Genomic DNA, 141,539 nt, shown 5'->3' on the forward strand with positions numbered 1-141,539 from the left:
AATTATTTTTTGTGATTATAAATACTTTTACCATGTAGATCATATTGTATGGAAACCAACAAAATTTATTTCATTTAATTTGAAGCTCAGATGAATTAGTTATCAATCTCACAAGATTAAGTTTTTTTTTGAATTTTACTAAAATTCGAGAAATGTGCTCAGTAAATTAAAAATTTCGATCAATTTTTGACTAGTTTGTTCAAAATGTGTTCAATATGGAAAATGCGATCGGTAAATTAGAGAATTCACTTGGTTTTCGGTGAAATTCGATCGACTTTCACTGCTCGATTCGGTTGGTATTATTCTCCAATTTATAAATTTGATCGAGTAAATTCTTGTTAAATTTTAACCGAATTTTCTGATTTTTACAAATTTCCAAAAATGGGTAGTAACGGTTTTAGTTGCACTAACGAATTTTCGAACCCTGTCAAACCACCATCTCTCAATCTCTCGTTCCAGCCGCATCTAGTACGTTCCATCCCAATTCCCAAACCATCTCTTCAGAATCCCAAAACAGTCTCCTCCCTCGCCACCGCCGCCTCGCCTCGCCTCTCCTCCTCTGCCTCGCAAGCGAAACCCTAGGTTAGAGCCTTAGGGGACGGGAGCCCCGCCCCGCGCGGAGCCATGGACGCCATCCGGAAGCAGCTCGACCAGCTCATGGGCGCCAACCGCAACGGCGACGTGCGGGAGGTCAGCCGCAAGCACTACGACCGCGACGTCTGCCGCCTCTACCTCGCCGGCCTCTGCCCGCACGACCTCTTCCAACTCACCGTGAGTGCCCGGTTCCCAACCCCCCCCCCCCCCCCGGTTCGATTCGATTTTCTCGTTGATCTAGAAAGTCGAGCCGATCCGGTGTTTGCGCGGTTCCAGGGTTTTGGTTACGATTTTATATTTTTGGTGGTTGTGTCTTGCAGAAGATGGACATGGGGCCGTGCCCGAAGCTGCACTCGCTGCAACTGCGCAAGGAGTATCCTTCAAGGCCAGAGTACATGTTGGTTCATTTTTTTTTTAAATTATATTTTGTGGAGGATAGTTTCTGAGTGAGGTTTGATGGGTGAACTGATTCGTGACGGTACATGTTGTTTCAATTATTTTCTGGCTAATGATTTGAACCGGAAGTTAGAGCGCTTGTTTGGCAGCTCTGAGATGAGAAGAAATGGTTGGGCATGTTTAATGGGCTAGATGTTAGTTTGCAGTTTGCTGCTTGAGTGCCTGAACGTGCAATGCTAGTATGCTACTGACAGATTTGTTAGGATCTTGTGACTTACGTGATTCATGCCCAGATTGTTAGGATCTTTCTGATTTCCATGTTTGGTATGTGTATGTATTGCTTAGAGCATTATGTTGTAGCTTCAGGTTTTGCAATGATTTGGGCTTAGGGATTACTTTATGGATTTGGAATCAAGTGTCCTGTCGGTCAACAATATGAGTAAATATCTTTGACTTGACTTAACAGGTTTTTTTTCTTTTTCTTTTGAATGCTCAGAGACTAGGGTCAACAGTGAGCTCTGAGGCAACCATGATATTTGTCTATGTTTCATAATCAATTCCATAGCTTTCTCTTAGTTATGTCTTTATGCACACATTAGGTTCAAATGGTTTGGGTTCATAATCCAGGAGTCTGCTGGACAAGTAGGTACAGCTTTGGTCATGGATCATTGTGGTCGTGAGTGAAACCGAGAATTCCTGGGGAACTAGTAATAGTGGTTAAGTATAGAAGTCTTCTCCATTGTATGTTTGTAACTGGGTGCAGTTACTCTGTTCTATGCCTTCCTGAGCATGGTAATAGATACGAGGAAGCCAAAGCCAAAGGTACAGACAACTATGACCGTGAATTGGAAGAAACTATAGAAAGACTAATTGTTGAGTGTGAAAGGAAGATTCAAAGAGCCCTTAAGCGTTTGGAGGAGGAAGACGCTAAGGCAGCCATTGCAATTTCTGTCACTGAGGTTACACAGGTATTCTGCTATTACTCTTTTGTTCCCATCAAGTTTTTTGATTGTTCAGTTGTGTAAAATAATGTGTGCTTGCAAATGCAGACTAAAGAAGTCATGGAGTTATCCAAACAAATTAGGCAGAAGATGAAGGAGATCGACGCTTTTGGTTAGTTTGATCATACCCTTGTGCTTCTTTTTAAGCTTCATCATGGCTGAAACTACAATCAACAGTAATAGGAAGCGATGTTGTGCTCTTGACATGCATGCTTACTTCTTTTAGTGTTTTGCACATTTGATCATAAATTATGTACTTCAATAACCTAATAATCACTATTGTTTTTGCACGTGTGTGTCTGCACGGTTGAAAATTTGTTCATTGCTTATCTCATTTAACAATGAAATGTCTCTACTTATAGAAAATGTGATAAAAATGATCCTAAGCACATGTGTTGTCTCCTTGAATATCCAAAATCACATTGGAAGAATGGAAATTTGACATGAACAATCAAACTTCCATAAATGCCTTGACCTTCTCCATTGGCTTATCTAGTAATTTTCTGGTGATTGTGCCTGTAGAGGTAACAATGGACTAAACTTGCTTAGTTAAATGAGCATGTCCTTTGTGTTGCTGTCGATGTTCCTTTGTGTTGAAGCAAATTCTTTGAAGTCTTTGTTTTTCAGACCTTCAGATATTCTCTAATATTGCATTAAAATCTTCATGCTGTATGTATGATCTACCGTTAACATTTATTCATACTTTGTTAACATTCACTACCTAAACTGTGTACTGTAGATCTTGAGGGTAACACTGAGGGAAAAATTAGGGCCACTGAAGAAATTGACAAGCTCAAAGAACAGAGGGCTGAAGAGCAGGTATTTTAGATAGCTGAATCTCTTACCATCCTCTTGTTTTGGTAACAATTGTTTGTCATGTCAAGGTTTTTATTGCATGTTATATTATTTCAGGCACAAATGTTGCTTGAAGCGTTCAACAAAGACCGTGTTTCTTTAATAAATTCTCTTCAAAATGCTGCTCAATCAACGACACCTGCTCCTCCTGCTGCCCCAGATGCACGAACACAAGAAATGATAAATGAGAAACTGAAAAGGGCAGAAGAACTGGGTATTTCTTTTGTTCTCCTTTTACTTCCAATAGTCTTCTCCCCTTAACTGCTAAAATGCAAATCTCTAGCCCTTGACAAATTGTTGTCCTCTGCCATCTCCTTACGCATAGGATGAGGTAGATAGTGATTTCTCAATTTTATATTGAACAGGAGAGAATGGGATGATTGATGAAGCTCAAAAACTGTTAGATGAGGCAGAAGCTCTGAAGAAGGTTGGTGTTTGCTTTTAATAATTAACTTTGTTGGAGAAACTGACTAAAATTCTATTGGCTCAACTAGTCAACTGAAAGAGTCTTCTTGTTATTTTAATCAGCTGAGCGCTCGACCACAGCCTGTTCTGGACTCTGCAAAAATGTCCGCTAACATCCAGATTGTAAGTTTGGTTAACTTTCCTTGCCCAACGCCCACTCTACATGAAAAATGAAGTCATACCGTTTCCTTATTAGTTCTGTTCAAAATCCTCATGTCCTCTTTATCTTCATGTACATTGTGAGAGTTCTTATTTGTAGTATACCATTGTTTACCTGATGAAGATCTCGACATCTTTGATCACTTTTTACCTATTTTGTTGTGAATCAAATTATAGACCCAGAGTTATAGAACTGTTAATATTTTGTTTTGTTTAATATTAATGATTTTTTTTAGACTGATCAAAAGTTGCGACTGTGTGACATATGTGGAGCATTCTTGAGCGTATATGACAGGTAAACTCTTCTTTAACCTCTCCAACGATTTTTATCATTGGGGCCATGAATATAGCAGAATTTAGGTTTTCAGTTCTTCAGCTTTTTGACGGACACATGCACCTCCTTTTTCACCAGCAGGCTTTTGGGCCCACTTTTACGAGGATTACTTTTGCAGCTAAAGAATGTGCGTGTTTATTTTATACATATTTTTATCATGCGGACTATAGTTTTTAAGGGTTTTAGTAAATTATCACAAACTCCTGTTAGATAACATATTATTTTCAGTTACTAGCATAGCTAACTTCTCTTCTGCCAAGCAGTGACCGGCGTCTGGCAGATCATTTTGGAGGGAAACTTCATATGGGTTATATGCTCATACGTGAGAGGTTGTCTGAACTGCAGGTTAGTTTTTGTAGATTGTGATCTTTTGAATGAAGCTTAGTCATGCGGATTTACATGTATAGAAGGGTTTCGATAGATAACATTGCTGAATTAGCTAGTTTTTATCAGTACTTGGTTGCTTTTATTTGAAAATATGATGGGATTTTGTTTCTGTTCCTTTTATATGCACAGGAAGAAAAGAACAAAAAACGGAAGATAGACCAAGCTGAGTATGATAGAAGGTGATTTTTTTTTCCTGATCTTTTGAAGCCTCGCTAGGACCAATTTAGTATTTTTCTATCTATCATTGATTCATGGTGCTAATAGTCTTCAAATTTAGACCTTATGTACTGTGATGATACGAGGTCCAGGGAAAGGAGTCTGGAACGTGAGAGGGCTTCAAGCAGGGACCGCCATAGAGGAGACCGGGGTAGCAGCCGTGACAGGGACAGGAATTATGACCGCAGAAGAAGCCATGATCGCTACCATGACAGGGAAAGAGAGAGAGAATCAGGGAGATCTTGCAGTTATGATTCGAGGAGCCACCGTAGGTCACATTCCCCAAGGGACAGTTCTAGGGATTATGATCGATATAGGTATGTTTACGTCTACTCTAGTTATCACATAAAAATGGAATTTCAAATAGCTGCTTTCCGTTGTATGATCTGCTATCGTAAAACACAAGCAAGCAAATTGGTACCTTCTACTATTGTAAGAATAATAATAGGAAAACAAATGCAGATTCAAGATGAAATTTATAATTTCTCAGATGAAGGAAAATTGTGTTTTGCTTGTTGCGTTTAAACCGATAGATTATGAAATCAATATTATAACTTCAATGATTATGCGTACTACTATTACGTTTGCAGAATAATTAAATCTCATTGTAAGGTTATGCGCTGCAATTTTACGTGGGGACAAATTTATCTTAGTCATGGTTTTGGTAAAAGTGCATCTGACTTCGAAATTTTTACCTACCTGCAGGCGTCATGACCATCGAGATCGGTACTAGATGAAAGGCATGTTCCTTGAAGTTGAGGGTTTTAGCATGCACTGTATCATCCTTGGTGTCCCCGTTCGGGAATTCCCACGGGGGGGACTTATTTCGCCATTACATTGTGACTGGAGAAAGGCATCTGCTTCTTTCTGGAGTATATGCATTACATTATAACTAAGGGTTAGGATCAGACATAATCTCTGTGTTATCATGTTATAATGTTAGCTGGTGTTTCTCGTGTAAATTGGTCGTTGTTGTGTTTTCAGTGCGCATTAAAATTTATCTTAAGCTGCCCTTGCGAAACCTTTGTTAACCGTTGATGCTTTCTGGTAAGAAGTTTCTACCTGTAAGAACTCAGTATGTTGTGGGTTGTGACGTGAGCTGTGAACTGTGACAACCACCATTTTAGAAGTTGCAATGCCTATGATTCTGGTAAAGGAGGTTCGGAAGGGAATTCAGACTCGATGTTGGATATGTTAGTTTATAGGTCACTGCGTGTAATAGCCCATTTCCCCCCTTGATCTTTCTCTGATCCCTCTCTTTCTTTATCGCTGCCCCATGGTCCCAATTGTCAATGCCATTCCCTTGCTCTGGCCCTTTCCTCCTTTTTCTCTCCCACGATTCAATCAATTTCCCTTCAATTCCACGCGAATTAATGCCATTAACCATCAATTGATGACCGGAATTTGCAAGCTATGGAAAGGAAGGAAAATTGCAAACGTCAATCAATTTCGCGGAGGACCTGAGCTAAAATTCTAGAAACCGCTGCCCCAGTCCAGTTGCCATTCACCTGTCTTCTCCCTCCTTTCTTCCTTCCTCACGCAGCAAGCAGCCGCTGATCATCCAAATCCAGTGGCATCTCTCATCCTCGATCTCCTCTTCGAAGTGAATCACCAGATCCAACCACCGCACCACCTCCTCTCATCGTGCTCTCCCTCTCACATGCTCCTCTCCTCTCTTTGCTTCACGAGAGAACAACAAGAAGCAGAGCAGCAGCCACCCGACGTCGAGGCCCCTCCTCACCCTCGCCCGCTTCGACCCGCCGTCGCCACACCGCCACAACCACCTCCACCGCTGCCGTCCTCGCGTCCCACCTGCTGCGCTGCTCGCGGCCCTGTCCACGCGCCCGTCGTCGTCTCGCTACGCCGTGCCCCTCGGCCGCCAACAGCTTGATCACCGCACTCGGATGGGTCACACCGCCGCAGCCGCGGTCGTTTCCCCTGCGCTACGGCCGGGCCCCCTTGCGCTCCTCCTCGAGAAGCTCGTGAAGGTGCTGTCCGTGGTGCCTCCCCGACTCAAGAAGATCATCGGGTCGCTCCCAGAGATTGTGGGCGACCAGAGCCATGCCACCTTGGTCGCGGCACTGGAGAAGCTTCTGCAGGACTCAGAGGTTGTGGTAGCCTTGCTGCTCTTCTCTGCCTGGATCGCACTCGCGGTGCTCAGCATGTTACTGCGGCCAGTGCCCAACGGATGCGTGATGATCTACGTGTACCCAACGTCCGACCTATATCCCCATCGCCGCCACGCCTAAGAACGTGTCCTCGGTCAGGTACGGACTATTCCTATATCACGAGGGCTGGAAGCAGATTGACTTCCCCAAGCACATCAAGGGGCTCAGCGGCGTGCCCGTGCTCTTCATCCCCAGCAATGGAGGCAGCTACAAAAAAGTTCGATCAGTGGCTGCAGAGTCATTTCAAGCATATCAGAATGGTCCACTTGAGCCAATCTTTTTATCAGGAAGCATCTAGCACCTTATCAAAGAACACCCTGCAATGGATGGTCAGATACTTGAGGAGCATACTGAATATGTTGTCTACACCATTCATAGGGTACCCTCCTAGTGCACTGCAGCTCTCCTCCATAGGTCAGTTTTTCTTCCAAGTCAATGAAGAATGGAGAAAGGGATACAAGATGGGAGTATCACGTGCAAGCAGTCCAAAACTATTAAATGTTATAGTTGTCTCTATATCAGGTTAGGTCAAGGTTGGCCTCATTGGATGGCATTGCGCCTTTGACTCAACGGCTTTATGGTAGGAAGCTCCAGTATGAAGAATGTCTGGAGCATCAATCTATCATCTGGTGCAATCAATCAGTTGTACAGTTCCAGTTCCTCAGTCTTTGAGCTTGATGAGTCATGTTCCTGGTTCTCGGACGTTAGATTTACGTTCCAGTGATAATTGGAATGCTAGCGAACTGCAACAAAAGGATTCACTTTCTTACCCACCATCTGTTCATTGGACTAGTGATAGCCTTGAAAAGGACCTGTATATTCAGTCAAATTCAGTTACTGTTTTAGCTGTTAGTCGCTGAATTCTTATTCTTGGTAGAAGCTGAATTCTTACTCTCATCGAGAGAGGATGACACTAGGAGTTGGGACAATTTTTTCTTTATTTCTCACACAAATGCTATGCCAACCTGAGGGGTTGGGGATACATATTTATAGGCTGCTAGCCAGCCAAGCATATGCTAAGATGCTGTCCTAGATGCCAAGCATATGCTAAGATGCTGTCCTAGATGCTGTCCTAGCTGTCCTAGATGCTAAGATGCTGTCCTAGATGCTAAGATGTTGTCCTAGATGCTGTCCTAGCTGTCCTAGATGCTAAGATGCTGTCCTAGCTGTCCTAGATGCTAAGATGCTGTCCTAGATGCTAAGATGCTGTCCTAGATGTCCTAGATGCTAAGATGCTGTCCTAGATGCTGTAGCCCTAGAAAGGACCACAAAGACCAGCCAAGGACCACAAAGACTTATCCCATCATTCTCCCCCTAAGTCTTGTGCGTCGTCTTGTGGGAAAGTTGAACCATCCCGGTCCTGGAGCAGAGCTCAAGGAACTTGATCCTCCCAAGAGGCTTGGTAAGCAGGTCCGCAAGCTGGTTCTTGGTGTTGATGTAGCTCGCTTTGATGCTCCCTTCCTCCAAACAGTCTCGGATGAAGTGGTACCTCACCCGGATGTGCTTACTCCGTTCATGGAAAATGGGGTTCTTTGCCAGGGCCAGAGCGGACTTGCTGTCCATCCTGAGCTCCACCGCTCTAGTGTCTCTGCCGAGGAGATCACCAAGCAGTCGAGCGAGCCAGAGCGCCTGAGTTGAAGCGGTGGAGGCCGCTATGTACTCGGCCTCGCAGCTGGACAGGGCCACCACCTGCTGCTTGACCGACTGCCAGCTAACGAGGCACTTGCCGAGGAGGAAGAGGATCCCGCTCGTGCTCTTGCTGGTGTCGATGTCGCCGACGTGGTCACTGTCGCTGTACCCGACGAAGTGTGCCGCCCCAGGGCACCTAGGGTAGTAGAGGTCGTGGTCGAGAGTCCCCGCAACGTAGCGGATGATTCTCTTCACAGCCTGCTGGTGCTCCGTCGTCGGTCGCTGCATGAACCGACTGACGTAGCCGACAGAGAATGCCAAGTCCGGCCGTGTGTGGGTGAGGTAGCGAAGGCTCCCCACAAGACGCCGGTACTGCGTAGCGTCCACCTCCTCCGTCGTGCTGTCGCGGCTCAGCTTCAGCCTCTCCTCCATCGGAGTGAGAGCTGGGTTGCAGTCGGTGAGCCTAGCTAGCTCAACGACGCGCTTGGCGTAGGCGGTCTGTCGAAGCGTGATCCCGGAGTCATCCTGGTGCACCTCGATTCCCAGGTAGAAGGAGAGAGGCCCCAGGTCACTCATCTGAAAAGTGGCCTTCATCTCTTCCTTGAATGCCGCCACCTCCGCATCCTTGGTGCCGGTGATCACCAAGTCGTCGACGTAGACACCCACCAGCAGAGCATTTCCTCCACTGCCCCGTCGGTAGATGGCCGCCTCGTGCGGGCTTTGCTCGAAGCCCATCCCCTTTAGCGTGGAATCCAACTTGGCATTCCACGCCCTCGGCGCCTGCCGCAAGCCGTAGAGGGCCTTGCGCAGGCGGAGCACCTTGCCCTCCTTGCCGGGGATCGCAAATCCCGGCGGCTGGTGCACGTAGACCTCCTCCTTCAAGTCGCCGTTAAGGAACGCCGACTTGACGTCCATGTGATGAACACGCCAGCCCTCCTGGGCAGCTAGCGCAAGGAGGAGTCGCACGGACTCCATCCGTGCCACGGGAGCGAAGGCGTCGTCGAAGTCGACCCCCTCCTGTTGCACGAAGCCTTGTGCCACCAAGCGAGCCTTGTGCTTGACGATGGCGCCGGCTTCATCCCTCTTCAGCTTGTACACCCACTTAAGGGTGATCGCGCGGTGACCACGAGGAAGGTCAGCAAGCTCCCAGGTGCGGTTCTTCTCAACCGCATCCATCTCCAACTGCATCGCGGCGCGCCATGCCGCGTGTCTCTCGGCCTCTGCAAACGACCGAGGCTCGCCGTCGTCACACGCAAGGTGCAACTGCGCCTCCAGGTCGTGAGGCACCAGTCCCGGCACCGGCTGGTCACCGAGAAGGTTCTCTATCGTACGGTACCGCAACGGCTCGCCGTCGTGGTACGCGTCGATGTGTTCCTCGTCATGAGAGAGCGGAGTAGAGAGCTCAACCGGGCTGTGCTTGACACGAGCTGGTGTTGGAGTAGACGTGCCCGGAGAGGTGCCTGTCGGAGCTGGTGCCAGCTGTGGTGGAGCCAGCGAAGAACTCATCGCAGCCGAGGTCCTGGCTGGAGAGTGTGGTGCTGTCGGGGTAGCAGGCGCCGGGGTCGGTGAAGGCTCGGGGACTGGGGTAGACGTGCTCGTCGAAGAAGAGCTGCCTACTCCCCCAGCTTCCTCGAAGTGGACGTACTTGACAGTGAAGTCGTCGTACGTTGGAGCCGAGCCGTCGTCCACCGCCTTGTCCCACGCCCTTCGTTGAACACAACGTCGCGCGCCGTGAGCACACGCTGTGTCTTCGGGTCGAGGATGCGGTAGGTCTTCGAGCCATCCGCGTAGCCGATGAACACTCCCGGAGTGCTCCTGTCGTTGAGCTTGCTGATGTGGCCAAGCTCCTTGGCGAACGCGAGGCAGCCGAAGACTCGCAAGTGGGAGACCGCCGGCTTGCGCCCATGCCAAGCCTCGTACGGCGTCCTGCCGTCGAGCGCCTTGGTAGGCGAGCGGTTGAGGATGTAGACGGCCGACACCACCGCCTCTCCCCAGAAGACAGCCGGCATCCCCCTCTGTTTGAGAAGGGCCCGAGCCATCCCCACAACCGTCTGGTTGCGTCGCTCGACGACGCCGTTCTGCTGCGGGCTGTACGGCGCGGAGTAGTGGCGTTGAATGCCCTTATCAGCGCAGTACGACGCAAATTCAGCCGCCGTGAATTCGCCGCCGTTGTCGGTGCGCAGCATGCGCAGCTTGCGGCCGCACTCCGCCTCCGCAGCAGCCTGCGCACGCCTGATGGCGTCCGCAGCCTCTCCCTTGCTGCCGAGGACCATCACCCACATGTAGCGGGAGAGGTCGTCGATGAGTAGCAGGAAGTAGCGTCGTCCTCCCGGTGTGGCCGGTGTCACCGGACCACACAAGTCCCCGTGCACAAGCTCGAGCCTCTCCTTGGCTCGAAAGCTCGCCCGCTGGGGAAAGGGGAGTCGTCTCTGCTTCGTCAATACGCAGACGTCGCAGAGCTGCTCCACATGGTCGAGGCACGGCAGGCCTCGCACCATCTCCGTGGCACTGAGCCGCTTCAGGGCCTCGAAGTGAAGGTGCCCGAAGCGCTCGTGCCACTGCCACGCCTCGTCATCCCGACGAGTAGCGAGACAGAGGGGTTGTGCCACCTGCACGTTAAGGACGTAGAGTCGATTTGCGCTTCTGGTTACCTTGGCAAGAAGGCGACGACGGCGATCCCAAATCCTCATGACTCCATCCTTAACCACCACGCGCGAACCGTTCTCATCCAGCTGTCCCAAGCTGATGATAGAGTTCCTCAACGCGGGGATGTAGTAGACTCCGGTGAGCAGCCTGTGCTCACCAGACGCGGCGGTGAAGATGACGGAGCCGACGCCCTTGATCTCCACGCCGGAGGCATCCCCAAACTTGACGGAGCCTCGGACGCTAGAGTCAAGCTCGGTGAAGAACTCTCGTCGACCGGTCATGTGATGGGTGGCGCCGGTGTCGAGGCACCACCCGTCAGTCTTGTCGTTGCCGGAGCCGTCGCCGAGGAGGGCGTGTGCTTTTGGCTCGTTAAGGTGGAGGAGAGCCGCTGCGGCCGGTGCCGCTGGAGGTAGCTCGATGCTTGCATGTGCCATGAACAGAGCCGGCTCCTCCTCCTCCGCCTGTGCGACATGGGCCTGGCCGCGTCGTGGCTGTCGACAGTCCTTGGCCCAATGGCCAAGCTGGCCGCAGTTGCGGCAGGTGTCGTCTCGTGCTGGCTTGTACTTGCTAGCGGCGCCGCCCTGGGCGCCTCCGCGGGCATCACCCTCGGCACGTCCTCGCGCCCCGGCTTGGGCGTCTCTGCGCGCCTTGCGCGGCTTTCCACGCTTGCGGCCGCCTGTCGCGGAAGAAGGCTCCCCCTTCTTCCAGTCACCTTGGCAGGCAGCCCACTGCTCCCGAGTGAGAAGGAGCTTCCCGCCAGTGGTGATGGGCCCCGAGAGAGACTGTGGCTCATCGCTGTCGACGACCTTGAGGCGACCTATCGCCTCCTCGATCGACATCGTGGAGAGATCCAGCAGGGACTCGATCGAGCGAGCCATCTGCTTGTACTTCTCGGGGACGCAACGGAAGAGCTTTTCGACAGCTCTCTCCTCGCCGTAGGTGTCATCGCCGAACTGCACCATCTTCTGCAACAGAGTGTTGAGACGGAGAGCAAAGTCATCAACGTCCTCACCTGGCTTGAAGGCCAGGTTCTTCCACTCCTTGCGAAGTGCCTGCAGTGTGGACTTGCGGGCGCGGTCGCTGCCGATGCGTGCCGCAGCGATGGCGTCCCAAGCCTCCTTGGCAGTCCGCTTATTGGTAAGCGAGAACTGCATCTCGGACGGGACTGCAGCGATGAGGGCATCCAGCGCCCGTCGATCCTGGTCGTAGTCGACGTCGCCGTACCGGACTGCCTCCCACATGTGCCGCACCTGGAGCTTTACCCTCATCACCGCAGCCCACTCGACATAGTTGGTCTTAGTGAGGGTAGGCCACCCACCGCCGGGGCCGACGTCCCTGACAACAGCCTGGAGCCCGTGGTAACCACGGTACCGATCCGGGGAGAGAGAGCCACGCTGCCTGTGAAGGCCGCGCTCTCCATCGACCCGTCCGCCACCGTTGCCGTGCTCGCCCCCTCCAGGAGCGCCACCGCCGAGCTCGCCTCCTCCAGGAGCGCCACCGCCGTGCGCGCCTCCTCCAGGAGCGCCACCGCCGTGCGCGCCTCCTCCAGGAGCGCCGCCGGCGCGTCCGCGTCTGTCTGGGCTGCCACCGCGCTCGTGGGCGTGCGCGGCTGCCCACTGCGCCGCCCGCGCTCGCGCTGCCTCCCTCCCCAGCAACTCGAGGTCCGCGTTGGCGCTGTCGTCAGCAGAAACGGAGCTGCTGATGCTGCCGCGCAGAGCCTCGACCTCTGCTGCCGCCGCACGCGCTGCATCCGCCGCCGCCGCTGCTTCCGCCTCCGCTCTGGCTGCTACCAGCTCCGCCGCTGCCAGCCTCGACGCCCTTGCCGCCGCCGCAGCGGTCTCTGCCGCCGCTCGCTCGCGTTCCTCTGCCGCGGCAAGTTCGGCCTCCTGCCGACGCCGCGTGCTCGAGGCGACCGAGCGCTGAGACTGCCCTGCGGACATGACGCGCTACCCGGAGGCTGCTGCGTGGGGAGAGGGTTGCTTTAGACGAGCTGCTGCTCGTTTGCGCAGAGGGAGAGAAGTGAGCAGGAGCGGCCGGAGCTGCTGCTGCTCCCAACTGGGGCTGTTGCGCGGCTGGAAAAGGAGGTGAGCAGGAGATGCTCAGGCTACAGGATACTACGGCTCTGATACCACTTGTTAGTCGCTGAATTCTTACTCTTGGTAGTAGCTGAATTCTTACTCTAATCGAGAGAGGATGACACTAGGAGTTGGGGCAATTTTTTTCTTTATTTCTCACACAAATGCCATGCCAACCTGAGGGGTTAGGGATACATATTTATAGGCTGCTAGCCAGCCAAGCATATGCTAAGATGCTGTCCTAGATGCCAAGCATATGCTAAGATGCTGTCCTAGATGCTGTCCTAGCTGTCCTAGATGCTAAGATGCTGTCCTAGATGCTGTCCTAGCTGTCCTAGATGCTAAGATGCTGTCCTAGCTGTCCTAGATGCTAAGATGCTGTCCTAGCTGTCCTAGATGCTAAGATGCTGTCCTAGATGCTAAGATGCTGTCCTAGATGCTAAGATGCTGTCCTAGCTGTCCTAGATGCTAAGATGCTGTCCTAGATGCTGTAGCCCTAGAAAGGACCACAAAGACCAGCCAAGGACCACAAAGACTTATCCCATCATTAGCATTGCATGAGAAGAAGACGGTTTAGACAAAGAGGTTATGAGGTCTGAAGATATAGGTCTTGACAGGCTCAAGTCATTGTTTGAGATCCATGCAATGGCATGAATTGAGATAATTGAACAGTGCAAGTTCTGAATTCTCTCGGCGAAGCCTCAGCAGGGTTCACCAATTCTTGATCAGGAGTCATCCATTTCCGACGCTGGAATTTATTGCACACCTGAAGGAGTTGTTGGATTATTTTGCTTTCTTGAATGGCAAGATATCAACTAGTCTGACCGATTGCATCTTGCCACTCACTAAGTTCAACCGTGATTTGAAGGATTACATGATACGTCCATGTTCAAGAGGGAGGATATGGTCCGAATTGTTGCTACAAATGCTATAGTTCAGCTAATTGTTGCTGAAAGCAAGTACAGGTAAAATGAAGCCAATCCTTTTGGGAACTCGTCAAGCCAGCCAAGCTCTAGCCAACAGCCTGAAACACATCTAGAGTTGGGTGGGGGTCTCTTGCAAGAGCTAAGTGGATTGCATCGCAAATGTCTCTCGCAACAAGCTAGAGTCAAAGAGGTTTTGTTACCTCTTATCCAGTTGTTGTTGACAATGTTCTTAATTTTTCCTCTGGCCTCACTTCCTAAACACACAGAGGATGTCGAATATCCCCTTCAAATCGATTCATCATTCAAAGTAGAGAATGCCAAAACTATGCATTGTGGAACTTTTAAATTGGCTGCTGTCATGTATCTCGAGCATTCTTTGTCTTCAGCGGACTATTAATTGTGAACGACCAAGTGATGTATATTGGAAGTGCTTTGGTTTTGCTGCTTCACAAGATAATGAGACGCCGACGTCCCGAAGAAGAAAGAGTTCGGGAGCTTCCAAAACCAAGAAATTGAGGAAACTGCTGAGCATCAGAAAGACAAGTGTCTTTAAATATTTTTCGTTTATTTTTATAATTTTTTTTATAAAGTGTATGCTCATCAAATATGATATCCTATTGTTAGAGTTTATTAGTTTTTTACATTTTATTTTAGTTGTAGATTGGTTTTTATGTTATAGATAGAATATGCATAGTTATGTTTACTTATGGTTAGCATAGGAAAAATATGTTTTGGTTAATAATAATGAACTCGGGTAAAATGTTTAGATTTGAAATATATAGCCTGGGCAAGTTTGGCTTGATGTTTGGCGTGCGGATGGTTCCAGGCAAGAATATAGGCTTTGTCGGATATTGTTTATCTCCCTGTGTTGGATGTTGACGATCTTGCTCAGACCATGTTAAGAATCAGTTCGTGGAGTAGCCACCTATGAAACAGTACAACCACAAATCTGGTATGGGATGGGTCTAGGCAAGTAATTCATTATGATCTCAGCACGATGAAGATTATTTGATGGTACGTGGATGAAAGAGTGTACTTTCTGAAATCGCAAGGCGTAAGAAGGGGGCTTCTGGGGTAGAGGATCTACTCCACTTATGTATGACGATGAAACCTCAGCGGGTCGACATGTGCTGAGAGATGCGTTGGAAAGGCTTTGCAGTGGATTCCTAGTGCATACCTTAGAAGTGTGTAAGAGTCCCAACGGGTGCTTAGAAAAATAGGAAGACACGTCTTATGGGTCCCACCTATTAGTGTTGCGTAGGAAGCATCAGGAGCAAGGAGAATCCTAACTACAACCAAGACTTTGAAGAAAACATCAGAGAAAGCAAGTCTTATCTTCTTAATCATATTAAACCTATGTTTTCAAATAATCTACATGATCAACTAAAAAACTGAACTTATTATCACATGTACTATGTATTGTGCTTTTCAATTGCTTATACTAGTTAATCCTATCAGACAATTATCATGCCTTAATTGTTATCATTAGTGGTATTCATTGCCAGAAGATGTGTGGGCTAGATATCTGTGTAATGAGGTTGCTAGCTTAATTCGTCAGGATCTGTGTGGTACTAGAAGTACACCAGATATGATGATAGGGACTACGGAGTGAGGTGTAGCCCCTCCTAGTACTAAAACCCCCCTAGATATAACTTGTTTCCTGGTTTTGATCTACTTCAAACTTTTCTAAAGCTATCAGTAGATAATACAACTTAATGACTGCATAAACTGTTTATACTTAAAACTAAACCGTAAAGGCTTATCCTTGAAATACTCTTTATGTATCTATCAACTATTTGAAGTAGTATAGAGCTTGCTAAGTATCTTTCGTACTCATTCTTGCTATCATTCAGATAAGGAAGATACTGTCGACTACATCGAGGATGGAGGCGCGAATGAAGAGTAAAGTTAGAAGTCGCATTCGCACCATAACTGCCTATATCTTGGGTAGTTCTTTCCGTTGTGCTTTTGTTGGCCGTTAGACAAAGTTTGTAATATACTCTATGGTTTGTAAACTTTTTTATACTTTGAACCTTAATACCTTATGTATGAAGTTTGACTGTGATGCCACGATTATTATACTATACGTATCAGCTACTTGATTCAGGGTCTAATACAGGAGGCATAGGAGATCCCAGGTTTGGGGTCTTACAGAGCCATGCTTGGCTGCAGAACGCGACCTTAGAATAGACGTGTTGTTGTTGCTTGGTTTCTAAAAACTATGTTTTCAAAACTTCTTCTGCATTTACCTTCTATCTTTTCGCTTGTGAAACCTCTCTTATGCTGGTTCTAAGCTGTCCCCTTTTCCGCGGTAGATGAAAAATGAGGACTGGAACACAATATGTTATCTGCAAGTGAAGGGCATTGCCAAGTTGCTATGGGAAGCTTGTTATCATATGGGGTATAACCGACGCCCAGAGTATATCGGGCGTGAATATGATGAGAATGGTTCCCATAAGTGCTAGGTTCTTCTGCAGATCTTCGACTGTACAAGGCATCCCAGCTGGTGGTCGTGGCACATCAACAACACTAGAGTACAGTACCCTAACACGTACCAGTTGACGCTTCAGTATCTATGTGGGAGACGTGTCAGAGAGGTGGCACACACTCCTATGAGACACTTTCCAGCTTCCACCGGCCAGGGAGCCGTTTGGTGTGCATGCCTAACTGCCATGGAGGATGCAAGATAGGAGGAAGTGGAAGATGACACTACCGTGGCCGTCACGACACAGTACCTCCATGCCTTAGAGGCACATGCACGATGTGACCTACTAGTTGTTCCAGGCTAGTCATTAGAGAGCAGAGGAGTCAGAAATATGGGAGAGAGCTTTCCATGTGATGCTAGAACAGGTCAGAGAACAGGCTACATCTACTGAGGACACTGCAATGAGGAACCGCTGAGGATGACAGAGAGCCGTACAGGCGCATCTCAGGGATCTCAACAGGCAGAATGCCCTGGATGGCTCCGAAGTCAGACAGACTACGAGGAAGAGCACCTTCAGGTTAACCATGAGTCAGACCCACCACCTCGTCATAGCTTCTCCCAATGCGTATTACGGCAGCCATAGGATCAGCCCCTCACCAGTCCCAACCGCTAGAGGAGGTCTGGTGCTCGTAGAACTGATTGAGGATGGGAACATGGAGCTGTCAGCTAAGAACTCTGAGGAGGATCCTAGCGAGCGTGAGCTCGTTAGTGACCACAACGCCGACAGTATCTCCAACCCCACTTCTACATTAACACCAGTAAGGACCCTATCACCTGTTGAGTCAGTGGTCGACAACGTCACTGATAGATCCTTAGAAGACGTTCGAGGATGACACATTGTGGCAAGTTAGAATAGGATTAGGTCCTTTGGTAGATAACCTTGTAGTCTGATGCTTGGTGAGCATCCTTTTGTTGTTGTTAGTTCGAGAACTTTTATACTAGTGACCTAGTGGAGATAATCCTAGGTTTGTTTAGTACATGTTGCTTATATCCTTGTGTGGTGTTGCTTCTTGTTTGTATCTTTGATTGTGTGAATGGAAAGATTTCCCTTGCTTCTATGTTGCTTACCCTAATCTTATGGTCTTATCTCAACTCTTGCTTCCTCTCTTATCCTTAGAGAACAGTTGGAGTCCTTCAGATAGTCATCTCGCCTTTAGCAACAACGCCAAAGGGCCCTTGCCATTGTAGCCCCCGAGGGTGGATCTGAAATAGGAGATGCAATAGGATCTTGAGGGAGAGCCATCGCAAGCTAAGGTAGAGGTAGAGGCAGGGTTGCTGACTCTCAACCCAGCCAGGAAGTCCACTAAAACCGCCACAACAGTCAAGGAACCCCACTACCCCCACCATCGGAGAATGATCTGGTGGCAATAATGGATAATCAAACCCGCCTACTAGAGGTCATAGCACAAGCAAGAAACAACCGAGGTTATAGCGTTGGACCTCAGAACAAGGTGTCAGAGTTCATGAGGATCAAACCTCTAACCTTCGACAGCATCGGAGACCCTTTCGAAGCCAATGATTAGCTTAGGGCCATCACTAGAAAACTCAAGGTTATCAATTGTGAGGGTCAAGACAGGGTGAATCTAGCAACCCATCAATTCACTGGATCTGTTGCAAAATTGTGGGAGAACTACTACAAAGCATCAGTGGATGCTGATGCCATCACTTGGGAGGAATTCTATGAAGAGTTTTGAAAGTACCATGTACCGGAAGGGACAATGGAAATGAAGGCTGACGAATCCCGTTGCCTGAATCAAGGATCAATTACGGTGAACCAATACAACCAGAAGTTCATCCGTCTTTCCCGCTATGCACCGGAAGACGTATCAACTGACAAAAAGAAGCAGGACCGCTTCAAGAAAGGAATGCAGCACAACTTGATGTCCAACTTGTACTGGTCATCTACCTTGACTTTAATACCATGATGAGCAGGACCATCCTTCTAGAAAAAGCTTGTGCTCCAATAGAGGCAGAAAGAAAGAGAAAGCTCTTTGACCAGAAGTAGCAGGGCAGTAGGTCCCAAGAGACATGACTCAACCATCGACAGAAATCCCAATACAAGTAGCAACAGACTTTGCAATGTCAGACTCCGGGATCCACATCCCACGCAGTAGCATTAGCTCCCCACAGTTTCAACACAGGATAGTCTCAGTAGAGCAGCGCCGAAACTCCAGCAAATACTTAGAGGGCATGCTTCACCTGCCATCAGACATGCCACTACATGAGGAACTGCTCTAATGCCATCCATAACAATGCTCCAGCTCATTCAGCTCCCAAAGCCCCAGCAATAGGAGTAGAACGAGGAGGTAACCAGTCAGTTGGATAGTTATGAAACTATGGATGAGGCCGCGTCAACCACATTGACACTCAGGAAGCACCAGAAGTCATAGTCGGTGAGTTTCCTGTCAAGTCAACCCTTGCAACAGTCTTATTCGATTCTGGAGCTTTGCATTTGTTTGTTTCTTCAAAGCTTGCTGCACTTCTTAAGTTGTCAATTGTGGTTTTTAAGAAACCTAAGCTTGTTCAATCCCATACGAGAAATGTCTTATGTCGTCTAGGATGCCCCCAGGTTAAACTCCATTTAAGTAGGGTAGAATTTCTGGCAAACCTAATTATTTTGAATTTTAATGGAATAGATGTCATCCTGTGAATGGATTGGTTAACTGAGCCTGAGGGAAATATAGCTTGTGCCAGTAGAAAGGTTACCCTAGTCAATCACAAAGGGATCAAGGTAGAGTTTGCGCATAAAGGACCCAAATCTGACCCAAGGGTATGCAACTTATTTGTCTGAGTAATAGAAGATGTGCCAGTTATATGTGAATCTGAATATATTTCTAGAGGAATAACCTGGTATGCCACCATACCATGACATAGAGTTCATTATTGATTTCTTACCTGAAACAACCTAATTGCCAAGAGACCCTATAGGATAACAGTCAATGAACTGGAATTATTGAAGGAGCAGATAAGAGAATTGCAAGAAACTGATTTCATCAGACCTAGTTCTTCACCAAGAGGATCATTAGTCCTATTATGGAGAAGAAATATGGGAGCCAAAGGATGTATGTTGATTACCATTCCTTGAATGAAATAACCATCAAGAACAAGTAACCACTACCCATGATCGATGACCTGTTCGATCAGCTAATAGAAGTCAAGTAGTTCTTTAAGATAGATTTAAGGTCAGGATGGTACTAGTTAAATGTCAGGAAGAATGATATCCAAAAGACCACTTTTGTAATAAAATATGGATTGTATGAGTTCAAAGTCATGCCATTTAGACTGGCAAATGTCCCGGCATACTTCATGAAGCTGATGAATAAGGTGTTCATGGAAGAACTAGACAAGTTTATGATAGTGTTCATTGATGATATTCTCATCTACTCAAGAAATGTCGAAGAGGACGAACAACATCTGAGAGTGGTCATGGAAAGGCTAAGAGCACATCAGCTCTACGCCAAATTCAGCAAGTCTGAGTTTTGGCTACAAAAAGTGATATTTCTTGGACATGTTCTAACAAAGGAAGAAGTATCAGTGGACCATTCAAAATTTGAAGCAATAGTTGACTGGATTCAACCAAGCAATATCTCAAAAATCAGAAGCTTCCTTAGATTGGCAAGTTATACCACAAGTTCATAGAGGGGTTTTCAAAATTGGCTAGGCCCATGCCAAAGCTCTTTCAGAAAGACACCAAGTTTGAATGAAATGAAACATGTGAGAAGAGTTTCCAAGAACTCAAGAAGAGGCTGACTACCACCCTAGTGCTAAAGTTGCCAGATATTCAAAAGGACTTTGTAGTCTATTGTGATGCATCACACTAGGGTTTAGGCTGTGTGCTGATGTAGGATGACAAGGTTATGGCTTATGCGTCCAGGCAACTAAAACAACATGAATAGAATTAACCAACTCATGATCTAGAATTGGCAGCAGTAGTACATGCACTTAAGATATAAAGACACTATCTTCTTGAAAATAAGTGCGAGATCTACATGGACCATAAGGTATGAATTATATTTTCACTCAATCAGAGCTAAATCTGAGACAACGAAGGTAGTTAAAATTGATAAAAGATCATAATCTAAATATCCAATATCACTCGGGCAAAGCTAACATTGTAGCTGACATCCTGAGTAGGAAAACTTACTACAATAATCTACAGGTTTGGGAATTAAGGCCAGAACTTCACATAGAGATGCAACAATTAAATCTACATATAACACAAGGACATTTTCACACTCTATTGGTACATCCAACACTGGAGGACAAAATCCAGGAGGTCCAGTCGAAAGATGAGGAGGTTCTAGAAATCAAGAATAATCTCAGTTTAGATAAAGCACCAGAGTTCATAGTAGATCAACAAGTAACTGTATGGTACAATGATCGGTTATTTGTCCCAGATCAGAAAAATAATGATCGGTTATTTGTCCCAGATCAGAAAAATCTTAGGGAGTTGATCGTGGAGGAAGCTCAATACTCTCCCTATTCTATTCATCCTGGATGTACCAAGATGTTCACAGATCTGAGGACCAAATATTAGTGGACAGGAATGAAGTTTGACATAGCAGGGTTTGTTGCTCAATACGACACCTGTCAAAGAGTCAATGCAGAGCACCAAAGACCAGCATGACTGCTGCAACCATTGCAGATCCCAACATAGAAGTGGGATGAAATCGGTATGGATTTCATAGTTGGATTACCTAGAACTCAGAAAGGTAACGAGTCCATATGGGTTAAGACAACCTATGGCGGGGACAAGTTGGCAGTCTTGTATATTGACAATATCCTGAGGCTACATGGAGTTCCTAGTAGGATCATCTCCGATAGAGGCCCCCAGTTCACATCAAGGTTCTGGAAGAGTTTGCACACTGCCCAGGGAACTAAACTGGATTTTAGTTCCGCTTACCACCTACGGACTAATGGTCGGACTGAAAGAACAAACCAGATCTTGGAAGATCTCCTAAGAGCTTGTGTGATCACCTATGGAAAAGACTAGGAGAAAATTCTATCATTTGCAGAGTTCTCTTACAGTAATAGTTTTCAAGATAGTTTGAAAATGTCACCTTTTGATGCATTATATGGATGAAAATGTTGAACACCTCTACTATAGTCAGAAGTAGGAGAGCGTTCGCTCTTCGGACCTGCCACAATAAAATATGCAGAGGAGCAAGTTGCTAAAGTCAGAGAGAATCTAAGAGCAGCTTAGAGTAGACGGAAAGGTTATGCAGATAACCGAAGGAGGAACTTGACCTTCGAAGTTGGAAACTACGTCTACCTCAAGGTATCCCGAATAAGAGGCACTCGGAGATTTTAGGTTCACGGAAAATTGGTACCCAGATATGTGGGACCATATGAGACACTTAGAAGGATTAGAGTAGTTGCTTACAGGTTAACATTTCCAGCATTCCATGTTTCTTAGCTAAAGAGGTGCTTGAGGGTTCCAGAGGAATATGTTCCCCTAAAAATTGTGAATCTACAGCAGGATCTACAATATGAGGAGAGACTCATCTGAATTTTGGACATGGCAACTCATCAAACCAGGAGGACAATAGTCAGATTATGCTGAGTACAGTGGAGTAATCATATAGAGGCAGAAGCTACATGGGAATGTGAAGAGGATCTGATGAAGGAGTTTCCGCACCTCTTCGAGGAGCTTTTTGAATCTCAAGGTCGAGATTCCAGTTAAGTGTGGTAGGTTTATAACATCCTGAGTTTTAACATGTTGATTAATTGCATAATTCACTCCAAATTAAAAGTTTTTATAGTTAATTGAACCAATAAAAATCAAGGAAATATACATTTAAATATATATATATATATATAATTATATGTATATATACATATTCAAATGTATTATTTTGTCTAAGTATTCCAAAGTGCACTGAAATTAATTCAAAATTAATCTCTGCATTGAATTGGTTTATATGCATTGATTTATGGTTTTTATGGTTCTTTGAGTGGAGATTTAAAATTAAATGTCTCTTAATTTCGAATCTATTCTTAGATTCTATTTAGCTCAAATCCAAATTGAATTCAAATCTTTTTATTTGAATCACCTTCCAAATATCAGAGCTTTACTCCTAAATCCAAATTCAAATCCCATATTTGAATTTATTCCAAAAGCATTTGTCCTCTTCCTCTTCTCTAATTTACCTCGGGCCAAATCACTTTTTCTTCTTGGGACGCCTTTCCTTTTTCCCTCTCGGTGTAGCCCATCTATCCAGCCTAACTGGCCCGGCTCCCTTCCCCCTTCCGCCTCTCACGCATGGGCCTCAGCCGCATTACCGACCTAGCTTCCGCGCAGGTTGCTTGCTCACCCCCGCGCACACGTGAGCCTGGCCGTCCATGTGTCACCCATCCGCTCGCCGCTCACATCGTATCCCTCCTCCAACGCATCATCGCACCGCGTTGTCCATGCACCGCCATCGCGACTACCGCTCCCCCCCCCCACCCTGGGAAATTTCGCGGCCATAGCATTGAATGTGCCGCAACGGCCTGCTCTCTCTCGCTCTCTCTTCTCTCTCTATGTGTGCTCTCACAACACGTTGCCCATGCTGAATGTACTAGATGTCACATCGAGGGGGTGAATAGGAGATTCCTGAAAAATAAAACTCCGTAGTGGATTAACAAAATCCGGATACTCCAGGTCAATCCAGAACTTTCGGGGTCCGGAGGTTCCGAGCTCAACTCGGATAGTTCGGCTGGAACTCAAAATTGAAGTCTAAGTAACTCTAAGCAAGTCTAGTTGATTCTAAGGGTTACCACATGTTCTAAAGGTTATCTAGAGACTTTTTCATCAACCACCTGCAGTCACAAACTCTCAAACTCAAAGATCGGACAAATTTCCCTAAAGATCAACTAAAACAAAAATAGAAGCAAGAACACAAATCAGACAAGGATCGGTTTCTCGAAGTTTGGATCCAATGATCATATGTCTCCGTTGAGGTGCTTACAAAGAGATGGGTATATTTCAACCCTTATCCTCACCAAGCGACCATGAAGATCAAGCTTGGGCTTACTCAAAGCTTCCTCTTCCCTTGCGGAGGCGATGATGGCCTTCACAAACTTCCCAGGGCACTCCATAAGATTGGGTGCTTTCTGGGTGACGCCAAGTCATCTAGGAGCTCCAAGCTCCAACAGTAACGAACACGAATTGACAGCTTGATGACAAACTCAAGTGCTTAAATAATGGAGTTATGCTCACTAGCACTCAATCTCACTTTCCCAACACAACTCTTAAAAACTTTGCAAGATTTGATTCACTAGAGAAGTGGGAGGGGCTATTGAATCACTATAAATGTTCTTATCTCGAGTTGGTTCAGCAACAGCAGCAACAAATGAGGAGGGGGTGAGGGGGTATTTATACCCTTTCCCAAAAAAACTAGCCGTTACAGTGTTCTTTATACTAACCCGGAGTATCCGGGTTCAACCCGGAGACTCCGGGTAAAGCATTTAGACATTAACCGAGCACCCTTGCTGAGAGGAAAGTCCGAAGACTCTGGCAACCCGGAACATCCGGGTCAACCTGGAGCATCCGAGTTGGCTTAAAAACAAAAACTGAGCACCTTATGCTGGATCTAAACTCGGATACTCCGGCAACTCAGAGTATCTAGGTCAGCCTGAAACATCCGGGTACAAACAACACTTAGAACTTCTCGGTGTTCGTGGGTGATTGTGTCTCTCAATTTTTAGGTTAACAAGGGTACTTTGAGCACTGAGACATCTTTAAGTCTATCTACATGCATCTCTGTTAAGAGTACGACACACATAAACTCAAATTCAAAAACAAAATGAATTTAAATCTATTGAGTAACTACATGCCGCTTCTCTTTTCTTTTTGAGGGACGCCAATACCTTTTAAATCTTCAATGGGACTAATACAAGTTCATAATCTTATTAAACTCATTAGTCCCTTAATCGTTTGTGATCAATTATCCAAAACCCACGTAGAGGACCTAGATACACTATCAAATGCACCAGCAGTCGTGCGACTTCTGCGCTCGCGCACGTGCATGGATGACATAGTGTGACCATGCCGTGGGGATTAAGGTGGGTGCCCCATGCCACCTCACTGCCGTGCTGCTCGCCAACGATCGCATGAGCCCAGCACCACCTCAAGCCAAGCTGTAAGGCTATAAAAGGCGTAGCTCCAACCTTTCTCCCCCCCCCCCCTTTTTCCCCTTTCACCACCGCCGCGCCATTGCTCTCCATCACAGCTCTATCGCCACTGTTTCTCCCCCAACGAGCTGACAAGAAGCCCCACAAGCTCACCGCCATCCCTGTGCCGAGCTGGGAACCAAGCAGCATTGTTGGCCGTTGTCTTGCCCATCACCGTTCTTGCACTCGGTGAGCATCCTCGTCCCCTCACGCAACCTCCTAGCTAGCATGTCATTGTTCTTGTGCCTTCCAATCGCCTAGCACCGTGCAGCCATGAGTTTTTCCCCACCGCCATTGCCATTGCTCTCCGCTAGATACCCTAGCCCTCTCCTGAGCTGGAATTCGTGTCGTGTTAGCCGCGTAAACTTAGTTGTAGGCTTGCAGGTGGCCGGGGTGCATTAGAAGAGGGAGGTGCTGCCAATTTCTGCACTACCACTTAGACTTGTTCCAACCATTGTTTGGCGCTGCTCCCGCCACGGCTCACTGTCGATAAGCCCCCAGATGGGTTAGCTATCGCCTGTAGAGGCCTGACGACCATTTGCCTTCCAGGACCCTCGGTGGGAGCATGATTCTGGCGAGCTTGCTGGTGCGGCTCTGCCGCGATTTCTCGTCGCTGGTTGATCCCTTTCGCCACTCTGCTCGCCCGTGCGTGCGTGGACCGACAACAGGACATTGGCTTAGCCAAGCCGAGTGGGACGTGGCTTGGCCCATGCGCCCCTAGCCTACCGGGCCAATCCAGCCGCCACGGGCCCTTCCCCAATGGGCCAACCACTATGCAGTCCAAGCCTAGCCCAGTTCAAGCCCATTTTAGCCCAACCTGTGGTATTATGTAGTGGGTCCCACATTTTACTGTTCATGTGGGGCACAGGCTACTGTGTAGTGGGCCCCACCCATGGGTCCCACTTATGAATAGTATCATTTCATATTTTCTCGGTTGAATTTTAGATTAAATCTTACAGGAGTCATAACTTCTTCGTTCTGGCTCCGATTTCGATGATTTTTTCACCGAAATTCATCTAAATTCAAGATCTACATATATATCCCATTGTGGTATCCATCAACACTCTTTTGGATTTCCATTTGATATTATTTGTTTTTCTCTAGTATAGTTCATTTTTTTTATCATGGTCACGTTTGCAGAACCAGCATCATTTTGTGAGTGCTATGTAGGAAGTATCATGAGCGAGGAGGATCCTAACTACAACTAAGACTTTGAAGAAAACATCAGAGAAGTCAAGTCATATCTCTTTGATCATATTGAATCTATGTTTTTAAATAATCTATATGATCAACTAAAAACTGAACTTATTATCGTATATACTATGTATTGTGCCTTTTCAACTGCTTATACTAATTAATCTTATCAAGCAATCGGCATACCTTAATTGTTATCAATATAATACATATCACCTTAGGATTTACCTGTCATTATCTATATTAACGCCGAACGATGCCTTGATATCTAGCATGCTAAAGATCGAATATGTCTCCCTGAAGGTGTCACTTTCAAAATACGTCTCTTCGGAGACATCGCTTGATCGTTATCAATGCTAAACTCATAAACAATAATCCTTCATGGTTGTGAATTCAGTGATGGTGATGAGATCCTTGATGTCATATGGGATATGCTGGGTGGTGTGTTTAAATGGATAAAAACTGTTTTGACGCGGGCAGGTAGAGTAGTACTCTGTTCGAGGATGCTATTGGGGGCTTAAGTTACCTTTGTGGTATTCATTGCTAGAAGATGCATGTCTTGACTGCTTAAGGATCGAGTCATTTCACTACCATACTTAAGCCACCTCAGTGCAACCATGCGTCCTGAATGGGCAGGAATTAACTTTTCCTTCACCGTACTGGGTTGGGCATCATACTAAGAGGTTAGGGAGCAGCGAGGGATCAAGAGACCATCTGTCCCTTTATTTGAATGTTTCGTGAACCGGCCAATGACTTAAAAAGGGGGTTGGCATTCAGTACAACGCCTCTGGTACTTGGGGTATCTCATAAAAAAGCCCGATAGGAAAGTTGATTGAAGTGTCTCGGTATGATTTGCTCCTCCGCTTGCAACAGTTGGAGGCTGAGGATATCACATGAGTATAGTGTACTACCTCTGTAGAGTGTAAACCTATTTGAATAATCATATCCATGGTCATAGACATGCAAAGGCGGAACCTTTTTTTATTAGACTCCGGGTGCATGTGTTTTGATGAGTGAGTGTGTGGACTAGATGTTTATGTGATGAGGTTACTGGCTCAATCCGTCAGGATCTGTATGATACTAGAAGTACACCAAATATGATGATAGGGACCATGGAGTGAGATGTAACCCCTCATAGGACCGGAAAACCCCTAGATATGACTTATTTTTCAGGTTTTAAACTACTTCAAACTGTTTTAAAGCTATCAGTAGAGAATACAACTTAATGACTATATAAAACTTCTTTACGCTGAAAACTAAACTGTAAAGTCTTATCCTTTAAATACCCTTTATGAATCTATCAACCATTCGAAGTAGTATATGACTTGCTTTTGTTGGCTGTTAGGCCAAGTTTTTAATATACTATATGGTTTGTAAATTTTTTTATACTTTGAATCTTAATACCTTATGTACAAAGTTTGACTGTGATGTCACGATTATTATATTATACGTATCAGCTACTTAATCCAAGGACTTATACAGGAGACATAGGAGATCCTGGGTTCGAGGTCTTACATGTATGATTTATGTTATTTATGTAAGAACTATGTGGTACTATTTGTGTAATATTTATATTCCTGATTTTAAGAATTATTTATATATTATTTATATTTCTGATCTAAGAACTATGTGGTACGACATGTGTAATAGTTGTGTTCCATAATTGTTTTCCCCGATACTATTTTTAATGTGTTTTCCTCATTATACATTATTTGTTTAACCTTTTCCGTGTAACATCTATGCTACCTCTTTTGCAAGGATGGAGCCCTCGTATGAGCTTCTGGACCGTTCGTTAGACCATAAGATTTCATACATTGTCTTACTAATCTCACCTCTTACTTTATTTGTCTAGTCTACTTCACCTATATGTGACTTCATAAAATGGTTGATATGGAGCAAAATAAGCACCAGAAGCAGTGGGTCGACTTGTAGATGCGGTGGAAGAGAGAAGCTTATGAACACCGCAAGTACAAGAAACACCAGGAGGAACTATGGATAAAATGGCAAGAGGAGGAACGTATCAGGAATACCACGAAGGAGCGCACCACGGCTCAATCACATGAAGCAGAGAGCAAAAGTAAACGGGAGATGGCTCATTGCGCTAAGGCGGAGAGCCCTGATGCTCTAAGAAAGAGCAAATATCCTATATGCACTTAGTAGATAGCATATATTATAACACAGGCTACTTTCATTCCCTAAAGCATGTTAGGCTTAGCATCAGTACGCCATTTGTTATCGTCATCTCTGTATGGTTAGCATCCATTCGCGCTTCGATGAAAAATTCTACGTCTGATGTGATGTTTATCAGCGTAGGTAACCTATATATTTATTGAGCTGTATGATAACAATGGTTCAACACTACTAGTATTTGAAAAATTATATTTTTCACCTCTTAAGGTTACTTCACTAAAAAAAATTACTCACGCAATTTTACATTAAATAAAAAAAATAGCGACAAATTTACATCGAACAAAAAATAAGAAAAAAAATAAAACACTCTTGTGCTGCCGTTTATTTGCACAACAAAACATTTTTCACTGAACTAGTTCAAAGAATTTAAACTAATTATTCCATGCATAAAAAAATTAAACTATTTTTCATATTTTCAGTACTAGAAATAAGATATAAAAAATAGTTGTCTCGGGAAAACTAGTTTTCACGTGCCTGTCTCAGGAAAATTAGTTTTCACATTTCGGTTTAGTGACAAATTTTGTATTTTCTTACTCTCAAAACACGAAAATATTTTCGCGCTTTCACTGCAACCTTGAAAATTAAATTTTCATTAAACATTTGTGTTATTATACATTTTTGTTACTTCAACTCGCGAAAATTAATTTTTGTGGAACCATCTAGCGACGGTGGTCATTTTTTAAAATTTTGGAATGCGTACAATTTTTAAAAGTTCCCATAAAAATAATATTAAAAAATTTCAATGATTGCCATTGCTCATGTGCTACGGTAATCAGTGGCGAATCTAAGACCAAATTTTAGAGAGCTCAAGTTTTTTCTTACTTCTTTCTTTCTTTTTTTTCTCAACCCCTACTCCTCTCCTCTTCTTCTTTCTTCTTCATCCTTCATACTTAAAAAGTGTAGCAGTACCTAAGTAGCTCTTAAGTATTTCCGGATTAGCCCGTTGAATCCGCACCTGACGGTAATGTACTAATGCGAACGACAGATACCGAGTTGAAGCACCATATTGTAAGCAAAGAGAACGGGGAAGCGGATAACACCGTTGCCACACAGCGCTGCATTTTGCCGTGGAGGGGGGCGTCACGATGGTAGCAGCGGCAACTCGTTGCTTTCCCGTTTCTTACATGCAGAAACGGAAAACGATTTCTCATCCGTGCGTGAGACAACCGATGTCTGTTCAGGTGACTTTTAAAAAAAAATATCAGTACAACTTCTAGAAACTTATCCACTCATATCATCACATATAGCCATTTATACGATGCTTATTAAAAGATCAGAGATATAAAACTTAAAGATTGATAAAGTTATTATAATCGTATCATTGTTGATAGACACGACACCTATCATAAAAATCTATTTTAATAAGATAAAAAATAAATATAAGATTTAATTTCTAGTGAGTAAAAAATACAATCCAAGGGATCGCTTTGACAAAAACGCCTGCAGAGTAGTACTCCATGCAAACTAACATGAGAGGTCAGCTGTAGATTAGATCCGTCGAAAGAAATCAATCAAATACTAGCTAGATCGGCAGCTGTTTCTTTCCATGCGACGAACAAAAATGTGTTCGAGTGCGACCATCTCTCACCATCTGCCAGCCCGTCACCGAGTCAAAGCCAAACCGACGGTGGTTGACAAAAGGAGACCCAACCAAACACCAGCCGTTAGATTTCTGCTCCGTGCTAGCTCGCTGCTACCTTCGATTATAAATACATATCATTTAAAAAATATTTAGTTAAACTTTTAAAACTTACTTAATAATAACATTCAAAATATTGAATTTAAAGACCTTAAAATCATATGTGTATTTATTTAAAAAATATTTTTGTAATATTATAAATTCAATAGATTTTATTAATATATTTTAATTAAAAAATAATTAAAATTATGTATTAGAGATCATATTTTCTTTAAAATGACATATATTTACGACGGAGGGAGCATTTGATTTCGTTTCTGATTTCTCTAGATTTTCAGTCTGAGAGGGCTACTTTATCATGTTGGCTGATTCGTGAAGCCCACTAAGCAAAATAGCCCGGAAACAGCGGCAGCATGGGCCGCCTATTGACCGGCACAAGGCCTATGTCACTCCATACCCTGCAGCCGTACGTCAGCCTAATCCTACCGGAGGACGCCAGGAATCGAGTCACCTGGAAGAACCCTTTCATCGTCATCCTCGTCTTCGCCCCCCGCCTCCCGGATTGGCGCGGGGTAGGGATCCGTTTGGGCTTTGATTGGTTTCCTTTGCTGGTAAGGAGCCCTAACTCGCTTCTTCCATGGATTGTTTTTTTTGGGTGAGGGGGGAGGGGCGGCAAACAGCGAGTTTTGTTCTAGGAGATACTTGCGTGCAATCAATTCGAAATCTTTTTTTCTCTCCATAGGTTACTAGTGGTTTTCTCTGACCATCACTCATGATCCTGTTGGGTTCGATTAGGTTCTTCTGGTTCGTTTGGTTGGTTGCCCAGGTAGCCCTACCAAAATTCGGGCATGACCAAAATTGAGGCAAAGGATGGGATTGGATTTCGACCATGGAGTAAAAGTTGTGGCGAAAACTGATTATCTTGTTTTTGGTTTGAGGCCTAATAGGTTCCGCGAATGAGAGAACTTTCCCTTCTCCTTAATGTGGTAGCCTATCGGTATTCGTTATGTTTGAATTCTGTTGGTAACTATGGCATATTTGTGATTCATGATAAGGTGGAGGCGAGCTTTGTGACATTAGGAGGAAGCATTCCATAGACAAGCCTAAGAAAGTTGAATTGATGTACTCTACGTATGCGTGTGAAAGTTTAGTTAAATGGTTCTCAACCGTTAATCAAACTGACATTAGAGATTGAAGAGGGGTTGTTGGCTTGCCCTTAAATATGCGAACAGATTGGCAAGGAATGAATGGGCCGTCAATAATTTGCTTGGACGTGCCTTGATGGTAGTTCAAATTGTGGCCAATTTTTTAGGGTGTGACCAAATTTTTGTAGGTCTAGCTAGGGCATGAACCGAAAATATCCTATGTGCTTGCAAGATTAATCTCAGTTTATGCTGTACGACTTGGAACCAAGGCAGATGTAGTTTATTTTCCAAAAGTATTGGGGGTTCAACAAACCCTTGTCCCCCTGCTAAGTTCACCCGTGTCTCCTTAGCAGGTTGTCTTATGCCTGCTTTCTACCAGGGTTCACAAAACCGACGAAAACCACTCGGTATTTGAGGTTTTCGGTTGATTTGCTCCGGCTCATATTGAGAAACTGTTCAGTAAACCGGCCAAGTTCCAAAAAATTCAAACTGAAATCCAATTTTTTAGCAAAATTTATCCGAACTTTACCGGTTTTCTCGATTTTCGAGCGGTATTCGCTCCTGTTTGGAGTGTGAGATGGTGGGATTTATTGTTTTCCATACTAGTGTAACAATGTTCCTTTGGCAACTAGCCCTAATTCACTCGTGATGCTGCCATTTCCGGTGTTAAATTTTATTATTTCTTATTTACATTAGCTGTATGAATTTCCTTGAAGTATAATGTAGTTTGATCGTGTCGAGATTGGGGTACACTATCTTCAGCCATGGATTGAGTGGTAGACAAGGATGTCAAGATACTGTCTTGTGTGTATGTTACCCTGGTTATCATACAGATACAGGGTTCCCTCATGCAATGTGTGGTAGTGGTCGCACATGAACATCAAGGATGGAAATTCACATGGTTTCTTCCAAGGCTGGATACATTACATTTTATCTGGCTAATGGTTGCTCACTGACAGATGCTGGGAGTTTCTATTTTGCAATGCACGAATGATTTTTTTGTCTCGAAGGAGATAAAAAACCAAATAGGGTCATCCATGTTTTTAATTATATCCCCGAAAGAGAGAATAATTGCTTGAACTCTTTGAAAAAAAAAGGAAAATGGTCTTAATCTTGACAAACCGGTTGGGACCTTACTAAAATCTCATTATGCCCCCATGGTGTATTTGACATAATTAGGTTGCAAAAATATGCATTAGATTGACTTTTTTTTTTGCCTAATTTGAGAAGTTCTTACACTTGTTGTGAATCTGCAGGTTTGGCTCTGGTTGATTTCACTATTCAAGAAGCAGGAAAGAATGAACTACTTCCAAGCTACGATGTGCAAGCCTCATGGTGGGCTCATTGTGAACAGGCCTATAGCAGGTCTTGGGAGCACTAGTCAGTATCCTTTGCGTTCGCATGCTCTCGGATTTCACAAGCTGCAACAGAAAGTGTACCCAAGACTAATTCTCGTTGCTGCTAGCCACAAAAGGCTTTCTCCCATTTGCGCCTCAAGCGAAAGGGGAAATCCTGACAGTGCTGATGATGTAATTAGCTTCTGTGGCCTCCCTTTCATGCTTGATATTGCTTATCAAGTTATCATGCAAAAATATGTAGCTGTTTCTCCTTCTCGACATGATTTTAGGGCTGTGCTGTTTATGTAGCACATGATAGCGATGTTTCAGTGGCTTTTCTGCCCATGAAAACTACCAAAATTTTAATCATGCCCAGACTTTGTCCAAGACCAATATTTGGTATGGATGGTATGAATTGAGTGTTCTGTGTTGAAGCAGCTGTTTGCTTTAGATGGACGTGAATGGCCTCATAATTTACTAGTGACATTACTTCACTTAGGCATAGATGAATTAAGGAAAGCATTTGCCAAGATTGACTGGACTACGTGCTGCTCTATAATAACTATATTTGTCTGCATCATACTGTTCACTTAGATATTAAACAAATTGAACTGTTGTATGATATATATGGTGGATCGAAACAAACTTGTTCTCATCTCACATCATATTTTTGCCATACTCCTTTAGCTAGATAAGGTTTTTTTTTTTGGTAAGTTGTAATCTGCTGGATTCTCACATCACATTTGTTAAAGTTCTGTTTTCTTAGTCCTGCTATGTGTCAATACCAATATTGGATGTTGCTGCTCAATCACTTGATAGGCTTAATTGGTGGAGTTCATGTGATCCAGTCATATATCATTATCCTATGGAGCCATGCTGTTGGAGAATCTGGAAATTGCATTTTTTTTTGTATTACAATACTAAAACATAAGTTGGGCCATTCAATTTCCTATCTTTTAATGGAATATTGTCGAATTGAAACACAGTCTAGGATAGATATCAGGACATAGCTGGCTTGGTCAAGGATCCAAACAAATACGGAATAGGATAAAGCACTGATTTCTGGTCCAGAAACAAGCATTTACATACATTTCTTTTCTATTAGCAGTACACACTTTTCCTAATGGGTTGGTGAACTTGTATTTTACATTGTTGCAGCCTTTAATGGAATCTTTGAAGAAAGCTATGGCTGATGCAAAAAAGCCGCGGCCCATACAAGACTTGCTGAAAGAACAGATAGCTAAGCTTAGGGAACAAGGGTCTGGTGGAGACGGAGGGAATAGAAATCGTGGTGGAGGCAATGGTGGTTCTGGTGGCCCAGAAGATGAATCGTTCAACGAAACATTGGATGAAATAGTCCAAGTTATCTTAGCCACTGTTGCTTTCATACTTATGGTAATTATTTGCCTTTTCTTGCTTATTCTGCTTTTACTGGAAAACTTATTGACATCATGGACTGTTGGAATGATATTGATTATTACTAGGACCCATAGGCTTTCTTGCTTGTACGTGTGGAACATTTTAGTACAAAATAGTTATAGCCCCCATTTCTGGCATGAATTAGTTACAATTTTATGCATACACAGGTCTTAGAAAATTTGAATGTATTAAGGGTCTCAAAAAATTGAATCTATTCGTTTGTTCTTATCATGACCATAAGCATTAACCATACATGGCTTCATGTAAATCATTGTGCTTTTGTCTAATGGTGCAGTACATCCATATAATCAGAGGGGAGGAGCTGTACCGTCTTGCTAGGGACTACACCAGATATCTTGTCACCGGTAAGAGGACTGCCCGACTGAAGCGCTCAATGCAAAAATGGCGCACCTTCTCTCAGAGCTTCATGCAAAAGGAAAGCTCAGAAGAAGATCGGTATGAGAGACCAGTTGCATCAAAACCTACATGGTGGCAACAGCCGCAAAAGTTTGTTCATCTTATGGAGGAACTTTGCAGGGGAAATTGGCGCCCACATGCCCAGGAGTCTTAGTTTCCAGCATCCTTTTTTGACACCTTGCAGAATTTGCAGAATAGGGATGTGGGAATACTAGATGGCCTCTGTCGCCTGGAGCAGTGGATTTTTTTGGTTCTTTGACGCTTATGTTGTCTCTGGTTTGTTAAGTATCAAGGAAGTGAGTGAATTCTTGGCAATTTTGTAGTTGTTGAGACCGCGTATTTGAGACCTTAAACTGCCAATCAGGCGTTGGTGATACCTGGTGCTTTGTTTTGCGTCTGATCGATCAAAACTGTAATGTTCATGTGTATGTAGCTAAAATGTAAGCCTTTGCATGGGAATTTGATGGACATTAGTCTTTACTCGCTTTTCATTCACATTTTCGTTGAAGACTGCAGTCTCTCTTGTTGCAAGCCTCGGCTGGCTAGTAAGGTGCTCGCCTTTGTCATATTTTCTATTTAATGTTGCAATACTACCATGTCCCAAAACAAGTATCCCAGGATATTCCTTTTTTGCAAATTTTTCATACAGCATGGTCTATGAAACTATTATGCTTTGAATACCGACATTTCCAATGCAATAATTACAAATTATGCTCTTCCAATCATTGCATCCACCGAACAAAAGAAAGTAAATGAAACAATCCCACTTTTCTGTTTTCTTCGATGTTATACAATTGTCTCAGTACGGAACTATCAAAATTCCCGATCGTTTGCACCAAACTATGTTTAGTTTCGTAGACAGCGTAAACGAGAGTACAAGCACAGGACAAATAGCCATTTCACCGTAATAAAATAAAATATTTGTCACTAGTCCTGCTCAGTGGTTGAAAGTGATGAAACAGAACCAGTGGATCAACTTTCATCAGCAGGAGAGCCTGACGCTTCAGCAGCCTTTTTCTCCTTCTGTTTCTCTCTGCGCTTCTTGTTTCTCAATGCATTTTTGCTCATCTCCCCCCTGTTCCATTGTCACGGTCAGTGGGTAATTTCTTATTTGCCATCAAAATTTTTGCCTATTCCCTTTAGGCCATTAAAATTTTTGAAGTTCCTTCTTTGCCATCAATTTTATCTTTCTTTCCTTACTTCCTTGCCACTCTGTGAGCCTTCAACAGAACTGCCGTCTGGACTGTTCATGGGTACTGTTTACAGAGGTTGTGGTCTTAACTTTTTTACATGTTTCATAATCCATATGTAACCTATTTTAATTGGATTCACCAAAAGCCTGTGTATGATGTAAACTAAAATTCTCCAAATAAGCCTATCGTTATAACTTCAAATAATTGTTAGGATCTCAAATAAAATCCCAAAAATCTGGAAAAAATCACTAATATTCTTCTTATGTGATGAACTAATTTCTAAATTATTTTTAACCATAGATTATATGGTGAAAAAAGTGAGTTTATTTATAATGCTTCATTTATATGCAATTATAAAAATGCATATAAATAAAGCATTACAAGAAAACTCACTTTTTCAACATATAATCTAGAGCTGAAAATAATTTTAAAAATTAATCTATCACATAAGAAGAATATTATTGAATTTTCCTAGATTTTTAAGATTTTATTTAAAGTCCTAACAATTGTTACAAGTTATAAAAGTAGCCTTATTTGAAAAAAAAATAGTTTAAATCTTACACATATTTTTTAGGTAAATCCAATGATTGCATATGGATTACGGAACATGTAAAAAAAATTTAGGATTTTTGGAAAAGCAGAATACCACTGGTTTTTAGAAAAGCTAAGAACCACCGTGTTTGTGAACAGTACCGATAACAGTGATTTTAGACAGCAGTTCTGCCGGAAGAAAGATCAAACCGATGGCAAAGATGGAACTTCGAGATTTTCAATGGTATAGAGGGAAGAGGCAAAATTTTCGATGGCAATTAAGGAATTGCCCCTATTTGCAGAGCTAAAAAGAATTGCCCCTATTTGCAGAGCTAAAAAAATATGCCATCAGAACAGGAGAAAGAAACTGACCCTGTAGGAGCAAGTCCACCAAAAAGCTGTAATGAACCAACAAACATGATAAGTCTATTTATAATGTCAAATAGTTAGAATTTTTTTCAACGGCTTGAACTAGGAACAATAGTATTGCAAGTGGTGCAACATGGAGACAAGATAATTAGCTGAACTTAACCTACAAATAATACAATTATCAGTGGCAACTAGTTGAAAGTTTTTGCATGGATACCCATCATGAGGCCATAGCATGACTTACTAGTATGAGACCCATTCCTTAGTATTTCTTTTGGCACTGTGGCGACGAGGAATTGAATGATAACAGACCAAATCATTTCATTCCCACAAGACAGACATAATCCAATTCTTAAATGAAACCATGGTAGTCCGCTTGATAGCAGTTTACACCCTACTTATGTATAAAGAGCAAGTGAACAAAATGACCAAGGATCTGGTAACCTCAGTGGTGCAAACAAGAACTGGTCCACAAGTTTTGTGATAACAAACCCAACACACTTGACATAGCTATAATTTATTTCTCTCATATACATATACCTTGTCCTGAACTTCTGCGGAACCCTTTGCATGAGGAGGACGGTATGCTGTAGATTTTGGTGCTGTATTTGCAGGGGCCTTGCTTGATGTTTGTGCCGATTTGGAACCTTGTGCTGAAACTATAGAAAGAAGTAAAGAGCAGATATCAAATTGATCAGAACATACTGACATGGAATCTAAGAGAATATCAGAACCTTGTTTCTTTGTTTCTTCAATCTTTAAGCTACTCAAAGATGTTGCGAGGTCAGCAATGTCACCAAATCTTTCAGCTGCTTCAGGCTTCCAATCAGCCTGAGTGATGCAAAAACAATAATCATGAATGTAGAGTGAGGAAGCAGATTTATTACTGATTATCAACATTTTACTACAGTTTACGACCAAAATAGGATAAAGAATGACAACAAGATGATTATGCTCAGGAGATACCTGATACAGCTTTTCAAACATCTTCTTAAACTGCAGAGATCCATTGTGGTCGAATATTTTTATCCTGCAACAGGAATTTCGTTCTGTAAGGATGTCGAACTATTTCCGTTAATATGCCAGAGATTAAGTAAATATACCCATTGTCTATTTGGAGCCTTGGAGCTGTTGTAGCTGTCATAAAATGACGACCATCAGGGGACCATTCACTTGTGACAGAACATTCCGCCTTTGTTTTCGCTACCAATTTCTTTTCTGAATAATCCCAGAACGCCTGGGCAGAAAATACCCCATAAGCTACAATGCAACTATCTGTAGATAGCTTAAAAATAATATGGCGTGTTTTTGTTCTTTTTGTATTTTGTTTAGGTATTTATCTACTAAACTACAAGTTAAGCAGATGAAAAGGGTAACATTCGCTCATTCAGTAAATCTATCGATTCTCAGGGTGAAGGATATTGCTAAAGAAAATGGTTTGTGTAGAAATATACCATATCACCAGGCAAATTACCAAATCCTGCTAACACAATAACTGGTGGAGAAAATGAGGTCAAGGATATTGGTAATACGTGAGGTTTTGTAAAATATATATAGCTTATCCAAATGACCCAACTTTTATAAATAAGACTATATATGCCCACATCCATTCAAACCAGTCCACATAGCAAGACTGAGTGGTAAAATTATTCTAGAGGATACATCGTCCTTTGGGGTTCCATCTTATCGTATTGTAAGGACCTTCACCAAGCTCAAGAAGAGGGTTGCATTTTTTGTTGAATATTGTTGCCCTCGCAGGCATAACTAAGATAAAGTTAAGGAGCACTTAAAAAGGACGAAGGAAACATAAAACATTAAAGACCCGAAATATTGCATTGCATGTGAAAAAATGTAAGGATACATCCGTAAACCACAGCAAATTCAGAGCCTGAGGAGGACCACTGCACATCATGCACCGGCCCATCCTTTTCTGCCAATTCATGATAGGGTCAGCGACCAGAAATTAAAGGAACAAATTAGTCAAAACCAAAGAACTTACTAAGAGGAACAATCCCTTCGAAGGCCCTGTCAGTTGTCAAGTAGTTCAACTTGGTTTCACCATAGTAACTCTGGTTGGTTTTGTCCACATCAGCTTGAGCAAGAACAAGAAGCCCAGTAGACCCCTTGTTCCAGTGTAATTGAACAGTGGAACAGCGAAAAAAGCTCCTGCGAGCAACAGCTTGATTTTGTGCATCCTTGTTGCAAGAAAATATCTGAACACTAGCTGGAACACCCTACTTGAAACCAAAGGAAAAAAAGTGAGAAAGATCACTAAGCTCGTGAAATTAGTTTGTGGAAACACAATCTAATTAGCTAAATAAAAATGTGACAAATCAGACCTTTGCCTCTGGGACGAATCCAGCAACATGAGATCCTGGTGCAGTTGCTAGCTGCATCGCAGCTATGCCAGGCATTCTTATCCTAGACAAAATCCCTTTAGTGAAATCTTTTGGATCAAAGAATTGCATCTCATTAGGCATCATCCGGCAAGCAACTGACTCATCCGCAGAAAACTGAACCATTGGCCTGCGAGTTCAACCAACATGTCATGTGCCATAAGAACTGAAATGAACCTCATGCTTACCCATCTCAAATTGAGTTTAAATCGAATTTAAAGATTCAAGTTCGGCCAGACTGCTTCACCTATTTTTTTTTAATACGACGTGTGCAGTTAATGAAGAGTCCATATAGAACAAAAGCTAAAGTAACATTAGCATCTCAAATACAGGAACCAGGATAAAAAAAGCATAATCAACAATCAGTAGACAATGAAATCACTAAGGATTAGGTGTTAGGAGATATCTCTTTAGTCGAGTGACAATATTATGTTTCTTTTACCGGTCTCCCGTAAGAAGCACCATCGAGCTCGATAGGAACATTAGGTTAATGATGTATATAGAACCAGAGAATTCAAATACAGCTACCATATCACATCAATGATTGCCACTAACAAAGTATTGCGAGAGAAAATGTACTGGGTGTACTTAACAAACAAACGCCTATCATTCCTTCCCACAAAGTGTTCACCTGCTAAATAAGGAGCGATATGACGCATTGACGCTACATGCTATTAAACAGCTAGGAACACATTAACATCCCTACAGGTATAATTTACTTTAATTTTATAATGTATTTATTTAGCATGGCTCTACAGGCATAATCAAGCATCAAAGTTCAAGCAGCATAATTTTATCAGGATCACCAGAGTTCAAGTAACACAAACCAGGTGGCCTTGGCCATGCTCTTCTGGTAGTGCTGGTAGAGAGCGGTGGCGGTGTCGACGTGCCAGACCGTGACATTCTTCTCCTGCGGCGAAGACGACTTCTGGAAGGTCTGCAGGTACGCCCCCGTGGGCGACAGCGCGGCGGCGAGGAGGCCCGGGAGCTCAAAGAACCTGACGACGGAGAGCGTGAGACAGTCGTAGACGGTGGCCGAGGCCGACGCCACCGTGGCCAGAAGGCGGGCGCCGTCGGCGGAGAAGGAGGTGGCGCTGCACGCTGTCTTGGGGAGCCTCTGCGGCGGGTTGGTGGAGCCCGGCGGGTAGGGCGGGCCGGACCACACCGTGAATCCGTCAGGCTCGCGCACTGCGGTTGGCGCATTCCGTCAGATGGGGCGGTGGACAACGCGAGAGAATACGGGGAAAACGCAGAGACGAGAGAGAGAGGAAGGCTGAGGGAGGGTACCTAGGATCCCGAGGGCAGGAGTCGGCGACGCCATGGCCGAGCAAGCGACGACTCCTCGGCAGCCGCCGGCGAGATCGCGGGCACAGCAGCGGCGGCGGCGGCGGCGTGGGACGGAGGGGTTGGGGACGGTGCCGAGCGGATGCGCGTGCTGTGTATGGCAGCCAGGGCTCTATCACTGCGACTGACAGGTGGGGCGGGCCATCATCGTGCTCTCCTGTTTGGGCTTGGCTTCAACAGCGTGGGTCCAAACGTCCCAAGCCCATTCTGGCAGCCCAGTCCTTCACGGAGCCGAACCCCTTGGGTCTGTTGCACCTAGCAAGCGAAAGTAAAATCTGCTCAGCCTGTGCGCGGTGCCGGTGCAGCAGACCTGCAGCTGGCCCAGGGCAACGGCGCCGACGTGCCGACGCCGGCGCCGGCGAAGCTAGGCATAGCTAGGCGGTGTAGTTGGGTATCGGAACGGTGGTCGATCGGCACTGTACAATTGAGAGCCGCATTCCATTCAGTTCGTGCGATGTAAGATTGGTATGGTGGGCTGCGTGGCGTGTACCTATGGCAGCAGCAGCATTGTTGCTGTAAGCGAGTAGAGCAGAAGTTCAATGACACCGTATTCCTGGTGGCCCAAACTCTGAGCTAACTAGTTAAGTAACTAAGAAAACTATAGAGCCTCATCGGTCACACTCATCAACTCTAAAGATTCAGACGGGCCACATGGGCTCGCTAGGTTACCAGAACAATTCGGTACTATCCTTTCTTCTGTTCCTTTTGTGTGGCAATCTGATTTGGTAGTCATAATGCGCGTGAGTACTATTGAACTATATGCACCAACCAATTCAATTGAGATCTTGAGCTATTTAGAAAACGAAAGGGGTATACTTCAATGGGTATCTCAAAGCTCAAAGAAATATCTTTACCATGCTAGTTCATCGGGTAAAGAAGACCTATTTCTCGAGTATCTTGGAATGTCTAGAATATTTGTGATCTTTTCTTTTGCTTTTTTTTCCCTTATCCCCTTTCTTCTGTTTGTGTTTATACATTCTTTCGTTTTTCTTAATTTATTATAACCAATAGGGGCGAGTCCCTCCTGTTCTTTAAAAAAAACTCAAAGAAATATGCCACTAACCAAGCAAATCGTTCAGAAAGAAATTTGTCGCTAACCTATATCTAAATATTTGTGAACTAAGTATAACTTGGTTGATTAGGATCTTTATAGTGAAACCTATTCACTGGGTTCAAGTTTCAAACTCCACACATATGTTCATATTTATAAAAAATGATGAAGCCAAACAACCTCTGAAAATGATGAAGCCAAACAACCTCTGAAAACCAGTTGTCATGCTTTTCTTCCCTATCCATTCCTCGATCGGTAACCCTTTTGGGAACACGAAAAAGGGGATGGAGGAGGAAAAGGCAAGTCGGCAGCCAACATTCCATCTCCACATCAAATGCGTCAAATATATTTAGCCGAAAGACTGAATCCAGCAACCAAAGGCGTACACTTTTTCATGGCTCGTATCCAATCCAAGACGCCAGGTCACAGCCCAACATGGTGCCCGGATAAGGGCATCTATGGGATTTTCTTCACGAATGAGAATCCTTTCAGATTTTCATTTTCCTCATTATTTTAATGGTTTCTCTTCATGATTTTCGTCACGAAAGAATTTTTAAGATTATTCCCTCTAGAACGGAATTCTTTCTTCTTTCCCTTCACGAATCTTTTCGAAGAGAAACTGTTGAAGACGAGAGAAACTTAAAGGAATGAGAACATGGAGGGGAATCAGGAAGAGAACGAAATGAAGGAAATATAATTATGGATGGTCTAAGCATCGATCGTTAGCACTAGCAACTTGTAGCAGCACAGCAAACCTATCCCTCCTTCACCCATCTCCGTGTCAACCTCTGCCCATCAATACGCTGTAGCGGGGGAGAAGGGGACTCGCCCGTCCATGGGCGTACGAACTGCCAAGTTGGTAGGGATGTAAATGGATATTTAATGTGTAGTTTTAAGTTATTAGGATTATGTTGTTCGTTGTAACGGTTTTAAAATATTTGTTTAATTATCATGATATGGTATGTTTATTTCAACGTGTTGCAACAATATAAAGCAAGAAGGAAAATATGACCTCATCTACTTGCTCTATTTTCGTTGGACAGCGATAACATGAAACAAAGAGGAAAATTATGATGTAAATAACCATAACCATACAATACGTAGCAAAAATAGCTATATTAGGTCATGATTGTGATTTTAGTGATTAATATTAGCATAGTCATTGGGACTAACGTGTTTGTCAAGAATATAGGTTAGTAGGTCTCATGGATGCAATACATCAAGAAGCCATCGAAATCAGGATAAATTTTGATTGAATTAGAGAAGTCCCAGGAAAAATGACTACACCGGATAGTTGGTGATACCACAAGTGTACACACTGGAACATTTTCCAGAAGGATAGAAAACTGAGCTAAAATGAGATTGAATTTATCGGAAGGTATGGTGATCAGAATTAATGTACACCAGAGCATTTAACAAAAGTTTTGCAACTGTCGAAGACTGAAGATTAATACACCGGAAGGTCCGGTGATGAAAAAACAGTACACTGGAGGCTTACACCGATGATCAGAATTGAAGAGTGAAGATCAAGGTATTGGATGGTTCGGTGATCAATGTTGTGTACACCGGAGGCTTACATCGGAGAATTTAACAAAGCGTGTGAAAAATCATGAGAAGATAGAGTTGTACACACCGGAAGGTCTGGCGATGAAGATTGTGAACACCAGAGCTTTTTTGCACATAGAAGAAGATTGGCACGGTTGGCTCAAGATAAGGTACCGGATAGTCTGGTGATGGTTTGAAGGTTACACCGGATCGTCCAGTGTTCACAGAGGTTTGAATGGGGATCTAACAGCAAGTTTATGAGGTTGTACACACTAGATATTCTGGTGCTTGTACCACTATCTACACCGGACCATCCGGTATTTACAGTAAAGTTAAGTAGTTGGAGCAACGACTAGTTGGCGAGTTTGAGATGATAAATACCCACCCATTCGGCCATTTGAATGTGTTAGGGTACAGAAAATCCCATATACGATTGAGAATATATTCAAACCATCAAAGTGTTAAACGTGATCATCTAAGGCAATTAGCACACCATTAGAGGGAGTAATTAGTGCTATTATGCCTAGAGAGAAGTGTTGTTAGGTGTTGCAATCTAAACAGTGGATCAAGGAGTGATCTAACAGTATACCAAGAGGTACACTGACACCTTGGAGTCTTGGTGACTAACCGGTAAATTGTTGACCCTTTGACTTAGTGTGGAGCGGAAACAAAAAGATTGTGTGAGGACGCAGAGGTTCTTGTCTTTGTGACTAAAGCTTCGAAATGAAGACGACATACAAGTGACTGGAAGAGAGGTTAGTGGTGAGACCTTGTCTTGGTGGCTCATCATGCTTGAGGCCTTGTCTTAGTGACTTGGTATCTCAACAGCCATGACCGGAAGAGACTTGGCGACCAGAAACATATTCTTTGTAGAGCTCTAACGTGGACTAGGGGTGGCTTGTGTGCCACTGATACCACGAGATAAATATCACTTGCGTCGAGTTTATTTCTCTACCTTACTTATGTTTCCGTATTTACATACTTGTAATTTACTTTGCTAGAGTAAGTTGCAATCCTCTTGAGCGGTATAGTAGACACATTAGATAAATCTGGAGCACATTTAGATAGAAATTGAGATATGTTTATCTTGTAAAGTTTTTGGAGCTATTAGTTTTTAAGTGTCCTAATTCACTCCCTCTTAGAACATCACCGTTCCTCACAATTAGTATCAGAGCCGCATGCTCTTGATAGGCTTAATATCCTAGAGTTGTAACGCCCGAGGTTGGGATGAATACCCATAGCGCTCCATATTTCGACGACACGAATTTCCCTCGATAGAAAATTCTAATGACTTGTTACTTGCAAGCTAAAGGTTTAAATATTTGAAGAATCACCAAGGAAGGGATGAGGCAACGTCTCACAAACAAAGAAAGATAATTAGATGTATTGGCAAAGAGTATTATTTTATCATCTTTATACGTTGATGCATTTAATCGTATTTATTCTCTCACTAATGCACATAATATTTGGAATAGTCTCATTGAAATATATGAAGGCATAAAAGATTTGCGCAATAAGAAATATCATGTGCTTGTTACTAAGCTCAATGACATCAAACAACTAACGTATGAAAATAATAATGATATGTATTCTCATTTGAATATTCTTGTCAATGAGATTAATGAGCTAGGTTTAATCCAAATTGGAGATGATCAAGTGGTGAGAATAATACTTCAAGCTTCTTCTTTTTTCTAAAGTACAAGCTAATTGTCTTCATCATCTACAACAACCACGGCATGAGCAAGATAACTCCAAGCTAAGTTCTCGGTAAGATCACCGCCCATGAGATGACTATGAACATGGTGGTTGAAGCTTATACCTCATCCGGCGCCAAGAACTTTGATCTCACAAGAAAGAAAGCTCAATTCTCACATATGAAAGCGAAGATGATGAGACAAAAGCAAGAGTCAAGTTCAAGCGAAGATGATAGTGATCAAGATGATGAGAGCTATGAAGAGGATGATCAAAGCACATTAAATGATGAAAAAATAGATCCTAAGATGGTCAAGCTCTTCTTAAAATTGGAGTAAAACATGAAGAGAAATAAATACCAAGGTTGATCATCCAATCTCTATTCAAGACTTAGTCAAAATAATTGATCATATCAAGAAAGAAAAAAAGATCAAGAGGGAGACAAGAGGAGGAAGCAAAGCATTCACAAGCATAAGAAGATATGTGAGTGAAGATGAAGATTCAAGCTCAAGCGATGAGAGCCTCACCATCTACTCCTCCAAGAGAAGCTCTTTCTCAAGGTCATCATCATGCAAGTCGTCATTGCGCAAGTTATTACACAAGTGCCTTCTGACTAAACGTATGAAAAACGATGTAAGTGATAATAAATCCGATGAGAATTCACCCTCCTATGAAGAACTTTTTGATTTGATAAATGATCAACAAAGGACCTTAAAGAAATAATCTAAGGAACTAAAGAAATTCAATGTCCTTAATGACATTCATGCTACCTTTGTTTTCAACTATAAACAATTATTGAGCAAATTCAAATTACTAAACAAGGAGTATGAAGAGTTTAAGAATAAATTTGAGTACATTGAATCTCAAACTAAGATCCCTTTGAAACAATCTACCTCACTCTTTAATTTCAAGTCTAAGGTAGATGCTTTCACTTCTTATGAGGATTTAATTGATTTATCTAGCTCACCCTTTTATAATGAGACATGTATTGAGAATATTGTTGTAGAGCCATCTAATGAATTCATTGCATAAGATAATAATGAGATCAAGCAAGAAGTGGAGAAGCTCAAAAAGTACTTGGCAAGATTAAAGGACAAATGATATGTCCAACCTCCTCAAGATAACCATGATAGTATGGTGAAGAAGCTTACGGAGAGATCCACCATGACATGCTTCAAGTGCCATCAAGAAAGACCGCAAGTCTTTCCAATGCAAGAAAGTTAAGAAGCAAACCAAGGAGAAAGGAAAGATCATGAACCTCTCCAAAAAAAACTTTTAACATTTACACCAAGCCAAACTACAAGACTAAGACCAAGAGCAACCACTACAAGCTCAAGAAGAAGGACAATGACAAGATGGTTGCACATATGATTAGGAGAAATGACCTGGGGTGGAGCCAAATATTTAGGTGCCTAAGGAAATCATCACCAATATGAAGGGACCCCAATCGGTTTGGGTTCCAAAGAAGACTTGAAGTCGATAAGTCAGCTCGTGGGTTTTCAGACTTGGCTCACAAGATGAAGTGGAGGTTCAAGCAAAGAAGCTAAGTGCACAAGATTTGGCGCATTGATGAAGATAATGCATATACCCAAATTCCATCCAAAGGTAAACAAGGCAAATGTACTAGACGCTAAATCCTCCAAAATTGATGAATTCACTTACCTTGTCTAGGATTGCATGCTCTCAATTCAATTTATTGCAATGCCTAGTGTAGGTTTTTCATATAGTAGGTTGTTTGTTTTTCTCTCTTTGTTATGAGAAATCTACATGATTTATTAGTTGTAGGTTCTTTACATGGCACTAGTTTTATAATTTATTTCTTTTATGTCATTGATCAATCTATATGGTACCATCTCCATTGTGATCAATAACAAGTGCATAAATCTCACAAGTATTCAACACTTGTATGCACATGTTTAGCAGGAGCATATCCTTTAAGTAATTGATTTTGAGACTAACATGTGTTGCTAGATATATCTTTTGTAGTCTAATAAAGCTATCAACAAGTTGGAAGTATGCAATGCTTAAAAGCCTAAATTGATATCATTATCAATCAATTTGTTCATTTAAGCTACCTTCATGTATGATATAGCTTAAACTTTTATTCTCTACTATTTAGTTGTGCATATATTGCTATATTTTTACAAATGGTATTCATAAGTGAGTCTCATTATATGTATGCACACATATATGGGAGTTTCAGATTATATCATGTGAGTTTCATGAATTATGATCCTTGTTTATATTTTTCAATTGATATCAATGACTCATATTCTTACAATTGTTATATATATTAAATTTGTATCATTTCATATAGATCATTGTTTATGAAGCTCTGTCCCATGTGCTCTAACGCTTTTCTTCGAGTTCAATATGTGTTTGTAGCCTTTTTTTTAGATTATTGACACAAGAGGAGAAGTTTGACGACCAAAGCAAGAGACATATTAAGTGGAGAACAAGCAAGATGGCAAGGTTGACAAATTGGGGCTCATCTATATTTGGTATAAAAAACATGCAATGTAGAAGCTCATGCATTGGTCAATCAAGGAAGATAATGGCAATAGAGAAATAATGAGCCACAACAAAAGGGAGACTAAGTGGTAAGAACATGTATCCAAGCAATGTGGTAATGATTTATACTCTCTACAATTTGTATCATTTATTATTTGCCACTAGTTTTGGTTATGCTATCATCAATCACCAAAAAGGGAGAGATTATAGCAAAAATTGATATATTATACCATGATTATGATTTTGGTGATTAATGACAACATAGTCATTTGGACTAACATGTTTATTAAGAATATATGTTAGTAGGTCTCATAGATGCTATACATCAAGAAGCCACCGAAATCGGGACAAAGTTTGATTGAATTGAAGAAGTCCCATGGAAAATGACTACACCGGATAGTTCGGTGATACCCCAAGTGTACACACCGGAGAATTTTCCTAAAGGATGGAAAACTAAGCTGAAATGAGAATGAACTCACCGAAAGGACTGGTGATCAGAATCAATGTACACCGGAGCATTTAACAGAAGATTTGCAACTGTCGAAGACTTAAGATCAATACATAGAAAGGTTCAGTGATGAAAAGACAGTACACCGGAGGCTTACACTGATGATCATAATTGAAGAGTGGAGATCAAGGCACTAGATGGTTCAGTGATCAATGCTATGTACACTGGAGGTTTACACCGAAGCATTTAACAATGTGTGTGAAAAATCCTGAGAGATGGTGTTGTACACACTGGAAGGTCTGGTGATGAAGATTGTGAACGTTGTAGCTTTTTGCACATAGAAGAAGATTGGCTCAGTTGGCTCAAGATAATTAACCGGATAGTCCGGTGATGGTTTGAATGTTACACCTGATAGTCTGTGTTCATAGAGGTTTGAGTGGGGACCTAACAGCTAGTTTCTGAGGTTGTACACACTAAATGTTTTGGTGCTTATACCATTTGTCTACACTAGATCATCCGGTGTTCCCTTGTCTTTGTGACTAAAGCTCCGAAGTGAAGACGACGTACAAATGACCAGAAGAGAGGTTAGTGGTAAGACATTGCCTTGGTGGCTCATCGTGCTTGAGTCCTTGTTTTAGTGACTTGGTATCTCAAGAGTCGTGACCGGAAGAAACTTGACGACCGGAAGCATATCCTTTATGAAGCTCCAACATGGACTAGGGGTGACTTGTGTGCCACCAATACCCACGGGATAAAAATATCTTGTTCCGAGTTTGTCTCTCTACCTTATTTATGTTTTCGCATTTACATACTTGCAATTTACCTTGTTATAGTATGTTGCAATCCTCTTGAATGGTAGAGTAGACACATTAGATAAATCTTGTGCGCATTTAGATAGAATTGAGATATGTTTATCTTGTGAAGTTTTTAGAGCTATTAGTTTTTAAGTGTCCTAATTTACTCCATCTTAGGACATCACCGTTCCTCGCACAGTGTTTCATTGACCATCAAGAACGCCCAAGGTGCAGATAAAAAAAATACAAACATTATCAAGTAACTTAAAAAAAATATAAACTATATCGAGTAACCTAAATATGATTGTTGTACTTATGCAAAACACAGAAAAGTTAAAGTGACTATACAAAGACAATATACCATAATGCTAGTAACTACAAAATAAAGACATGTACTATTGGCAGTTCTTTTGTATATAGCTTCTTAGTTGTTCCATAAGATGATTACCAAAATATTTGTAAAGAGACTCCAACTAAAACTATACAGGTTATAGACACGATTTAAGCAATATAATACATGCAAAAAATGACACCACACATCATTTATAACTTATCCACGTGTACCTAGATAAAACAAAATCAACGATACTACAATAGATCAAGACATCGTAATTCTGTCTTCTTGTACAAGATGAAGGTATTCCTTGACACCCTGCTGCTTGTCCATGCTCCATTCCTATAACACCTCAAGAGAGTTTACTGAATCACAGATGTCAATATCAGGTGCTGCCTCCTCAATATCTTCCATCTCATTCTCTTTAGACTTGCAATTCATCTGAAATAACAAGTATTAGTGACAATGGTTAAATCTAGATTCTACTATGTTCACAATGGCTAAATAATGTGTTCTGAATATATATTTGAAGATTTACCGCTTCTTCCATTTCAGACAACATCGGCAAGGGAATGTCATCAGACATCTTGTTGCTTTCCATATCTACATGAGAATGAAATGTTATATCCGCATTTCTTTTCTACCTCTCACTTCCATGGGGGCCTACACAGCAATTTCAATTGTTTGAGCTGATATTTGAATATTACTATTTGTCAAAACAAGATCACATGCTAGTGTTCAAAATTTAAAGCTGAAAACTAAAAGCAAATTGCAGAGCACCGATGTGCCAAAAGGTCGGAAAAAAGGACAAAATTCATAGTTCATAGCATTTTGAAATTCTGCATATGCCCATTCAAGACTCACACAATATAAGAGCAGTTAGCACAAAGTAGAAGATTCAGTGAATAAATCAGAACGTAACATGCTATTAGCAAAATCTAGATTTAACATATGGGGCTTCTATGTGCACATTTAAAGTTATAGGTGCCCTTTCGCACGACACAGATTGAATATTTGAATTTCCATATTTACCTACCATAAGAAGCAGCAGCATCTATCGGAGATGGGAGGTGAGTGATCTCTAGTTGGAAGCAAGTAGGTCGAGGTTGCTACAGAAGGCAGGAAGCCTTGGTCAGTGGAGAGGTCATCTCCTCTTGTTCGTCCAACTGTGGGTTTGACCACATGTGAAACCACCTTCCTCTGCTGCTAAAGAGGAGCCACCACCTTCATCAAATTACTTGCCGGTCCATTGGAATTACTATTCATATCTGCAGCCTTGCGCACATAAAAAATCACAACATAGTGCGGCAAGAAGAATTAAGTACAAGTCCCCTGCACCATAGGTACTTTGTTAGAACGACCAGAATGGAGCCCATAAGGTTAGTTTCATGCAATGTTGTGCCCACCCGATAAGTAAAACTCTTTGCGAAAATCTTTTTGTGTATCTTTACCAGTTCAATTATTCTTTTTTTATTTTCAAAGAGTTCAGAGATGGGTTTGAGTAAATAGATCAAGTGGATGTCCAACACCTTTATGATGAAGTCTGCAGAGGTATAAACATATCTCTTTTTGGAGAATTGAGTTGTTGCGATAAGATGGGTGACAATTCCTTGAGGAATGACCAAAGGAAGTTTCCTTCTGGAGTAGCAACATTTAGCTTATTCTTGATTTGCTTCTGATCGTAGAGGATACTATTTTGGACACAATGACAAAAAGACAAGGGACATGCTAGTTTTTTTTGGCTCACCTAGTAATAATAGTTTTTTTTTTGGCTCACCTAGTAATAATGAGATTTGAATCAGGTAGTACAAAGTAACTTTTAGCTTGTGGTAGGGCAATTCACCGTTGCCTCCTTCGGGTATGAAGAAATGGAAATATATATTATCTGGATCACTTCCAAACAAAGGAAAAGGTACGTTGGTGACACATGATTTAGTCATCAGTTTAGTTGGTGCAACAAACAGAGTAAGGCTCCAACAGCACACAGTGGGTAATTTTCTTCTATTTTAACTAATAAGATTTTATATAGTTAAAGCTGATCGTAATCAGAACAAATTTCTCATAGTTTAATTACTGAAATATACATGAAATAAAACCTTGAGTTGAACAGAGTGGAATTTGTTAGCATAGCAAGAGTACCAAGATCCAAACACCCTCCCGGTGTCCACCCACACCTCGGTGTCTGCGTACGCCACATCCTTGGCCACGAGCTTCCTGGACCTGGGGCGCGCTTTGGCAAGCCCGAGCAGGCGGCCGTGGTAGGAGACCGCAATGGAGACCGCGCGGTAGCGGAGCGGGAGGATGAGGCCAGGGTTCCGGACGTGGAGGCAGAGCACAAGGCCAAAGTCAAGCATGGCGAGCAGCGACGAGTTGACGCGAAAGTCTGCAACGCGAAGGTCGGCAACACGGGTGGTGGGAGAGGACAGGTAGAGAAGGAAGGCGAGGCCCTCGGGGAGCATGAGGAGTTGGAGCGGGAGGGTCCGAGTGGAGCAGCATCGGATGCAGGGGCGTGGCGCGAGCGCAGGTGGCGAAGGCGGAGGAGGACAGGGGAGCAAGGGGTTGGAACGAAGACGAGCATCGGGGGAGGCGATGGCCGGGGGCCTAGGAGGCGGCGGGGTAGGCATAGTAGGGCTGATGTGTGGGCTGGGACGACGCGGGGAGCGAGTGGGCAAGGTCCAGAGCGAGGGAAGAATGTGGACGACGGGTGAAACATGGGGTGGTCCCACATGTTAGCATCGGGAGGTGGCAGAATGCCAAGGGTGCGGAAAGGTATCAGGAACCACTATGTATTTTTTTTAAGTAATAATATAGAAGAGATAAAATAAGGAAAAACTTAGAAACATCAAAATCCAAGAGAAATATAGAACACATAATTCAGATAAAAATTCATGTTACTTAAGCAATGTAGTTCACTTATTTCATGAAGTTCTAGAGTCCTTTTTGAAAAGCACGTATTCCAGAATTTGAGGAAAGGCTGCAACATTCGTATTCTTGTCAAGAGGAACTTATATCAATTAGATATAAATTAATGTACCTACTCTTCTTTTCACCAAAATAACCATCTTTACACAAGCAAAGGCATAATTTCCTCTTGAGTTGTACTAATTTTAAGTGGTAGAAACTAATCTTGTGAATCTTAAACAAATTTTCTAGAACAATGGGAATAATGATAAAGGAAGTAACGTGTTGTAGCTCAAACCTGAGATCTGCACTTTATGGTATAACCTAAGTTAATTATCTATGAGCCTAACCTCCACCCTGCTAAAATTTGTGTCCCGCAATACCTTACAGCTCATCTCCAGTATCCCCTGCAGCGAGAGGAAGAGTACAAACTCAGCACCTTCCTTCTGTGAAACACTACAGAAATGTAGGATATGAAATGAAACGGTCATGGATTTAAAATGTACCTGATAGAGAGAAGAGTAGTGCTGTCAAAAGGTTCATAGGACATCATCACGAGGATTACCTCTATCATGAACATCGTCAAGGTGGTTTGCAATGTGCAGCCATACTGCAGGAGTCCATCAGATAGGAATTTAACATTTAGAATGAAAATTTCCACTGTACGGTCCCCTGCTAATCAAATTCAGAAATAAGACCTTTGCACCTTGTAGCAGTTTAACAGAAATAATTTGGTTCAAAGAATATACAAATTCACCATCACCATGAATCTATTTGTTTTGCTTCACAAAAATAATGTTCATTTTTAAACATTATCCAATTGGACCAACCCATAATTTAGCTACTTACATGGTTATAGGCAATATAAGTTGTACGATTAGTATACATAATTGCTTAATTGTGTTTCCAAAATTAGATTAGATCCCTTAGAAATTTGTCTCCGCTACTTACTCATGATTAATTAACCAAAAGGACACAAAAAATATTTAGTGATAAATGCTAAATCCCCTAACGGAGTAACAGAGATGCTCAAACAACAAACAAACACCAAAGTGGTATAAGAGGAAGTAGGGCAGGCAATTGGACCCGTGAACGTAGCTACCCGTGGGTTCTGTGCCCGACGGGTCTAGGTTCGGGTTCAAATTTTTGTCCACGGGTCTAGTGGGTCGGGTACTCGAAATGGGTCGGGTCAGGTTCGGGTTTCTGAATTCGCCTGTGGATCGGATTAGGTACCTATGAAATTTTGTACAGGTTATTTAACTTTTACTTTTGATCGGCTCATCCAATCCATTCAGCCCATCTATCCTCCCTCTCTCACCAGCTGGTGCGTCCATTCGTCGCAGCCCAACATGCCATCTCTCTCTCTCTCTCTCTCTCCCTCTCTCTCTCTCTCTCTCTCTCTCTCTCTCTCTCTCTCTCGGCACTGCCCCACTCCCTCCCCAGCGATGCCCCGCCCCGGCCTACCCCTTCCACGGCGCGACGGCCCCCTCCCCTCCCCGGCCTACCCCTTCCACGGCGCAACGGCCCCCTCCCCTCCCCGGCCAGCCCCCTCCCTGGTGCCACCCAGCCACACTGGCCCGCAACTGCCGCTCTATCTTTGCCCTGCCCCTCCCTAGCGCCGCACCGACCCATCTTGCCGCATGCCCCCTCCTCGGCGCCGCCCAACCACACCTACCCCCCATCGTCGCTCTGCCGTTGCCCCGCCCCCTCCTCGGCGCCACCCCGCCCTAACCTGTCGCCTACCTAGCGTCACTCGGCCAAGCCGTCCCGCTATCACCGCTCCACCCCCTCCCCGACGCCACCCTGCCCCAGCCTACCGCCTATCCCGCCCCGACGCCGCCCCGCCTCGCGACCACACCGGCTTTGCCGCCACCCTGTGCCACTCGGCCCCGTTGTGCCCCCTTCCTACTATCCCTCGCCTGATGGGCGCCCAAAACACGATGGACGCCCGACGGGTTTGGGTTTGGGTTTTCATTTTATCCCATTTAGGCACTCGAGTTCGGGTAAGGTTATGGCTGGCGGGTTTCGGGTTGGGCATGTTTTGCTCAACCCGGACCCGACCTGACCCATTGTCAGCCCTAAAAAGAAGTGTGTAGATACCTATGAGGCTGTAATCGCTAGTCACACAGACATGCCTGAACATCTAATTTGATCTTGATTACTGTATCTTGGAAACATGGTAGCAAGGATTTTACGTGGCCCATCTAAAAAAACAAATATTCTTCACAAATCATGAATCCTTCTCACACGAGATATATCGAGTGGGAGACGGCTAAACATTTAACCTGCATGTTGGTGTTGAAGCCTGGCCGCAAGCCACCACCACCATCGCCAAGACCTTTTTAGATCCACCTGTCATTGCTGGCAAGACCTTCAGAGATCCATCTCCACCGCCAAGCCGCGAGCCACCAATATAGCTAGGAGCCTACACATATGTGACATGTTATTTCAAGTTGTTTAGGTAACAAAAAATGTATACGTGTTGAGCACAAGTATTTGGTAACCTTCTTGTCACTATCCCAGGACTCTCCTGCAATATTATTTTTCTAGTGTTGATTGGCCTATTTGGTGTTGAGACTTTAGTATTATAGCCTTTGGTAGTATTTCCTTGGCTTTCTCTTTCTGCAAGGTGAAAACAATAAAATTAAATTATGAAGTGATGAAATAAGCACGGGAAGGAAAACATGATCAACACTTGCCTTTTCTTTGTTCCATTAAGTGGGCATTTGTAGCTACTTTTTCTATGTCCAATTGTTCCACAATTGGGAAACTTGATTTTGTCTCTAATAATTTTCTTACCTTTATCATCCTCTTTTCCATTAGACTTTGCACCAGATGCACCACCACTACCTTCAAGGCTACTTTTGATCCTTCTTTTCCTTTGCCTTCCAACGATACTTTTAGCAAGTGATGCACCCACCTCAAATGACAAGTCAACATTTGGCTATTGTGACTTGTCAGGAAGTGGCTCTACTACTCTCTTATATGCATTCTTGAACTTCTCCACGGAGTAGTACTCATGAACAAAATCCTCCATCTTCACATTCCTAATTTGTTGTGCTGTTATCAAAGACAAAGCATGCTGACAAGGCTTACCAGTGTGCTGCCACTCAAGATATGAACACTCATGCAAATATACCTTAACCACATGTCTAGCATGACTGTTACTATTGTCCCACACCTCTATAGTATAATTGTCACCTTTTACAACTTAGCCCTCTAGTCATTGCCTTCAAGACTTGTAAGACTGCTGGTAGTATCCTCCCATAGAGCCTTTCTCCAATCATTCTCCTCTTATGGAATAGAACCATAATCATCTCCCTCAATTTATCAACAAGCTCAGCAGCAGGCAAGTATTTTATGTCTCTAATCCAATTATTGAAATTCTCAGCTACATTGTTTGTGACATAATCACACTTGATGTCAGGGTTGAAGGCACACCTCATCCACTTTAATGAATGTCACTTGTTTAGTCATTCAAACACATCAATACAACCTGACAAAGCAGTGGACATGTACTGCTGAAACACTTCTTGCTTGTATGCCCTAGCTATAGGCCACATATGTGAACAAGTTTCACCACTAAATCTCTTGATAAAGATTTGCATCAAATGCCTAAAGCATTCCCTTTGTTCAACATTCGGGAAAACATGTTTCACTGCATTTTCTAACCCTTTGCAAGCATTTGTACAAATAGCAAGTAAAGGCAGATCTCTATAGCCTTATGCACTTGACTCATAAACCAAGTCCAATTATCTTCTGTTTCAGAGTGTATAAATCCAAATGCAACTGGATACATCTAGTTGTGACCATTTATACTACATGTTGAAGCTAAATGACCATTTCATCTACCATTTAGTGCAGTGGAGTCTATACCAAGGTATGGCCTACATCTTGATAGAAAACCCTCAATGCAAGGACTAAGTGCAAAAAAAAAAACATGTGGAAATAAACCCTACCACTAACAACCTTAGTGTCAATCTCAATAACACTACCTAGTGACCTTTTTAAGACCTCTGCCTTCCAATTATACAGCATTTAAAAACTCTCTTCCCAGCAACCATACAACTCTTGCAAAGCCTTTTCTTTTCCCTTCCAGACTGTGTCATATGATATTGTGCATTTGTGATAATCCTGCAACTTGGTCTGCAACTCTTTAGCCCCCATATGAGGAGTCTTCCTAAGGATAGGAACAATCTTGGAAGCAACCCACTTACTAGAAGGTGTAGTGGTCTTTCTCCTGCTGCTGGATGTGCAGGTTTGTGTGTCATTCAACACTGTGACCTACAAAAACAATGAAAAATAATGTGTAAGTCAAATATTACAACACGATGCAAACTAATGTAAAGGTTAGTTTACAAGTAAGTACCATAATAGTCTTCAAATTAGTCTGTCTATGCCCAACAATGCTCCAAGGGCATTCTTCACCCTTACAATACCCTATGTATCTAGTTGGGTCAGTTTTCTCAATGCCCAATTCAAATTCCTTATTTATGGCAAATTATTTCATAGCCAACCTAAACTCCTCCATGCATGCGTATGTGGTGCCTAAATCATGAAGGGGTTATATTTATCATACACAATCACCCTCTCCTCTAAAATAAAATCATCGACAAGAATAGTTGCACCTTCAGTATCATCCATGACTCTAGCAGCACTTGTTTTTATCAACCCTTGCTTTAGCAGCAGCGTCTTTAGCCTTTTCTACCCTCTCATCCTCATCCCTCGACCCAAAAGCACATACAATTGTTCTTCGCAAGCAACTTCTATTCTTCCTTCCTCATCCATTGTTTCATGGATCTGTAGGGAATCCCAATCAACCAACGCAACCAGTGGCTATCCACTCCACAATCATCTTCAACATCCCTAGCAGGTTCTATCACTGCTAAACTAAGCTCACACTCCATATCAAACCTAATCGAGTGTCAAAGGAAAAATGAGTTAGGGGCTGCTTATCTAGTGTTCGATTCTCGTCAAATCAAGTGCAAAATTAAATAACATTGCAAATACATATGTCACCTAGGGTTTGAACAATATCCAAAATTCAATAAACCTATCCACCCAAATGGAAACTACAACTCAAAATTGCAATCAAATGCATCTTACCTTGGGCGTCCAGGTCGTCACCGTCCTACGCATGGCCATTGGAGGTTTTGTGGCGTTGCTAGGGTCGGGGAACACAAATAGGACGCGGAAGGGGGGGGGGACAGAGGCGAGCGAGCGTGGCCCACCCCATCCTGTGCCTACTGGTGTTGAGCCCTCTTCCCCTGGCTGGGCTCACTGTCCCTACCTTGCTTCTGCCAGGAGAGGGAGAGGGGGGGGGGGAGAGAGAGAGAGAGAGAGAGAAGCGAGTGCAGGAGGAGAACATTGGTTTCAAAACGATTCAATCGATCCTTGAAGGGTAGTTCTATCCATTCATGTGGCTGTGAGAGAAAAAAGAAAAGAAAATGACCTCAAAGAGTACGTAATGGCAAAATAGCAATGATCTATGTTCATAATGGTAAAATAGCTAGTTGCATCTTGGGGATAGCACCTATAGCAAAGCCAACTCGTAACCGTGACCAAATAGCAATTCTCTCACCGCTGTGTGGGTTGGGGTGGCACGAGGAGCGGGTGGGCAAGGTGCGCGTGAGTCGGGAGCACAACGGCGAAACATGGGGTTGGTCCCACATGTCGACATCGGGAGGAGGGTAGAACACAGGGGTGCGGGAAGGCTTCAATAACCACTATGTATTGTTTTTTAAGTAATAGAGATTATTTAGTTTATTTTTTAAACTTAATTAAGAGAGAGTGAATCTCTAGTTTATTTTTTCTAACTTTAGATCATCCAGAAACCCCAAAATACAAAACTTGCGTTACTTGCCAGTTAAGACCGAAGCCACCAATCATCGCAGCGCGAGCAGCTTTTGGACCCATACGAGAGTGTAGGTGTAGTGCATAGGCAACTGTGGCTGGTGAGCCTGGGTGGTGCACCGCGGCTCGGCGGTCGGCACGTTGGGCATGCTAACGAGGGCGCATATCGTGGCTGTCATGTTATGTGGCATCTTGTCCAGTGCACGTATAGCACCAGAAGCGTCACACGTCGGTCTCATGCGTGAGACGGCCGAGCAGGGGTGTCACGTCCCAAAAATGATAATTTTGTAATTAAGATATGTTTCAAATACCTTAGAGATAGTTTAGAGCGCTTTGGAGAATCCCTAAATACCTTGAGGAAAGAAAAGAATAGAAGGAGGTTGATAAGCGGAGACTTAGAAAAAATTCAGCAAAAGAATCCCCTCGTGGTTTGGCCGGTATCACCCGCGGCCTGACCACCAGGCACGCTACCACATGGGCTGCCATGTGGACTTCCCGCGGTCCAACTGGAGCCAGTCACGATCTGACTATCAGCACAAAGAGACTCGAGTTAAGTAAAACGATCACTTTCTTTTGCTCTCTCTCCCCCATGTGCACACTCTCTCACACCCTCTCCCTCATTTTTTCCCCAACCAACCAAGAGAGTTGGTGGATAGGAGGAGCAAGGAGGGGAGTCCAAGGAGGAGGTCCCCAGTGAGCTCCCCCACCAAAGGTGGATTTCCCCGTCAAGCCCGAACTCCTCGGCAACGTCTTCTTCCTCCTCAAGCCATCCACCACCTCCCCGACAATGATTTCGAGCTCTAGCCATTCCCCAACCTCCACGACCAGACCGCATGCTTGCTAGGACGTGATGAGCACCCTAGACCCCCTCTCATTCCTTCTGCATGGCTAGATTGACCGGATTTGAGCTCATCGAGCTCAACAACGGCCTCTACCACCATTACAGGCAATAGCCGAGTTTTGGTCGTTTTTGGTGTGTGCTTGTTATCCTACACGATAGAGGAGGTCAAGATGATGCTTTAGGTCCAAATCCCCACCTAAAAGCCACCATAATCATCATCAGTGAGCTCACCAAGTGCTCCCGACCGAGCACAGCGGTCTGACCGCGTTTTCTAGCTATCTAACCGCCATTCCATGGGTTGGACCGCCCCCCCCCCCCCCCCGAACCGGTCTGACCGCCAAACCCCAAATCTCTCTGCATGCTGGTGGTCTGACCGTGTTTTCCCACGGTCTGATCGCCACTCCTTGTGGTCTGACCATGGTCAACTCAGATATTACCGTTTCAGCGCAGTTCACTGTTTGCTGAAACTTATAAATTTATAATAAATTCTCCATAGCTCCTAAAATTATGAAACAAATTTTGTTGGTTTCATAATACCCTAATATACCTAAGAAAAATATCCCTAGACATGAAATAATTAATTAAATTTCTGATATAAATTAATTATGTTGAGGCTTCATTAGTTCACCGTTAATTCTTTACATGTCCAGCAATTGTGAAACTAATTTTTCTAGTCTTCTTATGACTTGTTCTAGCTAGGAAAAATATTTTTATACATTATAAAGCATATTTTATGGCATTTCATCACATACATTTTGTAGCATGCATTGTTGCACTGCATTCATGTTCATCATTGCACGCATTCTTCTTTAATGAACGAAGAACCGAAGTGTGGCACGATCATTGTTGAAAGTGACACCAACCTCCCGGAGTTCTGTAAGTGTTATGCAGGGAGTATCAGGTAATCACCAAAGCAGCAAGGCAAGCATCTAAGCATATTGCACCCTTTGAATTAAAGTGTGGAGTCTAAAATTAATAAGATATACTCTATGTATGTTTGCATGTATAGCGAGTCAGTGTCGGATTTATGTGGGTAAACCTATGTTGATTGCATTAACTTTACCTTGAGTTGTTGAATATTTACATCCTTGTAGCTTTAACGATATTGTTGATGTCTAATTTACAAGGTCATTCGAAATACTTAGCGATGCATAAGTCACCGGTAAAAGTCGAATGGTGGAGTGTTCCATCGCTCGCAAGCTATAGGTTTAATTACGGCTCACTATGATAATATTGATGATGTTGGCTCGGTGAGTTGTGAGGATAAGACGAGATGTGGGCGATGTTATGGGTGTCTTTTGCCCCGGAGGAGTTCCTTGGGGTAGTTTGGGAGAGGTGCCCGAGCACCATAGACCGCTTTGTATCGTTTAAGCATCGTCCGTCGGTGTCGTTAGCTTTAGCACTTTCCGTACTTACTACATATCGCATTATGGGAACGACAAGCCGAATACCTTTTGTAGCTGTGGTCTTTTGGTGTGCGAGCCGATGGTGTGAGCAGGTGGGTTTGTAGAGATATCCAGTTTGCACCGAGAGTAGTTCTGAATGACCCTCGCACCTATCGACGCATGAGCAAATTGTTGGGGCTTATTGGGAAAGGTTGACTCCAGTGCCCCTTGCGTGGGCCTGTGTGGGCACGTGAGCCATATGGTCCTCAAATCGTGCAGGTAAAGGAGTACCCCTGCAGGATGTAAAAACAATTCGAATTACCGCGCTCTCGGTCATGAGCATGTTTCTGTTCATCTGCATCGGTCGTAGAGTTACGAATGTGGGACGATGGTATGAATGGTCTGTTGGGAAATGTTGATGTTGGCTATTGATGTATTTCTATGTTTTTATTTACATTTATATGCAAGTTGTTGGTTATAGGGTATGTTGGTTAAGCATAGGTACTCACACATACGTGTCTAGGTTGCTTAAGCATATTAATGTACTTAACCTTGTGATCTTTTTCTTACTAATGGCTCAATGTATGATCCTTAGAGTCAAGTTACTTATATGTACCCTATATAGATTAAGTCTTGCGAGTACCTTCGTCCTCAGCTGCTCTACAGGTTTTGCAGGTGAGAAAGATGTGGTGTTTGGCTACTTCACGCCTGCCGAGGGTGGCAGGTATGAGTAGGCAACTACTCGGTGGTCGCGCTTTTGGGGTGAAGGCTAAGGGCATATGGCTTCACCCACCTTTTGTGGTCTATAGCTTTTGTTTCCGCTGCGTAATTCTCTTTTGGTTACGAGTTGATCAGTTTTAGTTTTCTTTTAAATCTTTTTTGCTGAAAATTGTTAAACTTGTAATATAATTTAAGTGCCAGCTCTTTATTAAGCTTGGTTATAATTGTTTATGTAGGAAAGGTATGTGTTTCGATCTTAAATATAAAACACGTGCTGAGATTATCAGGATAATATTCTGGTTAGTTATTGAAGTTATAATTAAGTAAATGATGAACTTGATTATTAATTAAAATATTGTTTAGACGGTTTCTAATAAAAATGCAGTAATTGTGGCTGGTGTTGGCTAACCTTCTTTTCTATACCTTTCGTTCAGAGATTGTAAATGTATTTTTTTAAATCAAAATTCATATATTTTTATTAATATTTAATTAAATTATAAAAAATAGATTTATAATTTAAAATAATTTCATGCTATGTAAGTTTTATAGCTTATAAATAATATATTTTGAAAGAAAATCTTAATTAAAATTCAATTTTGAAGATCGAGTAAAAAAATAGATATACTATTTTTGAAAAATAGATATACTATTTTTGAAAAATAGATATACTATTTTTGAATTAAGGGAGTATATTTTTAATCTCTCATGATCGATGATTGATCTGGCCTGCTCATGGATTCGTTCTGCAGAACGGAGGTTCACGGCTGGTGGTACCGCGAGGCGTGCCAGTTAGACTGGTACGTACGTCTCGTAAGTGCACGTTACAAACGTACGAATTTCACATGAAACAGTTCGACTTTTGCGAGAACCGATGAATAAGAATTCGCGCGTCCTAGACTAGACGGTGCCTAGATCAGAAGCACGGCAAGTGAGAATGAGGTTCTGTACAGTTGGTCACCGGCAGAGACCGACCAAGCTCGAGGTGAGATGAGAACGGCGAAGTAAAAAAATGCTTTTCGTCTTCTTATTTTATCGGAGCCACCGCATGCTCCAGGAACTCGCCGATCGCCATGCTCCGCGAATAAGTGAGTCACAGTGCCGCAATAAAGTAAGCACACTGATGGTGTGGCACGGTTGCGGCCGTTACTATTCCGAATTAACATCTCCGGGGGGTCCTCGTCCTCCCGGAGGAAAACCTCATCCACAAGCTGAGAGCAACTCTTTTTTTTCTTTTTGACACGGAAGCTGAGAGCAACTTGGCATTGCTGATTGCAGAATGACGATGTGATCATGACCTTTTCCAAGGAAAACGGGGCCTTTTTTCCGCCGACAAGGGTGCTTTATCTACCTAATTGCTTCTTACGAAAACAAATGCTAGCTTAAGGCCGTGTGTGGTTCCGGCCCTGATCCGGTCAACATCCATATCAAGAGAAATGTTGAGTACATATATATACATACAATCATACACGTAGGATGCAAACGAGTATCTAACGGTTAGTCATGGGTTACTACCTAGTTCATTTTTTAAGTTATAATTATGTAAAAGTTAATCTTTAGTTAGTTGAGTAAGTTTTAGATCGATTCAATAATTAAAAAATAGAAAACTTATATCCCTATTTAAATCGAAATGGACAGGATGAAATAGCATCGTCCATACACGTCGAATCCTACGCATCAATCAGACCATTTATTCGCAAGGCAATCTACTCGAACTTTTACACAGCATACCAGAATTTTTCATCATATTCTAGATATTTATAAGTACAAACATGATACTTCTCAGGGATTTCATTTTCGTTTTATAGTTTTTTCATCCACCGGTGAAAAGACCGAAATTCTTTTTTATCAAAATTTTGGTTATTTTTCATCGTCCGCTATTCAAGTCTCATATGTTTATATATTTGTGAAAGAAAATTCTAAAATTAAATATTTTATCTCCCTCTAAAATTCTCGAAATTTATAAAATCTCACTGGAATTTCAGAAAAAAAATTAAACCCTGATGCTACCTACATCCCGTCACCAAAATCACGTGAGCTAGATTCACGACAACACACATTGTTGTGGTGGACGTATTTTTGTTCACCTTGAAGGCTATAACCTAGTTCTCGTTTTCAGGAAAAATACTACTTCCTCTGATCTTAAATATTTGATGTATTAATCATGATTCGATCAAATATTTAAAATTTTGACCATCAATAGCTTCTAAAATATTTAGTTTAGAAATATAAAATCATACATTTAGGTTTGTTTTGAAAAAAACTTTCATATATTATATTTTTATTAGATATTCTAAATATATTGTAATAGAAAATAGTAGTCAAAGTTATACGTCGAAGATCGTGAAAAGTCAAAAATATTATGTATTTTTTTATCAGAGGGAGTACTCCCTCACATACCTAATACGAGTCTATTTAGATATGTGGTAATTCAAACATTTTTAGTTTTGATCGTCAATAATTAAAAAATCATAAAGATTAAGTAAACATGGTTGATGTTATTAGATTCATCATGAAAATACTCTTATAATATATATATATATATATATATATATATATTTAAAATAATATATTTTTATAAATATTATTAGTCAAAGTGTTATATTAAAAACTATATCGATGTCATGATATTTAAGATCGGAGGGAGTAGAAGATTTTGATGTTGCCCATCTAACACATGCCACGAAGGAAGGTTCTATGGGAACAAAGCTTTGGCTTAGATGGTCAGTGCATGTGGTTGTATCTATATCTATCAGTGATTAAATCTAATATTTGTTTCTTATGTGTCTTATTAAGGTGATTTTTTTTTAATGATAGGTAATATACCTATCGACAGCGAGATGTTTGTGATGATTTCGCTAATTTTTAATGATGTGTTTAGTTAGAGAGATATCTCTGGATGAGAGATGACTCTTTAATATTTTAAGGTGTTTAGCTAGAGAGCTAGCTGGATAGAATGGCTATTTAAAGGGAATATTCTTCTCAAATATTGGATAAGTTCATTGGCAAAAAACTACTGGACGGAGCTATCTATATTCTTGATGATCTATCCCTGCTGATGTAATATATTCTAATTGGTTAAAATAAATACATTTTTTTGTTAATACATTTTAAATGATATTATCTTTTAAACCATTTATCTGATTTTGCAATGTGATTGTATTATCGTATTCACTGCAATTAAATCAACAAGGCAAGATCTTGCATAATTATATCTTAATAAAAAATTAAATATATAACAAACGGATCAAAAAAAAATAGCTAGCAACATCCAAATTCTATCTATCCAATCAAACAAAAATTAGAACGTACTATCCATTATATTAAATAAGAAAATTAAATCTTCCTATCCAACAAAATATGGTTGGCTATCCCATCTAATATTGTCCTTCAACCAAATGCACTGAAGCTATGCATCTCCGGTATTTTATAGATGTTGTATGTTGTATAAATATGTTCGTGTGGTGATATGAATGTGTATATAGCATTACGAATTGTACTGCTGTTAGAAAAAATAAAGATCGTACTACCATAAGTTATCCTGGATTTTCTAATGCAGTCCCCCGTCCGCCGAGTCAGCAAATCAAATCAGAAAAAATCCGCGCGTCCATGCACGCTCCCGGCAGGACTGCACGGGAGGAGAGGAGACGAGAGCCCGCGGCCACAAGTCTCCCCGGCCTCGCCTCCACCACAAGCTCGCCCGGCAGCTCACTGATTGTTCGCTCGAGTTGCGTCCTCGCGCCTGCGGCTTATATGCACCACTCGCCCTTCAATCCCCCTCCCCTCTCTTCTCTTCCCTCCGGTTCCAGCAGCCTTATCTTCTTGGCTGAGTGTTGGAGACAAGGTAGCTAGCTAGCTAGAGGTGGAGCGCGCGGCGATGAAGATCCAGTGCGACGCGTGCGAGGGAGCGGCGGCAACGGTGGTGTGCTGCGCCGACGAGGCGGCGCTGTGCGCGCGCTGCGACGTCGAGATCCACTGCGCCAACAAGCTCGCCAGCAAGCACCAGAGGCTCCCGCTCGAGGCGCTCTCCGCAAGGCTCCCACGCTGCGACGTCTGCCAGGTATGTAACCGGCTAGCTACGTACGTACGATGAAGCTGCGGCGACATGCGTTATCAAACACGTCCTATGCGCGCGCACTCGCAGGAGAAGGCGGCGTTCATCTTCTGCGTGGAGGACCGGGCGCTCTTCTGCCGGGACTGCGACGAGCCCATCCACGTCCCCGGTACGCTTTCCGGCAACCACCAGCGCTACCTCGCCACCGGCATCCGCGTCGGCCTCGGCTCCGTCTCCACCTGCAACGGCGCCGACAGAGGCGGCACCCACGACGCTGACCACCACGCCCCGCCCAAGGCCGCCGTCGAGCAGACGCCTTCCCAAACCACCGCTTCCGCCGCGGCGCAGCAGGTTCCCTCGCCGCCGCAGTTTCTGCCGCAGGACTGGGCTGTCGACGAGCTCCTGCAGTTCTCCGACTACGAGTCCGGCGACAAGGCAAGACGCTAGCCCAAACTCCGGTCCATGCACAAGAACCTGCACTCCGGGTCGCATCTCATGGTCTTGCGTTTTTGCAGCTGCAGAAGGAGTCGCCGCTTGGGTTCGGGGAGCTGGAGTGGTTCGCCGACATCGAGCTCTTCAAGGACCAGGCGCCCAAGGCCGGTACGACGGCCGCAGAGGTCCCGGAGATGTTCGGCTCTCACGCTGCCAGCGATGCGGCGTACTACAGGCCGAGCAAAGCCGCCGCCGGCGTGCGCCAGAGCAAGAAGCCCCGGGTCGAGATCCCCGACGACGAGGAAGATTACCTTATCGTCCCTGATCTTGGTTAAGAGAAAGAGAGTTTGTGCCGCCGTTGCTGTATACATAACAAGAGAGGAGCATCATGGCGTGTCATGTGTACAAGCTATAGACGTGTCACGTGTCGTGCACCTTTGCTTAGAATTGCTCAATTATGAACATAATAATTCTCGCAGCTTTGCTAGTACCAGTCTGAGAGGCTGAAATGCGTGTTTTTAATGTAATATTTTGCCTCTAAAATTGTTGTCGAATAAGAGAACACAATTACTACAAACAGTTCTCAGTGGTTAGTTCTGACCATAGTTTCTTCAAAATTCAAATGGGGGGGGGGGGGGGGGAGCAGTCACGTTGCATACACTGAAGAAATGAAATATTCATACTGATATTTTTTTCAGTCTTTTACATGACCAAAACCAAAAACTTGGATCCGGATAGCTTTGAACACGAGAAGCTGTGAAGGTACGAATCCATGCGAAACTATGTAACCGTGTACTACCTGTAAATCAATAGCAGCGCACTTCTGAATCAGATGGTTCTACCAACGTCATGATTTCAGCCACCAAAGGCATCTTCCATGGTTATATGACAACCGATCACACATATAAGAGTGTCAGGAATGCCCTGTTAATCCCTCTTCACCATGAAATGGCGAGATCAATCTCCATGAAAACCCCAGAATTTTCAGCACAGTTGCAATTTCTTTAGTGAAGCTCCAAAACTACTGGCAGGACATGGATAACTTCGGCAGTACAATATGGCAGGGTCTACTAGGCGACTGATTGAATGTGATTCTTTGTGTCCTCCTTAAGACACTCCATAGGTAGCTTGAAACTTAAACAAAACATAGCCTGCACCAAATGTCAAACAACAAAAAATAAATGTCAAAAGAAGGTCATGCCATTCTCTTGAAACTAGAAAGCGCTCAACTTGCAATAGAAATAACTGTCTTTCCATTAGGCTCGCCAAGAAAATTAAGAATCCCCGTTGCTTGCCAACTTCCCAAGACTTCGCTAGAAACCAAGGTTTCAGCCTTTCAGGTACACAGTTTATTCTGTATTAGTAATTACTGCAGAGTAATTGTTATCGGTGGCACAATGGAGATCATCAGCACAGAGAAAATTTTAAAATCTTTTGTCGATGCTTCAACTCCTAAGAAATCTCATTTTCTCAAATCCATTTTATCGTCTTCGCCATGGAAATAACTGTTAAAGTTTGTGAATACCATTCACTAAGAGGCATCTTCTAGTACTTGTTTAATTTTGAGGGAAAAGGGAGGTTATATCTTGAAGTTAAAAGATGTGTTAAAAAACTTGGAGACAAGTGCCTGAATATTCCAGTCCTAAGGACAGTGTATAGTTTACCTTGTTTGGTGCAACATCACGAACCCTATGGAATATTGGTTCTGCTATCTCAGCATTCAATTTATTCTGTGCTTCCTGCATAGGGGAAAAGAGCTTATGTTAGAAAAATAGAAATGCCTCACAGCACATAGTACATACAGGTGGTACATAATGTCAATCATTACTGCCGCAAATTAGATGCAATCAAGTAAACAATTTATCACATGTGAGTAATAATCGAAGGGGAGTGAACTCACAGATAATATTGACTCTTCAGATTCACTTGAACGGATGAAACAATAACAGTGGATCCAAGGTAGTGACCCTGTCCAGTATTTCTTTTGGACTAGACCGTCAAAACAATCTGCAAAAAGGTCCATACATGATGAAAATCTAAAACTCATAGCAACTGTAACTGCCCAATAATATGAAGATTGAATGCACAAAAAAATCCGAAGGGTAAAAGAAAGGCCATTAAATTTAAAGTTTGCAAGCAACAAACTGAAAAAAGGGGCCAAGCCTGCTGTCTAAAAATGCCATCAATGAATATTTCTAAGAGAATTGATAGCATGCTGAAAGTGGCCAACGGCTACGATGTACTGTAGTCAAAATACAATGAAAAAGCTTAATGGAGACAATAAAACATTACCGAGGAACTGCAGAGCAGAAGCAGGTAGATTCATCAGCACATGATCAACGTGTTCCCATGGCTTGGCAGGTGGTGGTCCTGAGCCTCTTACTCTCTTATTGTTCCTCTTTTTTGTCAGACTAGCATCTTCACCTTGGCAGTCAGGTTCACCTATAAGAGATATCAAGGAGAAATATAACGGCCAAAATTATCATCCTTATCCAGCACGTTATCTGTTGAACTAGAAAACTGGCACAATCATACAGCAGTTTCTGTGAAAATAAACTTCTGGCACAATCATACAGCAGTTTCTGTGAAAATAAACTTCTTCGCTACTCCCTCCGTTCCAAAATATAATTCGCTACTCCCCTTCCTGCCGAGCTTGACCCTTCCTGTCGCACGTCACGCGAAGTCCAAACCGCACTGTGTCGCCGTTGACAATCACGTGCGTCAAACCGCACTGCCTCTCCTCCACCCGGCTATAAAAGCCCCGCCGCTCGCTACTAACCTCACCACCGCTCGCCGAGCCCACTGAGGCAAGCATTGCTCTCCTCTCCCTCGCTGCTCTCTCTCTCCCCGTCGTCATGCTTTAGAGACCGAAGAGTTTGAGGAGCCACCGGGACGCAAGACTTCGAGCAGGGTCCCTCGAGGACTTTAGCGGAGACAAGTCTCAATTTGTTTCCCTCGTTGATCATATTGTACCCAGATTTATCACCACAACCCGTAGCAGCCATTTTCTACCAAATGATTGCATAAAGTATTACTTATCAGCATAGTTTGAATTATTGATCTAGTTATGCCCTATTGTATAGATTAGCCAGCCTGATTGTTATCATTCCAAATCTAACCTTGGTAACTCTAGGATATTCGTCTCGGCAACTTTAATTACGCTAAGACGATAACCTTGTTACTAGTGTGCTTAGGACTATATCCTTTACTGGTATTTCAAGCTTAATCATAATTAGTTTTACGAACTGTGTAAAATTCAATGCCTTGGTGTTACGTAAGTTGTTGGAATGGGAAGGTTTATCGGATATTGTTAACGACAGAAAACCTATTAGAGTTGGGGCAGATCAGGTTCCCATCGGGAATACTTTGAGATTCTAGGTGTTGCCTGTGTTGCAAGCTTAGTGTGGAGATGTTTGTTTTGGCTCAATTAAATACTGAGTTGATGTGACATTCTACTTAGTCTTTATAGCACAACCACTCAACCCTGTATAAGGCAGGGTTTAGTCTAAACCCCACAAGCTAGTTTGCTAAACGTCCGAATGCAGGGGTGCAACGGGAAATCATTTGAGCAGGTGCAAGCAGGTGCAGGCTTGTCAACCCGGTTGGAGCCCTAATTGAAAGTTAGGAACCCCTGGATGCTCCCGTAGGCACCTAGTGGGATGATACGGTGATGGGTAATGGCTTTGTTGAGTTGCACTATCATGGCAGTGGTTTGTTGCTAAATTCAGCTTGTGGGTAAAGTGTACCACTCTATAAAGATAAAACTATTCGAATAGTCGTGTCCACGGTCATGGATGAACTATGATTTGGTCACAACAACTAGCATGGATTAAGTGTATTTCCATAGAGTGTGGGTGAGCAAGGTGTGCCCGTTTTTTTAAAATAGGTCCATCAGTGTGTCGTGGGTTGCCGTGGACGGGGTGTTCAGCAACATTAAAACTTGGGCCCTGGTGACTTTTCATCTTGGTAGAACCCCCCTCCCTCCCTCATCTAATATTAATGATATGATGTTTTCACAAAACCCGTTTTATGGAAATAAACCCTTACGTGTGTAAACTTGGCATTTTCGCAAAAGTTAACCTTACATCTTTACCGTTGTCAATATCATTTGCATGTATTTATACCCCTTGCTGTATGGCAAAGGTTGAGACTTACTGAGTATGTTTGTACTCACCCTTGCTTGCGCTTTCAAAGGATGATGCAGACTTCACCAAAGCCGATGGTGAGGCTGAGTCGTGTCTACACCCGAGTAGCATGTGGAGTGGCGTGTCATCATGTTGTTTCTACTATGCTCTATGATGACGTGGATTCTATTGATCGCATGAATCCTTTATGTATTATTAGGGTGATGGATTTATTTTACCACACCCTTTGTTGTATGACTGTGGTATCATCTGTTGTAGGACTCTTATTTACCAGCAGCTGATACAAGGATTGGTATAATAATGGTTTTAAGCACCAGGATGACCCAGGGCGCTTCATATTGATGTAATTATGTACATCATGAAAAATACTATAATAATATATAATCCATTTTATTGGAAATGTCATATTTTCATAGGAATTGCTAGTCAAAGTGCTACCTTGTAGACCGTGTCGATGTCCTAAACAACTTATATTTTTCTCAGAGGGAGTATATGTAAACTTTGAAGGTGAAACATATAATAGACCTCTTTCAAGGTTACTACTTACTTAAGACATTGTAGAACATACACAGTATACTTACCTTCTTTTGCACCTTGTAGTCGCTTTTTGGCAGTAGTGCTTACCAGAGAGTAGTCATTTGTATTATTTTGACAGTTCTCTTGAACATCTTGAGAGAGTCGAAATAGTAGAGTTAGTGTGTGGAGAACACAAATAACAGTACAGAATGGAGGATACAAATTGCAGCCAAAAAAGGTACCGTTGTGATTTCCATTTGAAGACGAATTTTCATTAGCAGGGACCATTACTCCAGGATAGGAATCAACAGCAGCAACTTGATAGTCTGACATACTTTCTGAACCAGGCACACTCATCAAATTTTGCATGAACACTCTAGCGTCCATATTGTAGGTGAATATACAATCCTCCACCTTGTTAATCTTCGCATTCGTTCTTAGATAATGAATACTCTCTGGATTCAAGTCATTGGCATATACAACACATCCTTTTTGAGCAGCCGGGATTGAAAATGGGCCAATACCAGCAAACATGTCACATATAACATCTCCTTTATTAAAAAGAGAAACCAATCTAATGTGCTCATGCTCAAGTCTCGAATTCCAGTAGACCGAACCATAATCAAGTCTAAATGTAGCACCATATTGTTTAACTTCAGTAACCATATCGTTTTTCCCTGCTAAAATCTCAAATTTCGGAACTCTAAATTCATTTGTAATAGTCCCAACTTTATTCACCAGCGTCTGAATCCTTGGATAATTTTTCTGCATTACATGAGAGTATATGTTTGGTGAATTATGGAAAGCAAGCAGAATGTTTTGAAATATTATGATCCTTTAACAAATAAAACAGTGAAGATTGATGGCCAAAAGTTCATATATGTTTATGAGATTGTCTAAAGTGATAAATGCTAACAGCTTACAGTATCAATTTCATTTTATTCTATTTTTATGTGAATTGCAAGGCCCTGCCAAAGCATAAGTAAAGAGGCAGATGAATTGACTACATTTTCAAATCTGTACGAGAAAATCTATAGTGCCTGTTAGTTTTGGTATGAACTTCATTTTGGACCATTTTCATGTGAAAATTCTATGGTCCTGCACAAGAGAAGGACATGAAAGGGTGCTTACATCATAGATAACCTTTGCTATGACATCTTTATACACTAGCAAGTCATCAGATATGTTCAGATGAGCAATATGACCTGCATATATCATACAAACAAATATTAATAACATCACACCATAAATGGAGGAAAGCATCATAAAGTTTAGTATACTTAACAATTGTTTCAAACGAAGAGGGTACCTCCACTCCAGCAGGCAGGATTTGCCTCAGAATATGATCTGCAGGAAACAAAGAGCATTGATCAAAGCCATGACGTTAAGAGCATAAAAAAATGTTAAAATGGTTTCGTCAACATAAATCCTTGCAAATGTTAAGGGGAAAAGGTTAGCATCAGCAACAATGAGCAGGCACGAATGTAAAAAATGCAGTGCTTCATTTCAATCACAAAGACCTTTTTTACTTTATGCGCACTTTATAGAAGGACAATATAAGCAAAGTGATATGATACCATGATGTAACACACTACTAAAACAGAACAGAAATCAGATCACGATGCAAAGATGATAAATTACCTGCACTCCAATATGAATAACCAAGGGTCAACGTATAAGGTACAACATCGACATTGCACAGTTGCTTCAAAGAATTGTGCACCTGCTCTGGCATGTCAGACAAATCTACATACCAAATACAGTAAACATAAGCATTCCTTCGATAGGAGCAAGAGTAAAGAGAAACATTAAGATGGGGAAGGTATCATTTTTTTAGCAGTAATAAGCAGAGTAGATTATGTAACTCAAGATTTTCTGAGCAATGGAACAATTTCAAAAGGTGTTAATTATAGTAATCAAGCAATGCCATGCCATGAAACTCCGACATGAAGGGTAACTCGACAAAGTCCAATGTTTACACAGAGGAATCAACAAAGTACACCAAAAAATAGCTTAATCCTCCAAACATACAATTGACAGGCTCCACCTCAGAACTCGGTTGAAAGCCTTAGTTCCCAAGTTAGCGGCGGAAACATACCAGGCTTCTGAATCCTCTCGGACAGCACGACGAGGCGGTTCTTGTCACTCTCGGGATCCTCAACTACAGGCTTAACCCGTGGCTTGTCCAGTAGATAACTGAAATCACGGATGAGAAAGAAAAAAAAATCAGCTCTTTCCTTGTAGTTGTTAAACGCAACTGCTGTTTTAATTGGACTTAGATAATTGTTCTGTTGTTTCTCCTGCTCTTGGATAGATTGGGATCCTAAACGGAGGGAGAAGCGTCACCCGGAGCGTAGGAGGCGCGTGACGGCGGAGGCGTGCTCGCGGGGGATGCGGAGCGCCCACAGCTCCAGCCGCTGCTCGAACTTGCTCTCGTCCAGCTTCTCCATGGCCGTCCTCTCTCTCTCTCTCTCCAGAAAGGAGGTCTCTTCTAGGGTTCTGGCAGCCGGGGACTGAAGATGCAGCGACGGCTGGCGGCGGGCGTGGTGGACGAACTTGTCGGCCGTGGTCTCACAGAGGCGAACCGTGGGTCTTATACGGCCCAAAGTGATCAACGAGCACGGCCCAATAACGAGTATTAGTATTCAACGGTGATTTGGATAACTAATCAGATGTGAGCTAAAAATAAATTTGAAAAGGGTTATTTCTCACTCGATCTTTTTAGACTCAATTTTATTCATTGTGAAAAAAAAATCGTTGTTGATTTTGGGGAGTGTAGGCAAGAATTATCTTCGCAGGAGGAACAAATATGAAGGGACAATTGTGCTAAGCATGCATCTCAAACACCCGGAAAACTCAGTAATGGTTACGGGCATATTTGGTTGAGTAACTAAGCATGCCACTGCTAAGGTTAGGCATTAGTCATAATTGTGGCATGCCTAACTTGCTAAAAAAATCTAGCTTATTTGGTTGATTAGCAAGAACTACCTAACTTGTGCCAAATTGAATAAGGACAGTGTTTAGATTATTACCACATGTTTGGCAAAAATTTATGGCCATTTTTTGGTTTGTGAAACTTAGATACAATCACCTCTAGGTATGAAGTGGTGAGGTTACCAAGCTGAACCTCAAACATATCAACCTGCATCAGTTGAGTGTGTAACAATGATTTCTCTTTACAAAATAATAATCAACGTTTGTGCAGATAGAGCAGTAACCAATCTGGTTCACTCTCTATATATATAATAACAAGAGCTTGATAGATATTAGGATACTTTATATAGCAGGAGTATGATGTAGCTGCTCTTATATTGATCATAAGAGTGGATGGACATATTAGTACTATTACTACTCAAAAGCATCAGTGGTTATTTGCTATCGAGATCATAAATTTACAAGGTTCTCACATAAGCCAATTAGTATATCCACTTTGTGAAATAGCAAAAGAAGGTCAGCAAAATATCTAAGAGCATGCAACGCAACTTATCAGTGGTTATCATCCCAGTCGCATAAGAACTGATACACCCAGGTCTCCAAAGTTGTGTCACTAGCTGCAGCTAGGAAACCGCACAAACCTTCATTCACAGGAAGCGCTAAGTGCTGACCAATATTGATCTTATCATTGGTAGCAATATTTAGTGCCTCTATCCTCTTCCGGAATGGTGCTTAAGTATCAGCAGGTTGAAATATTTGGGGTTGAAAATGACCCTATTAGGCTATGATTGTGATTTGACAACATAGTCATTGAGACTAACATGTTTATCAAGAATATATATTAGTAGGTCTCATGGATGCAATACATCAAGAAACCACTGCAGCCGGGATAAAGTTTGATTGAATTGGAAAAACTCCTAGAGAAATTGTTCTTACCAGAAGGTCCGGCGCTGGAAGAATTGTACTCACCGTAGCATTATATCCAGAGGCAGTTTGCCTCACCGGATGATCTGGTGATAAAGAGTGTACACGCCGGAGCAATTATGTCAGAAGGAGTCAGAGTGGATTGCACTCACCGAAAGTTTCGACGATCAGAAGAGATGTACACCGGTATTTAATAGAAGCTTGGTATTTTCAAATGAAATGGATTATAAGGCACCAGATGATCCGGTGATGAGATGGATATCATGCCGGAGCATTTTGTGACTTGTATCATGGTGCAAAAGACTATAACTCACCAGATAGTTCAGTGATGAAGTGATGCACACCGGAAGCTTCACCGGAGCATTTAACAGAGTGTGTGGAAAACCCAGAAAAGAAAAAGTTCTACACACCGGAAGGTCCGGTGATGAAGACAGTGCTCACCGGAGTATTTTGTGCAGAGAAGAAGTTTGGCGCGATCTGACTTAGGAAAACTCTCTGGATAGTCCGGTGATGGATTGATAGTTACACCGAATAATCCGGTGTTCAGAAGAACTCTGAGTGGAGTTTCAATGGCTAGTTTTTGAAAATATACACACCAGATGGTCCGGTGTTTGTACCTCTGTTAACGCCAGATCATCCGATGTTCGCAGAATATGTGAGCCGTTGGGATAACAACTAGTCTACGGGGTTGAGGCTATAAATACTACTTCACTCATTCATTTGAAGTTGCTGGAGTCCAGAGAAACCCTTGTACACCTAAGAAGACATACAAGCCATCCAAGAGCACAAAGTGTTCACCCAATACGACTAAGCACACCATTAGTGAGTGATTAGTACTTATAAGCCTAGAGAGAAGAGTTGTTAGGTGCTGCAACCTAGAGTGTGGATCGAAGAGTGATCCAAAAGTGTGCCGAGAGGTACACCGGCACCTTAGAGTCTTTGTGACTCGCTGGTAACTTATTGACCCTCCAACTTGGTGTTGAGCAGCGACAAGAGGATTGTGCATGAACGCGAAGACCCTTGTCTATGTGACTAAAGCTCCAAAGTGAAGATGACGTACAAGTGACCGGAAGGGAGGTTAGTGGTGAGACCTTATCTTAGTGGTTTGGTGGCTCATCGTGCTTGAGGCCTGTCTTGGTGACTTGGTATCTCAAGAGCCGTGACCGGAAGAGACTTGGCGACCGGAAGTATATCATTTGTGGAGCTCTAACGTGGACTAGAGGTGGCTCGTGCGCCACCGATACCACGGGATAAAAATCCATCATGCCGAGTTTGTCTCTCTACCTCATTTACATTTCCGCATTTACTTACTTGCAATTTACCTTGCAATTCTCTTAAGCGGTAGAGTAGACACACTAGATAAGCCTAGAACACATTTAGATAGAATTTGAGATAGGCTTATCTTGTGAAAGTTTGGGAGCCAATAGTTTTTAAGTGTCTTAATTCACCCCCCTCCCCTCTTAGGATGTCCTCGATTCCCTTTAGGGGTGCACGAGAAGGGGTAACAAGGGCCTTCACGATTTCCTTCATTGTGGTGCAGATTTCTCCGGTGGCATTAGTGAAATGGCTCTTAGGCTTTGGCTGCTTTTTAGTTTGATACTTTTTACCTCTCGAACGCTTCATACCAGATTGAGGTATGCTACAAGAACCATTATCTGCACTTCTTGTAGTATTGGGTGTTGTTTTAGGACTTGTAGATGATGCTAATGTGTTAGAGTCATTACCACCGAGGTTGATAGCTGGTGTATAGCCAGACATGTCATTCATATCTTCTGAGTCATTATCTTCAAATTTACTACCGTCATCCAAGCATGTATTTTGGTTCATGGCAAGGGAACCATTAGCATTGTTGCTTGAGAAAAGCTATGACATCTTATGGAAGAATTTTATGGGCTTACCAAGCAAGCATCTATCTCTGTCCTACATGCAAATATACCAATGAGTTAGGTCCCCATATGTACTTACTGCTTTATAAAAAAAATGTATATACATACTTTGAGTTGAGCTTTTTCATACTCGGAAATAGTCAGCTTTTATTTAATGACATCAAAACCATTACCACTCTTATTTAAATCTGTCTCAACTATCTTCCAGTTCTCTTTGTAGTGCATGTAGTGACAGCAAACTTGGATAAGTGTTACCCTCATAGCAAACTCTTTGTTTAATGCATCAGCACACTTCATATGGTGTTGCTTTTTCCAAACCAAACCTGCATGCTGATCTTTCTTGTACTCAATATACCAGTTAAGCATGAACTTAGTTTATTCATCCTCCCAACTGATGGATCTCTCATAGGTAGACCCCTCACCTTCCATCTTCTCTTTTACTGTTCTCATTACTAGTTTAGTTAAAGAGAAGTCAGTAGCTAGATCATACTGAGTATATATCTAACTTGAAAGGACATAAATCACAGGATATTGTCAAATAAAATGAGAGATACAATTAAGCTCCAACAGCATATTCAGGCCAGAGGTATTCATGCGGACAAACAATTGCATAAGCACTGTAACAAAATCATTGAACTTTGCTTTTAAACGCTTACTATGTTTAGGGTTATGCTGATGTTCTCTCTCTTTTTTTGTTAGTGCATGTTGAACTAGTAAAGTGTTATCTTTACTTCAAAAAAGTTGAAGCACTGACCAAGTAAATCACAAGAAGGATGGAAATGCGTTAGAAAGTATCTAATACACAGAAGAAGAAAAACTCCTAGTTTAATAAAACAATTGAAATTGCATTAATAAATTCCTGATCCTTTTCCTCTAACCAGCAACTCGCTCTGAAACTCTAATATAGGATTGCTCTAAAAAAACTATGGACTAATCCAATAGAAAATAAAAAGATAAGCAATAACTGAAATTAACCAATGGACAAGTACATCATAAAGGATTCAGAAAAACAAGTGTTTCCTGCACACAAGCAATCACAAGTACTGTCTAATTCATAAAGTAATGACATAACTGCATCCCAAGATAGTGAACCAATGAACAAAATAGTTACAAGCTACAACCTGTCAAAATAACCACAAGAAGCAAATTGAGCATAATGTACCAAGTTGTTTCATTTCTTGTGGACTTCCTTGATTACACTCTTTTCTCCATGGCAAATGACATCAGTGGTGACATTATCATAATTCAGGGGGGGAATATAGGATTTAGTGACTCCGGAGGTTTAAACTTTCAAGTCAAAGCATATGAATAGGAATGAACTTGCAAAAGGGGAAAATGCATTGATGGAAGGAGTTTACAAGTCCTTCTCAACTTGACTCAAGATCAGTTCACGTAACACCACACAAACTTCACGCAAAACTCACACGCTAACATAAGCATACCTAACTTCTAATAGCACATCAAACCATCTATGCTAACATAAGCATACTCAACTTTGCTCTATCAATTTCATTATTCAATCCAATTTTTCATCCAGGATCTCACAATCTCCCCCTTGATGAAAACATTGGCAACTCTCATGTGAATATTGGCAACCTCTTAACAGACATGATTTGATTTTAAAATCAAACTCAAAGTGAAATAAAAATCAAGAAAAAATTTCCAACATAGAAAATCTCTCTCCATTTAGGAAAACCAAAAAATTCTCCCAAATGAACAACTCTCACCCCATTTGGCAATGATTTCATCAAAAATTCAAAAGAGAGAATCATTTTTTTTGTTGATTTTATTATAATGGGCAACATAGATCAGCCACATATATAACATATACTCGACCAAGCTACACTATCAAGAATATATGCATCAACTCGTCTACATATGTAAAAATATAGTGTGAGCACAACTTATCAAGTACAATTAATAATTTATTTGCAAGACATATCTCGCAATCTCAACTACTCAAATTCTCAATTTATATGCTATCAAAAAGATGGATACAAAAAGTATATCATTGTTTTGATTAAAATCATATGTGACAAGATATTAATTGTGCTCTCAAGAATCTCATATTATTTTTCAAGAAATTATATGCACCATCGGCCTTATTCTATCCAACCATGCCAAACTATGTCAAAAAGACAATCAAAAGCTTAAGATAATGGTTACGGTCATACAAGATTTCTTTCAAATTCATATCAAAATACAATGATAAGCAGTTTTGTAAAGAAAAAGTGTGACCGTACATACTTACTTGATCTTTTTCCTATCAACTATTATTCAACACTTTTACATTTCTCTGAGTCTTTCACATATAGCATTTTCATCAAAGATTAAAGCAATCAAGAGAGTTTAACCATGACAATATTTAATTCAAGTTGTCATTCGATTTAGAAAGACATGACAAAAAATACATCCTACATATGTAGATATGAAGATGCAAAAACTATCATGTTTTGAGGAAGAGTTTTTATGTCTTGGAGCTTGTTGTAGCATAAGCATTGACTTTAAAAGTCACATATGTATCAGATATTATGGTCATTATATTTCGTTGTTTTCTCATTTTTAAACTCCAACAAGCTCCAAGACATAAAAATTCCTCAAAACAATCTCATGGAATGAATAACACCAAGCTCTCCCTAAAGAAAAGTAAAACGAGAAGAATCCAAAGGTTTATGAAAATATCTGTCAATTGGAATTCAGTATCTTCACGGAGAAGCTCAATGTTCCTTTTTTTCATATTGACTCTAAGAAAATGAAATTTGATGTCAATATGTTTAGTCCAAGAATGTTACACGTGATTTTTAGCAATACTTATAGCACTAGTGATAACACAAAAAAAGTGGAACACTGTCTAAATTAACCCTATAATCTTTAAGTGTAACAATTATCTAAAGAGTTTGTGAATAATAACTAGCAGTAGCTATATATTCAGGTTTAGTAGTAGATTCTGCAACAGAAAACTGTTTCCTAGATGACCATGCAATAAGAGAATTACCCAAGAAATGACATGTACCAGATTGCCACGTCCCGAAACCGTAATCACATAATTAATCATAATCATGTTTCATAAACATTACATTTAATTTTGTGTAATTTTTTGTTCTGGAACACTAGAGATTTCATTTAGAGTCAATCAATTGAGAGAAAGTAATTCGAGAAAAAAAAATAGAATTCACAGTTAAAATGAGCTTCTTTTTTCTAGCATGTGAGGCCCATATGAGTGGCCAACCACTCCATCTCTCCCTTGGGCAGCAGCCGCACCTGCTCCCTCTCTCTCCCTCACTCCCTCACACTCTCTCCAACCGGCCAAGGCAAGGGAGCAGCTCCCATCTCTCTCTCTCTCTCTCTCTCTCTCTCTCTCTCTCTCTCTCTCTCTCTCTCTCTCTCTCTCTCTCTCTCTCTCTTGAATCCACCTTCTAGAAGCCAAATTGAGATGTGCAGGTGGTACTTATATGTTCCTTAGCTCCTAAACTCCTCATCCATCCAATTTATTTTTGTTTTTTCAAAGGATTCGAGCCGATTTTAATGAATTCTGGTGTTCTTGGTTGAAGCTCCATGTTCTTCCTCTTCTCGAGCTTTTCCACCTTTCACCGACGATCACCAACCTCGGCAAAACATCTTGGGTGAGTCTCCTAGTCTCACATTGCAAGAATACATGGTTTGGTTGGTTGAAATCCGAGTTTGGAGCTTCGGTTGCAAAGTTGTGAAGCGCCTCATGTTCTTGAGCCTTGGAATGAATTTGAGGATGTTGGATAAGTTTTGAGCTATAAAATTGAGTTGCTAGTTAATGAGTGAGGTTTAGACCCTATGAACTAGTTCAAAACCTTTTCTCCTTGGATCAAGGAAGGTAAAAAATGAAATCGGCAATTTTTTCTCATGAAAAGACCTCTCTGCAGCAACTTGGATAGTCTGGGTTAAACTCGGAGGTTCTGGGTAGCCTAGAGAAAACCCTGTTGTTTTGTACTCAGAAATTGTTAGGGTTTAGGATGCATTTTGGGTCTAGAAACCCTTATATAGTGTGTATGCATGTCTATGTATGATAGATTTAACATGCGAATCAAATCGACCGAGAAAAGTCATCGAGAAGTTCAAGTCTACCCAACCCAGATATTCCAAGTTAAACCTGGAGAGTCCGGGTATTTCGCGTTGCTTTTAACCAGGTACCCTCGCTTGGAGCCTCACCTGAACATTCTGGCCTAACCTGGAGGTTCCGGACTTAGCCCGGAACTTCCAAGTTAATCCAAATGGCTAACCGAGAACCCGTGTTCGGAGTACACCATGTCTATATAGGATAGATTTAACATGCGAATCAAATCGACCGAGGAAAGTCATCGAGAAGTTCAAGTCTACCTGACCCGGATATTCCAGGTTAAACCCGAAGGGTCCGGGTATTTCGTGTTGCTTTTAACCGAGCATCCTTGCTCGGAGCCTCACCTAGATATTCTGGCCTAACCCAAAGGTTCTAGACTTAGCTCGAAACTTCCGAGTTAATCCAAAAATGGCTAACCGATAACCCCTGCTCGAAGTGCACCCCAGAGGTTCCAAAACCCGGATGTTCCAAGTTCAACTCAGAATCTCCAGCCTCCTGTTAGTTTTTTCAGTGTTGTTTATATCGTAAAGTTTGTTATTCTTTCGCACATCTTGCAATCTTAACATGTTGTTATGCATATTGTAGCATACATTGTTGCACCTTATTCATGCTCATAATAGGCGATGCAAATCTACCAGAATTCTGTGAGTGTTGTATGGGTAGCAATAGGCGAACACCAGAGCAGCAAGGTAAGCATCTAAACATACTCTTCCCAGTACTTTGGATCAATATGTGTCTATTGCGATAAACTATACTTTATGTATGTTTGTATGGTAATGAGTCGAGTGTCGGGTTAATATGGGTAGAACCTATGTTGATGCATTATCTTTCCCTTGTATTGTTGGTAACTTGTATCCGTATAGTCTTGATAGTATTATTGGTGTCTAACTTAAGAGTCACTCAAAATGCTTAGAAATGCATAGATCTTTCGGTAGAAGTCGAGGCGGTGATTCAATCTTTGTTCACGAGCTCAGGGCTTACTTACTTGTTCACAAAGGATATGAATATGATGTCAGGATGTTTGAGTGTGAGGATGAGGTGAGATGTGGGCGATGCTATGGGTAGGATGGGAAAGGAACCTAGATGACATAGACTGTATGTATCAGTTAAACACCGTCCATTGGCGTCGTTGGCTCTAGCACTTCTCGTACTCAACACATGCTGATCTAATGGTAAGGTAAGCCAAGTATCATACGTCGTGCTAACGCTTACCTTACGACCCTATGACGCATATGAAAAAGAATGAGGAGAAGTACGGTGGCGGGGAGACAGAGGTATCTGAGACACGCTCGCGGTAACTCAAGTGTCATATGAGCATATGCGAGTGGGTAGTTCTGGGTATGAGAAATGTTACCTCAAGGGCCAAGAGGATGGACCCAGGGTATGTAGGTAAAGGAGTATGCCCATGCATGATGTAAAATCAATTTGAATTATCACGCTCTCGATCATGAGCATGCTTTTGTCCATCCGTATAGGTCGTAGAGTCACGATTGTAGGTTGGTGTGGTTGAGGTGGTTATGTTCAGTTATGCTAATATGGTTCCAATTACTTACATGTTCATGACGTTGGTTACATGGTAGAATGATATTTTTAGTATAGTATAGTTGCTCACATGTTTATATCAAACTGCTTTTGCATATAAATCTACTTAACCATGTGATCATTTTTTTCTAACATTAAAATACATAATCTTTGGAGTTGGATTATCTATAAGTACCCATTGTGGATTAAGTCTTGCGAGTATTTTTGTACTCACACTGCTCTTTCAAGTGCTACTGGCGTGGAACAGTTGGTCTTTAGCTACTTCACACCTGCCGATTTAGGTGGCGGGCATGAGTAGGCAAATACTAAAAGATCGTGCTTTTGTGATGAAGTCTAAAGACATATAGCTCCATCCTCCTTTTGTTATTTATACCTTTAGCTTCAGTTGCATAATTTCTCTTTGTCTAAGGGTTATTTTAGTATCCTCCTAAGTCTTTGCTGTAAATTGTGAGAATTTGCAAATACTTAAGAACTTTAATATAAGCTTAATTATTTGCTTTTTATTAAGATGTGTTGTGATGTTAAATGTTGGTAAAGTATGTGTTCTGATCTTAATACAAAACACATGTGAGGACTACTAGGATGATATTTTACTTAATCATTGAAGTCGTGATGATATAAATAATCGATTTAATAATTAATTAGTATATTATTTGCATGGTTTCTCACAACGTGACATCGAAATTTGGTTTAATGAAGTAGTGTAAAAGTGAATAGAACGTAGGTTAGGAAAGTGTGTCAAACTCACTAAAGCAACTTACGAATGTACCTCATTTTGCTAATATATATGAACTTGTTATACTATACCTTTAAAGATAACGTGTGCTTGGTTGTGGTATTTAAGTTGTTTCTTTCTGCATTTGGTTGTTTCTCATCAGGATGCATTTGTTAATCATATTTCATCGACCCCTCCGATACCGGCAAATATTGAGAGCTCAACCAGTGCAAGATAGGAATATGATATGTTCAATACGGTGATGGTACGGAAAGTAAAACTTATGGGCGTTTGGATAAATTTTATGGAAGCTCGATCGATTACTTGAAATATTTTGGGACATTTGCATTGGGAAACGGGAATCACATCTCACAATTCACTTCGTTTTGGGTCGTATGGTGGACAAATTTAGTGGTACTCATAAGCGTTTGGACAAATTTTATTAAAGCTCGATCGATTACTTGAAACATTTTCGACATGTTCTGGGGCGAACATAATTGCCGTAGCAAGTTATCAGTTCGAGACCACGAGACAGTAGCTGCCAATGTCACTTCGCAGTGGTAGCAGATTAATCCTTCAAAAGTTTAATCCGCTTGGTCTTTCAAAATACCTTTATATCGCTTAGAGTTGCTTCGGTTGATTCAATTATTTGAAACGTCAACTAGACAGGAAATATAATCTTCTTGATTTTCTCCATAACACGAACTGTTGGGGATCGGTCACTTAGGTACAAAGCGGTAAATTTTGGAATTTAGACAATATACGCGACCGTATTTGCGAAATTAAACAACATGTTGACGTATTTGTAAATCTAGCACTTGTATTCGGTAACTCAAAATTCGAAATTTGGATTTCGGTAACTAAAATTTCGAAAACAATCTGGGCCCACTGTATTCGGCAACTGAGGTGCCGAATACGGCCCACAGTGCCGTATTCGATATCTCAGTTACCGAATACACCCTGCCACCATCCCATCCTCTTTTTTACCACGTCACATCAATCATTTTCACGTCACATCAATCATTTTTACGTCACGTCATTCTTTTTTTCATCCCGTGATACGTTTGGCCGGTGAATTATTGATGCACGCATGTTTTGGCACGCATCACGGGATAAAAAAATAACATGAAATGAAAATAATTGATATGACGCGAAAATGAATGATGTGACGCGACAAAAAGGAGGATGGGATAGTGACCGAGTGTATTCGGCAACCGAGATGCTGAATACGGCCCACAATGCCGTATTCGGTATCTCAGTTGTCGAATACAGTAGGTCCGGGTTATTTTCGAAATTTTAGTTACCGAAATACAAATTTTGGATTTTGAGTTACCAAATACGAGTGCTAAATTTACAAATACGTAAACATGTTATCTAATTTCGCAAATACGGTCACATATATTATCTAAATTCCTAAATTTGCCGTACAAAGCTGACCACCCCCCGCCCCTAAATATAGAAGAATAAACAAGAACAGAGCGATGGTTCTCGCAACGAATGTTCCCAAAATACCTCCACAAGATCACAGGAGCCCTCACTCGCGGACGGGATATTTGGAATCATCCCTCTCGCAAACGAAGAAATTGCCACAAAACACGGTGAGGTTTTGGGACAGAGTGCGTTTGCTTCGTTCCCACCATAACATCGACTGAGCAGCTACTCTTTCAAGGATAAAGAAGGATGAATTCAACAGGAGAGAAGGCATGTGCCAGCGGAAAGGGCCCAGAAAATCACCGAGGGTGTCAGATCCAGGTGAGTTTAAGCTGGCTTGGGTTTAAATCTTGCAAGATGGCAGGACGATTGCCGATTGGCTGGACCGGATCTGTAGTTTCGAGGTCCAAACAAGAAGCTGATCTTGCAATTCACACACAAATTCGGAAATCAACAAAGAAACCAGAATAAGGAAATAAGCAGATCATAAAACGAAACTATTGCCAAACCTTAGGACACAAAACCATACATAGCAAACGTGTCCAAAATGATAAAACCCACAGAACCGAGAGACGGAGGCAGAGGCTAAACACATGTAAGCTGCAGCACGCGGGGAACGGACGGAGGGAGGCAGCAGGCGAGGCGGCGCTTCCAGGCGGCCGGTCGCGAGTCCATATATACGCGCACGGCCACGAGGGTTCCTGCTTAGGGTTTCTGTGCCGTCTTGGGCTAACCTAACCGCAACTCCTGGGCTATGCTTGCCATCGGCCCAGCGACAGGCAAAACGGACTGGACGGATTCACCAATGGGCCGCAACGGATTGTGTGGATGGAGGTGCAGGCATTTATATTTTTATTTTTAATATTTGCAAAAATAAACGGCTATGTCAAAATATTGCACATCTGAGTATCATCGTCCGTTGTATGCCCATTTTAAGGCGTGAATTGCAAAATAGATTTCATAACTTTAATTTAAATGTGTCTCCGACGGACATATGCAAGGAGGTGCGGGCCGACCTTGTTGCCTTCACAAACAGATTTGATGTGCGTCCACCGAGAGTGGACCGGGTAGAGCTGAGCAACAGTCTATGTCGATTTGCACGATGTTGTCATGATATGTTACATCGTGTTTCATGTCGCGGAGGACGTGACGACGTGGCTGGAACATCTTGGATGAGGTCCCCTGTACCATGTAATGTGTCGAGCACCTCCTACATGCCAGGGGGTCATCATCCCAGGTGCCGCAACTTGGTCTCACTTTCGTCTCCACATTAGGGTGGATGAGAGGTGTACATGGTATGTTTTATCATTTCTATAAAATTGGTTTTGTTTTCATGCTTACGCCTCTTACAATTAGCGCTCACAATGACAAATGCTCAGTGGGAGGACTCGGTTGCGTACGTATCATCTATTTCTTGTTTGACAGATGACTGGGGGCATCACTAGACTTTTGGCGAGAGTCTGAACACTTGGTTTGCGAAGCCTTTAATCACTTAGGGCTTGTCTCGGTGGGCTGATGCCCCGCCGTCTAGCCTACTTAGGAGGAGGCGACTAACCTAGAGGATGCGACATGCCCTAGACATCCGTTGAACCACTTTGACGTATTCATCACAACAGATATGCCATCGAGCGAGAGGAGGGTCCAACAAATGGACTAGAGGACATGCTTGTATTCCGTGCTATGGTTGTACTTATACTCTGTACTATTGTTAGGTTATTTACACCCTAATGTTTATTTCTAGTTTTATCTACTACTATGTTTTTGTTAGTACTGCTATTTTGACTATAGAGTCATACCCCGAGCATTTCATAACCAACATAATAAACACACATGACCTAAATTACAACAGCATGTACAAGCATTCCATAACCAACATAATATTACCATTAAATTTGTGTTACCCGAACACACCCAACTGTGATAAAAATATGTATTCTTTTTTCATACATAACCTTTTTAGATATAGCCTTCTCATCATTAGACTTTTTAGAGCAACATTTTTTTTTCAGATATAGGCTTTTCAAAAATAGTCTTTTCAGACGTAGGCTTTCAGATGTGGCCTTTTTAGATGTAGGATTTTCAGAAGTAGGTTTTTCATATGTAAGCTTTTCAGAAGTATTTTTTTCATAAGTAAGCTTTTCAGAAGCAGTATTTTTAGTTGATATAACCACACCTTACAGCAGAATCAACTCCTTTCCAGAGCCAATTTCCGTGGACTTAGTCCATGCACCAGCATGAATATGTTGTATAAATAGATGACCTCCCAGCAACATGTACACCTAATCAACTAGCCTCAACCTCCACATCTCGGACGAAAATGGAGTCTGGTCCTTTCCCCAAGAAATACATGCCGGATACTCTGCATGATGGGGTCGAAGTGACTATGTGTTGGTGTGGAGATATTTGTAGGGTGATGAAGTCCTCTGAGCTCTCCTACACCTACAGAAGGAGGTTCTTCATATGTCGTAACTACGAGTATGATCCACCCCATGGAAGCACCAATGTTGGCTCCTGCCGTCAGGTAATCATTTTAGGCCAAAATACTCTAAATACAACTAAGAATTACCATTGAATATTTTGGTCTCCACCATCACTATGTGACTTCTTACAGTGGTTGGATACTAAGCAATTTCAAGCGGATGTGTTCCTCCTTCACACTGAGCATTGCGCCGCTTGGAGACGCTTCTATAAAATGGAAGCCGACGAGAGGATGGATGCTATGCACAAGCGTATTCAAGAGGAGCAACAGAAGATGAGGGAGAAGCGTAACCGTATGATGGTGGAGGCCCGTGAGGTGGAGAGGGAGAGGAAGCACGAGAAGGCACGTCGGGCGCGTGACGCAGGACCATAAGTGGAGAGGAAGGAAAAGTACCCACGTTTCACTCAGTAGATCAGATGTTGTAATCATGTTGTTTATATTCCCTAAGACATGTTAGGTTCAGACGCGGTACTTGTTTAGGTTAGAATTATCGTCTATCTTACATGCCACTGCCCGTGTATGTCGCAGTTCCCATTAAAATCACTTTGTTCAACTTTCCATTTCCTTCAATTCCCGGTATCCAAAATATCGTACAAACATTTAATGGCACTAGAAGATTTGACAACAAAAAAAATTACGACGCACATACACCTCTTCTGCCGCAAATTAAATTAATTTGGGCAAATCAAGGTAACCTATTTTTTGTAATTTTCTGAAATGGTAGTGTAATTTTTCAAATATTAAAAAAATAAAATGAATGGCGACGAACTTTTAAATACTTCAAGAACACCAAAAGATGTCATATAACAATTGTATAAAATATAGTAAAGAAATCACTGAAAGATGTCTGAAAAGACTAAGCCTGAAAAGTTTGTATTTCAAAACGCTCACATTTACGAAAATTTAAGTCCATGTACAGTTTCTTTTTTTTCTTAGTGATAACTTAATAATTTTTTTGTTAACAGTCTGAAAAATTAAGTACAATTATATTTTTTTAATGGTAAAAAATTTCAAAACAAAATCATTCAACCCCAAATAAAAATGATAAAGGTCTTGTCATCAATCCATATGGTGAGGTCCTCTCACCACACACGCATGGTGACAATATCCTTTGTTGCCGTATAATTTGGTGACTTGGTCTTGTCGCTAGACGGTATGGCGACTTGTCACTAGTCGCCGACTCGCCTAGCGACAGTATGCTATTTCTACAATTTCCCTTAAACCAAAATTATTTTTGCAATTTTTTTTGAAATTAATATTATTTAGAAATCCACAAGTGGAGCATGTGATTCGCCCGACGCCCACCCATGAAGTGCAGACGCGTGACAACAAAAAATATTTTGAGAATGATTCCCTTCATACGTCCGAGCGTTGACGATTTGTTCGGACGTTATCATCACGGCTGATCATGTAACCAACAACGTTGGCTATCCTTTATCCAAATGATGGACCCGAACTCTCATTGAACAAAAATCAATTTACATCTCATGTCTGAACTCAACTCAATGAAGAAGAAAAAAACAGACACTACGTGGACGGCTCTCATCCACGTAATGATGCTCCTCCCTCGCAGTCATATCCCTCGACTGACCCAGACTCACCACTCAGTCTCCTCTCTCTCTCTCTCTCTCTCTCTCTCTCTCTCTCTCTCTCTCTCTCTCTCTCTCTCTCTCTCTCTCTCTCTCTCCTACGTGGAGTAGGATCCCATGAGGATGAACATGGATCCTAACAATAGGGCCTCCATTTTGGCTGCAAGGAGCTCGATCTAGTTAGTAGAGCATCCATTTAGGTGTATGCCAAAGAGCTTGATCCATACGAAGAGAAGCTTGATCTGGTTCAGAAGAGCTCGAATCCTAGCGGTAAGACATCGATTTGGATGGCAAGGAGCTCGATCCCGATGGTAGGGCATCGATTCAAGTAGTGAGGAGGTCGATCCTAGGGTAAGGCTTTGATTTGCACTACGAGGAGCCTGATACTAACAGGACGACGCCTTTGTGGGTGGCATAGCTTTAAATTAGGTGGTGACTAGCTCATTCCTCATAGGATGGCTTCCCGAGATGCTCATTCTGAAGGGGCTCCATTGGCCCTGATGTGATCCTCTATTGTAATCTCCAAAAAGCTCGATTTTATAGTCATCGTGCACAACGTTTACGCCCTGGGTAGGCATGTTGCAAATGTTTTTTTTTTGACATGTTGTAATTGGTGTTTTGATTGTTGCAACGACAAAGAATGTTCATGATGACGGTCTCCTCTTTCTTTTGTCCTCTCCTTTTCTTCTGTTGCAATTCGAGCACCCTCCTGCAGATATGACTTTTGCAGATGTTTCACTTTCTTTTTTGATAGGTTGCAATTATAATTTCTCAATGTTGTCACTTATGTTTTTCTATGTTGCATTATCCTATATTTGTTTCTTGAGATTTCTGAATACTATATTTCAGTATGTTGCACTAGTATTACCTTTATGTTGCACTAAATATTTTAGCATGTTGCAACATTACTTTCCGTTTATTGTATTTTCATTTTGGTTCTGGCACTTGTTGCACTAAGCTTTTCGTTGCAGTGGTTATTTGTCTCTATTATGGTTAAAACTTGTTGCAAATATGAAGATAATATTCCGTATTTTAGACCACGTAGATATATAATTTTGGTGATGTTGCAATTATACATTTTGATGGTGTTACTTCATCCTGCCAAACATGCGCCAGTTTAATATACACTATGTATGTTTCTCATTGGTTGCTAATGTTTTAGTTTTGCGATCTTATATTCGTATTTAATAGTTAAAGTATAAAACTCTTCCCAGAATGTGGCAAGAAATTTTGATTGGTTGAAGAGAGCTGTTAATACTGTTAACTTATGATCGATATTGATGAGGGTATTTCTGGAAAGACGAAGCAATAGTTAAGCCAAGAAGATTATCGGGTATATCAATGTCAAACAAAGGGTACCTCCCATGCCACTTTCGGCTTTACAACTTTCAATTAAAACTTTTGCATTCCAGTAGGAATTTCAAAGGCTTTCAACTTGGCTTTGGAAACTTCCATCTGGAACGGAAAAACTTTCAATAGGATTTTTCAACTTTTAATTCCAAAATCTATATTTCAACTGGTATTTTAGGGCACTTTCATCTAGAAATCTCCAACTTCGAAATGAAAATTGCCACTCATTGAGCGTGCTACTGGATTATAAGAACATTTTCAACTTGGAACTTTAGTCTTTCATCCTGGATTAGGCAATGCATTATTTCATTTTTTTTATTATTTTAGTGGATAGGTATAGTTAGGGTTTTGAGGTCACACATGGACAGTGGCAAATCATAGTGGAGGCCTGACTGGGACGTGGCCTCCTTAGCTTTTTTTTAATTAGTACCTAGAATGCAATAGCCAATTTGTCAATTTGTCTCATACACTATTAGGCCCTGTTTGTTTCAGCTTCGGATTCTGGCTTTCAGCTTTTATAATCCGAAGCTGAAACAAACAGGCAGCTTTTGGTTATAGCTTTTTAAAATCTGCTGGTTGGATTGTGAGAATCTGAGAAGCTGGTTTTCCTCAGCTTTTGATAGATTGTGAAAGTCCATTTTACTAAACTGTCCATTAAATTTTTTTAGAATCTACAGTCTAAAAGCTTTTCACAATCCAGCTTTTCACAATCCAGCTTTTATAAGCTGCTTTTCAGAATCTCTAGCTGAAACAAACAGACCCTTAGTGGTCCTCCCTATTTCAAATGGGCTTCCTCCTGGGATTGACCATGCTGTCTACACATGAACATAAGTTAGCAAGTAGCAAGCAGCAGTTAGCAAGTACCGATACGCTAGCTATCTTTCTCCAAATCGAAGTCCTTTTCGATGAGAGAAAAATAGGCATTGTCTTTGCCCCCCTTGACATTTCCTTCCAGCTCTGCCACTGCACACAGAGATATATGTGTACTGCTGCGACAGTGAGGGGCTATGAGCACGTACGAAGCACAATGTTGTAGTGGAGACGAGCATTCAAAAGGTACGTTTTTCTCACGGGTATAGGTAAATTAGTTTTTCTACTCCTGATGGTGACCTTAGCCGTTTGGCCTTGTCCATAGATAAATGGTTTGCCAACTACATTGGTGAAAATACTGGTACAGACACAATTTTGAAGAAGTATTCGTCAACTGTTGCAACAATTTTTACTGGCCTTGCTTCTGCTGCATTTCTGGGACATAAGTTGACCATTAATTTTCTCCTGGGCATATCAGTGGTGTTTATTTCAATGCACCAGGTGAGCTTACCTTTTCTTATACATAATTTCATTGAGCCAACCTTCTTCCTCTTCCATATATCTTACTGCCATTTGTCCTCAGTTCTTCTCTCCAGTGGCTAAAGTCAAAGATGACAAACCAACTGAATTATTAGAGTCGGAAGATACACAAAAGCATCGGTAAGTTCTTCACTTGTTTCAAATGGTTGGGCTATAGCTGCAATGTTTGGTTGAGGTTTCACTTAGTGTTCACCTTCTTCCAGTTGTATCAGTGAAATATAGTGCTGTTGAAGAAGTGTTGTTTTTGCACTGAGTCCTTGATCCCCTTCCAGGCTTTTAGCTTTGACATAATGACATGTGCTTCTAGGATGGCTGTCCACAATGTTATAGAAGCAGCAAAGCTCTTTTTTAACAAATGGCCTCATAAAGTGCTTATTTTTTTCACAGGTCATCTGAATCTTCTTTTGTAAATATGACTGCTGGTGCCACTGATGACGTAAGTCACTTGTTTTTGTTTTTTCTAAATTTCCGGAAGGAAAATAGATGTACCATTTTCATTCTGGAATACTTACATCCAAGTTCCCTGTCATTTCAGGCGAGCCATCGGATTGGAACTGATGAGAGGCAACCACTGTTGCCAACATGAACTTGTTTATGAGGTATATCAGTTGACATGGTATATAATTATATGCATGCAGCTTGCCAAATTAGTTTGATGGAGGATGATTAAGAAAATAGAAACCAGAAAAGAGTACATTTAACTAATGTTTTTAGTCGCTATTTGTCAGTGATAGTTCATTATCTATATCATTTTGAGAAAGTTATACAAACAGATTTTTCGTTAATTAAATGGTAGAGGCATCAAATGTTGATACAGACTGAGGCTCTCATTGTTTTGGAAATAGGCTTCAAGACCAACATGATCTGGTTAGCTGCAACAGTAGGTTATGCTGTGTAAGCTGAGGGCTGCAGGATTAGATTTTGATTTCCTAAGAAGTTAGATAATGACTTCAGATCCACATATGTAATATGTTCTATATATAATTTACTAATGCAAACTAAGTTTCCGGAAATGACAGTTAAGCGATTAAGTATACCTCACTTGTCAAGCTCTATAACTCTGGTTCGTATGGTTCTGCAGGTAGGATAGAAGACATTCTTTTTTGCCATGTGAGCAGCACATTTCATGTAGCATTGCGAGTTGAATAAACTATTGTACACTGTAAAGGCAAAGAAAGAAGTATCATCGTGTTTTCCCTTTTCTTCTTTCATTTTTTGGGATGAGGCGGGTGGTGAGCCGTGGCTTGTGGGAATGGCACGCCAACATAGATGTTTTGATAGGCACATAATTTCATAGTGATTCCCTAATACGATACCTGTAACCAAAATTTTCCTGGAACTGTATACTGAACAGTGCCAATGAGATATTCTTTTTGTAAGAAACTTTTCGATGCTGATGAATGTTATAAATTGTTCCCTGATTCTCTAGCCGTGTTCAGTGATGACTAAGGATACACATTTTTCTGAATAAATTGATGCCATGCATCTGGTGCAGGACGGTAATTGAGTGACCAAGTGCAAGGCGTAGCCTGGGGGATTGATGTTCTTAATCAACAGCCCCTGCATTGCTGCACGCACACATACATATATATATATATACATATGTATGTGCGCGCGCTTGAACAGCTTGGTCGAGCGACGAGGGTGGATCATTTTTTTTAGACGTTTTGTCGTTTGTAAAAGGACGGAGGGATAGGGTCATTCGGCTTTGAGCAATATTTATTACAAATGTTTTATAGACTAAGTAGTTTTTTAGCTGGATGATACCATCTATTTGTCTAATGACAGTGATAATTAGCATGTTATATTGCTAATTACTATTTATTATTATGAGATTATGGTTGATAAATGTTAGTATATTTATTAGTGTATTATTATGGTCGTCGCACCCGCGGCTTGTGGCGAGATGGGGCTCAAGTCTTCAGCCCGCCGCCCCGGGTCCGAGGAGTCCTCCGCGCCCAGGCCAAAGTACAACAAGGTGCTCCGAAACGGCGTCATCGTCGAGATGGAGGTCATAACCGTCGGCGGCGAGATGTCCGTCGACCCTAAGCTGAAGCCCCTCCGGAAGCGGATGTCGTCGGAGCTCGTCGCGCTCCGCGACCTCCTGAAGAAGGCGGAGCTCTTGTCTTGCAGCAAGAACGGGCGGTTCTTGGTCACCGAACCACGACCCGAGGCGCCGGTGGAGGCTGCCGACAAGACGCCGTCAGCGAAGAGGAGGAAGGTGTCTCCTCTCGTGGAGCAGATAGAGACACTGCGGATGTCGTCGGACGAGCGGGAGCAGGTTGCCGGTAGCCTGACGGCGCTCTCGTCGTTGCTGCCGGACCTTATCGTCGATATCTTGAAGAAGCAGTGCGGTGGCGATGACGATCCCGATGGAGAGTTCCAGATTGACCTCAACTCCATGGAAGGTTCTGTCCTGTTCGAGCTGAAGAAGCAACTGGACGAGTTCGCCGAGAAGAGCAAGAGCGAGGTCGTCCAGGAGGAAGAGGAAGAGGAAGAGTACGTCGACATCTGCGGTGGCGTCTCTCCCATCAAGATCGCTTCCCCTCTCGTTCCCCTGAAGGAAGCCGGCGAAACAGGCAGCAGCCCAAGTTCGAGCAGCGACTCCGGGAGCTCATCTGCGAGTGATTCAGACTGCGACGCGAGCACCTCTGACAGCGACTCCGACGAGAGCAGCTCGGACAGCGAGAGCGACTCCGACGAGAGTGCCAGCGGTCCAGCTCCACCGGCGGTTCATCTCGTGGAGAACGACATCTCTGCTCAGCCACCGAAGCCGGCGACGTCGGAGCAGAGCGTATAGAAGCCCCAGTACCAGTGCATCGCGCTGCCGGCGCGTCCCGTCACCAATCTGATCGCCAAGGCGCAGGAGGCTCTAGAGAGGCGGCGGCAAGATCAGAGGGCGCGCGCCAGGGAGCGCGCCAGGGAGAAGGTCCGCCAGGAGGTGCTCGAGGTGGAGAGGGCGGCGTTGCCCGACGTGAGCATCCGCCCCTGGGACTTGGAGCAGCTCGGCATCGCGGAGTTCGAGCACATCGGAGGCGGCCTTCGCGCCGCGCGTGGCCGTCCCAGCGTTCTGCAGCAGCTGGGGTTCTTCCTCAAGGCCGACTCATAGCGCCGGCAGTAGGATAGTTGTAGGTGACATGCACTGATGCCTGCATCCTTGTAGTTGTGTTGCAACCAGATTGACCATTAAAGCGAGATAAATACATATCTTAATAAAAATTTTATGAAATCAATGAATTTCTCTTATTTGAATCACCAACACATTTTAAAACTCAAATGAAAAAGAAATAGAGAAATTTTAATAAGAAAAAATCGAAGTAACACGACTCTACAGATGATATATGAAACATATATTCTACTTAAGATCAATCTATATGTTTAGTACTCGAAAGATCACAACTTGCAAAAAAATAAAAAATGATGAACTAGAGGTAAGAAAATTCAAGACCTCATCATATAAATGTATGTATACGAATTTTATACCTTTAGCAACAAGAAGAATGACCTCACAAGATGAAAAAATTTCAAACCAAAAATCAAAACAAAAATCAAATCCGAAAAAAAACGTGCAAACTTGCAAGGAAACTAATAGAGAAAAATTAAGAAGAAGGTGAACACAATAACATGAAAAAAAAAAAATTTCATTACAGCAGAGGTCAAACCAATTTTAGATAGATTATAAAGATTTTTTCTCACAAAGCTCTCAGCTAATACATATACTAAGCACTTCTTTTCCTCCACTCTAAAACTCTAGCACAAAGCTCTCATATAGATAGCACAAATGGCTCAAAATGACTGATTTATCTGCTCCTATAGCCTTACCCCTCTATTTATAAACCTAGAAAACTTGATATCTTAGTTTACTAACTTTTTTCTAAAATATTCATCTCTTATAGTACACTCATACCTACCACCGATGGTATTTTAGTCTATTTTCTTCTCGATTCATTGGACGGCAGCGGTACCTTCACGATTTAGCTTTTCCTCGACGTAAGCTTCGTGATGTTGCCACATACTCCTCCAATCCTCCCACGGTTTTGAGGCTAAACCACGGAACTCTAGCACGTTTCTCAAAGCGTGACTCCCTATTTGTTTACACCTTAAGCAAGCGCTTTCGATATCGACGCATATACTCTGTCTTACGATCCTGACCGTCAGCAAGTTTCTCCCGCTCCCAATCCTTCGGGTCGTCTTGTCACTTGCACTAGCATCCCCTTCGTTTGACTTTGTCAACACGCCGTCTTCATCCATCTTCTATATTTTGCTTGACCTTCACATGTTCAATGAGGATCACCCATGACTTTGCTCGGCCTCTTTGATCGTTCGACACCAAGCATTCCGCTTAGTCCCGATCATGCTATCGTCGACCACCATGTTGCATCCATCACCTACACACCATGAGACAAGCAAATACATAGCTCCAACTCCAATTCCAGTTAGTCCATAATCAATATACTCAAATAAAATCCCAAATCAATTCAAATTACATCAAAGCTCATGCAAAACTGAAGATCATCAAATCAAATAAATATCAATATTAATCACTCATCACAAGTAAACTAAGATATATTTTAACTTAGTTTCTCAATCTACCCCTTGATGAGTGTATTGACAACCCTCAAAGTACAAAAAATTTAGTTTGAAGATATTAAAACAAGATAAGCTCATCCAAGTGACAAAAAGTCGAGAAAAAGCAAAATATATCACTTCACATAATAAAAATTGTAAAAACCCTAAACGAGTCAAAAACCTCAAAAGAGCAAGACAACTCAGAGACCAAAAACACATGCTTCTCCTTGATGATTGCATATTTTCTATTTTCTCCTTTTATTTTATTTCTAGATAAATGCAATTTTCTCCCTCTTTGTTGAATATTTGTGTATAATATCTTTGGGCATATTTTCTCCTATTTTGACAATGCATACATCAAGGATACAAGACAATACCAAAGATGTGCAAATGAAATACAAGCCTATAAAACTTCACATATAGATCACAAAATACTTGTAAGGACTAGAGATGTCAAAGCACTATGATGAGTAAACAATATAACTTAAAAGCGCACAAAGTCTCGAAATGAGTTCATGTCACAAGCAGTGGGAGTGAAGAAGTTTTGACCATGTTATTCAATTATCCAAAAGATGTCACTACAAAAGCATCCATAGTTTCATGATCAATACAAAGATTAGATAAACTAGTGCTATATCAAGTTCAAACTAGCCAATCAAGTTCAATCCGATGGACTATGTAAATACCTACATATCAATCCAAACCTTAGTTTGACAACATGAAAAGAACATTCTTAGCAGATTAAAAAGCACAAGTTAAATTTCTCATTTGATCATTTAACTATCCTCAAGTGAGTTTTAAGCAACCATGGGTTCACTTCTTTGGCAAACCACATGAAGCTTTAAACCACCTTATTGAATTCAATTTTAGCTCAAAACTTGATCATTTATTTTATTAACTCAACACAAGATTCAAGATATGTAATTTTTCATAAAACCAAAACAAGTTATGCTTTGCGACACAAAAGAGAATATACTCTCCCAAGAGTTAATCATGGGCTAAACATTTACATAGACAAAGATTAAAGACCCTCAATCCGTTGAACTGAAAAAAGCGGCCTAGCACAAGCTTTTCACAGAACTAGCCCTAATTTAAGCATCGATCAAGCTAAAGCAAATACTCAATGGTGACAAGAGATTATATTCACATTTGAAGTTCATTCTTAGAAAAGATAAACTTGCTCAATAGATTTTATACCATATTTCAATAAGAGCCTAAACTTGCATAAATTGTTATACATCCACTATACTTAACATAAATTCACAACTAATACAAGAAAGTGTAAAGAACATATAAGTAAAGCTTGCTAACATGATTATCTTACAAAATATTATACAATGTAAATATAATAAAAGTAAGATAGAGTATGTAAAAAGGCAACTTCCCTCCTATAATGCTATAGGAATGACACACACCAAGCTTTTTCCTCGGTAAGGCAAACCTTATTGTATCTAGAGGCTAGGTAAAGATGTCGGCTAGCTGGTGTTGGATATTTATGTAGCTCAACTCAATATCTCCATTCACATTGTGATCTCTTAGGAAGTAGAATATCACATCTATGTGTTTGGTTCTAGAGTGTTGAACTGGGTTATTAGCTAAGCTTATGATATTGGTGTTGTCATACAAAATCGACACACTCTGAAATCTAACCCAAAATTCCTCAAAGTAGCAATCATCCACAAAATATGTGAGCAATAGCTTGCAGCTGCTATATATTTAGCTTCAGCAGTAGACTACGCAACGTTAGACTACTTGTGAGAAGACCAATACACAAGAGAAGTGCCCAAGAAATGACAAGTACTAGAGGTACTTTTCCTGTCAATTCTACAACCAGTAAAATTGGCATCCGAAAAACCACGAAGAGAAAGCGAAGAGGATGCAGAAAACCAAAGACCATACTTGAGAGTGTGCTTGAGATACCTCAGAATACGTTTCGCCGCTTGGCGGTGAAACGTCCTCAGTGAAGCCTGGAAACGAGCACACAAGCATACGACGAAGTGGATCTCGGGTCTTGTCGTCGTTAGGTACAAGAGGAAGTGAGAGAAGTCATCAACAAGAAAGAAGACCCAATAGTAGTGAGAGAAGTCATCAACAATGACAAGAACATACCACTTTCTGCCTGTCGAACGAACTCAGGAAGGACCAACAGTGTTCATATGGATAAGTTCTCGCGGTCGTTCAGTCATCACCAGATTGACTGGTGAGTGAGGAGCGGCAACATTCGTTTCATACTGACAAGGAGCAAAAATAAGATTCTTCTCAAACTTGAGCTTAGGCAATTCTCGGATCAAACCTAGGGTACTCAAACGAGTAAGAAAATCAAAGCTCATGTGTCCTAGTGTTCTATGCCACATCCAAAGCTCAGAATAAGACTGTGCAATCAAACAATGAGAAGAACTAAGAGACTCAGAAAAATCAGTTTCAAAAACTCTCCCAACTCTAGAAATTTGGCAAATCAAATAGCTAGAAGAATCAAGAACTCGAGAAGTATCGTGTTTGAAACGCACTTTCAAGTTCTCATCTAGTAACTGAGATACAAAGAGAAGATTGTATCTCAGATGCTCCACCAAAGCCACATCTCTGAGAGTGAAACTCTCATTCACCCTTACCATACATTTGGCATTCACTCTTCCTTTCCGATCATTCCTAAAAGTGATGTACTCTTTCCGCTTCATCAGGGTGAGGCTGGAGAACCATAATGCATCTCCGGTCAAATGACACGAACAACCGGAGTCAATGAGCCACTTGTTTTTCAGACCTCGACCTGCCACCTACATATGAGAAGAATAGTAGATGGATAGCTCAGTATTGGTGTTAGACAGAAATCCTTTAGGAATTCAGTACTAGTTCATCCACTGTCGGTGATATGGGAACCGAGGGTTCTCCAGTTCTGAGGCCAGGACAGCACAGTGCCACGTGGCCCCATCCCTCAGGGACCATCCCCCCGAGGGCCCGAGAAAGGTCAGACCCGGGAGGGGGTGCTCGGGGCCAAGAACAGTTGGCCCCTGAGTACCCGGAGTTCCCCGAGGACCCGAGAAGAGCCAAGTCAGGGAGGGGGTGCTCGGGGCCAAGAACAGTTGGTCCCCGAGTACCCAGAGTTCCCCGAGGACCCGAGAAGAGCCAAGTCTGGGAGGGGGTGCTCGGGGCCAAGAACAGTTGGTCCCCGAGTACCCAGAGTTCCCCGAGGACCCGAGAAGAGACAGATCCGGGAGGGGGTGCTCGGGGCCAAGAACAGTTGGTCCCCGAGTACCCAGAGTTCCTCGAGGACCTGAGATGCCCCTTGCCGGTGGACCCCGCAAGGAGTCCATGATGAGATGTCGTCCGGTGGGAGGCCCGATACTGCATTTAAGGGGGAGCGTGGCCGGTCACATCCAACCACTCCCCCCCCCACGCCTGTCGTACTGAGTACGTCAGTCCCTGCCACCGCCTGGCAAGAAGGCGTGGGGACAAGTAATGCGACGGGTCCCATCGCGCGTCACCCTGCGGGGCCCATAAAGGAGGACGACTTGAAGATATCGTCGATGGGCTCGAGGCGTATCGCCTGTCGCCCTGCCGCGTCAGACTGTGTCAGATCTACTCTGACCGGACGGGCATGCGGGGATACTCGGTGTCTGGCCGGTGGGCCCCCTCTGCGCCTGTTAAAGTTGAGGCGTAATGACCGACGGGACCGACCGAAGGGCGCATTTTCAACCCCTGTAACATCAAACTGTAGACCCATAATGGTTATTTTTTATTTATGGCTTACGGGAACGTGTGCCCCCGATCTAGGCACGCCGAGCCTCCCCCCGGTAGGATAAAAGGGGGGGAGCACTTCGTAGAAAGACAAGTGAGAAGTCATGGCTAAGTTCAGACGAAGCTGAAGCGAAGACAAACCAAGGAAACTTGAGTTAGAAGTTCAAGACTTGATAGATAGACCAAAGAAGCTTGTAACACAGAGATCCAGAGAAAGGCATTCCAAGAGCATTAATAACACACCAGACACACAGGAGTAGGGTATTATGCCTCCGTACGGCCCGAACCTATCTAAATTCTTTGTGCATTTACTCCTACTAGCAGACGATCATTCATCCCACCTAAGTCCCACACATTCGCATTAACTCCACATACGAGGTAGATCCAGAATCAGCCCCCGGCCGAATCTCAAAGGGGGTCCTTTAAGATCCCCGCTTGCGGTGTTCATCCACCGACATCCACCTTGAAGCAGTGAAACCAGATGAATGCAGATCAGCACTAGCATGTTAGGAATGAGAACCACAACGAGAAAAACATGGTCCATCAAAGCGCTGGGATTTAAAGCCTCTTACACGTAGACCAAAACCATATGAGCAAAGCCTCAAAATCGACAGGGGTTCTATCAATTCGGTTTGAATTTGTCCCGAATTACAATTTTGACTAAGTAAATTTATCCGAATTCTTACCGAATTTTGACCAATTTTTACGGTAACCACACATTTTCGATTACCACCGAAACCAGTTTTTCAGATCCAAACAAACTTGTAAACCTTGATAGATTGGGCGACTGATATGCCCTGTGCTATTCCCAAATCTCAAGTTTCACCACAGAATAGATTGGGCGACTGGGACGAACTACAGCAGCACTAGCAGACGAATGTGCGGGACGGCGATGGCTCTCGTCTGCCCAAACCAGGAATGATGTCCAACAGGCGTTTCAGGTCTGGTCTGCTTGGCTCAACAATTCCATGTGATCGTAGCAGGAAGGCAATGCGCTAATGCAGCTCTCACAAACCACTCTTTTACACAACTACACAAGCCACGACTACGAAATATACAGATAGTACCAACGGCCAACCACCCACAGCCAAATATCTCCACAAACTCAAGGTCTGGATGCAAGGTTTACAGGAACATGAAGAAAACCATACATTCAATTCAACAAGTGAAGCCTTAATTGATGTCTTAAACTTCCATTGAGCTAAGTAGTTTCTAATGAACATTCAGATGGTAGAGGAGCAAGGTAGTTTCATGCTCCAGTTTTCGGCGATCCCTGCTGGTGCTCTCAGCAGACGTACAAAGACTCATATCACAGTACTAGTAATTCAGTATTGCCGGTCATTCTACCATGGTGTCAACTTTTTCCTTCGTAGGCGGCTTTGCATTTTTTGCTTTCTTTCTGCCTGCAGAGTGAATCAGCAGTTAGATGTCTCTTCTGATGGCACAAAAGCAGAATAGAAAGCAAACTGCTCAATTATTTCCAAATAATGACTTGGTGTTTGATGTAGAACTTACCTTTGCCTTTTAATCTTTTGACCTGTATCCTTGAGTTTCTCTTCACGTTAAACTTCACTTGAGACTTGCCCTTTGCAGCTTCTGAAGACTCTGTCCATAAAAATGCAAAAGTAAGAGCTAGTGTTGCAGTATTAATCAGATAAATATTCATAAAAGTTAACAACATGTCAAAAAGAGGAAGAAGGTGCCGAACTAAATATATGCAGAAATGACATCAAACAACATATATTGAAACAAGAAGGTGCCGAACCAAACATATTTGGAAATGACATCAAACAGCACACTGATACAATATGACAAAGAGGCAACAGAAGGCAATGGAATTCCCTAGTAGGCAGGCCAATGTAGGACTATCCCTACTCATGCTAGGAGACTAGGGCACGTATATGCCCCAGTACGGAGCAACTGCATCTTTGTGAAAATAAGGAAATATCACATCCCGCATCAAATAATACTTGGAACCTGAGAACGTGGTAAATAAGCTAATGGACTTTTCAGAAAAGAGAGGCAAACAAAACTAACTTTGTACAAAAGTGACGATTAAAATTTATCGCAGCCATCAAACTACAAGGATTAGTTTGACTATCAACCTATATGGGCATCTCTCCATGAGTAGTTCATAAAAAGCATGCCATATTATGCTTATAGCTCTGCCAAATAAAATAGACCAACATAAACATTGGGCATATTTCCAGAAGTCAATAATTTATCAGTGCATCTTTCTTCTCTTTTTGGATAAGATCAAATAATTCAACCATAAGTTTAACCTTGTGGGCTGTGATGATGCAAAGCATTAAAACGTTTCAGCAACAAAAGTTGAACTACAATTGGTAACTATACACCAGTTTGCATGGATAGGCATTTTTTTCACTACACTTTAGCAGTCCATAATATTTAGTTAGAATATCTAAATGTTGCAAAACTCTTCTATCTGCAAAGAATCTTTAGAAACTTCTCTTAGTTTGATTAGCATGTCTACAGACAACTCTACTACAGAAGTTGGCTATGAATAGATAGGTTAGTTGCTGGTTTGAAATGTATTTCACTAATCATGACAATGAAACAGAATTTTGCTTTGCTTGGTATGTTTCACAGACTTTATCTGTTTCCGTGTGAAGATACTATATGTCACCAATACAAACAAAAATAACCTTTCACTATAAAAAGCTAGGGGCAAAATTGAAGTACTCTGAGCACGATATACTTTCCTGGTCTGCAACACTAATTAAACAGAAAACAATGTTTCCAATCTCTACAACTACCAGAAGGACTAAAGTTGTGCTTCCAGTAGCCATTTGCTTTCCATAAACAGGAGGGTAAACAATGACCACCAATAACATCGTATTGCAATCAAGTCCCAACTCCAAGCCCTCCGACTGAGCACCGTTGCATAAGTCTAATCAAGCTAAATCATTTATAGCAACATTAAATCAGGTATCACTGCTAGCACAACCAATACTATGTTACAACAGGTAGGCAAATATTACAGAACAACAGGGCTACCGGTGACCAATTATAGCGCAAGCATTACAGTTGGATCTAGCAGGAAATCGCAACTCATTTCCAAATTCGAACTAAATAAAACACCAACAAGCACTATGCAACGGAAGATGGCAACAACACAATCCGTTCTTTCATAAACAAGAATGCAATAACCAGTAATATCCAATTTACCCACTAAGTCTACTCTCAAGTCCACAAACTGAGAAGCAAGCATGATGTGCTGGAACTTAACACATTCAATAATCCCTCAACCAACCTTTACAGCATTACATTACCGCCATCAATTATATACTACAAACAGACGAAACCCAATCTTTCACTGTTGCAATTAACCCTAACCCTCCAAACCACTAATCTAGGTCAATCGTACCAAACCATTACTACACCAAATTCTCCTGATAACTAGCTAATTGAAGCCACAGAAGCCTAATTTTCCGCCATCCTGATTAAAAACAAAAAAAAGCAGCCAAAGAACCGCACCTTCAGCAGAGGCCATCTCAACATCCCCCATGTTGTTCTCCAGCGCCTTAATCATCGCAGCTTCTTTCTGATCCTGCACCGCCAGGACCCATCAGGCGTCAGAGAGGGCGGACCTTCGCACCAACCATCGTCCCCGTAAAGAAAGCCATTAGGCGTACCCGGTTGAGGCGGCGCTGGAGCTTGCGCTTGCGCTTGCCGGACATGGAGACGGGCGCGGTCCGCTGCTTGAGCTTGCCGGTGCCGGGCTCCCCATGGGCCTGGCGCTTGCGGTCCTGCTTCCACTCGCGCCTGTTCTTCTGCACCACGTTGAACTTGGTCATGGCGGCGGGCGGATGTGACTTGCAGGCGCCGTCGCGGAAGAGAGCGAGGAAGCCAAGCAAACCCTCAGCCTCGGGCTTTAACCCTCCTCCTCTGCCGCCTGGAGATCCGTGCAAGTACACGTGGCGACTCCAGATTGACCCTTTTTCCTTACGCCTGGAGATTCGAAAAAGCTGTTTCGTGGGTGCCCGCGCGCGTCTAAGTCACGGACGCTGGGCTCGCGCGAAACACCTAATAGAGGCCAGCGGCGGGAGGCCCAGATGGCTCGTGAGCTTTGCTGTCCGAATGATCCATGGACTTTGTGGGCCTAGAACTAATTGGGTCGCGTGTAGTTGAAAATTTTGTGCTGAAAATTTATTTAAAAAAGTTTGTGCTGAATATTTTGTTTTAAAACATTTATGCTAAAATTTAGCTCTAAACTTTTCTTGTTAATTTTTTTTCAAAACTTTTAAGTAAAATTTTCTCGTGCAAAATTTTTCTTAAAAACTTTTGTGTACAAGTTTGTTATAAGTTTTGTGGATGAGTTTTTTAACAAGTTTTGTGGATAAGTGTTGTTACAAGTTTTATAGATAAATTTTGTTAGTAACTTTTCTTAATAGCTTACAGATAAGTTTTTATTACAAGTTTTGTTGTTCGCAATTATATGATTTGGAATGCCAAACGACACTACGAGCTCTCGTATGAACTTGATAGCTCTCGTGGCGGTGATCTTCCTAACCAGCTCGATCACAATCCACTTAGTAAATTTGTCAACTGTTACAAACAGAAATTCAAAACCGTCAAGGATCTTAGGGAATGGTCTCACAATATTATGCCCCCAAACAGCGTAAGACTAAGAGAATAGTATGATTTACGATGCTTGAATTGGTAGGTTGGTCTGTCGGCCATGGTACTGACACGGCTTGCACTGTTTTTATCAGCTCGCAAGCATCCTAGAGAGCAGTGAACCAATAGAATCCTTGCCAGAACGCTTTTCCAACCAGAATGCGATATGAAGCGTGGCTACCATATATGTCTCCATAGATATCAGAAAGCAGGGTGCTCCCATTTTACTGGGTGATACATTTTACTAAAAGATCGATCGTTACTCCCTCTGCGGTGGAGGCGTCCCTCTACCAGGGAGTGTCTGCAGGCTTGCCACATGACCTTTTCTCCTGACGCATCATTGGGAGAGGACTGGTTACAAGAGTCCAATCTTAGTTGCAAAGTGAGATCGTAGTCTTGAGTGTATTCACCCGCCGGTTAACACGTGACAGTATGAGGTCCGTCGTGTGGGGCACCTCCTTACCTATTACATCGACAGTGCTACTAGTCATCGGTGGCTCGTGCCACGCAAGGCCGGTGCTGCACCCGATGACAGCGTCATTGACGGCGCAGGGGACGTTGGTGGACGGCATCACGTCCATCTACAACTTCGGACACCAGGAACCTCTTCCGGGAATGTACCGCAGGCATGCTGCAGCACACCACGGGTCTTCATTCACTACGGCTCCGCCATCAGCGGTGCCACCGGGTGATGCTCCGACGGGTACCTCATGATAGAATTTCTCGTCAACTATCTCGGATTGCCACTGCTCAAGCCGTACCTCAACAAGGGCGCCGACTTCACGGACAGTGTCAACTTCGGCGTCGCGGATGCCACCGCCCTCGACACGGCGGCGCTCGCAAGGAGAGGGGTCGTTGTTCCCCACACCAACAGCTCCCTGGGCGTCTAGCTACAGTGGTTCAAATACTTCATGAACGCTACACCAGGTTCCCCCAAGAGATCCGCGAGAAAGCTGGCCACTCGCTTGTCATGGTCAGAGAGATCGGCGGCAACGACCACAACTACGCCTTCACCGCGAATAAGCCAGCGGACGGCGGCAAGCGCAACCTCTACAACGTTGGCCGCATGGTGACCGGCGTGGTCGAGGCGATGTCGCTCGTCCCGGACGTCGTGCGGTCCGTCACGAGCGCGGCCAGGGAGCTGCTCGACATGGGCACGACGCGGCTGGTGATCCCGGGCAACTTCCCGCTGGGGTGCGTGCCGAGCTACATGGCCGCGGTGGACGATACAGACCCCGCGGCGTACGACCGCAACGGCTGCCTCGCTGCCCTGAACCTATTCGCCCAGATGCACAACGTGCAGCAGCAGCAGGGCATCCGGGAGCTGCGCACGTCGTACCCGCCCACGACGATCGCCTACACCGACTACTTCTACGCCTACGTGCAGATGCTCAGGGACGCCGGTAAGATTGGGTTCGACAAGGCGACGCTGACCAAGGCGTGCTGTGGCGGCGGCGGCGCGTACAACTTCGACATGGACCGGATGTGCGGCACGCCGGGCGCGTCGGTGTGCACGAGGCCTGACCAGCACGTCAGCTGGGACGGCGTGCACCTAACGCAGCACGCGTACAACGTCATGAGCGACTTGCTCTACCATAAGGGTTTCGCGTCCGCTGCGCCAGTAGAGTTCTCGCGTGCGTGAAGACAGCCGAGCCTTCATTAGTTTCTAGTTGGAGCTCTGAATTTGTGTTCTACTTTTCCAGTTCTACACGATCCTTTCTTTGTAGATTCTTCAATACATGTATTTACATTGTAAATCTAACGATACAAGCCACGATCAAGCTGAAACATGGTTCGAGTTTTAAGCCTGAATAATCGTTTTCCTTGGTGCTCAGTGGCTCTCTATGTGAGCAAATCTGTGAAATTTCTAGAGCCCCTCGTCGCTGCGCTGTAGCTTCATGGCCGCGAGCACCGAGAAGCACGACGCATTTCGCCTCAACGACGTCTTCACACGGGTCGAAGAACCCTGACCGCGAGAAATTAGCGCCAGTAGGCAGTAGCGCCAGCCCGGTCGGGTCGGAACGTCCGTTCCCACACTTTTTTTGCGGCGTAAACGTGAGGATCATGTTGTCAACTGTTAAGATATTTTTCCCTCCGTCTCTCCATACAATAAATAAGAGAAGAGAAATGTGTGTGTGTGTGTATATATATATATATATATATATATATATATATATATATATATATATATATATATATATATATATATATATATATATATACCTCGAACGAGGACACGACGTCAAACACACTATTATCCTACCAAACTAGATCTAGATTTTCACTCAAAAAATGGGCTAGGTGGCGGTCTAGTCACCCCTAGTGGACCGTCCTGTTCTTAGGTTCTCTTTCTCAGCTATCAGAAATCAAGATCAAGTTAAGATCTATTTGACAGAGTTTTTAGAGCAGCTTTCTGGCTAGAATCAGGGGACCGCTGTCAAACAATAGCTTTCAGCTTTTAGCTCTTTGAAATTTATGAGAGTGATTATCTGAAATGAACTAAAAACTAGGAAGATAAAAAAAACAGTTTTCCATTATTCACTTCCTATACAGAATCACTACCGGTGCCCCCGTGTCAGGATGACGTGATGAAGGTGGCGGTGCCAGCAGGAAGAGGTGGCTACTCACGGGTGACGGTGTCGACCTATCGACACTAAGGCAACTATGTTGTTGGGCAACAACACGCGACGACGGCCGCAGCAACAGCCTAGTGATGCGGCCAGGGATGGCATGGCGCAATGGAATGGCGCGTGGAGGCCGGCGGCGATGCGTGCAACATGGAGGTTGGAGATGAGCTTTTTCTGCGCGTGCAAGGTGTGGTGGTTTGCACCCATCAGGGGTTGCGTGACCTTGTCCCTTGACAGGGGTGGTTTGCTGCTGCAATTCCTCCAGCGGAGAGCCTTATCCATCGCCGCTCTGCTGCCAGTCCGGTGGCCCGGCCTAATGTCCCATGTCTCGCGCATGGTCGCATTTTGTTACCTTTTGCTATCACCGTGCTGTTGGGCTCCTCCCCTTTGCTGATATATCTTTTCCTATATCCGGCGCGTGATGACACGCACAAGGCGACGATATCAGATGGATTGGTTGCTCGGCGGGTGGGGTTTTGGGGCTCTAGGTGAAAGCCTAGGTCGACTTTCTACCGGTGCCAATGATATGCCTTTGACACCGCTTTCCTCCCTGGAAGCGTCGTCTTAGTGTATCACTACTCCCTAGGGGATTTTTCTGGTGAAAATCTAAGTTTGATCTTCTGGATGGGCGACAACAACATCATCAATGTCGCGTCCTCCAAGAGGCGTCACCTTGGAGGTTCCTCGCCTTGGAGCTGCCCGTCATGGAGGTCCATCACTGCATTAGGGTGACCGATGGTTTGGGTACTGTGTTGGTCTATTTGGCGGTGGCTTTGACCACACAATAAGGCTCATAAGTGTAGTTGTGATTCGTTGTGAAAATTCAGAGCTGCTACGCCGCTAGTGTGGCGAGCTTGGCAACGATGATTTGCAACAGGTTCTGTCTTCTTGAGCTAGATTGAGTGGTGTGCGAGCCTCTTTTTAGTTATCTCCGTCGCCATGTTATTCAGAGTTTTTTAAGCTGTTGTCGCTATAATTAATTATATAGTTGTAAGATTTTCGGACTTAGTTTTTTTATAACTAAATCAGTTTTTTCTTGTAGAATAAAATCGGCAGAGTTAGTACATCAGTTCAGAAAAAAGAAGATGCCGGGATCGCCCGTGAATTGACATGCGTTCGTGCTGTTTCGTGCTTCTATCAAACCGTGTTTCAGTGTTTGGTATCGGTAAAAGATGCGGTTACGGTGTCTTACATAATGCCCGGTGCCTGTGGGACGCGGCGCACGGTCGCTGCAGCAACTCAGTTGCGGCACCACGGCGCCGGCAAGCTATCCACGATCCTCCTCCTCGCCTTCGCGTGCGGCTTCTTAGGCTTGTCTTTCTGTTTCTGACCCAGTCGTGCGTGGGGTGCAGGAGCCAGGAAGTTCTCACCTCAGGTTGCTGGGTCGGTCCGGGGCTGCAAGCTTAGTGAGGCCCATAAAGACTAGCCCAACGCGAAAACGGTACACCTCACAGTGGCAGCCTCATACACGTCTCCACGGGTATCTACAGCTCGATTATTCTCCGTGTGCTAGCTTGTCCTTTCCTTCTGAAAGCTCTGCTTCAGCCTGATTGATGCCGTCACAACTGACCAGGCGAAGGGCAATGCTCTGGCCTTTTTAACGGAACTGACTGCATAAAATCATCTTGAACGGATACTTTAAAATTTTATCTCCTATAATACTATTATAGTATCCTCTAATACTATTTTCTATCTTCCATTACTCTCCTCTTTTACTCAGATCTACAGTCATCCACTCGGCACAGTAATACAGGTCCTCCAATCAATCGGTAAGTTTGCCTCTCCCGACGCTACAATAACTAGCGCCCGTATCCCTGTTGATCTGGATACAGGATCCGCTAGAGCTTGTTACGGACGACTGGAATCGGCAAAGGACGGAAAAGCTAGCAGTATAGTACTTTAAGGAAAGTATACAGTAGCTCTGGAGATAGCCTAACACATGTTTGTTTTAACGGAAGATAAAAAAAAACCGCTAGTAGATTAAAGATTATAAAAAGTTAGATATGAAGAAGCTAAATTGTATAATCTATTAAATTAGGTGAAACTCGAATTGCTGAATTATAACAATTTAAGTGATATATTGTTACCATCTAAATTTTGATAAGGATCTATTCATTTCAGCTTACAGAGCGTGAATCATAATCCACGTCTCTAGCTAAAACAGATAAAGCTAAGTAGACCTTAACCGTGGCTTGAACTTGGAATTTGCAAGAGTTGATTGCAGCAAAATCCACCAAGACGCAGACATGTCCTTGAGAAAAAAAAAAAAAAACATCACCCATTTCTACCGGCACCATACGCCAAGACGAACTTCAGTGCTTGGAATCTGGTCAGCCTTGCTCTCAAAGTCCCAAGCGCGAAGCATGTGTTCTAAAATCTTCGCCCACATGGGATCGATGCTTGGACCGACACCACAGAATTGTGTTTTGAGCTTCGTTCAGGTCAACACATGTGCCGTGACTCGCTGACATCCCGTCTCCGTCCCGCAGCTGCACGCTCGGCGCCCGCCATAGCGCCATGGCGGGCGTTCGTCCGGCTCTTTCTCGCATGCTGAATTCCCCCAGGAAAAAAAGAGCAGGAACAGGTTGATCGGTGACCCGAGACCCACGTTCTTGTTACCTTGAACATGTGGCTTGACAACACGAACGGGATTTCTATTGGAGTTCCACAGCGTGTTCTCTCTTCGTCAATTCGTCATTTCTACCGTCGCTGGCTGTGGCACAGCACAACGTGTTTTGAAGCCTGAATCGAAATCCAGGGCTGGATGTTTCCAAGCGGAAAATCATTCAGTTGCCGCCAAAAAGTCAGGTAAAATATACAATGAAACATAAAAAAAAAAAATCTCGAGGCATAAATAATCAAAACTTTAAAGGACTCAGCACAACACTGCGAATTAAAAAAAAGAAAAGAAAAGAAAAGGGGATCCCATCTGCGTCTCCCAAGAACGTTCGTGAACTTCCGCCTCGTCCAGCAGCAACAACGATCACGAAATTTTCTTGGCTCGTACACCGTCTCAAGCAAGCAAACAAAAAGGAAAAAAAAGAGAAACAAAATTTAGTACGGTGCGCGTACAAAGCGAGGAAACATATACTACTGCTAAATATATACAACCTCGGTTCAAAAATATAAGACATATTTTATTCTGAGAAAATTATTTTTATAAATTTTTTATTAACAATTAATTAAATTATATATATTTAATAATAAAAATTTGTTTAATAGATTTGTATTTCAAAGTACATTTAATATGATATTAATTTTATAGCAATTGACAGCATATTAAAAAATTAACATTTAAAATTTATTTTTAATGACTTTTTTTAAAACAAAGAGTAGGTCGCAAAAATAAACGACTTGTGTCGCATGGGAAAATCATGGCGGGGAGCGCCCGGAACTCCACTTCCACACCTCCAGCGCCTCTGCCGCCGCGCTTCCCCGCACCGGGTCCAGGAGCACCGGCGCCCAAGCGCCTTCCAACCCAGGACTTCGGAGGCGCAAGACCCCGAGCGGTGTTCCAAGGCCCGGTGCACGCGACGCCCCAGGCACCCCCGCGGCTTGGAGATAAAAGGGCTATCCGGTAGAAACCCACCACGAACTCGCGTGCCACTACCACGAGCCACCCCCTCTTCCTCCGCGCTGCTTAAAAAAAAGCACTCGCGCAGCCGCGCTCGCTCCTCTGCTTGCAGCTCCGAGCTCGCGGTGGTGTGGTCGCCGAAAGGGAGGGTGCGGGGAGTAGACAGGGAGGCATCGCGGCACGGAGCTTCGAGGTTTGGTGAGATTTTGTAGCTTGCGTGCCTCCGATCGCGTGCGTCCTGCTGTGGTTGGGTGGGCGGGATTCGTGCTTGGTTTACCTGGATTTGCGTGCAATTTGGCGAACGGAACTGATGGTAGATGCTTTAGGAATCGTTTTGGTGCATGATCTTTTGCTTGGGAACCTTGAGTTCATGGGTGAGAGGAGGATTCGAGCTACCAGCCCACAGTTTGCCAAATTTCGGTTTGATCGAATTCAGAGTTCTATTTGGGTTAATGGGTTAAGAGGGTTTTTTGCGCTGAGCATTTCCCCATTAGTTTGCCAATCAGGATCGATTCCATTTTCGCCTTCAGATTAGTCACCCCCCCCCCCCCCGCTCTTTTCCTTCGCCAGGAAAGGCGCTTGATTCAATTTCTTCATTGTTTTCCGCGCTTTATTAGGTATATTATGTTGTCAATTCAGTGCACGAATTGTTAAATTATCTGGTTTAGTAGCACCCACCATATTTGTCCTGTTCTTGCTCACCGAACAATAGGGGTATATTCCACTTGTGCCAGTTAAAAGCCACAAGGATTAGTAGGCCGTGCTCACCACTAGTATTGGTTGCCCTGCAGGTGTTTGTAAGATTGCCTAGGTGAGCTCTTGCTGCTCGGACACAACCATGGCCACTGGCGTGGCACCAGCTCCTCTCCCACATGTCAGGGTCCGTGATGGTGGGATCGGCTTCACTAGGAGTGTCGACTTTGCGAAGGTCTTGTCAGTTCCGGGCACTGGCACCCTGAGGACAGGCTCCTCGAGAGGCAGGGCGCTCGTGGTGAAGAGCTCAAGTACAGGTTCTGATACCATGGAGCTCGAGCCATCTTCAGAAGGAAGCCCACTTTTAGGTATAATTTCCATGCTATAGTCTCCTTGCACGTTTATATACGTGTAATTGTGTATTCATGTCAAGGGATTTGTCCCAGATTTAATCTATGCGCTCTTTGTCTAACTGAACGAATTTGCTGTTCTCTGTCCTTAGTTCCGAGGCAAAAGTACTGTGAATCTATACACCAGACAAGGAGAAGAAAAACTCGAACAGTGATGGTAGGGAATGTCCCACTTGGCAGTGATCATCCCATAAGGATTCAAACCATGACGACTTCAGATACCAAGGATGTTGCCAAAACTGTAGAAGAGGTGCATCCCATCTGAAATTCATGTTGATTGTTCTTAGTATTCTCTATAGAGTATGGATGTGAAATGAATTAGTCGCCCTTTTTCAGATGATTTCTGTTCTGTGTATAGGAAACTAACGGATGATATCGTTTGCATAATTTCAGGTAATGATGATAGCAGATAAAGGAGCTGATTTTGTTAGAATAACCGTCCAGGGTAGGAAGGAAGCTGATGCCTGCTTTGAGATCAAGAACATTCTTGTTCAGAAGAAGTAAGCTGTCATTTTACACACATTCAATGAGTTCACATGAATTAGTTCTCACATTTTTCTTTGTGCTTATTTAGTTACAATATCCCTCTGGTGGCCGATATTCATTTTGCTCCTACAGTAGCTCTAAGAGTGGCAGAATGCTTTGACAAAATTCGTGTCAACCCAGGAAATTTCGGTGAGTGAAATCTTGATGTTTCTCGTTTTAGTCTTAATTATGTTCTTAACATTCAGCTAATGCTGAGAACTGTACTTACAGCTGATCGTCGTGCCCAATTTGAAAAGCTGGAATATACTGACGACGATTACCAAAAGGAGCTTGAGCATATTGAGAAGGTTGGAAATCTATCACTCTCTTACTCTTGCTTCAACCAGTACGAACATATCGCATCTTATCTTACTTGCAGAGCAACTTTAATGTCATTTCAGATATTTTCTCCATTAGTCGAGAAATGCAAGCAGTATGGAAGAGCAATGCGTATAGGAACAAATCATGGCAGTCTTTCTGACCGCATAATGAGCTACTATGGTGATTCTCCACGAGGAATGGTGATTATCTCATTTCTGAGTATTTATATAACCATCAGTTGACAGATATTTGACATTTTCTGCATATGCAGGTTGAGTCTGCTTTTGAATTTGCTAGGATATGTCGGAAGTTGGACTTCCACAACTTTGTATTTTCGATGAAAGCTAGTAACCCTGTTGTCATGGTTCAAGCGTATCGCCTGCTTGTAGCAGAAATGTATAACCTAGGATGGGATTATCCCTTGCACTTGGGAGTTACAGAAGCTGGAGAGGGTGAAGATGGGAGGATGAAGTCTGCTATTGGCATTGGAACACTTCTAATGGTAATTGAGCCACTTCTTTGTTGTCTTGTATGAAATTAAATCTCTTTCATACGAGTATTCTGGAAATGAAATGAACCAAATGTCAATGGTAACTTCTTGTCAGAAATGAATAATATTAGCTTTTCGGAGCTAATAGTTGGAAGCTTGAGTATTAATATTAATCCAGCTCCATAGCACGATGTGGTAATGGGTTTCCCAATTAGCTAAAAGACTAAATGAAATAGTTGGCCGGAAAAATATGTGTTTCAGATTATTGAACATTGGTTTGTGCATGAACTGATTGGGATCTGCAAGTCCCTTGATTGTTTGCTCACTTTGTGGTACCATGTTTGTATAAGTTGTATATGGTATTTCAAGACCTTTGCTATGCTACTCACTGACACATAATATAAGGGCAAGACTAGCAGTTTCCTGTAAATGGATTGACTCATGTAAACCGGCAAGTTCCAACTATGCATGTGAACTACAAAAAGAAACGTGGACTAAATCTTCTGCTTGTTGTGTTACAGGATGGCTTGGGTGACACAATCCGTGTCTCCCTCACAGAGCCACCAGAAGAAGAGATTGATCCTTGCCGGAGATTGGCAAATCTTGGGACGCAGGCTGCAAACCTTCAAATAGGAGTAGTAATGCATTTTCACTTTCCCTACTTTCCACTTACCCAGTTACCATGTAGTAAGTATCAGTATTTACTAGTTGTGTTTTCCCTTAAGCATTTCTTTAATTCGTTTGGTATTTATCTTGTTTTCTTAGGCCCCTTTTGAAGAAAAACACAGGCATTATTTCGACTTCCAGCGCAGAAGCGGTCAATTGCCTTTGCAAAAGGAGGTTTGTTAAAAAATAATTCCATAGTATGTATTTAAAACTAATAGTGCTCAATTTCTCATTGGTTGCTCTTATGACAGGGTGAGCAAGTAGACTACAGAAATGTCCTGCATCGTGATGGCTCTGTACTGATGTCAGTTTCCTTGGATCAGTTGAAGGTAACCCGCACCTTTCCTACTCCTTCTGTGGAATATTTCCGGAATGTATATAACTACACCAAAAGAGATTTCAGTGTGGTAACATCGATTTTATAATCCACACCAAGTTAACTTAGTTAGTACCTATCTTTTTCCATGCATTTAGCAATTGAAAATAGGTTGTTCCTACGAATGAACGTTGAAGTAACCGATCTTTAATTGATTAGCCATCTGAATAAACGGGTTCTGTAATGACGAAAGCTTCTTTTATTTGTCAGGCTCCTGAGCTCCTTTATAGGTCTCTTGCAGCGAAGCTTGTGGTTGGCATGCCTTTCAAGGTCTGATCTATGGTTTTATGTGCTAGCACATGACCTATTTTTTGCTGTGGCTTCAGTTTAAACTGATCTATTTCTTCTATGAGCATCAGGATCTGGCAACTGTAGATTCCATTCTTTTGAGAGAGCTCCCCCCTGTAGAAGATGCTCAAGCTGTGAGTTAAACCTACATTTATTTATCCCCCTCGCAAGTGCATATGTGTAACGTCTATTCCATTTTTTAGTTGCCTGCTATAATTTTATAAATGTGTACAGAGGCTTGCACTCAAAAGACTAGTTGACATCAGCATGGGTGTATTGACCCCCTTATCAGAGCAGTTGACAAAGCCACTCCCACATGCAATTGCGCTTGTCAACCTTGACGAGCTGTCAAGTGGCGCACACAAACTTTTGCCAGAAGGTAGTGGTTTGATTTAGACTATGATACTGCTGTTGTTTTTTATTTTTTTCAGTTATTGTATTTACTTTTTTTTGCCTAGTTTCATCAGACTTTTCCCATTTTGGTGCGTGTAGGCACTAGACTAGCTGTCACTCTTCGAGGAGATGAATCATACAAGCAGCTAGATATCCTTAAAGGCGTTGATGATATAACAATGTTGCTACATAATGTTCCATATGGTGAGGAGAAGACTGGCAGAGTACATGCTGCTAGGGGGTAAGCAAACACAGTGTGTCAATTAAAATGCTCTATTGAACGAGTCAAAACTTTTCAGGAATTAGTTCCAACTGATCTTGCTTAACACTATGGTGTTCCCTAAGTTATTTTTCCTTTGTTACGCTTACCGTATTTATAAGTTTTCATGCTTTGCAGGTTATTCGAGTACCTTCAGACAAATGGCTTGAATTTTCCCGTAATCCATCACATAGAGTTCCCTAAAACCACAGATAGGTGACTGTCAATATTCCTATTTCCCCCCCCTTGTAATTGTTGAGTCCTGGTTTTCTCGTGCTTATTCTATTCCGACTAAGTGCAGAGATGATCTTGTCATTGGTGCTGGGACCAACGTTGGTGCTCTTCTAGTTGACGGTCTTGGTGATGGTGTACTTCTTGAAGCTGCTGATCAGGAATTTGAGTTCCTGAGGGACACATCTTTCAACTTGCTTCAGGGTTGCAGAATGCGCAACACAAAAACTGTACGTTCATGAATTCTTTATTTTTTAAATGTGGCTAGATCCACTGGACAACATGTACCGCTACTTGGAGAGTTGTAGTGAAAAAAGCAACAGCACTCTCCCTATCACAAAAAACTTCCAAAACCAGCCAGACAGCCCCACAAAAACAACTGTTGATATCTCTCTCTTCTAAAAATAGTTTTTTCTTGAAGTGATTCCGACTGTTAATGAATGTTGCAGGAATATGTCTCTTGTCCTTCTTGTGGGCGAACACTCTTCGACCTTCAGGAAATCAGTGCTCAGATTAGAGAAAAGACCTCTCACCTGCCAGGCGTCTCTGTAAACTCTCTAACACACCATGGTTTCCTTCTTCTCAATCCAATCTCGGCCTAACCAACTATATACATGTTTCTGTTTGCCTGGCAGATCGCTATCATGGGTTGTATTGTCAATGGGCCTGGAGAGATGGCTGATGCCGATTTTGGATACGTTGGAGGTGCTCCTGGAAAGATTGACCTTTACGTTGGCAAGGTAAACATTTCAGCGCTTAGTTGCCAAAACCATACAAAATGGAAAGTTCTGCAACATTGTTCAGCAATAGCTGTGCATATCTGTTCATGAGTCTCAGAAACACCATCTAGTAAATTTGGTTGCGAACTTGGAATAGCATGGAAAAAAATGCCCCCCCCCCCCCCCCGCCGGCAATCAGTCTTGACTTGAAGCTGCTATTTCCTTCCTGCTAAAACAGTGTATCTTTGTTCCTGCAGACCGTTGTGCAGCGCGGCATTGCCATGGAAGGTGCCACTGAAGCCTTGATCCAGCTCATCAAGGACCATGGCCGATGGGTGGATCCGCCTGCTGAGGAGTAGGCTGTAGCATGTAGTTTATTTGTGAAGTGAAACATTGCAGTTACTGAGCATACAGTGTATTCACATAGAGTACATCCCTACAGATTTTGTGTATCAATTGAAAAATAAATTAGCAATTGGGGTAACTGCAAGTATGCAACACCCTGATGAAGCATAAGAAGATTAGAAGCTCCTTGAAATCATGACAGGGTACAGATGCAAATAGGATTATGCCATTTCTGCTTATCGCAAGCACAAAGCATGCAGAAAACCAGACTAGCTTAAAACAGTTTCTTGTACAACTGCATAAGCTATGGTAGTTTCGTTTCAACAAGAAGCTACCCTCTCTCTATAGATTATAAAATAAAGGTGTTATCTGAGGGTCCCTTTAGCCCTGTTCAAATGTTGCATTTGCTGAGTTGCTAGGCTATTACAAGTATAGAACCGAGATTGACGACTAAAGAGGTGAATAAATACCTTAACAATTTTCTTTCGAAATTAATAGCATTCTTCTATTTGATCACCCATTGTACCTTACCTAAGTGTAAGCAAAAATACTAGAGATACTATTTAAGAAGAGAAATTTTATGGTAACTTAACTCCACAGATGATATATGACCTATAAATTTGATTCAAGATTATTTCATATGTCCTGCATAAAAGCTTATAATTTTGAGTCAACACGAGCAACCTAGAGAAGAAAGTCCCTAAGTTGATAGAATAGATGTAAGAGAATTCAATACGCTCTTGTATATATATGTGTGCGAATTTTATGTCTCTAACAATAAAAAGAATCACTTCACAAGGTGTTGAACGTTCAACCCAAAAACCAAGACAAAAACCGCAACAAAAAGAAAAACATACAACAAAACACAGAGCCAATAGAAGGAGATGAACTTAAACACGAGAGAAATTGCACTTCATTTCAACAAGAGATCAACCCTATTTTAGACAGATTACAAAGTATTTTATCTCATAAAATCTCTAACATACTACAAAGGTTAAGTCTATCTTCTGATCTCCTCTAAAACCCTAGCTCTCAAGTATAAATGGCTAGCTCACCACATCCCTACAGTATTACATTTCTATTTATAGGTCTAGGGAGGTAGCTTAGCGCTTAAGTTTCCTTATTCCCAAAATACCTATCGCTTACAATAGTCTCCTACCTACTATCGGAGCATTTTGGTCTATTTTTCGCCCCGTCCATCAAATGATCGTGACACCTTCACGACCTAGCTTCGCCTTGACGCTAGCTCAGCGATGATGCCACGTGCATTTCACCCCTCCATGATTTTGAGGCCAAACTGCGAAACCGTCTCACATACTTCTCAAAGCGTGACTCACAGCTACTTGCTTTGACCTCAGGCAAGCATTCCGATATCGACACATGTACTCTGTCTTGCAATCTTGACCGCCGGCAAGTCTCTCCTGATCCCGATCCCTCGGGCCACATTGTCACTTGCATCGACATCCACTTCGCTTGATTTTGTCAATATGACATCTTCATCATTCCTTCTAAGCTTTGCTTGACCTCCATGTGCACAGCTAGGATAACCCTTGATTCCACCCGACCTCCTCGATGTCTGGCACCAAGCACCTCGCTTGACCCCGATCATCCTGTCGTCGGCTATCAAGTTGCATCTATCACCTACACATCGTGAGACAATCAAACATGTATCTCCAAAATATCATGTAAACTTATCACAAGTTAGTTCATATCAAATCCCTATTGGAAAAGATAGTCCAAAGAAAAACGTGAACACATGATGTTCCGGTGTGTACAAGCTCTGAACACCGGACTATACAGTGAGTACAATGATTTCTTCTTTGGAAACCTCTTGGAAAAATCCTCCGGTGAGTTGAAGGTCCATCACCGGATCATCCGGTGAGTATAGCTGCATCAGACCTCATTTTGCAACATCTTTGTTAATTAGTCCAGTGAAGCCTCCGATGCTCACACAGCTCATCATCGGACTGTCCGGTGTGCATATTCTCTCTGACACATTTCTCTGAAAAATTATCCAATGTTCACATCCCCTAAACACCAAACCATTAGATGCAACATTCAAATTTTGCCACTAAAGACAGCGGCGTGCACTGCTTCTGACTATCTGGCGTGTAGAACAACTCTGACACTGAAAACTTGTATCTTTGTTAAATGTTCTGGTGCCTTCTCCAAATGTTCACCTAATCGTCTAGTGTGTATAAATTCTCACACATTGGATCATCTAGTGAGTGCAATTTTCCCCGAACATCAACAAAACTATGCTAACTCTATTTCCTTTTATTTTGGTTAGTCATGATTATAATTACAACATATATGCATACTTATGCAATCAAAGCATCATCATACCAAAGCAACACTTTATCAATTACTCATCACAAGTAATTTAAGATATATTTTAACTTAGTTTATCATTAAATATAAACAATCTTACACTACTCCAACTTTAATTTCATGATTACTGTGATGAAACTCATGAGCTCTAGGTATGTGTTCGATGGCAGTTTGTCCAGAAGATGAGACAGGATATTGCAACATAACCTCTTGGCTTAAATTATTGTTGTCATATGCAACCGCAGATGTTCACCCATTATGATACCATCACGCAGAGGAATAAAAAAGAACTCGAATGCAGTATAAACAATAACAGATAATCTCACTACGTGAAAAATAGACAAAAAAAGATATAAAATTAGTGATGAGTCATAAAATGACACGTCACTTTTATGTTAAAAGTAAAGTGATATGTCGTAGTTGTGATATCAGTGATGTATCATCACAGGCCAGTCATAAGTGACAGATCATACTAGACCAAGTCATAAGTGACAGGTCATCCAAGAGAGTTATTAGTGACGGATTAAGTTTTGACTCGTCACTAATAACAAGTTTTGACTCTTAAGAAGAGATGATGGAATCTTAATTAGTCAATCATTAGATGTATTAGTCAATCAGTTTGATGAAATATTAGATGTATTAGCTTATCAACTCTTTGTGACATGTCTAATATATCTTTCGTAATGTATCAATTATAAATCTATCTAGTATTAATTAAAAATAATAACTATATAATTTCCTATATCCAATATTAACATTTGCATTGATTTACAAACCATAAAATGTGTAATAAAATGGTAAAAGCAAATATCATTTTCCTAAAGCAATTTTATGTATTGTAGTGTATTCATAAATATTTTTATTTTTATTTTATTTTTCTCTTATGTTTTCTCATCTCACAAACACTAGAATAGCAATCATTGTATATTTCTGCTCAAGTTTGATATAAGGGATAGCGGCTATGAATACAAATGCGTGTTCTGAAAATAGTGTACAAGCTTTCGAAGGCGAGAACTCAATCTTTCAAGCATTTTTGGCCTCAAAATTTGTCAAACCCGACAAAGTCAGAGGAAAATGGATGTACTTTTTGTGTACATGTTCTTAGAATAAAAAAACCATCAAAATTGAAGTTTGTATGCAAAAATTATGTTCGTTTAACTAAAAATACTTCGAATCAACTGGTTTATGTGTCTATTATACAAAGCTCAAAAGTGATGAATCATAATTGTGACCCATCACTTATTACAAATCAAAAGTGATAGGTCACAATTATAACCTGTCACTTATGACCTTCGGTAAAAAATGTTAACATGATAAAATATCGTGCTCTCTTTAGAACGCAAGTGAGGGTGAAGTAGTAAGACACAGACGCTCGCGAGGGTAGGTCATGAGTTTAATTTTCATGGTACGCACATTATGAAAATAGCTTAAAAAATAGCAAGGTACGCGTGGCGAGTGATGATAGCTCTAAGTTAGGTTGGCTCGGGTAAAATATATATATATATATATATATATATATATATATATATATATATATATATTGACTTTTTTCGTATAAAAAAATGTGAAAACCGTTTATCAGTTATAAGTGACGGATCATAACTGTGACCCGTCACTTATGACTTATAAGTTATGACTCTGTCACTGTCGGAGGATGAACTCCTGTCGCAGGGATCCCGAGAGACCCCTTTTTAGAGATTCGGCCGGGGGGATGATCCTGAATGAGTTTGTCGGGGAAATAAATGGGAACGGAAATAAATGCGGTGGTTGGTGGTGGGAGATGATCGACCTAGTGCAAGAAAGATGGGTGCGCCGGGGTGTAGACAGGTTCGGGCCGTACGGAGGCGTAACACCCTACTCCTGTGTGAGTGCTATACCTTTCCTTGAAGGGAATTCTTCAAGGATGTATCTGGTTACAAGGGTGAGTTGCTTACAGAGAGCTTGAGGCTCTCTGTTCTAGCTTGGCTTGAGCTAAGTTGTGATGTTCTTCGCCTTTTGATCTGGGCTTCCTTGCCTTGTTCACCTTGTTTTTTCGTCTGTCTCCTCCTTTTTCTCTTGAGTTCTCCATCCTTTCCTTTTATAGGCGCGCCGACCTCGACTTATCCAGAATGGGAAAGAGAGGGTGCAAATACCAAGGCACCACGGAGAAAGGCGTCATCATTCCGTCTTGGCGAAGTGACAGGGGCGGTGGAAAATTGCGGCGTGCATCCGACCACCCGCCACTGCGGAGGTCCTCCGGCGCCATTAAGAGGGCCCACCGGGCAGCCGCAAAGGTGCCCGGTGCGCCCACCCTGTCTTGCACTTCTGCCGGGGCAGGGTGGCAGACGGAGTGCTTCGATTCTGGCAATGTTATCCTGAGGCACCTGGGTGAAATCGGACGGGACCCGTGCATTTAATGGACCCACGCCCCCCTGCCAGAGCATGACAGGGTCTGACACTAGGGCGTGGGCAGCTGAGATTGTCAGGATGTCAGGATGTCGGGCCACGCGTGCCTATTAAATGCGGTATTGGGCCTTTGACTGGTTGACACCCTGACGACGGGACCCTTCGGGTCGTCGGACGATCTTGCGCGAACCTTCGGGGAACCGAGTCCTCGGGGGCTGCACGTGCAGCCCCGAGCACTCTCTCCCGAGCACTGGGGGAAACCTTCGGGGAACCGAGTCCTCGGGGGCTGACACGTGCAGCCCCGAGCACTCTCTCCCGAGCACTGGGGGAAACCTTCGGGGAACCGAGTCCTCGGGGGCTGCTACGTGCAGCCCCGAGCACTCTCTCCCGAGCACTGGGGGAAACCTTCGGGGAACCGAGTCCTCGGGGGCTGCCACGTGCAACCCCGAGCACTCTCTCCCGAGCACTGGGGGAAAACCTTCGGGGAACCGAGTCCTCGGGGGCTGCCACGTGCAGCCCCGAGCACTATCTCCCGAGCACTGGGGGAAAACTTTCGGGGAACCGAGTCCTCGGGGGCTGCCACGTGCAGCCCCGAGCACTATCTCCCGAGCACTTCCTTCCCGGTGCTTGGACTCCGCGGATCATCGGGGAACTGGGGTGCTCGGGAACCAGAGGCGGCGGCCCCGAGCACCTTCTTCCGGGACTTCAGCTTCTTCTTATCTCGCGGGGCGGACCTCGCGGGATGGTGACGCGTGGCGGATGGCCGGCCCGGTCTCGGGACTCAGGGACCCCTGGTTCTTGATACACCGACAGTCACAATTATGACATGTTACTTACGAAATTTATAAGTAACGGGTTAAGTTTTGACCCATTACTAATGATCTCATTGGTGACGGATATTTACCCGTCACTTATGACTGATCATCAGTAATATGTTCGGAGTGACAGGTGCGAGACATATCACCTATAGCAATTATAACCCGTCACTTTTGAATTTTTTTCAAGTAATGTCTTATCTTATGGTAAAGCAAGGCAACCCTGTTGTCATCAGGTCCTGTGCACACCGTCGTCGCTGGTGCGCCGCATATATTGTACATGCCAAAGCTGTGCGTACGCGTCGTCGTCTACAACCTCGAGTATCTATACGCACACAGACACCGTGGCCGGAGACGCTGGGAACGACTAGACCAGCTTGCCAGCGCAAGAGCATCCCTGCGATGTTCTTGTCATCGGGGGGTAGTTTTGCTCCCAGCGAGTATATTTAATTGTAAACATCTAGGTTCTTAATTTAAGTTTGATGAACAATAACAACATGATCATCACGACTAACCTTATTTTTATGAGCTATAATTAAAGTTAGGTCACGATGATGACATATGGACTTGCCAACCTCTCCATGATAAGAAAGCGATGGACAAGAAGACCCACACAAAAAGGACGCTATTTAGCTCTAAGTACCGCATGAGGTATCGGGATATAGGTACTTAGAAGTAGATATGACTTGTTTTCCTTTTTGGCCGTTATATTAGGAGGGGTTGTTAATAGTAGTTTGATGTAGGTGATTTATAGTTGCATACTATGCCAGTCTGAGTACTAAATAGCTCAGAAAAAGTTCCAAAGTGTCAAAGAACCGAAGCGCCGAGACAAAAGGCTCAGCGGATGCTCCCTACAGTCGCATGCTCCGGTCTAATGGACGGAAGCACCAGTGATTAGGGATGAAAACGAAGCGGGAAAATCCCGTCCCGTCTCGGTGTCGTTTTCTATATTTTACTGGCCGTTTTCGTTTTTACGGGATTTTCTCGGGAACGGGACGAAAACGGGATGAGATATCCGGGAAGCGGGAACGAAAACGGTTTAGCTCTCGTCCCGACCGTTTTTACGGTATCCCGTATTTAGGCGGAATACTCCTGCTTTTATCCCGTTTTGGCACCCGGGACTGAGGCCCAATAGGCATGCCCAACAGCCAAGCCCAACTGTCGTGAGGACTGAGAAGCCAGCTAACCCAACTACCCAAGTACCCAACCCAGCTTGTTGGCTGTTGCACACTTGCACGAGTCCACGAGCACAGCTGCTGGCTGCACGAGTCTCGCCGCCGCCCGCCAGCTCGCCGCCCGCGACGAGCTGCTGATGCCGCCCACCGGAGAAGCTCCTTCAGGCTCCAGGCCACCGGAAAAGTTCTTGGGATTGGGCCGCATGCTCCTGGCGCCGCCGCCGCCGCCTTCAGGTACATATTCATCCGCATATTGGTGCTCAGTTCATGTTGTCTAGATCTAGCCCCATCTCGGTGCGATCTTAGTTGCTAATCTATACTGTAGAAATTGGATTCTGGTTTTATGTGAGGGGAAATAATTATTGGTTGATTCCCCTTTACCCATGATCTGTTATCAACCTTTACTCATGCTCTGTTCTGCTCTTTGCTGGTCAAAAATGAGTTACTGCTACTATAAATGCCACATGTTGCTGGATGCGATCACAACCACGCTGAACCTTGGCAAACGCATTGGTTTAAAAAATGCAACTGGACATGGTTTCCATTTCTTCCATGACTGCTCTTTCAGCTGGTCAGTACATGCACCGATTTTGTCCAGTCATAGTACGTGTATATATAATGTGATGATGTGAACCTGTAGTTGTGCTAGAACATAGGTAAGATAATTCCGCTTGGTTCATCTAATGATCTTTAGTATTGTTAAAGTCATGCCATTGTTAACAAGTATTTTTGAAGTCTACAACATAGTATATCAAGTTGCAATTAGAGATTTATATTAGAAATTGAATCCATTTTGCAGTAGCAGTGGCACTGAATATCTCTATATTGTTGCTTCTTTTCAGGATCCAAAACGAAGGCAAGTGAAAGTGCTAGTCAAGGTGTACCTCTCGGTGTGTCAGTATCATCTTCAACACCTTCAGTAGAGAGGATTTCTGTGCCAAGCGAAGAATGCAGTGTCATTGGTGACAGTGGCACACAGACACAAGTGCATGATCATGTAACACCAATTCCAGAAGAAGTTGTTGAAGATGATCCAGAACCTCAGGTGGCGGGAAAGAGGCGCAAGAAGTTGACATCTTTGGTCTGGAACTACTTTACCAAGAAGACAGTGATAGTAGAGGTGGATGGGAAGAAGTATGAGCAGGTTTGGGGGCATTGCAGCTTTCCAAATTGCAAGACCAAATATAGAGCTGAGAGCAACCATGGTACAACTGGATTTAAGAACCATTTGAAATCAGCACATAGTATAGTAAATGGGCAGCAACAACTCAAAGTAGAAAAGGATCATGGAAACGACATCACTGTTGTTGAGCCTTATAGGTATGATCAGGAAGCTAGTGTCAAGAAATTGTATTTAGCAATAATCATGCATGAGTACCCTTTCAATATAGTTGAGCATGATTACTTTGCTGAGTTTATTAAATCATTGCGCCCTAACTTTCCAATCAAGTCTCGTGTCACTGTTAGGAAAGAAATAATGGACATATATTTGCAAGAAAAGGATAAGTTGTATGCACATTTTAAAAATGTTCATTGCCGCTTTAGTGCAACCATGGACATGTGGACATCTTGTCAGAACAAATCATACATGTGTGTCACCTTTCATTGGATAAATGATGATTGGCATATTCAGAAGAGAATTGCTGGTTTCTTTCATGTAAAAGGACGGCATACTGGTAAAAAGTTGGCACAGACATTCTCTGAAGTTATGGTCAATTGGTACATTGAGAAGAAATTGTTTGACTTAACTTTGGACAATGCTAGTTCAAATGAAGTGGCAGTCAATGATATAATTACTGATCTCAAGGAAGTTCATGCTTCTTTAGTTTGTGACGGTATATTTTTTCATGTGAGATGTGCCTATCATGTGCTGAATTTGGTTGCTGATATTCTATGACCTTACTGAACTTCTCTCTGGTACTTCATATCCAACTGCAAACTTGTTTTATAAAGGTTTCTGTGACATAAAAGAATTGCTTGATACATGGAAAGTTAGTGGAGATGTCACTATTAGTACAATGGCAAATGCTATGAGTACAAAGTTTGAGAAATATTAGGGCAAGTCCAATATTTCTCTTGCAGTGGCGTGCTTTCTTGATCCTAGGTACAAGAAAAAGCTTATAGAATTCTACATGAGAAAGTTCTATGGTCATTTGTACCAAGTTCATCTTGAAGAGTTTGTTAGTGTTATAAGAAAATTGTATCAATTTTATGCTAGTTCTGCACCTGCATCTACAAAAGCAAAGAGTAAGGAACCAGCACATGTGTTCAGGGGAAATAAAAATGTAGACCTCGAAATGTTCTTATATGATGATGTTGGCCCTAATGGAGATGGCTCAAATGAGTTGGAGAAGTACATGGCAGAACCACTTTTGAAGCTGAGTCGGTTTGATGTTTTAGGATGGTGGAAGAACAAAACAGAAGATTATCCTATTCTTTCACAAATTGCTCGTGATGTGATGGCCATACAAGTGTCAACCGTTGCTTCAGAGTCTGCTTTTAGTGCTGGTGGTCGTGTCATTGATCCATATCGCAGTCGTCTTGATCCTGAGATGGTACAAGCATTGATCTGCACCAAAGATTGGATAGCTGCATCAAGAAAAGGTGATAATTTAAATAGTTTGTCATTTACAATTGTGTAATAATTGGTACAAGCATTAATCCTTTATGATATTTGTTCTGTCTGAAATGTTACTAGTAAATATGTGGTCATAGTATTTTGCAATGTTAAGTTTGTATCATGATCCTTTGCTTAGTTGCTTATGGCTGCCATCCTATCACTCATGATGTTGCTGAGAATTACTTATGGCTGCCATCAGGTTAAATATTTAGCATGATGTGCATAGAAGTGTTATACAGGCATATACAGGCATGATGTGCATAGAAGTGTTATACAGGCATATACAGGCATGATGTGCATAGAAGTGTTATACAGGCATATACAGGCAGAAAAAGCTGAATATGCAGTAAACCATAACTGAAGCAGGTTTCTGTTCATATCAGAAAAAAATTTCACCCATAAATTAACTGGGAGATAACCTAGCAATACAGTCATCTGATTTGTACCGTGGCACTTCAGATTAACTGGGAGATAACCTATCATTCTTAAGACATTAACTCCCAGTGCTTTCTCTATAGAGCATTCTCAATGTAGTTCTGTTCTGAAAGGAAGTCCCAGTTCATTTGTTCATCATTCATGTTATGGTTTCATATATTTGCTCTTTATTTACCATTAGCTGAGTACTCTTGATTATCATGCCTGTATAACTGTGAGTCACCAAAGAGATGTCAACTTGTCAAGATCTTTTCATGCAGATCTTAGGATAGACTGGGTAACAAATAATAATACAGGTCTTTCTTTGATTTTGTAGATTCCAAGAATGTCCCATCACTTACGAGTGATCTTGAGGATCTAGATGCCAATTATAATGTATCGATGCATGAGGATGAGGTATGCATGTGCTGCAACTATGAAACTCAAATAATGCTATATGCCTTGCTATATACATATATGCTGCCTTCCTGTAGAAAATACCTTGAAATATGTATTAAGATAGTACAACAGTACAAGTGTTTCTTCATGTATAACCATAAATTTCTATCTAAATTATTTCCTTTTCGTGCATTGCAAAATTGTAGGAGGAGGAAGAAGAAGCAAGTGATCCAGACATGATGCATGATGAGGATGAGCTTTAGGCCCATAGTGAAGCCGTGAGGAATAATGTTTGTCTTGCCATTTGTGGACATGATTCTACTCTTTTGTGTTCTCGTGGTTATGTATTACTAGTGTGTTGAATTATTGATCTCTCAACAGTTGCAAAATCTGCTCTTTTATGTTTCGGTGTTCCCGATATAAATTATCGGTTTCCGACCGTTACCGGCATATTTCCGTTCGGATTAGTTCGTTTTCGAACAACCGGAAGTGTCCCGTTCGTTTTCATTTCCGGCTTTCCCGTTTTCGTTCCCGTTCGAGTGAGAAACTGTGAAAGTGAAAATGATTAGAGGCTTTTTCCGACCGTTCCCGTTCGTTTTCATCCCTACCGGTGATGAGCAGATTGAGGACCGGAGCATGCAGTTCATCTGGAAGCGGTATGCATGAATTAATGTTCCGATCCCATAATCGGAAGATCCAACCAGTATACGGAAACTTTGGTGACGAGCAGAGCGTGAAGATCATACGGAAGTATTGTGCTCAAAGATGATTGGAGGCTGCAGTGTGAAGGACGTATGGTCCGGTCTAAAACCGGATGGAGGAGAATGAAGTTGCAGAGACGATGTCAGCTAGTATTTCATCTGACCTCCGATCGTAGTACTGATTGGATGCTCCGGTCACCCTAGACCAATTGCTGTTAGAAATAGTTGGTGAGCGCCGCTGCCAGCTTGACAAAGTTGCTGTGACGCGCCATAAAATCATCTCTAACTATATTTCTTTCATTTCGTTCTCTTTCTGATTTTTTTTCTTATTCTCATTCACTTTATTTTTTTTCATCTTCAATAACTTTTATTTGAATGGAATGACATTAGAATCCTCTCGTGATGAAAACTGTAAAAGAAAATTATTAGCGTGTTAAAGAGAACAAAAATTTCTTCATAAAAAGATTTTAAATCTGACGAGAAAACATTAGAGATGATCTAACGGTATACTGTCTTCTCGGCCCCAATCGGAATTATACTAGTTGACATCGATCTCCCTGGCTGGCCCTAGTCGTCGAAATCCAATGCCCGGGCCCTTTTCCTCCTCGCAGCATTCTCAAGCACACTGATATCGCTGTCTCTGTTCCGCTGAGCCAGCAGTCGGGGGTTGCAGCGAGGCTTGACATCGACAGACTCCTGCGAGGCGAGGACAATACATTGGTGGTGTGCTGGCGCTGCATGCGGCGAGGCCTGGCGTCCGCAGCCTCCTGCAGCACGAGGAAAACTGGTGGTGGACTGGCGCTGCTGCGAGGCGTGGAGTCCACGGCTTGAGGAGAACCTTCGTACTTCTGGAGGGCTTCCAACGCGGCAAACGATTTCATCGTGTGGAACGAGAATAGGGCCGAGCGAGCTGGGGAGGGACGACCACCATGTCAGCGTCGAGGTACGCGCCGACGGTGCCGACTGCTGGGAGGGAGCTAGGCCTGTATGGAAGTGAGCAGCTAGTGAGACGAGAGAGGGGAGCTGGGGGGACAGTACAATGTTAGTACCTGAGCCGGCGCTTGGTGGTCCTCCGTCACTACCACTGCCAGAATTTAGTCGCTAGCAACAGGGTGATGATAACTCAATAACACATTAGCACGGGACTTTCCTATCATTTTGGGGCCATACGACATGATAGAGGTGGAGCGATAGATGTGCCCCGTTCTTAGATTTGCCCAGAGCAAGTAAACTTAGTGAACACATGAAAAAATAGATTAATATAAAGGCCGGGGGCATACCTCTTGCGAATGAAATTCTATAGGGCTGAATTCTTAATTAGATCCGCTCTTCTAGTATAACATATGTCTTCCTTTTTCTCTTCCGCATCCACTAACCGTTAGACAAAAAGTACGATATAGAATCAAAGTCTCATGAAAATCTTTCTGTGAAGGATTCTATAGAATTTCGTTCCTCTTGCCCGTGCTTAGGAACAACCCAACCATGAAGACGATCAAGGAGAGTGATGTACAACTTGTGTGGAACATGGCCGTAGATATATGAGAAGCGAACTCCCATTTAAACAATCTTGAAATTTAAACAACAGGCCTCAAAAGCACTCTCTAGACTGCATGCATGGCCGTAGATATATGAGAAGCGAACTCCCTAGTTTAAACATTCTTGAAATTTAAACAGCAGGCCTCAAAAGTACCGTCTAGACTCCATAGTCATCTTTAAAAAGACAAAAGTATGTCTAATTTTTATGGGAGTGTCTATTTTTTGGACTTTTTTTTTGTTAAGCGTATATGTCACATTTTTCACCCACTTTTGATCAATCTAGTCAAACAACACGTAGGTACATACAAATTAAATCAATGGACAGTGACCGCTCTTAAAGAAAAAAGAATCAATCAAGTAGCTTATAAGTAGCAAAATTGTTTCTTTATAGCTCAAAAAGAGTCTAAATTACAAGTTAAACATCAGCCGGTACAGAAGAAATCAAAGGATCAGAACGGAACGGCTGCCATTTTAGCACTGCATGCCTTGTTGGCCTGATCTTGACCATGATTGCCTGATTGGTGGTGTATATGGGTTGCTCGATCGGAAACGGTGGAACTCCATGCACATGCACCTATTTGATATGTGCATGCCCCGTCGATCCACACCAAGTACTCCCATGTGGTAACTAAAAGTTAGGACTCTCAATAGAGCCGATCAGTGAAGATGATATCCATAGCATAATCGGTCTGCGTACATTCTTCTCAAGCAGAGGTATAACCCGGCCATTACATTACATAATTGCTAAGGATGGACGCCTTTCAGTTCTCGGTTCCCTGCTGTAGTAAATCATCAACGCTTTTGGCAGCAGGTGCACTTCTCCTGCTCATGCTTCAGAGTCTGCAGACACGAAACTAGATATCAATTTGCATTTGTGGATTAATGGAGTTCTATTCGATGCAGTTTTACACAAGTGCAAGCTAGCCACCGCTTAATACAAATATACTTGATTTTCTCAAGTTCTACACACGGTATACGTATGTGCTCCATATACATTTAACCGTTACTTTTTCTAATAAATATATATTACCAAAAAAATAACGAATTATATAGCAAAGAAGTATTTCCGATGATGGATCATGGATCTAGCTAGCTAGCTAGCGTTATTTCTCATACGCAGAACACAAATGCACTTTAGTGTATACTAGTGCTGGTCAAAGTTTTGAAAGATTGGCTCCACGCATCAGCATAAATTTTGGTCCGATCCCGAGATAGTACTGTATATGAAACGTTGATATCAGTTAAAACTATGCATACCTGCAGTTCGCTCTGCAGGCCCTTGATGTGCTCAACTGCAAGGTCCAACATGTCCGCCGTGCTCGTTTGCTGTTGCATCCATGTATGCATGTAAACAACATCCTTCCGTCAGATCTTATTAGTTGCCTCATGCATGCAGTGCTAACAGTGAGGTCGTCGTTACTTATATTATTACCTTGTCCATGTTGGGCACGAGCTCTTGCAGCTTCCTGAGCTTCTCACTGATCCTCGTCCTCCGTTCCTGCACAGACATGTCACAGCAGGAATCTCAGTTCATGCGTGCGTAGGTATGTATCGATCGGGATATCATGTTCGTGTCCGCGCATATGTACACGAACGCACCCTCTCGGCGATGCTCCTTGGGTGCGTGGCGCACCCGCGCTTGGCGCGCACTTTGAACGGCACCTGGTCTTGCTGCAGCTGCATGTACCTGTCCATGCCCGCCATCTCCAGCGCCGAACCCGCTATAGCGCCGCCGAACTGCACGCATGCACGCAGAGAAACAGAAGAACAGGACGCTGAGTTTATTACTATACTCGTCCAATCAGCTGTGTACAAATTTGCAGCTAATATGTCGGCGTTCCCTGGCCAGACAGAAGCAATGTGCATGCATGGGTGTTGGCTGATTAGTCATCGCGTACCTGAGAGTCGTAGGCGCCGAGGGTGGCAATGATGTCCCTGGACTCCTCCCACGGCCCGACGATGGAGAACCCGCCGGAGAAGGACCGCGACGCGGCGCCGCTGCTCTCGCCGGAGCTGCGGCCCGCGCGGTCGCCGATCAGGTGGCCGCCGGGCTGGAACGCGCCGTCCTCGGAGATCTGAGAGAGGTGGCCAGCGGCGCCCTGCTGCGGCCGAGTGAAGTTCATCTGAGACGGCTTCATCTTCCTAACGCCGCTGCTGGTGTTGGACGTTGTAGGATGATGGTGAGCTTCGGCGCCACTGCCTCCGGCTTTTGAGCTCGGATACCCTGCTTAGTTTATCCCAACCAACCGCATATAAAAACGTCAAATTGCCGAAATGGTTAATGAGCTGAATCAGTAGTGGTTAATAAAACCGACTGGCAGCAACTAGAGCATAGTAAAACATCATGCCATTAGGAATCTAAGATGATAGTATAATATCATACATGCTAAGAAGTAAGAACCTCCTTTGTGTTTCGACATAGTATACACATCATGCATCAAGAAAGCACATGGTATGAATTTGAAATTCCAAACTTGTGCAAATAGCAATGTAAATGATTTATTTCTTATGCAGCTACTACTCCATGGTTCTCTACCGATGATGAAGGAATCTTTTTCTCCTCAGAATGCACAGCGAGACCAGAGCAACAAAGTCGCCGGCCAATCAGCAGCTCGCAACGTCCGGCGTGGACACAAAACGCAAACGCATTTTCAAGTTGCGTTGCATCTAGGTTACTAAATATAGCAAAACGTCCGTGACGTCACCGCGGGGCCGTTAGCTGAACCTGGACAAGAGGCAGCGCCGGGCCCACCGCAGCCAAGTGGGCGTGCCATGTGGTCCCGCCTTGGATTAAATGCCAGTGGCGTGTGCATTAAATCAACGCGATCGTGGCTAGGGTTCCTGAAGGCGCCAGTCAGGATCCATTTATTACTGCACCCCATACTACTAGTAGTAATTCACAACTGCCCAATCTAGACCAGAATCTAGCAGACTGTTCAGCCCGCCTCGTCGAGAAATACCTGCCATGTGGGCCCCGCTCGGGATAACGCTGGCCGTTCTGGATGAACTCTTGCATTGGCCTTTATAAGCTTGGCTCTCTTTCCATTATGCGTTGCTAGCTTTGGCAGATAACTTTCTGCCTTCACCGGCCATTTGTCTTTATAGAGAACAAGTTCTATGTGCATGTATAGTCCTAAGATCTTGGTATCAACCATTCTCCAGAATTTGCGCAGTCTTCAAGTGGTTGCATTTTTCTTTTCTTTTTTGCGTAAAGTCATAGCTTTAGTTTGAAGAACCATGAGAGGAAAACATAAGGGTTTTTTTTTCTACCTTTGTTTTCCAAGTGAACTTTAGACCAGCAAATTAACCAATAATGTAAGCTAATTTTAATTTGAATACGTACATATTATTTTGAGGATGAAATTGTGGATGGTTGGTGGTAGAATGGTGGTTTTTTTTATCCGCCTAAACTCAAGAAAGAAGACATTAACAAATGAGTTAACATCAACTACTCATGCTCCTCCAGCAGCATGTATTCAAATTTAAGGTTTCCATATAAAGTATTCTAGTTAAGGATGTATATTGTAACAGTTTCTCATTATGCTATATATGTATAGATAGCTCAGTTGCACCTATATTTAATGAATATGACCGTATAGGCATATTACTTTAAGGAAAATCACGATAGGTTGGTGGGACCTACAAGTTATATATACCTTTGACTTTGCACAAATTCAGCAAATGGATGGATTTCTTATCCTCCGCTGAAGAAAGAATTAAAGCTAATGAACAAAAGAAGGGTTAATTAACCTCATTCTCCTCTCCACTAGTATGTATCCAGAAGATTATATATTGTTTCCATGTATAGTATCGCTAATGAAGGATAGACTGGCATGCATAATGACTTGGATGAGATTAATGAATGGATCAAATTAAAGGTAACGGTGTACAACACATCAGCATAGGATGCAAGTGGAAACAAAAAGTAAATAATATTGCCAAGTAGGATTAGAAAATGAGACAAACTACAGACATATGAATACAAAAGTACATGTAAAAAGAATAAACGCTAGCATTGTTTTCAAAATCTCAGACCCCACATTTCGCTATCGATGAACACTCTAATAGGGAAAACCGCTCCAATGTAGCCCTTAGTTTTCTATCCATCCAACCTAGTTTGCAACAAAGGTATACATTGAAAACATACCATTGATATAAGATAGAAGAAAAAAACTTGATTTTTTTTTCACATTTTCCATAGGTTGCGAAATCATAACATTGATATCCATTGAGATTTGATGCAAAAATTGGTTCTATTTTTTCATGGGGCAGGGATGCGTAATTTTATGCTGGATAGAGTAAATCCCCCGTAGTTAACTTTCATATGCTGTGGTCCGAATATATAAGGTATCCTAATTGCAGAGACATGATGAGTTGAAACTGTAAATAAAGATGCACGCTGCAGCTTGCAGAGGCAGCAAAAAGCAGCGCATGTGTTTATGCATACCGGCTTGTCCACAACTAGCAAAAAAATAATTGTAGCTGCTCCTACTCTATAGTTCTAACCAAAACCGGCAGGAAAAGTTGCTGAGTGCACGACATGCTAGCTGGATTTCCTTTGCGGGCGCCTGCCTAATCAAAGCAAAACGGCGCTGCCTGCTGCTTCATATTCCGCAGGCTAGGGAAAATGCGCAAAGATATCCCTCGAAAAAGTTCGGTGGACATTGCCATTAGCCATTAGCCATTCTTGGTTCTTTTCCTTGAAGAAACAGGATTCATGCATGGCGGAAATCTATGGCTCCCCTTTTACTATGGTGAGAAAAGATAGGCAGTTGGAACTTGGAATTAAGCCGATCGAAATTCGAAAGCATGGCTCACCGTTGTCCACCATGAGGTTGGAGAAGAACCCGGCCGGCGAGCTGCTGTGCCGGGCCAACATATCCATCGACCCGTCCTGCTGCTCCACCTCGCCACCGCCGAGCTGACGGTAGTCATCGTGCGCGTGCCCGTGCCCGCGCCCCAGCGAGATGTCAGCTCTGCCGTACCGCAGGCCAGCCCTATCTCCCGCTCGCTCGCCGTGCCGCTGCTGCTGCCCCCCTGACGAGGAGGAAGAGGAGGGCTCCCTGCCGCCTCCGGCCGGCAAGAACCGCCTCATGCCGACCACCCCCTAGCTCTTCGTCTCTCCGGTGCACGTACGGCGCCGGAATCGGATTGACGCGGGCTCGTGAAAAGGGACGGCCGTGTTGGGCGCGGGACGAAGGGCGAGGGGAGGAGGAGCACGCGGTGGTCCGGACGTGAGTTTTGGCCTGGTGCGCGCGTGTGTTTGCGCGTAAAACTACGGCAAATGGGTGGGGTTGGGTGGCGTGGTGCAAGTGGGAGCGGTGTGGTGGTGATGACCTGATGGCCTTAAAAGAGCGGGGAGGAGCGTGGAGGGGCAGGGCCCGTGATTGGTTCTCGGGGCGAGTGGCGCCGCGGGGACCGCCCGGCTGGACTCTAGGAAAGGTGTTGCCGCGCTGCAAGTGGAAAGACCGGAGCATCGCCTCGGGTCTCAGCTCTCGCAGGATAGCTCAAAGAGGGAACAAAGGTGTGCCTGCATGACTGCCGACCCCGCCAAGTGGATAGAAATGTTTGCCTTTAATTTCCCAGAGGCTGATAAGTGATAATCGATGATCAGGTTCAATTGCAGCGGTTTAAGGGCCTGTATCGCAAGCACCCTAGGGTTGCGGTTTGAGAAAATGTAGGCTGATGGTGATCAGCGGCCAATGCTTGGTGGCTTAATTAGTTTCACAGTAATTTTTCTTTGTGTTTCAGCCATTCAAAATCGGTGTATCAGTCCCCAAACTATATTGTTAGTTAACATTTTACACTACATCTTAGTTCAGTTGTCAATCCCCACTCCTGCAAACCCCCCTCTCACCCTCACTCTCCTGGATATCGACATCTATACTCCATGTTCACCACCAATGTCTCCATCCTCCGCTAGCAACAATACATTTGGCACCAATACTCCATGTTCACCACCAACATCTCCGTCCTCTGCTACCAGTAATACATTTGACACCAACACTCCATGTTCACCAACCATAGGCACCTTTAGGGCCACCCTCTGTGCTCACATCCGCAGGTATCTCCACCCTCTGCCCTTGCTTCATGCACCGCCGTAACATCTATTACCGCTCTAACCACATCATGGGATCAACCAAGTCCATTCACCAGCATCCAGATCTCCTTACCTGATGCTAGGACCGCCACTCAGTCAATATTGTTGTCCCTGCTCAGTTGCAACCAATCAATTCGCTCGTTCGCTAGTGTTGTTACCCAGCTTAGTTACCTCTATTTGGCCACTGCTCCCATCTCATTTGAACCATCATATCAATGCTAGGGATGGGCATGGATACCCATGGTCCATGTCCTCCCTATTCACTGCCCCCACATGTGGAAGATGGAGTTGCAATAGGGTGATATTGCACTTAACCTTTTGGATCACATTTTCTCTCTCGAAACCTTATAAGACACTTTGACGCCTCTTTGAGCTCACTTAGCATTGTAAGGCACCAACCATGCTGGAACATTGTACATGCCCTAACTGATCAAATTGAATAAGGCTATGTGTACTTGTGCCAAAAATCGTGTTTGGTGGATTCGTCTACACTACTACAAACACACTTCCTTGGCCCTCTATTATTGCTGGGTTTTTTACATGAACTAGCAGTAAATTGGATCCGCTCGCCACATCTAAGTCCCCTAGCCACCCCTCTCTCCCTTGGTCTCTCCTCATTTCTCCTCCAACACTGATCCTCCTCCATCGTTCTCGCCCGTCCAGCCTCCACCCCTTCACCTCCTCTGGTCCCCCCCCCCCTCCGGTGAGCTCGCTGGCGGCGAGAGGGAGTGTGAACACCCTCTCTCTCTCTCTCTCTCTCTCTCTCTCTCTCTCTCTCTCTCTCTCTCTCTCTCTCTCTCTCTCCATGGAGGTAGCCCAATGGTCGGCGAGGAGCTCCATGGAGGAATCATGGTGGCAGTGGAGATCCACAATCTCATGCGAGATCTATGTCAAGCTCCTCCTTGATGTGTGGGATTCCTTGGGATCCAATCACATGGCGACCGCAGGATCTAAGACGAGCCCCGTAGCAAGGGCAGGGGCGGGTGAAGGGATCGATGGCGTCCTAAGAAGGGAGGGGGTGAATTAGGACACTTAGAAATATTTTAGCTCCAACAACAACACAAGATAGACCTATATCAATTTCTATCTAGATGTGCTCTACGTTTATCTAGTGTGTCTACTCTAACGATCAAAGCATTTGCAACCTATTTAAGAAGGTAAATTGCAATAATGTAAATGTGAAAACGTAAATAAGGTAGAGAGAGTAAAGTCGACACAAGGATTTTTTTCCCGTGATATTGATGGCATGAATGCCACCCATAGTCTATGTTGGAGCTCTACAAAGGATATGCTCTCGGTCGGCACCCGATCACGTCTCTTGAGCCACCAAGTCACAAAGACAAGGTCTCCACCCGAATGAGTCACTAAGGCAAGGTCTCACCACTAGCCTCTCTTCAGGTTCCTTGTCGTCATGATCACTTCGGAACTTGAGTCACTAAGGCAAGGGTCTTCGTGTTCTTGCACAATCGCCTTGCCGCCGCTCCACACCAAGTCGGAGAATCAACAAGCTTACCAGCGAGTCACCAAGACTCCAAGATACCGGCGTATCACTTGGTATAAGGTTGGATCACTCCTTGATTCACTCTCTAGACAGCAATCACCTAGCAACACTCTCTCTAGGCCTATAAGCAATAATCACTCATTAATCTTGTGCTTAATCGCTTTGAATAATTACGTTAAGCACTTTGGTGGCTTGGATGTCTTCTCTGGTGTACATAAATTTTTCTGGACTCCAGCAGCATGCTACAGCTTCAAATGACTGAGTGAAGGGGTATTTATAGCCTCAAACCGGCGCAGCAGTCGTTAATCTAATAGCTCAGAAAAGTTGTTAACACCGGATGATCCAATGAAAACAATAGTACTAACATCGGATAATCCGGTGAGTACACTCTCACGAACTAGCTGTTGGAACCTCACTCAAGCCTCTGTGAATATCGGACAATCCGGTGTATACTTCATCTTCATCACCGGATTATCAAGTGAGTTATCCTGAACTATCCGAGCCTTTCCTTATTCTATGTGTAAATTGCTCCGGTTTATACATTCGGTGCACATCACTTCATCATCGGACTATCCGGTAAGTTAACTTCAGCCAACCGAGCCAATGCAACCCTCTCTGGAAATAATTCTCCGGTGTGCAGGCCTTCATCATTGACCATTCGATGCGTCGATCTTCATTCTGCCTCTTTGCACTGTTCACTGTCCGATGTGCGCAACACATTGATCATCGGATCATCCAGTGCTTTGATCTTCAACTTCAATTGTTGCAACCTTCTCTGAACAAAATACTCTAGTGTGTATCTTCTCTGATCACCGAACTTTCCGGTGAGGTCTTCAGGCCTCTCTCCCCTTTGTCAAATATGCTCTGATGAATTTAACACCTAGAGCACTGGACAATCCAGTGATACAAATCTTCCTGAAATTTTTTTAATTCAGTCCAACTTTATCCCGGCTGCAGTGACTTTTTCATGTATTGCATCCATAAGACCTACTAACATATATTCTTAATAAATATGTTAGTCACATTGACTATGCTGTCATTAATCACTAAAATCACAATTATATCCTAATATGATCATTTTCGCTATAATAGGCCTCCTTGTCCAGCTTGACAATGGAGATGATGGTGGAGCGGATAGTGGGTTGTGATGGTGGAGCGTAGGCTAGGGCACATGCGGTGACAGTGTTGTCGAGGGCGTAACGAGGCAGACAAGAGGGTCGGGGTTCGGTTGATCGACATGGAGGGTGCAGGTTTAGGTCATCGGATCCTGCTTCGCCTGGGTGGATGCTGAGGTCGGTGACGACGAGTGCTGATGGCGCCTTTTTATGTTTGGGAAATGCTATTACAGCTAATTCTAAAATCGGCAGTGACAACGTCGATTGCCCATTATCAGTCCCAAAATTGATGGTAATAGTATTTTTAAACCGACGGTAATGATCATTTTCTATACTAGTGCTAGTGTTGTCCGGTTCCGCTTAACCATATTGGTCCATGAGTCAAATGCTTGATTTTCGCTAAGTAAGGTTGCTACCTTTGTTTTCAAGAAAAGGGAAGCAGTGTTCAATGGCTCTATGGAGCGCTTATCGTTGCTGTTCGATCGACTTGCATCGTTTTGCGGGCTCCATCTTCTGGGACTTAACAAGTTCGAACTAAAACTTCATCGTACGCACTGTCTTCGATCGCGATACCTAGTCGGCACGTCCAGATCGAATCAAGTCAGATGCACTGTAAAACAAATAGAGAAAATGAAGTATTTGTTTTCCCAGGATCCAGTTGCAGTCGCATCATCCATGCATGAGCGCGCGCGCATGCGTTGATCCCCGGCCAGGCGGCAGGTGCATGCACCTAGCTCGGAGCCAGCGCCCACAAGGCCACAACGGGTTTAGTTTATCGCCAAGTTGCCGCGATACTTTTATCCCCTCAATCCTCATGACGTGGGACGTTCCAAACCACAAACGTTTCGGCGGAACCAACGGGACCGGCCGCGCGACGAAAACGCCCCGCGCGCGCTGCAGCTTGACCTGCCGATCGAGCTAGCGCCGCCGCCGACGGTGTGTGCTTCGGAGGCACGTAGGCTTCCTGTGCCGGCGGGTGGGCGGCGGACGCGCGGGGTTCGATCGGGTCGTTATCGGCGTGGGAGCGCATGCCACCGGTCGACGTCGAAGGCGGTTCTCTCGCACACGTTACACCGAATATGTGTTTTGCACACCATCGGAGATTGCACCACAGATAAAGAACATATTCAGTATATCGTGTATCGAATATGATATTGTAGCCTATATTCGGTATATATGGATTATAGTTTTTTGGTGTACGATGTACCGAAAATTAATTTTTAGTAAATGATACGTCGGATACTGATACTAAATTTGTAAATACGATAATATATTATTTATTTTCAACAAATACACAGTTATGTTATATAATTTTAAATTTTTAGCCGGTTCCTGTGGTAAGTTATTGCGAGAGATCGATCGGCGTTGACGACGACTATGAGGTCGGACAGGAAAGGGCAGCTGAGGGCCACCGTATAAAAAACGGCCTGCGCAATCACGTCTTCGTCATCCGACCTTAAAAATGCCGAAAACCTGAAAAGTTGCGTTCGCGAGGGACGAAGAAATAATAATACTAGCGGACAGCATCGCTGGCGTGAGTGGCAAGCGTACTGCATGTATTTGATGCGGGTCGCTGTTGGTCAGTCGACAGTACATCGATCGTACTACTAGCTAGGCGTACTGTTCGGTGGCAGTACCAGTTGTCTGGTTCGCCAAGGATGCTGCTGGGGAAGAACAGAAGTTGAAGAGCACAGGGCAGGCGGGTCGCTGCGTGTTAGGTAGGAGCTAGCCTCGTGTTATGCTTCTGAGCTTCCATGTAGTTGCGTTCAGTGAGAGGCCTCCGTTATGAGTTGAGATTGATCTTGGCCCATCTTAATAGCCAGAAAGGCCGGCACTTCTGCTGCTTCTCTTCGTATGTTTCCTAATTGGCTCAAGCATAGACATTTAAGGCCCACCCGAACAGCAACGAGTGGCCTGCACATGGCCCAGTTAGTCCATCTCATAGCGGAGGTGCTACGAGAGGTGCATACCGAGACAAAACCGGTTTTTATTGCCACTTAGGATGAGTAGTGTGTTTATTTTGTAGCATTAATGTTTCGTTAAGCATCGATGCTTGCATCGGAGAGATGTGCTTTATATGGGTGCTTCGTGACGTGGCTCTATTCAGGCTGTTAGAGTATTGAGTAAGAGGGTGTCTTAGGACCTGTTTGGCAGAGCTTTTCCTGATTCAAATTCTCTAAAAAAATTGATTCTCTGAGAAAGTGATTCTGTGGCTGAAAGTGATTCTTAATGATTCTCTAGGATAAACTCTATAAATCAGGAGAATCAGCGTGGTCAGCTCCTCAGGAGAAGTTACTTTTTTCAGCTCCTCAGCTTCTAGTTCATTTCAGTGAATCAGGAGAAGTGATTCACTCAGGGAGCTAAAGCTAAATTCTGCCGTTTGGCAGAGCTCCTCCAGATTCAGCTCAGAAGCTGAATCTGGAGCTCTGCCAAACGGGCCATTAGCTAACTGGTTATACGAGGGATATGGTGACTGATGGAAGATATTTTCTAAATTTTGACCTATTGCATGACCAACGCGAGGCTTACACGACCAGTCTCCTTTCGATATACTGTGAATCGGAATGGGGACTAGAAGCTTGGTAATAAAGAGCTGCAGAAGTGCATGGTCCGGGAGTACTCCTTCCAGGGCCTGCCCAGGTAGACGCAGTGAGCCGGATCGTATGACCAACGCGAGGCTTACACGATCAGTCTCCTTTCGATATACTGTGAACTCACGATCAACTTTCGTTAGACGTTCATATCTAACATGTCTAATCATATTTATTGATTTTTACTTAATTGTTTTACTTCCCGAGACATATCATTCAGCGAACAAAGTCGTGACCAACGCAGATGAACAATACACCGTCTCGTAGCATTAAATGCTACAGAGTGGGATTTTACAAGCTGACTTGGCGCCGCGCGACAATTGAGACAAGATATGCAGAACAACTAGGCAAATGGATGAGTTATTAGGCGGGCTCATGGAAGGTTGGAACAGAACGAATTGGCATATAAGCTTGCGGCTCATGACGAGGGAACATGCAGGGCTACCGAGGTAAAGTAAAAGTGAAGGCATCCAAGAGAATAGGATGGACCCCATAATACCACCGACACAAGGTGCAGTGCACACACTCTGCGTGGTGATGACTTGATAAAAGAATATCTAATTAGGTATGGATCTATTGAAAATGGTCCACTTGTAAGTTCTCTTTCTTTTGTACATAAAAAAGAGGAGAAACTCATTTGTAACTAGTTCATAAACACTCATAATAAAATACACATGATATAGAGCTATTATCCTTCAGGAGGCCTAAACCTGAATAACCCTTGGTGTTCCTAAGTTCATCACATCGTAAACGTCATTCACATGCCTATTGACCGGTACACCCTAGAATTTATCTGGGATTAACCAACGACAGTTGGCGCGTCAGGTAGGGGACGTGTTTCTGCGTTTCGGTAGGTGTTGAAGATTAGATTGGGCTAACAATGGTCGGATCCACGGTAACTACTAAGTTCCGTTCTGAGGACTTCGGTCACTGCGGGGTATTTGTCATAGGATATGGCCAGATGAGCCTGGTGTGCTCCAGGTATGGGACGCCGAATCAGAGTCTAAAGTCTCTAAGGCTCAATGGGAAGTTTGTACGATAGTTCATGAAATGGGAGGCAGTAGAGGCTCCCATTTTCCATGTGTCGGCGATGATCCGCAAGCCATGCGGCCAGAGGGGTACTAGATCGGCACCGGATAAGATCCCTAAATAGGTAAGATGGTACCCCAAAACTAATCGGGTGTGTGGCCTTTTGGGCAGGGTCATCTCGAGAACAGGAAAATGGTCTTTCACTCTTCAAGTTTCTAATAGAAAGAACAACCACTTCCGGTGGATACTAGGAAAGGGGACAATATTCCAGATCTCAATAGGTGACCCTTTCCTCTTCTGTACTGACCACTCCTCGACGAGACGAGGAGTCATTGCCCTATTTTGCAGCTACCCCCATAGGTCGTGGGCGGTACTGGTCGTCGAGTGGTGAGAGTTTCTGCGACCAGAGACAAACATGCATAGAACCACACATGTCGATAGGCCGTTCACGTTGAATGGATTGGGGGTTAGAGTGATTTCGACTCCACAAGCCAGCGACACCTTCAGGTACACATTTCAATTAAATTTTTAGGCCACCAAATAATGTTGGGGAGTATAAGAGCCTCTTATCTGGAATATGAGCGACATCTGCATGAGGGGTAGAACACCAACTAGCGATGAGTGACTCGCTATTGGCTATAAACCGAGTGCGAAGGGTTTCCTGTGCTTGGACCAGATGATGGCGACATACCTCTTCGAAGTGATAAAGCTAGAGTGACGCTTCATCGGTTTTGAAGTCAAGTACATCTCTCACAAGGACAACTTCCTAGCCGATGAGCTGACCCATCTAGCCTCTTCTTGCAAACTTTTCCCTTTAGAAGTCTTTGACGATGATGTGTCAGCTGAAAGGGTCACGTGACAGGACCACAAATACTCTTGGGTAGAGGGACACCTCTACCGCCAAAGGAGCAATAATTTTTTATTGAAATACATCACTCAGAAAGGGGGCACAATATTCCTCGACATCCTTAGGCACATGTGGTAGCCGTGCTCCGTACCGCACTCTGGTCGAGAAAGTGTTCCGATAAGGATTCTATTGACCCACGACTCTCCAAGATGCTTGCGAGCTGGTGAAACGGTGCAAGTCATGTCAGAATCATGGTTGACATACCAAACTACTGGCCTAAACATAGCAAACCATACCACTCTCTTGTCCTTCCACTGTCTTGGGACTCGTTATCGTGTGACTGTTCCCTAAAAGCCCCAAGCAGTTTTGAATTCCTGTTCATGACAGTCGACAAATTCACTAAAAGATCAAGGTCAAACCTGTCAGGAAATTTGCCACCACAACAACAATTAAGTTCACCTGAGTGGTGGTAGTACAATTTGACCATCCAAATTACATAATTACGAACAAACGGGACTTAATTAGCTAGTTAGAGAACGCGCGTTGGTCGCCTCGAATGACCAACTACTCGCGTGACGATAAGAACCGCGACAAGAGGACAATACAAACCTGAACGAAGAGTCCCACATACATGCTCAAAATTCGGGAAGCCCAATACCCACAGGGCCTTAGGTGCTACCGTGACCATAGGGTGCAGGAGTGGACATTGGTTGCAGACGACCTTAACCTCAGACGAGTCCAAGAATAGGGCATGTCGTAATAGGCTCTTCCGCAAGGGGAGGGGTCCTACAAAGTGGTTTGCATTTCCTGACCTGACACAGTCGACTTAGCCACAGAGGCCACCCACAAATTACACAAACTCGTGAAACACAAGTTCTATGTGTAAGACTGCTCGAAGACGAGCATGTTTTTCTATTTTGCAGGATATTCCGGATGAGCATGGAATATGGCTTGTAAGATTTTTCAAATTCAAAAACTAGACTTTGTTTTGCAGGATAACCTGAGTATGAATAGTCTCACCAAATTGTAAGTTTTTTATTCATAGGCTTGACCGCTTGGTCGACAGTTTTCTGGCCAACCAGACGGTCGGAGGCTAGAGCTTTTAGGATCTGTAGTTTGTTTTTATGTAGCATACAAGTTTTGTTCTACCCGATCGATCATATCGGTTGAGTGGGAGTCAAAATTGTTGTTCACGTAGTGTTGATGGTATGAGTGTCTGAGGGATGATGACCACGATGCCACAAGTCCTATATCAGGCCGGACAGCTCTCAGGGGCTATTTCTAAACAGTATATTCAGTACACAAAGGGACAAAAAAACATAGGGCAGTGATTCTAACCGAATAGACAAAAGATGGGAGCAGACTGTGGGCAGATACAAATCAGGGAGGTCATGGAGCTCCTATGTGGTCTTCAAGGATCCGCTAAATCCCTCAGAGATCGCTGGGATAAGATCAATATCCGAAAAGTGCTCGTGGACGCAGGCTAGGGTAAGACAGGCGCTGATGGTTCCAACATCTAGCAAGTGATTGCCCACCATCACGTGTAGCCTGTCGTCAAGGCCACTTGCCTCCTCGAAAAGCCACCAAAAACCAGTCGATCTGACCAGTCATGATATCTCCAGGAGTGGGGCGAATTGAACGTTGGTGGTCCACAACAGCGAGTTGAAGGGTGCAAAAGCATGGCTTAGGCGATAATAGAAATATACCCTCCATTGGTCATTGTCTCGGGTTATCCGCTCTAAGTCTATTCAAGCCACGAACAGCTCCTCCCGACAAGCTGGTCAAGGAAGCAAGTCGCAAGCCATGTAGGAGTCAGTTGATCTAGCCTCACTTGGCCAACCAAGGACTACACATGACTAAAGAGTGATAGGTCCGACGCACCTCTATGATCACTCTGCAAGATCTCTTACTTGACCGCAAACACAAGCTCGCACTTGGCCATAGCTTC

The 141,539-nt window shown here is 43.1% G+C and overlaps 10 protein-coding genes, 1 long non-coding RNA gene and 3 pseudogenes across 15 annotated transcripts; 9 read left to right on the top strand and 5 right to left on the bottom strand.

The window, feature by feature from the left end:
* Positions 1-453: 453 nt before the first annotated feature.
* Positions 454-5,482, top strand: LOC133921806 (uncharacterized). Its single transcript, XM_062366842.1, has 13 exons — positions 454-771; positions 915-967; positions 1,790-1,958; positions 2,040-2,103; positions 2,731-2,810; positions 2,904-3,060; positions 3,212-3,273; positions 3,375-3,434; positions 3,707-3,765; positions 4,068-4,149; positions 4,321-4,370; positions 4,494-4,724; positions 5,113-5,482. Exons 1-13 carry the CDS (start codon positions 625-627, stop codon positions 5,138-5,140), a joined length of 1,242 nt encoding a protein of 413 aa, XP_062222826.1. The 5' UTR covers positions 454-624; the 3' UTR covers positions 5,141-5,482.
* A 101-nt stretch (positions 5,483-5,583) lies between these two features.
* Positions 5,584-7,435, top strand: LOC133922980 (uncharacterized; annotated as a pseudogene).
* Positions 7,436-29,911: 22,476 nt separating this feature from the next.
* LOC133921808 (uncharacterized) lies at positions 29,912-34,311 on the top strand. The gene is made up of 4 exons (XM_062366845.1): positions 29,912-30,124; positions 31,915-32,187; positions 33,154-33,390; positions 33,710-34,311. The coding sequence occupies exons 1-4, from the start codon at positions 29,927-29,929 to the stop codon at positions 33,983-33,985; spliced, it is 984 nt and encodes a 327-aa protein (XP_062222829.1). The 5' UTR covers positions 29,912-29,926; the 3' UTR covers positions 33,986-34,311.
* Positions 34,312-34,580: 269 nt separating this feature from the next.
* Positions 34,581-39,783, bottom strand: LOC133921807 (uncharacterized). 2 transcript variants are annotated; one of them, XM_062366844.1, is made up of 13 exons: positions 39,608-39,783; positions 39,148-39,508; positions 38,264-38,450; positions 37,924-38,158; positions 37,786-37,854; positions 37,587-37,688; positions 37,379-37,419; positions 37,028-37,161; positions 36,891-36,954; positions 36,659-36,755; positions 36,465-36,577; positions 35,928-35,953; positions 34,581-34,906 (listed from the first exon to the last, which is right to left on the bottom strand). In XM_062366844.1, the coding sequence occupies exons 1-13, from the start codon at positions 39,639-39,641 to the stop codon at positions 34,804-34,806; spliced, it is 1,566 nt and encodes a 521-aa protein (XP_062222828.1). In that variant the 5' UTR covers positions 39,642-39,783; the 3' UTR covers positions 34,581-34,803. The 2 variants fall into 2 exon arrangements, with proteins under 2 accessions (XP_062222828.1, XP_062222827.1); XM_062366843.1 differs by having other exon boundaries at positions 36,465-36,583; positions 39,608-39,782.
* Positions 39,784-48,381: 8,598 nt separating this feature from the next.
* LOC133922981 (uncharacterized) lies at positions 48,382-56,829 on the bottom strand (annotated as a pseudogene).
* A 6,677-nt stretch (positions 56,830-63,506) lies between these two features.
* Positions 63,507-64,696, top strand: LOC133921810 (B-box zinc finger protein 24-like). The gene is made up of 3 exons (XM_062366847.1): positions 63,507-63,796; positions 63,881-64,225; positions 64,306-64,696. The coding sequence occupies exons 1-3, from the start codon at positions 63,614-63,616 to the stop codon at positions 64,555-64,557; spliced, it is 780 nt and encodes a 259-aa protein (XP_062222831.1). The 5' UTR covers positions 63,507-63,613; the 3' UTR covers positions 64,558-64,696.
* A 182-nt stretch (positions 64,697-64,878) lies between these two features.
* Positions 64,879-71,454, bottom strand: LOC133921809 (tRNA (guanine(37)-N1)-methyltransferase-like). The gene is made up of 11 exons (XM_062366846.1): positions 71,230-71,454; positions 70,982-71,079; positions 70,525-70,629; positions 70,168-70,230; positions 70,015-70,088; positions 69,126-69,648; positions 68,949-69,035; positions 66,515-66,664; positions 66,123-66,229; positions 65,887-65,961; positions 64,879-65,373 (listed from the first exon to the last, which is right to left on the bottom strand). Exons 1-11 carry the CDS (start codon positions 71,331-71,333, stop codon positions 65,293-65,295), a joined length of 1,467 nt encoding a protein of 488 aa, XP_062222830.1. The 5' UTR covers positions 71,334-71,454; the 3' UTR covers positions 64,879-65,292.
* Positions 71,455-88,830: 17,376 nt separating this feature from the next.
* Positions 88,831-89,759, top strand: LOC133922982 (CMP-sialic acid transporter 5-like). Its single transcript, XM_062368474.1, has 5 exons — positions 88,831-88,879; positions 88,959-89,134; positions 89,217-89,293; positions 89,561-89,609; positions 89,709-89,759. Exons 1-5 carry the CDS (start codon positions 88,831-88,833, stop codon positions 89,757-89,759), a joined length of 402 nt encoding a protein of 133 aa, XP_062224458.1.
* Positions 89,760-91,079: 1,320 nt separating this feature from the next.
* Positions 91,080-92,282, top strand: LOC133922983 (lisH domain-containing protein C1711.05-like). The gene is made up of 2 exons (XM_062368475.1): positions 91,080-91,967; positions 92,040-92,282. The coding sequence occupies exons 1-2, from the start codon at positions 91,080-91,082 to the stop codon at positions 92,280-92,282; spliced, it is 1,131 nt and encodes a 376-aa protein (XP_062224459.1).
* A 6,253-nt stretch (positions 92,283-98,535) lies between these two features.
* Positions 98,536-101,355, bottom strand: LOC133921811 (uncharacterized). 2 transcript variants are annotated; one of them, XM_062366849.1, is made up of 4 exons: positions 101,131-101,355; positions 100,973-101,045; positions 98,990-99,070; positions 98,536-98,877 (listed from the first exon to the last, which is right to left on the bottom strand). In XM_062366849.1, the coding sequence occupies exons 1-4, from the start codon at positions 101,290-101,292 to the stop codon at positions 98,813-98,815; spliced, it is 381 nt and encodes a 126-aa protein (XP_062222833.1). In that variant the 5' UTR covers positions 101,293-101,355; the 3' UTR covers positions 98,536-98,812. The 2 variants fall into 2 exon arrangements, with proteins under 2 accessions (XP_062222833.1, XP_062222832.1); XM_062366848.1 differs by having other exon boundaries at positions 98,990-99,079; positions 101,131-101,352.
* A 1,192-nt stretch (positions 101,356-102,547) lies between these two features.
* Positions 102,548-103,757, top strand: LOC133922985 (GDSL esterase/lipase At5g03980-like; annotated as a pseudogene).
* Positions 103,758-108,322: 4,565 nt separating this feature from the next.
* Positions 108,323-114,428, top strand: LOC133921813 (4-hydroxy-3-methylbut-2-en-1-yl diphosphate synthase (ferredoxin), chloroplastic). 2 transcript variants are annotated; one of them, XM_062366851.1, is made up of 20 exons: positions 108,323-108,509; positions 109,108-109,377; positions 109,512-109,669; positions 109,813-109,919; positions 109,994-110,094; positions 110,176-110,252; positions 110,346-110,465; positions 110,537-110,767; positions 111,277-111,393; positions 111,521-111,595; positions 111,673-111,750; positions 112,008-112,067; positions 112,157-112,219; positions 112,320-112,464; positions 112,578-112,719; positions 112,876-112,953; positions 113,039-113,198; positions 113,418-113,516; positions 113,604-113,708; positions 113,945-114,428. In XM_062366851.1, exons 2-20 carry the CDS (start codon positions 109,155-109,157, stop codon positions 114,044-114,046), a joined length of 2,241 nt encoding a protein of 746 aa, XP_062222835.1. In that variant the 5' UTR covers positions 108,323-108,509; positions 109,108-109,154; the 3' UTR covers positions 114,047-114,428. The 2 variants fall into 2 exon arrangements, with proteins under 2 accessions (XP_062222835.1, XP_062222834.1); XM_062366850.1 differs by having other exon boundaries at positions 108,324-108,514.
* Positions 114,429-124,102: 9,674 nt separating this feature from the next.
* Positions 124,103-124,572, top strand: LOC133920484 (uncharacterized). Its single transcript, XR_009910107.1, has 2 exons — positions 124,103-124,189; positions 124,378-124,572. It is a non-coding gene; the product is annotated as an uncharacterized LOC133920484 (long non-coding RNA).
* Positions 124,573-126,742: 2,170 nt separating this feature from the next.
* On the bottom strand, positions 126,743-131,752 carry LOC133921814 (transcription factor bHLH128-like). 2 transcript variants are annotated; one of them, XM_062366852.1, is made up of 6 exons: positions 131,227-131,752; positions 128,307-128,635; positions 128,008-128,145; positions 127,841-127,906; positions 127,666-127,734; positions 126,743-127,248 (listed from the first exon to the last, which is right to left on the bottom strand). In XM_062366852.1, the coding sequence occupies exons 1-6, from the start codon at positions 131,501-131,503 to the stop codon at positions 127,201-127,203; spliced, it is 927 nt and encodes a 308-aa protein (XP_062222836.1). In that variant the 5' UTR covers positions 131,504-131,752; the 3' UTR covers positions 126,743-127,200. The 2 variants fall into 2 exon arrangements, with proteins under 2 accessions (XP_062222836.1, XP_062222838.1); XM_062366854.1 differs by having other exon boundaries at positions 128,307-128,632; positions 131,227-131,743.
* Positions 131,753-141,539: the final 9,787 nt, after the last annotated feature.

The sequence above is a fragment of the Phragmites australis genome, chromosome 6 (assembly GCF_958298935.1).
Source record: "Phragmites australis chromosome 6, lpPhrAust1.1, whole genome shotgun sequence".
Taxonomy (NCBI): Eukaryota; Viridiplantae; Streptophyta; class Magnoliopsida; order Poales; family Poaceae; genus Phragmites; species Phragmites australis.

Excerpts from the sequence above, each read along its gene's own strand:
- LOC133921806 (XM_062366842.1), top strand. The coding sequence starts at position 625 with ATGGACGCCATCCGGAAGCAGCTCGACCAGCTCATGGGCGCCAACCGC. Across the intron at positions 2,811-2,903 it reads AACAGAGGGCTGAAGAGCAG|GCACAAATGTTGCTTGAAGC; the intron begins GTATTTTAGATA and ends ATATTATTTCAG. Across the intron at positions 3,766-4,067 it reads TTCTTGAGCGTATATGACAG|TGACCGGCGTCTGGCAGATC; the intron begins GTAAACTCTTCT and ends TCTGCCAAGCAG.
- LOC133921808 (XM_062366845.1), top strand. The coding sequence starts at position 29,927 with ATGGGCCGCCTATTGACCGGCACAAGGCCTATGTCACTCCATACCCTG. Across the intron at positions 32,188-33,153 it reads ATCCTGACAGTGCTGATGAT|CCTTTAATGGAATCTTTGAA; the intron begins GTAATTAGCTTC and ends ACATTGTTGCAG. Across the intron at positions 33,391-33,709 it reads CTGTTGCTTTCATACTTATG|TACATCCATATAATCAGAGG; the intron begins GTAATTATTTGC and ends CTAATGGTGCAG.
- LOC133921807 (XM_062366843.1), bottom strand. The coding sequence starts at position 39,641 with ATGGCGTCGCCGACTCCTGCCCTCGGGATCCTAG. Across the intron at positions 36,584-36,658 it reads TGAAGAAACAAAGAAACAAG|TTTCAGCACAAGGTTCCAAA; the intron begins GTTCTGATATTC and ends TTCTTTCTATAG. Across the intron at positions 34,907-35,927 it reads GGTGGACTTGCTCCTACAGG|GGGGGAGATGAGCAAAAATG; the intron begins GTCAGTTTCTTT and ends ACAATGGAACAG.
- LOC133921810 (XM_062366847.1), top strand. The coding sequence starts at position 63,614 with ATGAAGATCCAGTGCGACGCGTGCGAGGGAGCGGCGGCAACGGTGGTG. Across the intron at positions 63,797-63,880 it reads CACGCTGCGACGTCTGCCAG|GAGAAGGCGGCGTTCATCTT; the intron begins GTATGTAACCGG and ends GCGCACTCGCAG. Across the intron at positions 64,226-64,305 it reads ACTACGAGTCCGGCGACAAG|CTGCAGAAGGAGTCGCCGCT; the intron begins GCAAGACGCTAG and ends GCGTTTTTGCAG.
- LOC133921809 (XM_062366846.1), bottom strand. The coding sequence starts at position 71,333 with ATGGAGAAGCTGGACGAGAGCAAGTTCGAGCAGCGGCTGGAGCTGTGG. Across the intron at positions 70,630-70,981 it reads CGAGAGGATTCAGAAGCCTG|ATTTGTCTGACATGCCAGAG; the intron begins GTATGTTTCCGC and ends TTTGGTATGTAG. Across the intron at positions 70,089-70,167 it reads CTCTTCGTTTGAAACAATTG|GTCATATTGCTCATCTGAAC; the intron begins TTAAGTATACTA and ends TGATATATGCAG.
- LOC133922982 (XM_062368474.1), top strand. The coding sequence starts at position 88,831 with ATGAGCACGTACGAAGCACAATGTTGTAGTGGAGACGAGCATTCAAAA. Across the intron at positions 88,880-88,958 it reads TGGAGACGAGCATTCAAAAG|ATAAATGGTTTGCCAACTAC; the intron begins GTACGTTTTTCT and ends CCTTGTCCATAG. Across the intron at positions 89,610-89,708 it reads CTGCTGGTGCCACTGATGAC|GCGAGCCATCGGATTGGAAC; the intron begins GTAAGTCACTTG and ends CTGTCATTTCAG.
- LOC133922983 (XM_062368475.1), top strand. The coding sequence starts at position 91,080 with ATGGGGCTCAAGTCTTCAGCCCGCCGCCCCGGGTCCGAGGAGTCCTCC. Across the intron at positions 91,968-92,039 it reads CGGCGACGTCGGAGCAGAGC|GAGGCTCTAGAGAGGCGGCG; the intron begins GTATAGAAGCCC and ends GCCAAGGCGCAG.
- LOC133921811 (XM_062366848.1), bottom strand. The coding sequence starts at position 101,292 with ATGACCAAGTTCAACGTGGTGCAGAAGAACAGGCGCGAGTGGAAGCAG. Across the intron at positions 101,046-101,130 it reads TCCAGCGCCGCCTCAACCGG|GATCAGAAAGAAGCTGCGAT; the intron begins GTACGCCTAATG and ends CTGGCGGTGCAG. Across the intron at positions 98,878-98,989 it reads CAAAAGATTAAAAGGCAAAG|GCAGAAAGAAAGCAAAAAAT; the intron begins GTAAGTTCTACA and ends TTCACTCTGCAG.
- LOC133921813 (XM_062366851.1), top strand. The coding sequence starts at position 109,155 with ATGGCCACTGGCGTGGCACCAGCTCCTCTCCCACATGTCAGGGTCCGT. Across the intron at positions 110,768-111,276 it reads GCATTGGAACACTTCTAATG|GATGGCTTGGGTGACACAAT; the intron begins GTAATTGAGCCA and ends GTTGTGTTACAG. Across the intron at positions 112,954-113,038 it reads TTCCCTAAAACCACAGATAG|AGATGATCTTGTCATTGGTG; the intron begins GTGACTGTCAAT and ends GACTAAGTGCAG.
- LOC133921814 (XM_062366852.1), bottom strand. The coding sequence starts at position 131,503 with ATGAGGCGGTTCTTGCCGGCCGGAGGCGGCAGGGAGCCCTCCTCTTCC. Across the intron at positions 127,907-128,007 it reads CAAGGAGCATCGCCGAGAGG|GAACGGAGGACGAGGATCAG; the intron begins GTGCGTTCGTGT and ends ATGTCTGTGCAG. Across the intron at positions 127,249-127,665 it reads GCCTGCAGAGCGAACTGCAG|ACTCTGAAGCATGAGCAGGA; the intron begins GTATGCATAGTT and ends TCGTGTCTGCAG.